General features: G+C 34.0%; 1 protein-coding gene across 1 annotated transcript; it reads left to right on the top strand.

Annotated features, from left to right (window-relative positions):
* Positions 1–816: 816 nt before the first annotated feature.
* Positions 817–80,243, top strand: LOC118193908 (neprilysin-2-like). Its single transcript, XM_035365072.2, has 12 exons — positions 817–973; positions 11,211–11,309; positions 14,271–14,348; positions 14,439–14,557; positions 17,231–17,298; positions 19,881–19,932; positions 28,624–28,691; positions 47,911–48,047; positions 50,921–50,989; positions 71,270–71,362; positions 75,954–76,030; positions 79,994–80,243. The coding sequence occupies exons 1-12, from the start codon at positions 902–904 to the stop codon at positions 80,091–80,093; spliced, it is 1,032 nt and encodes a 343-aa protein (XP_035220963.1). The 5' UTR covers positions 817–901; the 3' UTR covers positions 80,094–80,243.
* Positions 80,244–121,896: the final 41,653 nt, after the last annotated feature.

The raw sequence follows: 121,896 nt of genomic DNA, 5'->3' as shown, positions 1-121,896 counted from the left end.
CTATTTGAAACGATAATTGGGGAAGAAATCGGGAAAAGAGGGAGAAAATACTCTAAAAAATCCCAATTTCTAAAGGGCGACTGTGGATGTGGGGACTCAGTCGCCAAATCCTGGTGGTGGCAGATTATCGTTCACCACACATTTTAGTTTGGATTATTAGACTTATAGAGTAATTAGATTACATCAATGCATGAACCGGGGCGATGAAATAAGAAATACTTTCACCGGTATTCGAACACCCGAACTCTAGCTTGCCAATCGGACATGTTATCTAGTTACACCTCGAAGGCACGCGGTTAGGAGGGAGAAAATACTTTATAATCTGAATATTTTTATCATTTAAAACAGTTTTGCATTTGTAAATGTATATCTACAACCAATGATCGCAAAAAAAAAAAAAAAATTAAATTAGATCTTTTAAGGGCACGGTGCATATATATTTGTTCCTAATAGAATATTCATGTAATAGCCCTGAATAGTTAGCAGTGAGCCCTAGAATGTCTTCAGTCTGCATATGTTCTTCGCTAATATTTCCCCCCACATTCTTCTTTTTTCACGTGAACTCTTTTTCCTTGAAATATTTAAATTAATTGCTCTTCGTAAACACATACATTTTATTTTTAATATCCCTCAAAATATCATTCAGAAAAATTTCCAATTAAATGCATAGAAAATATGTAAGAAAGTAAAATTCTAATACAATATCAACAATCTGATAGTTTTCTGTTCCCTTTTATTTCAGGGATGTGGCCAATTATATGCTTTGGAGAGTCGCTCACGAATCATTGCCCCTATTGTCGAAGGAGTGGAAAACTTTTAATGACAAACTACCAAAACCTGAAGAGCACCAACCAGAAGTCCACGAAGAACAGCCTCACTGGAAACAGTGCCTTGAGTTCTTATGGATAACTTTGATATGGCTGTTAATACTTATTATCAGCGACGGTACTTTAAGAGTCACACCATTCATGCCGTAAGTGTGAAACTTATTTATTCTCAAAACAAATGTTGTAAAGGTTATAGTAAAATGGTTCCTAATTCCATACTTTCGAAATCCTCCGGAAATTCGGATATTTTGCTGTTCTTTCTAGAACATTAACAATAAATAAAATTTTAAAATGTGAAACAAAACAGATGAATCTTTTGAACAATTTTGCATTAAAATCATAAATTTATTACAATCTAAAATGACAGAAATTGGATATGTATAATATACGAGGGCAATCCCCCAAAAAAAGGTCTCCTATACTTTTAGATATACAAAGAACCGTTTATTTTCTATAACTGCTACATCAAGATTGAAGAATGCTTTATTTTTCAACATAATCGCCATTTCGGTCGATGCATTTTTGTAGACGCTGTGGCAATTTTACAATGCCCATGTCATACCAGCTTCCCGCCATGCCCTTCAGGAAGCGTTGAATCAACAGTTCAATCTTCAGAAGAATCAACCCGTTGCCGTTTGTGGTCTTCTGTCAGCATACGTGGCACCCATCTTGCACACACCTTCCGATATTGCAACTTTTCCGTTAAAATCCTGTGGATGGTGCTTCTGGAAACCTGAGGAACCAAAATGCAGAGAGCATCCAGAGTGATCCTCCGATCTTTACGCATGAGTTCCTCAACTTTCGCGATTGTCTCGTCGGCAATTGATGGCCTCCCGCTCCTTTCTTCGTCATCAATTTCAGTACGACCGGCTGTAAACTCTCTACACCACTTGCGAACGTTTTTGACATCCATGCACGACTGTCCATACACTTCCGTCAATAAGCGGTGAATTTCAACCGGTTTAACGCCTGTTGCGTTCAAAAATCGAATAATTCGCACTTGGCGGTAACGTTTATCGGGAGCTCCATTTCGAATGGCTGCCATGCCAAGACTGAGCATCCGAACGAAGCGCCTGCGTGCTTATGTGATAGCGAAGAAGGCACTACTCACAACAGTGTTGCCAACAACCGTATTAAAACTTTCTCTACGTCCCCAAAAAATTGGAGACCTTTTTTTTGGGATTGCCCTCGTACAACAGGTCCCTAAAAGTCACTAAACGGCCTTTAATTTCAAAACCGTTGATCATAGATATTTGATTCCAGTTACAACAAGCCTCCATGTGATGGCAAATATGTTTTGCACTTTTAAGGTAAAAAAAACACAGTTTTGTAAAAAATACAAAATGTTAGTTTTAATATGATCCCCATTTCCTATTCATTAAGAAAGAGTATTTTAAGAGACAGTAGGTATTTTTTGGAAGCAGGCAAGACGAAAAATTAGCAATCGCCTTCACCGGGAATCGAACCACGGACCTCTGGAATACCGGCCCATCGTGCAGAACCACTACACCATGAAGGCACGCTAGGAAGGCGGAAGAAATACATTATATACTTCCCCTTTTAAAGGCCGACTGGGGTTTTTATGGGACTCAAAGGCCAAATCCTGGGTGAGGAGAATCATCATCCACTACCCTTTTAGTTCGCAAGCCCCTGTAGAGACCTGTAGGGCCTGACTTATGATGCAACCGTAAAGAACATTCTCCAAAAGAGATAAATACCTGACAGGGAGAGAACACATTGAAGCGCTTTGTTTCTAAAATTGAAAACCAGGTAGGTCTGGAGACTGTCGATGTTGGTAGTCTCTCAGAATTCACGCATTTGCAATGATATAATATCAAACCGAATAGTAAAAGCACTAGAGAATTCTGTTCTCTCATTGGTCATCCTCACTGTTTAGTGTAGTACGCTGAAAATGAGCAGCGTAGGGCCTAAGAAATCTATCTTTCTCGAGAATGTCGTACTCCAGGATTTCTGCGAAATTTTCTGGGTTATTTCTTAAAGTTCGCTCATAAAATCATCCATTAATTCGTGTGTTGAAATCTTAGATTGATTCTGTTTTTAGATCCCAGTGCAGGCTTCTGTTCTTTATAAAATACGGTGCACCTGTGATAATTCTAAGAGCTTTATTTTGTAACACCTGAAGTTTTTTGTAGTGTTTCTAGCTGGCAGTAGTCCAGGCGCGACACGAATAGACCTAATATATGTGATATAGTAGATTCTTCTCTTCAAACTGATAGAAAGCTTATCAATTTTAAGCAGTGGGAAAAGTTTGATCATTATTCCGTATGCTTTTCCACATACTTTGGACATGAACCAGCCTTTTATTTTCCTGTTAAGGATTTAGTTTAAGTTTATGAATATAAAAAGCTACATTTATTCAAATTTTGGTACTTATCAACAGTTTCTATGCTTTTTCTTGTTTAATTTATAAAATACATTAAAGTAATTGAAATGTATATATATATTTGAGTCGAGGAAAGGAAGGGGGTGATCATTTAGCAATGGTTAAAGGGATGCATGAAGCAAAATGATGAAAACCGCTGTTCTAGAAAATTATGGGAAAACACATTGATTCAATGCTAAAAGTATAGGGAGTATTTTTTTTACATCAACCAGATATCGAAGTTCACCGATATTTTCCGTGTGAAATACATCAATCATGCGTAGTGATATAGTATTACTGGCTTTGGTGCAAGAAATAATGCGACTTTTTTAAAAATTCTTCCCTATTCTTAAGTTCCTACTATTAGCTCACAGTTTCCTTACATCTTGTTAAAATTTTCAATAGTTAATAAAACACTTTTTATTCATCCACTCAAGCTCAAATACATTTTTTTAAACTTGTAGTGGATGACTCTTGATATTAATACAGTTTATTCACACATTCAAGTCAATTCCTACTTATTTATTTCTGTTTATCGGAACTAAAGATATGCTCTTTTTATTAAATATATTATAAAACTTACAAATAATGACCCTTTATTAGGAATTCTCACGTGCTGTAAAAATTAATTTTATAACAACTATCAGGTTCTGTGTTCCTCCTTACTTGCTTTGGGAACATTAAATGTCCTGACTCGGAACAGGGAGCTTACTAAAGCTATGTTCAATAAATTTGGGAAGTAGACAATACACACAGGAAGGGTATACGAAACCCTTTATTTTTCTCTCTTTACAATGATTTCCGGACTTCGGAATACAGAGACCAACCACTTGTGGTCTGAACGTAAGAATATAAAAATATTAACTAAACTCTAACTAAACTTGATTAATCCAAAGTTAAGTGCCTACTCCAAGATTGGCCGTATATTAGCAAAAAGCCGTATGTAGTACAGAGAACTGCTAACACTACGATACGTTAAAAATTATCAAGAGGATTAAACCTCTGGCCTTGAAGGCAACCAGCAACCGAGTAACACTACTATGGCAAGCGGCCTGCTTCTAATAGCTCCTTCCTCTCTCTTGCTTGGCAAAAAGCCACAACTTAAGTACTTGGCGTTCGCAAGACAAATTTGCATAAATAAGTTAAAGCTTTTAATTCTGGCCGGAAGTAGAAAATAAGAAGTGATAGTAAAAATTTAAAATAAAATAAACGTTAGTAAAACTTAAGATCCTTACATACTTCCCGCCAGAGTTAATTAGTTTGAAACTGAGGTCTAAAACGACCTTGTTGAAAACTTTTAGCTCTAGAATCTAACGCGAGGCCGACCTTTTACAAACATTTCTCACTAGAAACTAGAAATTTAAAAAAAAAAAAGTCGTTTTTACATTATCAACTCCATGGACAATTACTTTTCATCTGTACTGCATCTAAACAGGAGTTCTTAGTTGAAATCTGGTAAGGAAAACTACTTTAATGAAATGTTACACAATTAAATGGCAAGTAACATGAATACTTATATTTCTCTTAACATTCTTATTTCATTTATGACGTTATTTAATTATCTCCCAGTGCTCTCTGACATGTGTTGTAAAGGAAAACACCAAACACGAACGTGTTTATGTACAAGTGTTCAACACTACCGCCTGCAATCAAAACACTAACGTGTTAAAATTCAACATAACAAGACCTCATAACACACCTTATATTCATCTCTAAACCCTGAGGTACTATTCTGAAAGTGGCTAACTCTGAAGTGTGGCGTCAGAGAGCCTAACTACATTCATTCAACCTTTAACACATATTCACAATAATTTGCTCTTTTTACAGTCACACGAATAAATTAAAATTTTTGGCATTACTTTCACTTTTAACATATCACAGTATTTCTTAACGTTTAAAATAACAGTTCACATTGTATATAAGGACATATTAACATGCCGTTAATTTTACGCATTTTAAAACATACATTAGTAGTACATTGTTAACTTATATTCTTTTCCAAGCAAGTGTCAATTCTTCTACATTGAAATACTACATTTCAAAAGTCTTTCAGACTAAAACTTCTTTCTTGCCAGAATCTTTTAAATAAAATTTTATACAATAACTTTTACAATATTCAAATATTTACACATTCCTATTATACATTAATTTTAGTTTTACTCGCGAGTAATTGAAAAACATAATACCAAAATAGGTAACAACTCATTTCTCGCCTTTTTGGCGATAAAGGTAGACCTCACATGAGGTAAAACGTCTTGAATTCTGCAACTTGCAGTAAGAATGAAAGATTAACTTAAGGTTTCAAAGTAACATAAAGTTTTACTTATCTTTGTGATATTCGGACATCCTTTTTTCTGCCCAGTCCTGGAAGGTAGCGAAGATTACGGTTTGGTTTATCTTCCTTCTTGTGCGGGTTCGCCATTCAGTGCCTTCCTCCATGAGCTTTCTTTTCCTTCCAGTTTGGTCACCCTTGAAGACCTTCTTTTTAGCCTCTGCCTGTAGTCTCGGCCATTTGATGGCAGCTGGTCTTGGCGGAACCGGGACAACTCTCTCTCGTTCCTGCTTGGATCTCGTTGCTGGCTGTTCCAATTTTCCTTGTTTCTTTGCCTCCGCAGCTGGTGTTCCTTCATCAATTCGTCGACATTTGCTGCGTAGACTCCTGTCCGATGGGTAGATCTTCCGTTTTGGAGCCGGGTTATAGTTGCCGTCATTTCTCCTGGATCTCTTTGCATTCGTCGTACTTCTCCCTTCTTCATTCTGGGGGTGGTCGTGCTCTCTCTTTTCTGGTCGGTGGAACGGCTTCTTTTTCTTGTTACCTTCAATTTTCCAACGGGGAAATTTTCTTTTCAATTGCTCCTGCCTCCTAATGGCTTGCCCTTGTGATTGTCGCTGTTCCACCTCTGGAGCTTGTGCCTGCAGTGCCTGCCGTGCCGGATCCTGCAAAAGATCTCTAAATATTTGCATTTTATTACGATTATAGAATGGTTTTATCTGGTCAATGTTTGCGGAGCATGTTTCACCATTCCCGGCTTTTAACACCACTACAGCCTGAATTATTTTTTCTATGACATATGGTCCTTCAAATCGTGGAAAAAATTTGGCAGTTTTATCTTCTGGTGCTGAAGAAAGTGAATGCTTAATTTTTAACACTTCATCTCCTATTTTATAAGTTACTCCCTGTCGTTTCATATCATAATAAAGTTTCTGTTTTCTCTGTGCTACTTCAGTGTTCTTTTTTGCTTCTTTAATTAATTTTTCTATATCGCCCATTTTAAATTCTGGGTCTCTTTGTTGAACATAAAATAATTTATCTAACGGCGTTATAATCTTTCTGACTAAAAATAACTCAGCAGGAGTTTTGCCCTTTGTATCATGTTTTGCAGTCCTAAGGGCGAAAGCTAATTCATTGACATAGTTATCCCAGCTTTTATGAAAATTTTTAACATAACTACGGATAATTTTCACTATATTTCTATTGACCCGTTCCGCTATATTTGATTGCGGCCGATACTGGACCATTTTTAAATGACGTATGCCCAGTTTTTGGCACATGTCTTCAAATATATTACTTACAAATTGAAAACCATTATCCGATATAACTTTTAGGGGCGCCCCGTATTTTAAAATATATTTATTTAAAATAGAATCAGTAACTAATTTCGCGGAGGCTCGTTTTAAGGGAAAAATTTCGGTCCACTTACTAAAGTGATCAACCATAACAAGGAGATACCGACTTTTATTCATCTGACTTTTGGGGCCAATGAATCGATGCCAATTATTTCATTTGGAAATTCGGATTTAATGCTATTTAGAAACCCGGCCGGGCGGAAATTAATATAATTAACTGCTTGACATGTTGGGCAGGACTGGACATACGCCCTTGTTAACTTTTGCAGTTCAGGAAAATAAACTGCTTCGCGTACGCGTTGGATGGTTTTTCGAATACCAGCATGAGAAGCTAAAGGGCTGTCATGGAGCTCTTGCAGTATATTTAATCTAAGACTAGCTGGGATAACAGGTCGAAATTCGTTGTTGGAATTTGTAGATTTTGTATAAAATAATAGACCATCTATTAGTTCGTAATGGGCCGCCCTATTTCTTATCGCCACAATATCTTGGTGGCTAAAATTTTCAGGATCCTTTAAATACTCATAAATGTTTTTAAGTTCAGGATCCTTACCCAGTTCGGTTATTACAGTTTTTCGGGAATTTATCGTACATGCTATGAGCATTGCCACCTTTACGGTATTACCTTCTTCATCTATTTTTATTCTGGGTAGGGCATCTGCTATGATATTTTCCTTTCCGGGGGTGTGCTTGATTACCAGATTATACTCTTGTAACTTGAGTGCCCATGTTATTAACCTTGGGGATAAGTTTTTCCCTGAGTACAATCTAGTTACCGTTGCATGATCAGAATACACTGTTATTGGCGCCCTTCCAAAATAGACTCGGAACTTTTGCACTGCTAACAGAACTGCAAGTGCCTCTCTCTCAGTCGCGGAATAATTTCTTTGTGTTTGATTTAAAATTCGACTAAAAAATGCCACGGCCTGCTGATTTTGAGAAAGTACCGCTCCTACCGCATAATCCGAAGCATCCGCTGAAATTTCTAAATTCTCATCATTTTCAGGAAATTTCAAAACAGGGGCTTGCGTTAATGCTTGCTTTAATTTTTCGAAACCACTATTGGCTTCGGTCGTCCACGAGAATCTTTCCTTTTTCCTTTTTAATTTTAACAATGGTTCAGCAATAGCTGCAAAATCTTTTATAAAGGACCTATAATATGAAGAAAGTCCTAGAAAAGAAGAGAGCTTCTTCGCCGTATTTGTGGCGGATACTTTTGCACAGCGATTATTTTTGATTCGTCTGTCTCGATTCCTTTCTGAGATATTTTGTAACCTAAGTATTTTAATTCAGGGGCTGCAAATTTGCACTTTTCGACATTAACTTTTAGACCGGCCTCATTACACCTGTCTTAAATCCTGTACATGTTGGTCCAGATTATCACTAGTAATAATGATATCGTCTAAATAGATAAATGTGGACTTTCCAAGAACAGGCCTTAGCACAATGTCCATACATCGCTGAAATGTTGCCGGTGCCCCTGAAAGGCCAAACGGCAGACGCAGGAATGCATAAGTGCCAGACTTGTTTATAAAAGCAGTCTTAGGCACATCTTCCGGTCTAACTCCTATTTGAAAATAACCAGTCGTTAAGTCTAAAGTAGTCATGTATTTGGTAGAAGTTATGTTCCTTAGAATTTCTTCGATAATAGGTAACGGATATACCGGATATTTAGTCATGGAGTTTAATTTACGATAGTCAATTGCAAAACGCCACCTTTTTGGATGTGTTACCGGATAGTCATTATTTTTCTTACATAACACAACCGGGCTAGCATAACTACTTGAGATGGGCATTATGATCTTTTTAATTAACATATCTCTAATGTGACACTCTATAATTTTTTCTTTATTCTTATCATATCGGTATGGTTTGTGGCGAACTGGCAGTGAATCTCCGGTGTCGATACTATGGTTAGTAACTTGAGTAAATCCTGGAATATCATTAAATAACGAAGCAAATTCACTTACCACTTGTCGAATTTTTTGTTGCTCTTCCTTAGGCAAGTTGTCGAGGTTTAACGTTGGTGGTTCTGTTTTTTCTTCTCGAACTGGTTTCATCGTCAGCTTAAGGGACGCTTCGTTAAAATCCAGCGTTCCTTCTGCCTCTGAAAGAAAGTCTATCCCTAAGATGACATGTGCTTGCAAATTCTTTACGATAAAAAACATAATCTTAAGTATCTCTTCCTTGATACGAACGTATAACGGTAATTTGCATCTTTCTCGCTGCGCAGCTAACACTGTCGTATTATCCGAATTATATATGCGGTATTTACGGAAATACTTCCTAAAAAATCTTCTGCCCACACGAACACTGCGCGCCTGTATCCAGGAGTGCAGTGGCTGGGATGTTATTCACCAACACTTCAATCTTTGGAAGAGTCAAATTTTTCACCATCACTGTATTTAACTTGAAGGAAGAGGGGTTTTCTTGGCCTTCGGATTTCCGCACCCTCCCGTCAGCAGAAATCCGTTTTAGTTTAAATCTTGTTTCTTCCTTTTCATGCCTTCCTTCTTTTTCCACTGGCCTTCAGACTTTTTTTGTGGCTTACTATTGAACTGTCGACGTTCACCGGTTGGTTTTGGATACTCGGGTTTCCTTGCCCACTGATTCGCATTGCTTCCGTAGCCGTGTTCTTGACTTTGCTGTGGTCTTGGCGCACCAAATTGGCTTCGTTGCTCATACTGGCGTCTTCTTTCAATGTCCGCCGTTCTTCTACTTTCAAACTGGATTGCTAGCTCAAATAACTTTTCCAGTGTAGTCGGATTCCTTAATTCAATAAAGTCTTGTACTTTTGGAAGTAACCTCGGCAAAATCACTTGAATTATCTTAAGATCCGGACGGTTTCCATACAAGAGTTTGAAGACGTGACTTTTTCTTAAAATAAAGCTTGAGAGATTTTCAATTCGTTTCTGGTATATGCTGAAAAGTTCCGCTTCTAATCTTGCACGATCCCTTACTACAGGGAAGGCTTTTACTAGGGCAGTCTTGAAATTTTCGTAAGTATAAGTGGGACTTCCCGCTTGACCCAAGAGACTTCTGCCTATGCATTTGAACCAATTCAGCGCTTGCCCCTCAAAGCGCTGGTAGCTAAGGTGACTTTCTGGAACTCATGCACTGGATACAGCATGAAGTGGTCATCCAATTTTTCCAAAATACTGGTTACCGGTGAGTTTCCATTAAATGTTGCTTCTGGTTTCATCGATGCGCGCATGGTCTGGACGATGTAACCAACTCCTTCCAGGGCGGCAGCTGGCATTTCTGGATTCTGAGCCGCTTCTGCAGGCAGCACAGGTTCTTCTTGAAACTCGGCCATGGTTATTCTTCTTCGTCGGGCGCCACTATCAGGTTCTGTGTTCCTCCTTACTTGCTTTGGGAACATTAAATGTCCTGACTCGGAACAGGGAGCTTACTAAAGCTATGTTCAATAAATTTGGGAAGTAGACAATACACACAGGAAGGGTATACGAAACCCTTTATTTTTCTCTCTTTACAATGATTTCCGGACTTCGGAATACAGAGACCAACCACTTGTGGTCTGAACGTAAGAATATAAAAATATTAACTAAACTCTAACTAAACTTAACTTTGGATTAATCAAACAAGTGCCTACTCCAAGATTGGCCGTATATTAGCAAAAAGCCGTATGTAGTACAGAGAACTGCTAACACTACGATACGTTTAAAATTATCAAGAGGATTAAACCTCTGGCCTTGAAGGCAACCAGCAACCGAGTAACACTACTATGGCAAGCGGCCTGCTTCTAATAGCTCCTTCCTCTCTCTTGCTTGGCAAAAAGCCACAGCTTAAGTACTTGGCGTTCGCAAGACAAATTTGCATAAATAAGTTAAAGCTTTTAATTCTGGCCGGAAGTAGAAAATAAGAAGTGATAGTAAAGATTTAAAATAAAATAAACTTTAGTAAAACTTAAGATCCTTACACAAGTTATAAATAATAGTACATGACTGTGATAAATGAAATTGTAATATTTAACAAAAAATAAATGGCAACAGTAAGATAGAGTTCTAAAGAATTTTAAAGTGTAGATTATGCACATCATGCAGTAATATATCTAGGACGAAAATCCTTCGCAGCAGGTCAAGTATATGTCGCCTTGAGTCGTGTGAAATCATTAGGTGGAATATTAATTGAAGAACTGGACTGTTCGAAACACACTGGAACGGTTCCTTGCAAAAATGAAGTATTACAAGAGATGGATAGAATGAGAAATTATAGACCACTATCAGCTTCATAATTAGACACGAAAAAATTTTAATAATGTTAATAAAAAGTAGCTAAAATAAAAATTTTTCTTTGTTGACCTAACAATTGAGTTGACTTTCAATTTTTTTGTTTATATTACTTGCTTTCAGATAAAAGATATGTTTCATTATATACACAGCATTGTGAGAACAGTCCTAATGGATAACACGTGGAAAGACCATGCAAGTGAAAAAATAGCTAGAGAAAAGGTTTGGTATATTTCCTTTTTTTCTCCCTTACATTATTTGTAACTACAAATGCCATAAAATTCTTTAATATTATAGCAAAATAGACAGATTCCTTACATGATATTCTATTGATAACATGCAATGCAGTATATCTAGCTTAGTAGTATTTCAATGTAGTTCAGATTATAGCCAAATTACAACTCAATAAGCCCAAATATTTACATGGCTTTACAATATTATTAATTCGAAATCTGAAAACTGTTTTATAAAAACTCGTTTTATTAACATTTGAGTTTCATCATTCGATAAGTCTTTCGTCAGTGTCCTTCAAGGTCTGACGATGAGTTACGCTTAGAAGACACTTTTGGCTCAGTTCTCATATTCCCTTTTAATAAATTTAAATTCCATGGAGTAGACAGTTGTAACATTATCCCTACATTTTGAACGAAACAGAACTATACTGGTAAAAATTCAATCTAGAATGTTCTCTCTCCGTCTACGTCATGTCGCCAAATTTGTTGCAAAATCTCTCCAAACGGGCAATTTCGCGCCAGTTCTGGCAACCCGGCCTTTTTATGCACTTTTCTGGCAGCCCTGAACCCGCTTTGCAAGGAAGTTATCTTACCGAAGCTGGGCAATTCGTAACAATATTAAGAAACGTGTTTTCTTTCCGGCTACTTGCTTGCTGTCTTTGTTTATGCGCAAACACACTTTCTATTTTATACATCCCCAAAGCGCGAATTATAAACAAAAGCTTAGAGCCGTGTTTAATCTGTTGATAATCTGTCACGATATTCGAGTGCGGTTCATTATGAGGGATCAAGTTTCTTATATGGGAAACCTTTTGGTTACTGCACACATTTGTTATTGTAGATGTTCGCCGCGAAAGGTGTTCATTATGGAAGCATTCTTCAATGAGTATTTCCGACTTGTATGAGTAAAAAAATGCAATTGCTTTATAAATAATATTAAAAACTATTTGTCTGACGCTTAAAATAATTCTAATCGGCAAAGTACCTTGAAATCGGTTATTTCTAAAGCAGTATTTAAATAAAGGTTGAAAGCAGGAGTACTTAATAATAAGTGTTCGAAAACAGATTTCCAACATAAAAATTACATATTTGCCTGAATTTCCAGTTTGAGAATCTATAAAACAGGATTACTCCGAATTAAATATTGAATTTTAGATTAAAACAGCATTTATTTCCACTTACGTATTTCTTTTATGGGTACATCTTTATTATAGCAGCTCCCAAACATGTTTGGCGATTTTAGATTTGCGCTAAGATCTCAGCTGTGTTCTCGCCAAGCTTGTGAATCTCGAATCTTTAAATAAATAGCACAATATATAATAATAACAGTAATGCTCCCATGTCGTTTCTTAAGAATATTTTTAAGAATCTTTATCCTTATCATTATTATTATTTTACTGCATGTAATTGTTCCAGCCAACTGCAGCACTTTCATGCATATTAAGCTGTTTGTTACGCCATTAAATGGATGTCAGCATCTCTGTCCAAAAATAAATTAATCTAATAGGTGACGAATGATATTCTGAAACAGCTCATCCAAATTCAAATACAGAAGCAATTTTTCTTTTTGCAATGTTTAGCATTGCACCTTCAAATGGTTTCGTTGTCAACATAGAGCTTCCTGCCGTGGCCATTTTCGCGTACTCGTTTGTCAGGAAAAAGACCTCTTTCTTGAAACAATAATACCGCATCCTCCTCATTACTTAGTAAATTAAAGCTTGTTGACGTCATATTCCCCCCAAAAAAGGATAATGAGTATATTTTTAAATGAACAGTGCGAATTCGAAAACCACATCAAAAATGAATAACATAAGAACATGCATGCAACGACAGCAAAAGTACAGCATGGTGCTAATATACCATTACGTGGCGAGGCATAAGAACAAGCAACCAGATTTTACCGAAATATCTAGGACATAAAAGGATACTTCTTCGTTACAACGTTTCCCGAGTCTGAAGGTTGATTAGCGATTCAATCTCGGGAACCGCTATAACGAAAAAGTATCCTTTTATGTCTTGTAAATAAAAACGTTGCCAATTTAAAATGTTCATTCTATTAATCGGTTTCATTTTGTTTGATATTTTACAAATTTAGCTTAAATGTTTCGGGCAGTTTTCACATAAGAAAATACAATTTGTTTCAAAATAAGATAACTATTATCAAATTTGCAAAAACGTTTGGAGTATGAGTATTCTAACCTTTTTACCCCAAAGAGGCCTAGGAGGACTATAAATTTCGTTTTGGCATTTTGCGTCGTCCACTACAAAACGGCGTTTCACGTTTCAAATTGCTGCCACCAAATACTAGATCCCTACGTTATATTTAAACAAATTAAATAATGAAGAATCTGCATGAATATGTGAATGTTTCTTGAATTGTGAAAAAAACAACGGTACCTAGAGACATCAAAGTTTGAATAACATAGTCCTCCACGCGAATATGGCATCTGGAAGCGCTAATTTGGAATTTGTTTTATTATCTATTTCTTACTTTGTAAAATTTTAACGAATTTTTGATTAACAAATCAACGATTTCAAAGCAAACAATAGCAACACTGTACGAAAAAAAAAAGAAGAATTTTATATCCAGTGCGCGAGACTGTGTATCGGAAATTCTAAAGATGTGCTCTTTTTAACTATTTTGTGATATTGCTTTTAAAATGAATTTTATGGTTTAAGTGTGAACATGATACTTAATAAATAAAGCTAACACACAAAACGTTAAAAAAACGCCTCTTTGGACGTAATTTAAAATCTAAAACCTTTCAGATTTTATAAATTTTTATTATTTATTAAATAAAGGTAACACACCAAATGTTAAGAAAGAGCCCCTTTGGGCGTAATATAAAATCCGAAAGCCTTCAGACTTTTTTGTTTTGTTTTGTTTATTTATTGCTAAGTTTATTTATTTATTTATTTATTTTGTGTATGTGTGTTTTGTATTTTGTAGGCTTCGTCTATGGAAATACGTGTTAGTTATCCAAAAAATCTTTTATTCGTTTCTAATTTCTCCAGTCTGTACTCAGATGTAAGTACCAGGACATTTTCATAAAATATCTTACCTATCAAATCTAAGCAGTTCTGTAAATTTATCCAGTAAAATTTATTGTTTTCTCAGCTGAAGCTTGGCAACGAAAATTACTTCGAAAAGGTGTTGAAAGTGCGCAGGTGGTCAACTGACAATTCCTTATCTTTGCGGTTAAATCCTTCTCAGAGATATGCGCTGGAGCTACGAAGGTAATCAATTAACAGTTCCTTCCTTCTTTTTCTTTAATAGAAACGTAGGTTGATTGGTAAGTGTGTTACACAGGGTAAATCTGAAGTAGTGGGAAAAAACTTTAGGGGGTGATAAAGGCAGCGATGCGAGCAATATTTGTCAAAGGATGCATGGTCGGAACGCAAGCGGTGAGAAGTTAAAGGGTAGTTTTCCACTGTCATAGTTAAAGAATTAGCACAAAAATGAGACGATATACATCAGAAAACATTTTATTAGCAGAAAATGCTCATAGATATATTTTAAAAGACCTTCCACCAGCTGTGATGCAAGCTTTACACCTGCGGAATATGGATTGACGCACATTTGCCAAGACACCATGCATTTCCTGAGTGTTGCCGCTAACAACGACGATTTTGGAGACTAAAATCCATATTGGTTTTACTGGAGCACTCCTAGAATAGGCTTTTCATATGGTCACACAGGAAAAGTCCAAAGACGAGAGATCCGGTGATCTTGGTGGCCAAGGTATGGGACCACCTCGACCTGAAGATTTCGTGATTCGTATAAACAGCAGTCCATGGTAGAAAATGCCGTTGGGTTCGAGAGCGGACCCTTTTTATACTATTTATTTAAAATGCCACATAACGGGTCGCTGTTTACGTTCCGACCACACATTCTATAACGAATACTGCTAATATAGCTGCTTTCTATCACCTGCTAAAGTTTGGCCTACTTGCTCAGATTTACCCTGTATTTTTACTATGAATGGTTATTTGTTTTTGTTCTTCACTTTCTCTGTTTCTTAAAAACCTCTCAATGTTAATGTGAGAATTCTTAAATGCCGGTAATTTCATGAATCATGTTTCCACAGTACATGTAATAGTATAGTGCATCGTGCAGTAGTATTAATAGTTCTACATATAATAATATATTTTCCGTTTGAAATACATGCAGTAATACATAGTAGTACACATAATTGTACATACAAATAAATACGCACTATACTACGTTCTAATATAACGTGTAATACAAAAACTTACTATTATAAACATAAGATAATATATTAAACACTTCCAAAACATCTTCGGAACATTTACTGAACTCTGTTTGCTAATATATCAACCAGGAAAAGCAGAAAGTTTTGTTTTGGGTATGAAGTTCTTGTTACAAATCTTATGCTCAAACAAAGCCCACCAGCGGCCGAGCGGTAAAGTCGCTGAACACTGGTAATTCGGTCCGAGGTTCGAATCCCGCAAACGGGCTGGCTGCATGGGTGTTTTCGTGGTTTTCCCCATGTGTAACGTGTATACAAGCCAGTTTCCCTTAGAAAGACCTCCACGAAGGCATCCCTCCCCTTAGGCAGATAGCCCTCGAGGCTTTGCCGTAATTAAATAACGTAACCTAACCTAACTTTATGCTCAAACAGCACAGTAGGCCTTTTAGCGGCCGGGCGGCAAACGCCATTAAATTCTAGTAGTTTGGTTCGGCATTCGAGTAAAGGCAAACTGGCTAGCAGCAGGGCATTTTCGTTTTTTTTTCCCCATATGTATAATTTATATACCAGCTAGTTTCCCTTAAAAAGTGCTCCACGAAATCTATTCCATGCGTTATTAACAAAACAAAAACAAAAAAAAAAAAAAAAAAAAAAAAAAAAAAAAAAGAACAGCGTGTTTTTATTTTCACGCGTTGTTTAAATTTTGACAACAGAATTTTTGAAAGTTTTTCTAATTTCTTTTATTTTTTCATTAGCACAAGAAAATTTAGCATTCATTTTCACTATAAATAGTTTAAAATGAATTTTATAAATTTTAATAATCTTCTACAATAAGGCTTTTTACATCATTATAATTCGCAGCATTATAACTGGCAAATTTATTACAGGTAAAATATTTCGCAAGTTTAAATTCTACTTTTAAACTGGCCACTGTAATGTAAACTGACAATGTAAAATTGACGTGTTTTTACTAGATTTTTCTTTTCAATTACGTTTTATATATTTATAGTAGTTTATTTTTAAAATTATGTACTAAAGATTTATTTGTGCGAGACATTATTACGTCGAGATAATCGCATGATTTTTTTTAATATGGGGCGCAAAGAATGTATATATATTTCATTTTTCTTTTTTTCTTTTTCAAGTTCCATTTCGTTATTTTATGCTTTTTTTTTTTTTTTTTTTTTTTTTTTTTTTTTTTTTTTTACGTGCTTCAGAGGTCATGCGGGACGAAAGTGATACAGCTCTATTGAATTTTTCAGGTTTTGATGTTTCATATTTTTAACCTTCCTTGAGAAGTCGGTCTGGAGCATAAAAATATGAATAATTTACAATATATTATAAATTTTAATATAATTGGTACATCCAACTTAATTAATGATGAGGGATCCTCTTGAATTTTGAAATGTAATAGGTTTCTTTATAAAAATTTTAGCGTCTTTCTGAGATGGTTTAATTTACTTTTATTAATTAATTAATTTAAGTGTTAATTAATGAATTATGTAAAAATATGTGCTACTGTATACAAATTGAGCTGTAAAATTTAAATTAAAAGACCAGACTTTGAACTATTTTAATTGTATCTTTATATTTCATTGCAACCTAAAATATTTTATGATAAATATGTTTTGGTTCATCTTCATACTTACTGTTCATGCTTCATGCCTTGCTAGTATATAATTCATGCTTACTGTTCCAGATTGTTCGATGAATACGCAAACGGATCTTCTGCAAAGATTATTCACAACTATGGGAAAAACAGAATTGGTGAGATAATTTTTCCTTTTATTTTTGAGTTCCATTGTTTAATCTTTGTAGCCAAGTTTTTTTATAGTTATTTATATATGTAGCAGTACTTGCTTTGATGCCGAGGACATATATTTAAAAAAACTGTAAATTTCTCTCTCAAATCCCATGTTTGTATTATATTTAAAATACTCACATGCACTTAATATTTTGAGAATTTTTAAAAACCAAAAATAAAGATTAAAACACTCCTTAGACAAAGGGCCTTTCACCTCGAGGCGACTTCGCTCAGTCCTCAGCTGACCTGAATTATTATAAGAATATTATAATATTCTGGAATTCGCTAGTGCTACATCAAGCTGCAGATATGCAGGACCGTATGTGAAAATTACTCTATATATAAGTAATATTTTGGAATATCATGGAGTCTTGCAGATTCAATAAAGAGAAAAGGTATGTTGCAATAGTTTAGTTTAGTTTAGTGACGGAGGACGTGGGCACCATCCCTTTACCGTTATGGTTAATTGGTAATAGCACCACGTCCACCCTTATCTAGAGACTAGTGGGACTACAGGTCATACATTACAGTACTTACGATATCGTACAATATAAATAAACCATACAATTTCCTACATTATGCATGACACAGTATATAATCAAACAGGATTATTAAAGCATAATGCTGGTGCGTATACAGTTAAAATGCAAAAGGTTAAAATGCAAAAGTTAAGATGCAAAATACTAAGTATCGATTTAAGTTATATGACTAAATAATATTATATTATTAATGCATAAAAACCTTAAAAAAATAAAATAAAAAATAAATAAAGAAAATTAAAAAAAGAAAAAAGAATACAATATCCTACATATGCATGATACAGTATATAATCAAACAGGATTATTAAATCATAATGCTGGTGCTTATACAGCTAAAATGCAAAAGGTTAAAATGAAAAATACTAAGTATCAATTAATTATATGATTATACAGCGCATTATTTATTTACTTATTTTTATTAGTCCAAAGGGATTTGTCCCTGAAGGACTATTGTTTTCGTTTTGCGATTTTGCGTCGGACTCATAAACGTCGGTTCACTTTTCAAACTGTTGCCACAAAATGTTAGAGTCCTGCATTATATTTGAAGAAATTAAATAATGAAAAATCTGCATAAATGTATGTATATTTCTCGTATTGTGATAAAACAACGGTACATAGAGTCATCGAATTTTGAATAACGTAATCCTCCAACGAATATGAGCATGTGGAAGACCAAATTTGAAATTTGAAATTTGTTTTATGATCGATTTCCTATTTTTTAAAACTTTGACGAATTTTTGATTAACAAACTCAAGGATTTCAAAGCGAGCAATGACAACGTTGTGCAGAAAAAACATTTTTATCTCCAGCGCGTGAGTCTCTGTATCGGAAATTCTAAAGATATGCTCGTTTTAAAACTATTTTGCGATATTGCTGTTGCACTGGATCTTATGGTTTAAGTGCGAGGAACATGATATTTAATAAAGAAAGGTAACACACAAAATGTTAAAAAACGCCCCTTTGGACGTAATTTAAAATCTGAAACATTTCAGATTTTTTTTTTTTTTTTTTTTTGGCTTTGTTTTTTTATTTATTTTTTTGAAGGTTTTTATGTATGAATAATATAATAATATTTAATCATATAATTAATTGATACTTAGTATAAATGGTATGCCAAAAAGAGAGGCAGCAAGCAGCAGCATGGCCAGGCAGAAAAGCAAACAGGAAATGCAATACATTCAAAACGGAAAGCGTGGAACAGAAGGAAAACGTTATTATTGTCAATTAGTTTTGATTTATTAATTAGCTTCGCAGTTGCATTTTTATGCAATGCTGCTCTCTGGAAACTTCGAAAATAATTGCTCCTTCGAAAAAGCGTTTTTAAATAATTAAAAATATTTTTTTTTTTTTTTTTTTAAAGGAAACTTAAAAAAATTCTGCAGATTTGAGAAAATTTGCCAAGGGTTGTGAACTTGGTGATCAAAACTGTCGCTACGGCCCGACTAGAAAATTTCAGCTTGTAGCTCAGCTTCTAACTGAGCTATTGCCACAATTTAAAAGTTGAACAGTTATGAATAAGAGCTATAATTCTGTAGAAGTAATAAATTGGTGCAAATAAGTGCATGATCACAAATTCAATTATACAGAAACGCACCCTACGGATTCCTGTTTGTCTCATACTTAATGTTGACACAGTTGTGAAGAACCTTTAAGAGTGAGACACCTAGTGGTGATTCATTGGTCGATCTGGTAAGAGAAGGATAATTCCCTGCTATACCCCAGATTAATCGACAAAAGCATCATTAAGCCAATAAAAACAATACATAAAAATAACAGTACAATACATTGGACTAACGTATTTTCAATAATATTCAATTTTCTTCCACAAATGAAGAAAAAGGTTCATGTTTATGAGGGTGGAAGAAATTGACAGTACTGCTTTAACACATAATATCCAATATTTAACGCTTTTTTAGTATTTCAAAACACAAAAATGATTTGAATCTAAGAAATTTTGATGTTTATTATTTTGCTATATTTTCCATTAACAGAAATTTTTGTTACAGAAGTCCCAACAGGAATTTTACAAAAAGCCTTTTTCAAAGAAAATCGACCAGAGTAAGTTGTTACTCTATTTCAATGACGGTCAATTCGTAACACGTTTTAAAAATTTCTTGGCATTCTTAATTCTTTTGCAAAGAGGTTTATATTTTATAACCGTGTTGTAAAAGTGATTAGAAGAATATCATGGAAGCAGGCCCATTTCCATGAAATCATTGTGACTTATTTTAAAAACTTTACGGCACTTTTTAAATTTTGTTTTTACAATACGATTTATGTCTTATACTAACTTTTGTCACAAAAGTTCCATTTCTATGATATTCTTTCATTAATAAAAGAAGAATGACTTCTATCAAAAATTAAATGATTTCTTCCAAACTAAGAAATATTTCGATTTAATAATAATGGTTGCTGTGGGTTTTTTCTATCTTCGTATTTGCTGTTCTAGTTCTTACATGTAATGAGAATCTGATTTATCGGTAGACGAGAGACTTAAAAAGTTAAAATCTTTCAAGTGTAGAGCAAAATCAATGATAAATATTGAAGAGTAATTTAGAAATTTAGAAATGTTCTGTTTCAGTCAGATAAACCAGATGATATAATAGAATATTATTCGAAGTGTCAGAATCTGATATTGCAAATGGCAAGTTTTAGTACACCTGGGAAAATTTCTAAATGAAATTTCTAAATGATTTCTAAAGGAAATTTCTAAATGATTTCTAAAGGAAATTTCTAAATGATATTGCAAATGGCAAGTTTTAGTCCACCTGGGGAAATTTCTAAATGAGGAGGAAGAGAGTTTTAACTCTAATGAAACTAATAGTACTCTAAGTACATTATTGCATTATCCCAAATTAACCCTTAAATGCATGAATTTTTATTTTTATTTTATTTTTTAAATTTAAGTCAAAATACATTGGAATTGATATCAAATAAAATATAAAAATGCTAAAAAATATCTAAGCCAATTTTTTTAATATATTATTCCTAAATGGCTACATTATGCAAAAAAATATGATAGGCAAATGTGTGATAACAATTTTATGTAATAATACATACCTTATAAACTTGTTCAAACAATTTTGAAACTTTGAATAGTTCAAAAGAACAACAAACGCAAAATAAAAAATTCGTAAACACAAATGATGTCCACACCCTACTCATTAACTCACAATAATGACCACTACACCGTTACGCCACACTGAAACTTTCAAAACTATATACGTAAACATATGTACCCATTTGGTTATAATACTATATGCTGTCAGCTAAAATTTGTGCTTTGATTTTACTTACATGATTAAATATGAGTATGTTGCTAAATGGCAACTACATGCATTTAAGGGTTAAAATTTCCCACGTTCTATGGTAATGTTAAGAATTGATAAGCTTATGGGAACTGTGTAAGAAAACTAACACTGATCAAAATTTAGTTGATCATGATAAAAAAAATACCTATTTATTACAAACTATGATAAAAGGTCATCAGCCGAGGAATCACTACTCAGTTTTTCCCTTAAGAAAGGAAGTGATAAGAAAGCTTTTAAATAACTTCAAGTACGTTTCGGAATAAATGAATTACACTGGTGAAATAAATTAAGAGAATTCGCATATTTTATCAAATTGCATGAAAAGAACTGAACTGAAGGAAAACCCATTGCTTCTAGATAAAAATGCAAATCTTGCACGGCAAATACGTAAGCGTACACGTATGTGTAAGCGGAGCCAGCAGAGAAACAGGCCTTATAAGCGCGTGGAGGGTAAGACAAATTGCGTTCGCTAGCACACTTTCGCGAAGTTCTTGGTGTTATGTTGCAGAAATCGGTTAAATTCACATCAGAGCAGTTAAGATGAGTAACCACAAACGTTTAGGTTATGGAATGAGGGGGAATAGTGGGGAGTCTAGAGGCAGGCCAATCGCAAGTCCAGATATGCAGAGAGTTTAATTTAACGCCCTGCGTTGTGTGTAACCTATGGAAACAGTTCCCGGATACTGGATCCATCGAGAGAAAGCGATAAGGTCGTCCAAGAGCCACGACGGCCAGAGAAAATCGTTATTTATTCATTTTAGCGAGGCGTAACAGAGGGGCTACAGCTTCTCAGCTCTCTCGGGACCTGTATGCAGCCACAGGAACCCTTGTAACAAGGGTGACTGTTTCCAAAAGACTGAATGAGAGAGGGTTGTTTGCCAGAAGACCGTTGTTGGCCGGTTGTTTGCCAGTTTGCGCCCCGCTCAGTCTACGGACAGGAGAGTCGATTATCATGGTGCAGGGAGCATAGTGATTGGAGTACGGAGCAATGGGCGATCGTTCTGTTCACCGACGAGTCCCGTTTTAGCCTAAGCACCGATTCTCGCCGTACTTTCATATGGGGAGAGCCAGGGACCCGGTATCCACCCTCTAATATCCGCGAAATCAACAATTATGGCGGTGGCGGTTTAATGGTTTGGTCAGGCATCATGTTGGATGGCCGCACACCTCTCCACGTCTTTCACAGAGGCTCTGTGACTGATGTGAGGAATAGGGATGAGGTCTTGGAGCCCTATGTTCGTCTTTTCTGGGGTGCAGTGGCCCCCGAGTTAATCTTACAGGACGATAACGTGAGGCCACATAGAACTCTTCCGGTCGACGAATTTCTCGAGAGTAAGGATATTCGCCGGATGGATTGGCCAGCCAGGTTTCCAGACCTCAACCCTATAGAGCATGTCTGGGAAGCTCTGGGGAGGGCAATTGAAACTCGCAAATCCACTCCGAGAACCATTCAGGAACTGAAAACAGCGTTGCTGAATGAGTGGCACCAATTGCTACAGGCACTGATAAACTGCCTTATTTCCAGTATGACATAACGCTGCGAAGCCTGTATGGCTCTAAGAGGGGACCATACCCCCTATTAACCCATTTCTTTTGTGTCTTCTGCTACCGCTGTTTCGGGCCTTCAGACTCCCATGAGTGTTACATAAGAACGTGTGTGTCTATTATAACTGTTGAATGTTTGTCTTGTTTGTATTATATCATCAATATGTTCACACCAAATTTTATTAACATCTGTCCAATAGTTCTGGAGATCGTAGATCAAATATGAAAATTCTCTTAATTTCTTTCACCAGTGTACTTATTGAAGTCTACGTTAGAGACCTCCTCTCTTTAATATTCCAGAAACACAGTTCGGTAAATGTACTTTCTCTAAGGAAACTATATGAGCAGACTGAAGCAAAACTGCGTATTTGTGCCTTAGAGTCATTAGGAGTAGTGCGAGATAAGTATGCATTAATGCTCTATCTTTTAGTTGAATCTGCTCTACTAATAAAATACTTAGAACTTGGGGGAGGCTTTGGTCCGCTCGTCGTCATTCAGCTGAAGAACCACTAGAGGAAGAGAAGTCAGATCAACACACTGCGAATAAACATCTGTAAACAGGACAGAATTGAATAGATTACTTGTGTTTCTTCAAGATGAAATCCAGTCAGAAGACAGAATATAAACGGCCGTTAAATGTTCTAGTTTAAGTGCCTACTAAGAGTAGACAGGAAAGTAGACATAATAAAAATCTACGCATACCTAGCACGGCCGATTTATTTAAATCTGTGACGTTTCAAAAGAGGCGAAATATAACAGAAAAACTACATTTTTAACTTTAAAAACGAGTGATAGTGTTAAGAAATGCAAAAAGCGAAGAGTGTTGTCTTGTTTGCGGCAAACATCACAACACAGTTCTGTAGAGAAAATTTCCAGAAAGCGAAGTTCAGTCAGAGGAAAAAAAGAAAAAAAACAGATGAATCTGTGGTTCAGTTTAAGGCAGTGGCTACTACTCCACAAAGCCTAATATTTTGTTGCAAACGTGACTGTTACTGTTGAGAATGCTGGAGTAACGTAAAAACTGCGTACAATAATTGACTGGACTTCTCAGAGATCATACATAATAAAAAATAGAGCCGAAGAAATGGGATATAAATCGGTCAGAGAAAAAAAGCTGCGCTATTCACTGTTCGGAGGTGCTTATACGGATTCCTGTACGTTTGAACTATTTGACTAAATTATCCGAAATTTATTAGCTGTTCCTTAGAAGTTCTTAGTTAGCTGTTATAATTTAAACCATACTGCCTGTAAGTCAAGGACCTTGGTTGAAAGAATTTAAAGATTTCGACATATCGTTAACAGAACCACAAACTAGCCTAAATGAAATTCTATTAGGTGTTGATGCTGCTGGAAAACTTATGACCGGAGGGAATAAATTACTTTCATCTGTCATCGGAGCTATTGAAAAGAAGCTTAGTTGGACGATTATGTGGTGCAAAACTTAGTTTAGCGATAAATGTGCACATTTACTGGTAATTGTGACTTCAATGTTAACAAAAAATATATGCATCACAGACCTACAGAATTTTGATTCTTTGGGTATTACAATCCAGTACAAATCCAGCATGAATTGCATAAAGTTGGAAACCAACAATTTTTGGATATTTTCCAAGTTAATAATGGTCGTTTCGAGGTACATTTGCCTTGGATTGAAAATTATCCGCCACTGCCTGATCTTTACAATATGGCTATGAAAAGGCTAAGACAGTAAGCAAACTAAAAGGAGAAAGTCTTTATAAGGCGTATGAAGAACTATTTTCTAAATGATTCAGAAAAGCCATAATCAGAGAAGTTCTAGAAAATGAAACTGATGCAACATGCTACTATTTATCCCATTAACAGGTCATCAAAGAACACAGAAGCACCAGAATTAGACTGGTCTTTGATGCCTATTCAAAGCCAAAGTGATTCACTAGCCTGAACGAATGCCTTCAAAAGGGAATAAATTTAATCGAGTTAATCCCATCAATTATTGGTAGATTCCGTGTGTACGAAATATAAGTTGTAGAAGACATCATAAATATAAAGAAATATAAGAATAAATTATAATAAAATTAGACAAATTAGACTAAAATAAAATTAGAAATATAAGTTGTAGAAGACTAAATCATTCTCCCAAATCAGCCTGCGTGCAAGTGATAGAAATTTACTGAGATTTCTACCGCATTTGCATGGAGGGATACTAAAATTGCGTAGAACACAGTCATAAAGTGTTCGGAATGACTTCTACGCCATTCCTACTTTGTGTTACTATCCAACATCATTTGGAAATTCTTATAAAAAAGACTAAGTGATGGTAAGAAAATATTTGATACAGTAACTTCTCAAGATTTTTATGTTAAAAATAACGTGACCAGCGTCCAGAACAAAAATGATACAATTAGCGTCCATGTAACTAATTTTATGAAATGTGATTCGAGAAAATTACTAAAGGAGTAATGTTAGCTACCACTCATGGTATCTTTGATCCTCTAGGAGTTATATGCCCTGGCGTTCTGGTTCCTAAACTACTCTTCCAATGAACGTAGAAGATAAAACTCAGCTGGGGCCAAGAAGTTGATAAAGAAACAAAATCCAGTTTTTTTTTTTTTTTTTTTTTTTTTTTTTTTTTTTTTTAATTGTTAAAGGAGATTTCTTACTTAGAAAATTAAATATTCCTAGTTGGTTGAATTGGGAGAATGGATATAAAAGCTTTTCCTTGCATTTTTTCCGAGATTCAAGCAAATTAGCTTAACTTGTAGTAGTAATAATGTGAATCGAAATCCAAATTGATGTAAATGTACGATTATTGTACGGTAGGAGTAGGGTTTCATTATGCAAAAAGAAAGAACCACCATCTCGTGCTTAGAGTTACTGGTACTTACAATTGCCTCACTTCTTGCCTTTAACAACAATTTCAGGGTGAAAATACATATTTCTGGACAGACTCTACAACCGTACGTGCTTGGATAAAAAGGGAAGAGCTCTGAGATGTATTTGTCTACAAGCGGGTACAGGATACAAGAGAGTTAACGCCAAAGGAATCTTGTAGACATATCTCTGGCGCATTCAGCCCGCTGACTTGCATAGCAATTCTCAGCTCGCTATTTGGCAAACTCTTAATAGTAGGAGGGACTCAGTTTTCTTTACGTATCGCTGAAAGGACGGTGGGAATTTGAATTGATTGTTAGTGAAGAATAAATCGTTAGAGAAAAAGGGAAGTAAGTTGTTTAATCTGTCATGACTCTTGTTACTGAAAAGCAATCTTTTCTCAACTTACCGGAGAACAGTGAGACTGACGTCTCGTATTAAACAATTTCTCTACAATGTAGCCATGGGGTAAAACGGAGAGGATAGCTCACTGTACAAGAGCTTAATGAAGACGAAAGAGTGCTATCCGTTTAATAAAGTTGGAAAATTTTAGTATTATTAACTGCTCTCCACACATTTCTCGATCACAGAATTCTGCGAAAAATAATTGTCGTTTTCCAAAGAAAAGATAGTAGGAAAGCATACTTTTGTCTCTTCTCACGTGTGCTGTGTACCGGTGCTCACCTCGAGCTAGTGACTTTCGCGTCAACAGAATCTTTTCTGTAAGCTTTTCATGGTTTTACCTCTAGGCATGGTAGACTATAGTTTTGCACTGATAATGATAATGATAATAATTTTGTGGGAGCAAGTAATGTATTTGAATGGATTAATTTTAAAGATGCCCTCCGAAGGGAAAGGGATGAACGTATTACTTAAAAATGTGTCCCTCTTGGCTCGCAGCGTAGAGGTTAACTGGTAGGAAAGTCTTATTGGAATGATGAAAAGAATTCTGAAGAAAGTCTTTGGCTGCGCCAGCTTAAATTATAACTATATACGCGCCATTGTGTGCAACAGTAAGGCTATACTAAATGGTAGGCCTGTTACAGCTGGATCTACAGATTCAGATTTTTCCGTAAGAATTTCTGGAGTTTTTTGAAAGAAATTCGAAAATATTTAATATCAAATATAATACAGGAGGTAAATTCTGTTATTTCAAGACGTAGATTGTGCTATCCTCAAGATGTTCGAGATGCTTTAGGGGAAGATTTCCTCAGGAATATTAAGGAGTTCCACCAATTTCGAAGAAAATGTCAAGTTAGTCTTCTGACCTAAAAGGAGATATTGTTGTTCTTATTGGAAGCGACGACAAGAAAAGAATAATCTGGTCTCTTAGTTGAAGTTTGGATTTAATTTCTGGAGCAGACGGAATAAGTCGAAGAGCCACAGTTGGAACTCAAAAAGTGGAGTTAATTAAGGACTCTCTAAAATCTTTATCCTTTGGGAGGTTCTTCTGAAAGAGATCGCCGGACTTATCAATGTATTACTGAAGCTTCTAAGGAACATCTGAAGACCTCGCCTTGTCTGGCTGATGATAGTGTGTCTGAGAAGTTTCTGGTTACTCGATCAGGGAGAATCATCACGTCCTATGAGGTTGTGATGGGTTGTGAGGTTGCGCACATGGGTAATTTCCTATTTAGTTAGTTTTGTGATTTTCTTATGTTGTAAGGTAACATAATATTTAATTAACTTAGGTGGAGGTTGTTCACCAGTTCGCTTAACCACGGTTGCTGTAGGTTTCTTCTTTCTTCGTATTGGCATCAACTTTGTTGTTCTAGTCATTTATTTTTTTAATACGTATGTGAAAAAGTTGTTGTGAGACGGCTATCTGTAAAATAAGCAGTAATTAAGAGGAAATAAATAGGTGGCTACTTGATGTTTTTCTTGATAGTGTTTTGTGAATGGAGAATTGAGTACTACAATAATTATATTGGGAACAGTAAAGATCTAGCCTGAGCAAATAAAAACGCCATTTAGCTCCACAAACTTCTTTTCAATAAAATTACGGACAAACAGCACAGAATAAGTGTTTCGAATAAGTTATGAATAATACATGTAATTACTAGATTATGATACTAAAGTATTGAAAACATCATGAGAATATTAATAACATATATTTAACTAGCATTTAGAACTTATAAATTAATGGTGTGAAAACTCTTTCAGTTACTATATGTAACAAAGTTATAAATTAAAGGTTAGTACTCATTATTAAATCCAAAGGAATATCACTAAATGATATCAAATGAAAAGAAAAATCAGCCTGGATTTAATCTGCTTTAATATTTTAGCCGATCTCTGAAGCTAAGCCAAAGATGATGCCGAAAACCCTAAATTTTAAATTTTTATATCCCGGTCAATATTTGTTATATTAAAATCAAACATTTTACATTTTACTTTTTAGAATAAATATAAACACTTATTAAATGTAATTCTAGAAACCGTGGAACGTAAAATTGATTTCCTAATAAGATTTCGTAATCTTTAAGAAATTGATTTTTAAATCATTGTAAGCCTATTTTCTTAACTACAATAATGCTGAAAATGTTCATAAAATGTATCAATCGAAGTATAAATTATATGCGTTTCAAATTATATTAATTACACGTATTATTAAAAAATAATTGTTTAAATAAATAGAAAGCACTTTTGTTGCTTTTGTTTACTTCTCAGTTTTTCGTGAACTTGTAATTAACTAAACATAAAATCTAAAAAAATTATCTTTTCTTTTGATAAAGCAAAAGTCTCTGACAATAAGCTGTGTGCGAAGGTTCGTATAGGATATATTTAAGTCTTGTCATGCAATAAGAACGATTGCCAGGACGAATAGATCGTTTATGTGTGGCAATGTATAAAACAACCGTTCAAAATTTTGAAGAAGACATTTAGTATTTTTGCATTGTTAATCTTTCTCATATACATCTTTAAACTTAAATTTATCTGAAATGCAATGACTTACACACATTGCTTAACATAATTTAAGTTATTTAAAGTATAACTAAAACTGTTCGAATCCTGCACATTCATTCGTACATTCCCCCTCTAGATCTTTGAATTGGGGAGCAATAGGTTTCCTTATTGCCCAAGAAGCTACAAATGCATTCTTCTTTGAAGGTAAAGTAATTATTCATATTAAAATATTGTTGCAATTTTTTTTGAAGTCATGTTTAAAGCTGTAGCATATTTTGTATAATGTAATATGAAAATGTGAAGCGTCGACGCTCTTCGGAGGAATAAAATCCAGGGGCTAGTCTATTTGACATTGAGGTAAATGTCTGTCTCTTTAAATTGGCGAGATATTCTCAAGCTAGCGAGGCTTTTGACGATTTTCTTTAGCCAAATTTGGGAAGAAAGGAACATGAATTTTATTGTCAACATTCTTAACTATTTTAGTAAATCGCACACAGTTTACGCATATCTGAATATCCTGATTACATTCTGAACTTTTATTTTTTCCCATGCGCCTAAAGCAGGTTAGCGAATTTCTACATTCAGACGCTTTATGATTCTATGATAAACATTTGAAACAAGAGTTTAAGACAAGAAAGTCTTCTGTTTTGCAGATTACAGTTCATTTCTAATTACTTTACACTTACGAATCTCTTATGAAAAGCTGCGTTAGCTTCGCTTATCACAAGTCTTCCATCTGTAAATTTCATCAACATAAATCTTACTTTTGTTTGATTCCATACTTCTCCTAACTCAACTAATTCAGGATTCTGCTCATTCAGAACATTCATTAATTCGACCTAACTTACAATATTTGTTTATGCTATTTGTTAATTTGGTCTCACTCATATGCTTCGTTTCTGTCCGCCTCATGCTGTAGTACTGTAGTGTCGGAATGGACGGTTGATTCTATGTATAGAGTTGTCACTGCATTTGGCAATAATTGGGCACTTTTGAGAAGAAGCGTTATATTTCTACCTTTAGCAGAAGTAGAGGTGAAATTTGGTTCATTCATTAAAGTTACTTCAAATGGTTTCTTGTCTTCTTCCGAGGAGAACTTTGAGGAGGACTTCTGAGGAGGACTTACTTTACAAGCACCTTTTTTTTTTTTTTTTTTTTTTCCAACACATTTCATTCTTCTGACACCAACTTTAACCAGCCTTTTAAACTCTTCAGCTGAGATACTAGAGTCGGTTTATTCAACAACAACATTAAATTCAAAAGTGTTACTCTCAAAATATTCAACAGGAGGCGCTACACTTGCGGAGCAAAGTTTTCTACAATTAATGCGCGTTGGCAAGCTTGGCGTAAATTTTCAACCTTAGTTTTCAAATTTCTTCGCAATCAATAGTGTTAACTCACTAAGAGCATTCTTTATTTCCTTCCTCACCTGAGCATTTACATTGATATTCACATTTAATTTAACGTCCAGTGATCTCTAACATTTCTCAGATCCGCTGTAAAAAGCATCAACAGCAGCTGCCGTCATTCCAGGAGCATCACCGATTGCATAGCATAAAATGGTGCATGCACAGTGCGAAAAAAAAATGGGACAGTTCTATATCTCCCGTTCTACTGGGCAGATTGACAAAACTCAAATTGTGTTTTTCATATCTCGAAAGCGCGACTTAGGATATATATTCGATTTATATATAGCACTATTCTGACATAGGTATTGTGACACAAAATCGTACTTTTTCTGAAATAACATACCAATGGTTTTTACATATTTCGATTCTACGACTCAAGTTTTGTAAGACTGCCAAGTTTTGTAAAAATCGTACGAGTAGTTTTTAAAAAATTAGCTCTCAAAGTTTTAGCTTCTCAGTGTTAATTGAATTTGGCATATATTTATTAATATCTCTTTTTTTATTAAACTTTTTTTTTATTTTTCTTTTCACATTTTGAAATTTAGGTTCCTTCCGAATAAAATTCTGCCATTTTTTGTGTTTTACTTTTATAATTTCTATTTTTAAAGAATTTTATTAAGTTTTTGGAAAATGTTTTTGAATTATAACCTGTAACATTTTTACCATCGTCTTAAAGTTGACGCATTTCTAAGCATACCTGCAAAAAATTAAAGTTTTTTATTCAAAGTTTTCTAAGATATACACGAATTTACATATTTTAGGCGTTTTGAAATTTGGCTTTTTTTTTTTTTTTTTTTTTTTTTTGAACGATAATCGCCAAATGTGGTTTATGGATTTTGTTACAGTGAACTGCCACAGCTATTTTTAACCTTAGATTTCAAATAAATTTTTAGGGAGAATTAATTATATGAAGTTTGTTCCCTCAATGATGCGTAATAAATATTTATTTATACTAAAAAAATTTTTAAAAAGATTTTTAATTTTAGATGATATTATTCAAATTTTTAACTTTTTTTTTAATTTCTATCTTTCTTCCCTTTTTTAAAAAAAAATATTTGTAAGAATAAATTTTTATCTTCGCTGTGTTAACCTCTGCTACTTTACTTTAACTTCGTTTAAATTAAATTAATTGAATTGTGAAGGTGAAAGAATAAAATCAATTAGCTTTTACAATTAAAAGCACTTAGCTCATATAAAATTTCCACATGTTAAATGAAAGAACAAATATCATTATAATACTTCTGAATACTTCAAATAACATGCCAAAATACAGAAATGTTTAACAACTGAAAAATTTACTAGAATGTAAGGTTTTACTTAGCTTTCCTGTTTGTAGCGAATGCAGCAATTAAAAATTTATGTTTTGTATTCAGAAATATTTTGTGACATTAACTGCATAATCTATTTCTAAACAAGCTGTTGCTTATGTTGTTGAAAGAGCGGCTGATACTATCATCCATATTTTTAAAGCACAGTATATTTTTATAGAAACATAAGAATATATAATATAAACATAAGAATATATATAAACATAAGAATAATCATTTTTATAAAAATTATGATATAAACATACAACTTTCTAGAGACCGAATTAATGGAAGTTCAATGGTTATGTAGAAATGATCTGCAGCTACTTAATGGCTGGGTAGGTCAACAAGTTATGTGGACAAGTAAGAATAATTATATAAACGACACCCAACATTCTGGATTCAATTACCAAAGAGGGTACGATATTTATTAAATGAATTTAAGAACTTTTTAAACAAAATATCAACTAATTTTTTAACCTAAAATTTATTTTTCTGCGTAGCGTATTTTCATTATAGCCTTAAAATTCTAATTTAGAATGTAATTGTCAGGAACTGAATTCTAATCATCAGTACGATAATAAGTGATTATTACAGTTATTAATAAATCCTTCTTATAAAGTAATTGCAAATATTTCAAAAAATGTCCTTTTCTATGCAAATATTTCTAATTTTAAATTAATCAACATTGCACAAGATATTATTTATTTGTAGTTCAATTCTTACCGTCAGCTCTAGTAGAAGTTATAAATCAGTTATGTTTAATTAAGGAATGACCATCTAAGTTTAGAAACAGCGTATTGGTGCTGTAACAGCAATCCAATTATTGGCGCCGTATCTTTCATGTTTCTCCCGATTGGCAAGCTACATGATTTTTAATGAGTGTTTGGCTTTTTCTAGTAACTTCACATGAAAATCGCGCTTAAACTAGGTTAGTTGGTTATTTGAACATAGAAAGAACATGGGAGCTATTTGGTAAAGATGCTTTCATATAAAACTAAACAAACAATTAGTATTCAACAATCTTCAAATGCTAGGCCACTGGTGAGGCTTCAATTAAATATCCAATTTAATATTTTATTTGTAAACATTTATTTGTAAACACAAAAAGCAGAATTTAAGTTTTAACTCGTTAGTAAACTACCAAGCCGTAGTGCAAATGAATATTCAATTTCTTTTGCAGTAACTGTGTAATGTTGCGCGCTTCCAACCTGCACGCAACAATAGTGGTGACTGCTATGAACTGGAAAGTATACAAACTCTTGAGAAGGGTTTAGTTCCCGTTTTATTCAACTTTAGAAATTACAGATGCGTGCTCTTGACGCTCACAAACTACGCCGACCCGGCGGTAAAATAAATATAAGATACTAAAGAAAAGAATAACAACAAGTGACTAACTACGAGGCTCTCTAAACGTAACTAACCTAACCGCGTTCTAAGATACCGCTGATAATTCAGCAAACTTGTGAATATTACGTTGAAAGATTTAACAATCTGCCGAGGCAAGCACACAGGCCGAAACGCGTGGTTGTTCAATTTCTAACTAGCCACCTCCACGCTCGTGAAGCAAGAAAGCACACTTTCGAACTCGTTTCCCTTCTATTTAACTCAGATTACTTCCGCTGACGTTCTACTAAAATTTACATACTCTGGCATGCTTATTCACAAAGCCTACAGACCGTTTCTATTGCCGTTTGCTCCGATTGGTTAAAACAGGAAACGTAGGGTTTCCGAACCTAGTGCTTACCGACTTTTGGTTCATATCCTTTAGAATTTGTATTTAAGAGTGGTGTACCAAAAATTGTGCATAACTCACCGGAGAAACCGCAACTCGGAGGTAACGAGCGCAAAGAAAGGCGCAAATGCCTTTATTTTCTCTATTTTTGTTAATTTTTCTTATTTTTATTTACTGGTTTGTACTCTTTTAGTAGGTACCAGTAGCAAGATTACTATCCAAGATCCCGAAAAGTGTTTCAATAGAAATAGCGAATAATGGAATAAAATATAATTTTAGTTATACTTTTCATAATTTAGATAAAAAAAAGAATACGTATCCGACGCCCTTAAATGTTTACTGAATGTTTTCATTTGGTTTATTTTTTAATATTCCTTTATTTGTATAAATTAATGCGCTATGGAAATTTACACAACAGGCTCTTTCAAACAGAAATGACGAAAAAGTGCATATGCTATCTCCATGTAAACACCTTTTTCTTGTAAAACCATTACGTACTTTTAAAGTTTAATTAAAATACAAATAAACAATTAATAAGATCAGTAAGTTATATAAAATATATTCCACACAATTCCTCCAACCCTTCATTCATAAACTAAAAAAAATATCGAATAAAATAAACGCTGTTTCCGTTTGTTTGGCGTTAATTACCATGCCTACAGGGCGATAACTCGCCATTGCAAATATGACCGCCAAGCAGATGTTTCATCCAATGAAAGCAGACCTTAGAGAAATGGTCTGTAGGCTTTGTGAATATGCCTCTGGCACTGGCAATTCCAGGGGAAAGTAAGGCTTAACAGGAAAGCTAGTTTGAACTTAAAATAAATGTTAGTTAAAATAAATATAAACCCTACATTTGCCGCTGCCAGAATTTGGTAAACTTGGAAGCAGGTCCTAGAAACGACCTGTTGAAAAGTTTCCACAATTCTGAACTAAAATTTAAGAGCCTCGTTTACATAAAAAAACTGTTTCCTCACAAAAGGTAGAATAAATTTCTGTAGATACTTATTTAACTCTCTCTTCTTACAGCAACCTTTCCTGGACTTCAGCAATCAATCTGTTCTCTTCCTTAGGAAGGAATAAGTATCAGTATCTTTCTAAATACATCATAATTTACACTTTCTTGACACTGAATAAGTTTTTGTTTTTGAACGATTTATTTTTCTTAGTTACTGCTTAATTCACATTCATTCAAGTATTCAAACATGAATTTAACTTTACCCTGGCTCTCCACCATGTGTGGTGTCAAACGGGAACATTCGTGTTTTAGTATTGCAACACTTTCCCTAACCACAATGATTTGTTAGAATTCAACGACCGAATAGACACACCTTACTCGACATTCTACAACTCGATGGGCTATTTTAACATTCTTAAAATTCAAGTGTAGGTGGAGAAACCTAAAAAACACATTCATTCTAACTTCCCCCTCATTCATCTTTAGACATGCAGGCTTTCGCTCTGAAACATGATTTTATCTACAGTTTAATACTTAAATTTGAATTCATTTCTTTTGAGCATTTACTTTTAGCATCTAAAATTTTATGGTTCTAGACTAAATTCTACTTTTACATAACTTTCAAGTATTTACGTATATTTACAAAATTCTAATCCATATGATTTTTACAATTTACCATAAAATGGATAAGAGAAAAATAAATTTTTACTTTACGCATTCTTCGCCAAGCTGGCGGCATTGAAACTAAAGTTCTTATTAATACAAGAATACGAAGTTATTTTTATCTTCGGCCAAATTTTGGCTTTAACATAACAGAATTAGTCTTTCGACCAACAGAAACTGCTTGTTCTTAGATTTTATACTTAAAGAAAATAATACTTTTGCCTTAGCTAAATAAAGTAAAACAAAACTAAGTCTCAACCGAGACAAATTGACTTCCGTCAAAACATAGAACTTCGTATTTACGCATAACATTTTGGAACAAAAGAAAAAAATTTTATAGAAGATTTAACTTATCTTTGAGTTTTCGATGATTGGAACTCCGACATCCTCTTCTGGCAGAACTGCTCCCACTTTATAGATTTCATCGACGTCAGTCGTCTTCTTAGTGTCCTTCGAGTGTCGTCCACGTTGCTTTTTCTTTTTCGCCCTCTGCATGCTGGCCTCTTGGAGTGGTAGTCGTCGGGTTGCTGCCTTTTCCGTTTTGCCCCTGGACGGCTGGTCTCGGAGTCTTCCGGTCTGGAATCATGCTTGAATTTCTTCTGTTGGTGGTGGTCTTTTCGTTCCTCCTGCTGTCTTTTCGTTCTCGGGAACGGCGGCTTTGTTTGCACCTGACACTCTGTCCCTGGAAGCGTTCTCCTCGATGCAGAATTTCTACTGCGATACGTTGTAACTGGTCTTTTCCTCTTTACCAAAGCTTCTTTACGCGGCGGCGTTGCTTTCTTGTATCTCTTAAATGCTGGAGTCTGAACGTTTTCATTTCTTCTTTTCGGTACCGTCGCATGACTTGTAGCAGGGCTAGGTTTCTCTTCAGTTCTCTGCTTCTTGGGTGGTGGAGCGGGTGACGTTACTTTTGGACCTTCTACTCCTTTTACGCTTGAGTCCTGCAAGAAACTTTTAAGGATTTCAAAATCATTTTGATTATAATATTTTTTCACTTGGTCGGGACTTGCTTTACAAATTTACCCTCTCTCGTTCTTAAGGTACAATACGACTCCCTTGATTTCCTGAATTACATAGGGGCCTTCAAATTTTGGAGCTAACTTTGCAGTAAAATTGTCTGGGGCACTTGATAAAGAAAATTTCCGCTTCAATACTTTATCCCCAACTTTAAAATCTGCTTCACGGCGTTTTCTATCATAGTATAATTTTTGTCTATTTCTTGCCGTATCCGAGCTTTTAACCGCCTGGTCAATGAGTGTTTGCACATCTTTTTGTTTAAATTCTTCCTCTCTTTGTTGCACAAAGAATAATTTATCTAATGGCGTAATTAACTTCCGTCCTAAAAATAATTCTGCTGGGGTTTTTCCCGTAGTATCGTGATTTGCCGTTCTTAAAGCATACGCTAACTCATTTATGTAGCCATCCCAGCGCTTGTGATGTGTGCTAACATAACTTCGAATTATTTTTACAATATTTTTATTAACTCTTTCTGCTATGTTTGCCTGTGGTCTATACGGAACCATTTTGATATGGCGTATGCCAAGTCCAGTGCAAATATTTTCAAATATTTGGCTAACGAATTGTTTACCGTTATCGCTAATGATTTTATCGGTGCACTGTATTTTAGAATGTATCTGTGTAAGAATGCATCTGCGACTGTTTTGGCTGACGCGCGTTTAAGTGGAACAATTTCTGTCCATTTTGAAAAATGATCTACAATTACTAAAAGAAAACGATTTTTATTTAACTCACTCTGGGGGAAAGGACCAAGAAGATCTATGCCTAAAATTTCATTCGGAAATGTAGCGCGAATGCTATTTAAGTACCCGGCCGGGCTGTAATTAATATCATTTATTAACTGACATTGATTGCAGGACCTGACATACGCAGTTACTATTTACTATTTACGCAGTTACTATATTGCGGGAAATATACCGCCTCGCGTACCCTTTTTAAAGTCTTTCAGACCCCTAAATAACCCGCTATTTTCGCGTCGTGTAATTCCTTCAAAATGCTTAATCGAAGCGAGGATGGGATGACTGGTTTGTACTCGAGATTTTCGTTTGTTGTTTTCGGATAAAATAATAAATTATCTATTATTTCATAGTTTTCTGCTCTATTTCTTATCGCATCGATATCTGTGTGCTCAAAGCTTTCGAGGTCTTTCAAATATGCATAGATACTTCCAAATTCAGGATCAGCTTTCAATTCAGCAATAATTGTTTCTCTAGAATATAAAATTTTTGAAGTCAACACAGCGCATTTAAGTTCATTTCCTTCATCGTCTAGTTTTATACGAGAAAGTGCGTCAGCTACATTGTTTTCCTTACCCAGTTTATATTTAATTATGAGATTATATTCTTGGAGTTTTAAAGCCCATCTTATTAACCTGGGCGTTAGGTTTTTCCCCGAGTAAAGTCTACCAACAGCCACATGATCCGAAAAGACTGTTACTGGCGCTTTGCCGAAATAAACTCGAAATTTGTGTACAGCCATTAATACGGCTAATGTTTCTCTCTTTGTAGCTGTATAATTCCTTCGTGTAGGGTTCAACGTTTTACTAAAAAATGCCAAAGGATGGCCATTTTGCATGAGAACTGCACCCACAGCATAGTCCGACGCATCTGCTGCAATTTCCAGGTTTTCGTCCCCTTCCGGGAATTTCAAAACAGGGGCATTGATGAGCGCTTCTTTTAACCTTTCAAATGCGGTATTTGCTTCTGCTGCCCACGTGAATTTACTTTTCTTTCTTTTAATTACTAACAAGGGTTCAACAATATTAGCAAAATCTTTTAGGAATGACCGATAATAAGAACATAGCCCAAGGAAAGAAGAAAGTTTCTTGGCGGTGTTGCGAGGTGGGAAATTCTTGATTGCTTATATTTTTGAATCTCGAGTTTCTATACCCTTTTGCGAAATTTTATAACCCAGATATTTAAGTTCTTTAGTTGTGAACTTGCATTTTGAGGCGCTAATTGGAAGACCGGCCTCTTTTAATAATTTAAAAACTTCTTTGAGATCTTTAATATGTTGTTCCAACGTACTGCTCGTTATAATTATATCATCTAGATAGATTAAAGTCGATTTTCCTAGGACAGGCTTTAGAACAATGTCCATAGCTCTCTGGAATGTTGATGGGGCCCCACACAACCCAAAGGGCATGCGTAAAAATGCATAAGTGCCCGATTTTGTTATAAACGCGGTTTTATGTATATCTTCGGGTCTCATAGCTATTTGATAGTAGCCAGACGTTAAGTCCAACGTAGTGATGTATCTTGTAGATTTAATCTTTCTAATAATTTCCTCTATAACCGGCAAAGGATAAACTGGGAATTTAGTAACACTATTAAGTTTCCTGTAATCGATAGCAAACCTCCAAGCCCTTTTATCCGAAGTAGGAAACTCGTTCTTTTTCCTACATAGTACAACTGGACTCGCGTACTCATAATTTATGGGCGTTATTATTTGGTTCTTTAACATTTCCGGCCCACCAGCGGCCGAGCGGTAAAGTCGCTGAACACTGGTAGTTCGGTCCGAGGTTCGAATCCCGCGAACGGGATGGCTGCATGGGTGTTTTCGTGGTTTTCCCCATGTGTAACGTGTATACGAGCCGGTTTCCTTTAGAAAGTCCTCCACGAAGGCATCCCTCCCCTTAGGCAGATAGCCCTAGTGTGATTTGCCATAATTAAATACACACACACTTTAACATTTCCTGAATATGTTCTTCTATGATTTGCTATTTCTGTTTATCATAGCGATAAGGTTTAGTCCTACAGGGTTTGTCGGCAGTTAACTGTATTTCATGCGTAACTATTTGACAACTACCAGGCTGTTCTGAAAACAAGTTTGAAAAAGTACTCACCACTTGATGGCTTGGCTTTCATGGTCATTCAAATGGCTAAGGTCGACTTGCGGTTGTTCCACTGGTTCCACCACCCTCCGATCCATCTCCAGCACAATAGAACTTTCCTGAAAATTGAGTTTGGCCTTCGCGGCTTTTAAAAACTCCATACCTAAAATAAGTGGACTTTGCAAGTTTTTTACTACAAAAATTAATACTTTAAGGCTTTCGTTTTGAACCTGTATCTTTAAAGATAGTTTTCCGATACATTGACAAGTTTGTCCTTTCGCTGCTATGATTTTTGTGTTTTTATTTTTAAATAATCGTAACCTATTAAAATTCTTCTCAAAAAAAATAGCACTCATAAAGTTACCTTCTGCTCCTGTATCGATGAGGTCTTCTACTGGTACATCGCCAACCAGGACTTGTATAATTGGTAAATGTGAGTTTTTTACGATGACCGTATTTAAGCATCTTTTTGAGGGTTTTCCAAAACTTCCGGGGTCTGGACCCTCGCTTTCACAGGCCCCTCTACTCGTATAAAGCTTTCCTTTCAACTTCTGCCTTCTGGGTACGGTTGTTTTCAAATTTCCTTTTTGGGCCTTGACCTTCGAGCTTCGATGAGTTAGCTTGATAGCTCTTTCCCCCATTAGAGCGGTTTGCATTTCTGGTCTGCTCATTTGAAGATTGCCTTCGGATACTTTGAGAATACGATGCCCCTCTAGCTTTTTCCACTATTCTGCGATTTTGGAACTTGACCGCCAATTCGAAGAGCTCCTGCAATGTGCTTGGGTTTCTAATTTCAAAGTAATCTTGAACCGCAGGTTGCAATCTTGGTAAGATTATTTCAATAATCTCCGCGTCGGGTTTCTTCCCATACAGCATATACGTCAGCATAATTTTTCGCAGAATAAAGTCCGTCAACTCTTCTATATTCCGTTGATAAAAACTATATAGTTCGGTTTCTAGCCTTGCTCGGTCTTTCAGTATGGGGAAGGCCTTTAATAACGATTTTTTGAAATTTTCAAATGTATATGTCTGGCCTCCGAATTCCCCTAATAAAAATTTGCCTATATTCTTCCACCATAGCGAGACCTGTCCTCTTAGTGCAATGTGGCGATGGCAACTTTTTGTCTTTCAGGGACAGGGTAGAGCTGGAAGTGATTTTCAAGGCCTTCTAGAAATATCGCCACCGAATTTTTTCCGTCGAAATTGACGTTTGGCTTGATTGACGCTCTCATCGCCTGGACCAGGTATCCAAATCCTTCCAATTGGCCAATTCATTTCTTGTTGTTGTCCAGCAGCTTCCATCCAATTTTCGGCCATTTCGGTTCGACAAGTGTTCGGGCGCCAATGTAATGTTGCGCGCTTCCAACCTGCACGCAACAATAGTGGTGACTGCTATGAACTGGAAAGTATACAAAGTCTTGAGAAGGGTTTAAATCCCTTTTTATTCAACTTTAGAAATTACAGATGCGTGCTCTTGACGCTCACAAACTACGCCGACCCGGCGGTAAAATAAATATAAGAAACTAAAAAAAGAATAACAAGTGACTAACTACGAGGCTCTCTAAACGTAACTAACCTAACCGCGTTCTAAGATACCGCTGACAATTCAGCAAACTTGTGAATATTACGTTGAAAGATTTAACAATCTGCCGAGGCAAGCACACAGGCCGAAACGCGTGGTTCCTCAATTTCTAACTAGCCACCTCCACGCTCGTGAAGCAAGAAAGCACACTTTCGAACTCGTTTCCCTTCTATTTAACTCAGATTACTTCCGCTGACAATTTGAATCCTTGCACATTCTACTAAAATTTACATACTCTGGCATTGGCAATTCCAGGGGAAAGTAAGGCTTGACAGGAAAGATAGTTTAAACTTAAAATAAATGTTAGTTAAAATAAATATAAACCCTACAACTGTATTCACTTAATATTTTTGGAATGCATGCTAAAGAAGGAATGTTCTCGGAAGATTAAAGAAGTGTTTAAATCCAGTGATATTAGGTTTGTCTTACAAGCATAGATATCAAAACGATTCTGCAATTAGCCGAGTAGTTGACTTATAAATGGCTGAGAATCAAGGAGATGACTTTAAATCTTATGTTATTCAGTCAGAAAACGTATTCCAAATGTTTTGTATTGCATGACAATGCATCTTTTCATTATTCAATAACCAATCTCTAATTTTCGGAACAAGTATTTGTACTCAATCGTCCTGCATGTACTTCAAATTTGTCTTCTTGTGATTTTTTTTTCTTTCCCAAAAACTTAAGTTCCCTCTTGAAGGAAAATGTTTTGACATGGAGGAGACAAAAGGAGTATGACATCTACTTTTGGAGGCATGTCAAAAACAGATCTCTACAAGCCTTCTCTTCCATTACATGTTGTGCATTCAGACGGAAAGTTGCATCAGCGTAAATTCTATAATCTATTTTTATTACACTCTGATTACTTTATTAACATTCAGTGAATATATACTAAACCTTTTACTTAAGCTTCAGTAATTCGGAATTTTTGACGGAATTGTTGTCGGAATTAGGATTTAGAAAATAAGTCAAATTGAATATTTCGATAATCCAATAAATATCAAGGTCGAATTTTCAATATTTTATTTTCGGAGGGAGGGGAAATTTTTTCAGTTTTGGTCCATTATCCAAAGTATATTTGCATCGATTCTTTATTTTTTCCATAAAAGGGAAAATCTTACGCATGGTATACATATAACGCATAACTTCAAATTAAAATTTAATAATATACAAGATGGTTAAAGTTCCACTTTGAAATGGTCATAAAAAGAAAACTACTGGATCAAATGCTATCAAACTTGGTAATCGATTAAATGAGATCATGGGAATTTATTTTCCGCGAAAAAAAGAAAGTTCGAAACCTCACCACCAGAGGGTAAATGGCGCTGTATGCAATATTGTTAAACGAAATAAGGGTAGAAATCTAACTTAACCTTTTGTTACACGGATTTAATATGTTGTCTACCCTTAAGAAACTTTGAAGTAAGCAAATTATCATTTAAAGGCGTTAAATTCGATAAAAATCGAAAGCGTCATCCGTGTAAGGGAGAAATTTGTCCGTGAAAACCACGAATTAGCGATTAAAAAATGTGAGACCGCAAATCACTCGCACAAGTGCGTACAATCCGGAAATCGTTTTCTTACAGATCGCTAATTTGTAATTTTTGAAGTCTAAATTCGGCCCTAAAACATGAAGATACTGATTCAAAACGCTTTTAATCGATTTGGGCCAAAGAATCCCTCATATTATCTACCTAGTTCCATTGCATTCTCCTATTGCATCCCATTGCATAGCTGTCATTCCACACCAAATGGTTTCATAACTGAACTGTTTTTCTCTGAAGAGAAGTCGACAGCTGGACCACTGTGACTGCAGCTCGCTTAGAGTCAATGTGAAAATGTTTCGTGATACATGAACTGCAGCAACGTGGTTTTATATAGGGCTGGACCCCACCTCACATGTGTCGCGCACTTACTTAGGCAACATTTCACGAATGAACGTCTTATAGGCCGACACTTCCCCACTTCTTAGCCACCTCGGTAACCAGATCTCAACCCCTGTGACTTTTGGCTACGGGGTTATCCCAAAAGCACTGTTTATGGTGATAATCTAAAAAATTTCGTAGAAATGAAAAATGGGATACACCGACATGTCCGTAACATTCCTCCTGATATTCTAAGAGCTGCTGTTGAGAATGCAGTAACAGGATTTAACTTTCTTTCGGAAAATAATGGACGCTACATTGAACATGCTTTGTAACACGTTTCAAAAACGATTAAACACATTTTACACCAATGTCTTTATGTCTTCTTTCATTTAACAATATTGCATACAGCGCCATTTGCCCCCTGGTGGTGAGTTTTTGAACTCTTTTTTTCCCCCCTTGAACAATAAATTCTCATTACCTCCTTTACACGATTACAAAGTTTGACAACATTTGGTCCGGTAGTTTTCCTTTTATGACCAGTAGTTTATTATTTTCAAAGTGGAACTTTAATTATAACCACCATGTAAATTAAACTTTAAAAGTTTGGTTCAAGTCTCAGCTTTAAAAATATATATATAAATATAAATTTTTATATTAATCCTGTTAGAAAGAATATTTTAAGAAGCTAATTTTTCTCTCGCGTTATCGATTGTATAAAAAAATTATCTTTAATATGATTTAGTTTGTTTCAGCCGATATAAGAATCGAGTCACTCGGTGGTACAGAATAAACACTGCTGGGCTGTTTTATTTCTTTGTCATTTAGCAAAAAATATTTTAATTCAAATATTTATCCTTGGGACTTTTCTTTAAAACTTTATTTATAGTTTAAATGTCTAGAAAATGAAAAGCTATCTTCAACTGAAACGCAGTTGATGCAATTGATAGTTTTAAAAAATTGACAAAAATGCAAAATTTATGGAAGTGTAACAATCGAAAAATCTGAATTTTCTTGTGATGAGCACTGATAATAAATGTAGAAGGAAGAAAAGGAATTAAAAATTTGAAGGGGATTTTGGCTGTCAGAAATACCAAGGTGTTTCGAAAAGTTGGATACTTTTGAATCTACTTTCAGAATACTTCAAGGAATTTGGGTGTTCAAAGTGAAAACACTTGGACGTGTACACCAGCAAATACCATGAATTGAGCTTGTGCTAACGGAAAAGACAAAAGCAATATCATTGCAGATTAAAGTGAAGAGCGACTGGTTTTCGACTATATGTTTGTATAAATTTAAATTACGTTATAAATTACGTTTATTAACATCATATCATGATAAACGGAGAATCCTATGATTTCTTAGTCGAATTATTTGAATATTCATTAATTTATCCAGTGATGTATGTGGATGTCACCTAAAGACGTTTTCCCTCTTGATGAAACCAGTCTTCCTTTCATCTCATGCCTTAAAATGCTTAGCCTCTAAAGACTGATAATGGCTCAGACCAAGTACTGATGAAATGGATTGAATTGAATTATTATATTAAGTTATGGCAAAGCAGGGCTATCTGCCCTAAAAGGCCTTCGTGAAAAACTTTCTAAGGAAAACCAGCTGGCATAGACGTTACAATGAGAAAAACCACAACCAGCCCATGCAACCAGCCCGTTTTCGAACTCCGGAGCGAACTACCAGTGTTCAGCGACTTTACCGCTCGGTCGTTCCTGGCTTTCTGGAATGGAAGGATGGTTTTCCCCATGTGTAACGTGTATACGAGCCAGTTTCCTATAGAAAGTCCTCCACGAAAGGCATCCCTCCCTTTAGGCAGATAGCCCTCGAGGCTTTGCCATAATCACACACACACACACACACACACTGGAATGAAAGGAGATAAATTTATTTAAAATGAATGTCAGAAATACCAAGATGTTTCGAAAACTTTTTAATATACTTGTAGAATGCCTGAAGTAAAAGAGCAAGTCATTAAGAAGAAGAAAATAAATTTTTGCATAAAATTTAGTATTTTTTTTTTTAACTTAAAACTTTTTAATTTTATGATATTTGATTCTTGCGATTTCAAAAATAAAATATTTCACTAAAATATAAATAACATTTTAAGAAACTAAATGTAGGATGATAAAATTGTGTAAAGCAATGAGCACAATGTTAAAGCTATTTAAAGCAATATATGCAAGTCATTCTAACTCATTATACATCTTTCTCATTTATATATCTTTTCTGAACGAAACATTGAAAGGAGTGTTAACTGTGCTTCACTGTATTTTCTCTTTTAATATATTCAGTTTTCAGATTCATCGTAGTCTGGACACAAAGTAGTCTTCCGAAAGAAACGCAATTCAAAGAAATAAAATAAAATCCTGGAAAATTTATATTAATAAATATATTTAAAATGCTCAGTTCGAATGAAAAAATAGTAAAATAATTAAATTAAATAAAAACAATTAAAATAAAAGTCTAAACATTTAAAAATTACCTAAAATAATAGCTGTGACAAAAATATATATATAAAAAACTATTTGAAAAAAAATAAGTGATGCTCCTTATATTTAAACTACGCAGTTCGAATGGGTAAGTAGAAATTTTTGAAACAGTTATTCGAAAGAAACCATACAACTTCAACAATTACAATGAAATTCGAAAAAGAAAAAATATTTAAAATAATAACATAAAAATATAATATAAAGAACATTATTTGAAAGAAAGAACGTTGTGATTTTCTTTCCCCTCACGGAAAAGGAAAATAGGTTGCCATGTTTTAAAAAGTTCGCCAAGTGAACTATTTCTGGAGCAAACTGCAAAAAAAAGCGCCAACATAAATTTGTGAATTTCTCTGTAAATTTCGCACCAAATTTTACAAAATCTCATATTTAGGCATACTTTGAGTCGTAGAATCGAAATATGGAAAAAAAATTGATATTTTATTTCAGAAATGTCCGATTTTGTGTCAAAATAACTATCTTAGAATAGATCTATATATAAATCTAATATATATCCTAAGTCGCGCTTTCGAGACATGAAGAACGCAATTTGAATTTCATCAATCGGCCCAGTTGAACGGGAGATATAGAACTGTCCCTCTTTTTTTTTTTTTTTTTTTTTTTTTTTTTTTTTTTTTTTGTCCCCGTGCTGTACATTGAAAAAACTCAGTCCAATAAAGGCAATGATCCTAATTCCACTTGAAAAACCATAAATCATGATAATTACTTGAATTTATAAATGCAAATAAATTATTAAAATTATTATAGTAAGAGCCGAAAGAGCAGTGTATTTACGACGTCGTAGGCTTTATCTCTCCACTCTTTGCAATTATGGAAGTAATTCGTAAAATCATCAAACTCCGCACCACCACCATCAGACGTACCTGAACAAGGGAAACGGGTGTGAGTTTTGCTTTAAAACTCAGAGGCGTGTCTTGGGGAAGGAAGTGGAGCAATCGAATAAATTTGAAAACCTAGAAAAAGATGATAATATATATGGAAGGTGAAGAAGTGGAAATTGTTCCAGACAAACGCAAAACTATAACGAACGTCCCACCCATTGTGTTACACGATTTCACTGGCGACTGGGAAGCCATGAAACTTGAATTAGAAAATAATAACATCTCTAACTATCGAGGAGAGATTAAAGGCGGTTCTCTCACCATAAGAGCATATGATAGCGATCATCATCACTAGTTACTTAGCGAAATGTGAAATTCAATTTCATACTTTCAAATTAAACTCTGTAAAGCCAATGAAGGCTGTTATTAAAAAACTGCCTAATAATACCAATCCTGACCTCATTCTAAAAGAACTTCAGAAAAGAATAAAAAATAAAATATAAGCAATAAAAGTTAGACAACTTCAATCCTTCACGGACGGAAAAATTGCTAATATTCCTATTTTCGTAGTTGATCTCAAACGATACCCAGAAAGAAAAGAAATATATAATATTGAGACACTCCGAGGTCTTCACGTCTTAATTGCTACTTACAGAGCGAAAAAAGAACCAATGCAATGTCATAAATATCAAAGGTATGAACGCTCTAGGGAAGTGTGCCATTACAAACCCAGATGTCTTAAATGCGGTCAATTTCACGAAACATACACTTGCAAACAGAAAAAAGAACATGGTAAAGCAGCAATTTGTGACCTTTGCAGCAAATTTCATGTATCTTCTTACAAAGGTTATAAGAAACATCCAAACAATATCAAAAAGGCCATTGAAGCTGCCAAAGAAAAAATGTGAAGAAAATAATCCGAAGAATACTCGTCGTAACTTCAATCTCAATCAAGAACATTTTCCTGCTCTTAATAACGACCATCCGGAAACCCAAGAAACTCCTACATGGAAGAAAAAGACTACAAATCTCTCATTTTTTGAATGGATGAAAAACCATGCGAAAAAAGCTAAAGAACTCCTCACCAAATTTAAGCAAGCGAAAACGATGCTAGAGAAGTTAGAAGTAGGCATAGCTGCTTTAATTACATTTCCAGTATTTATTTGGAATTTTAAATCGTGCGAACTGCATAACTAGGGAAACTAAATAAGTTACTATTGTATTTAATGTAAATTGCTTGTATATAGATTATTTAAGTGACTTCAAGCTCATTCTCCACGTCTTATCCAGGAAAAATTTTCTTCTTCAATGATAATTATTTATCAACTTTGGAATGAAATTTCATTTATTGGTTTTCTCGCCGCGTGCACGACGCATGTTATCATGTGTCTTTGATTTTCAAAAACCAAGCAAGAGTTCGAACCTTAACAAACTGTGTAAAAACTCTCGTAGTTAAGACCGGCAAGTAACGTAAAGATCCAGATCCACATCCTTGGGGAAGGAAAAGGCACATCATCACCTCGCAGCTCCTGCCGAATAGTATTGCTGTATGTTTCTTTAATTCTTCCTACTGAGGCCAGATAATTATACAAGGTGAATCTGAATAAGAGGGGGAAAATTTAGACGATGATAGAAAACTGCTCTACGAACAATATCCGTCATAGAATATATGATCGCAACGCAGGCGGTGAGAAGTGAAAGGGTAGTTTTCCACCGCCACATTTAAAGAACTAACACAAGAATGAAAGGAGATACTGCAGGAAACATTTTATTATCAGAATATGCCCATAAAAATTGCTTAAATGACCTTCCGACAGCTGTAATGCAGGCTTTACACCTGCGGGATAGGGATTGACGCACATTTACGAAGACATCAAGCATTTAGCAAATATCGCTGGCAACAACGGCGATCCTGGCAACTAGATTCATACTGGTTTAACGGGGACTCGTAGATTAGGCTTTTCATATGGCTCTACTGAAAGAAGTCCACACACGAGAGATCCTGTGATCTTGGTGGCCAAGCTATGGGACCACCTCGACCAATTCATTACCCTGGAAATTTCGTGGTTCGTATAACCAACATTCCTCTCGGCAATCCACGGTAGAAAATGCCGTTATTTGTGAGGGCCGACCCTTTCCATACCATTTACTTACAATGCCAACTAGAGGTTCGCCGTTTGCATTCGGACCATACATTCCATGACGAATAGTGTTCGTATATCTGCCTTCTATCACACCGTAAAGTTTTGCCCTCTTGTTCAAATACACCTGGTATTTATCACGCATTTAGAATGAATTATCACACGTCATTAGGTATGTCACTTTAAATTATCAATGCTTCCGACATTCGAACTGTACACCTCCTCCCAAGTTCGTTTCCTTGCTTTTTTTTTAAATTAATTTAATAAAAGCCACTTGCTCTGCAATAACATGAGAAAGGAAATTGAAACCGTCATAAAATTATAACTATCATTTAGAAAATGAATACCATTGTAGGTTCACAAGGACGTGCAGTGCATTCGCCGAGACTCGAACCCTGGACGTCTCGAACACGCTAAATACGAATCTAGTGTGCTTCCAGTTACACCAGAAATGCATGCCGAAAGGAGGGAGAAAATACCTTATATCATAATGATGATTTTTATTAAGCAAAATGTAAAAGATACTTTTTGCCTTTCTCACGTCATTTGTTAATTTTAATCTCAACATCACAGGTCAGCATTATGATAGCCGAGGTAACGGCGTCCAATGGTGGAGGCCCGGTGTTAGAGACGATTTTGCAAAAAAAGAAAATTGTTTCGATGAGCAGTATCGTGAATACCTTCAAAATGGCTATGGAACAAATGTAGTGGTAAGATCTCATTTAAAGTGTTGTTCCTCGCCTTAAAATGATTTTTTAAAATGATTTAATTAAAGTAGCAATTTAATCGGTATATCTTGTAAACGAACTATATTCTTGTAAACGAACTGTTTTCAAAATATATTTTGATATATCTTGTAAGCGAACTGTTTTCAAAATATATCTTGATATATCTTGTAAACGAACTGTTTTCAAAATATATCTTGATATATCTTGTAAACGAACTGTTTTCAAAAGAAATGCTGTACGTAAAATGTTATACGACTTTGGAAAATTGTACGGCATTACGCATGCTTTATTTGGAGAAATTTCCGCGGATAACCTAATTGCTTAAATGAAATTCGCATTCTTTAATTGCTGTTCTTGTCCCTCACAAAAAAAGAGCTAAATAAAATGTTTTTGTATTCACCACTCTTTAAATAGCACTTACTTGACAAATGCTTCAAAAGCAAATGAAACTGCAGATGCAGTAGACCCCCCCCCCTGTATAAATACTTCTGTGTCAAAGTATCAAAGTAAACTTTTTCTAATTTTAATTCAAGTTTTTTATGTTACTATTTCATTTTTTAAGTATTTTGTATGAATTTTTACTTTATCGTATGATTCTACGAACTTTTGACCCTTTTACGGCGTATCTAGCTATTGCATACTTCTGAAGGACTTTGAACTCTTATGCCATTCACAGCTTCAAACTGTTTTCGCGCCATTCTCATGATGTCTCACTACTGCTTATCCTGCATTCTTTACTAGCTACATTGCCTCACCATCTGCATTTGCCATATACGAGTAACTCACTGCACCTGCCTGCATGCTTCAATTTAATGCCGTTGCTTATCACTGCATATTTTTTATGATGAACGCCTACTTTCGTAAGTATTAAGATATGCCTGGTCACGCAGCAGAATTTTCTTCCCCCTCAGGTGTTGGTACTTCCCTAGTACCATTTATTTGGAAATATCTTTGCCTAGTGCACTTTAATGCGATCTACTGGCGAAAACTCTTTAGTAGTCAGTCAAGTCTGTAAAGAAAAAGTCAGTCAAAGTAGTAAAAAGTAAGTCAATCAAGTCTTTCCTGACCTATTCTATCTCCTAGGTTCTTTTAAATCTACACTTAAATATTTTCAGTACGTTTTCGAGTTCAGACGTGTCTTAGATATAGATATATAATAAACTTATATAGATATAATAAACTTATATAAGATATAACTCTTAGATATAGATATAATAAATATAGATATATAATAAACATGTATAGATAATAATTAATATATAGTATGTATATAGATTAATTTTGTAAATAGCTTGTCAAGTATTATACTTATCGGAAGTTTCTAAATTTTGTCTTGTGCTTGCACTTCAACTTTCGCGTTACTCCCTTTTAGCTTATAGCCCACCAGCGGCCGAGCGGTAAAGACGCTGAACACTGGTAGTTCGGTCTGAAGTTCGAATCCCGCGAACGGGCTGGCTGCATGGGCGTTTTCGTGGTTTTCCCCATGTGTAACGTGTATACGAGCCAGTTTCCCTTAGAAAGTCCTCCACGAAGGCATCCCTCCCTTTAGGCAGATAGCCCTCGTGTGCTTTGCCATAATTAAATAATCCAATCCAATCCAATCCCTTTTAGCTTACAGAAATTGTCAGACTCGCCGCGGCACTCCTCTCCATTGTTCGCCCTCACTTGTTGTAGTTCGGCTCCAGAAGCCATGATGATGCACGGTCACCCCCTTCTCTTTACCTTAGACCTTTCAACCATCCGTCTTATGTCATCGGCTTATAATGGCAACTTCTCACCGAGCCGGATACATCGCGCTTTGCGCAATATCCCGGCGATATTGGTACCGACTAGAATAGACGGTGCTCTGTTTATTGCACTGTGATTTAGAGCCATTGGCCAAGAAGCCTCAATCGCTTTGCTATCCGCTTTTTGCTTTAGTGTTGAACTATCTATAATAAATTTTCAAAAATACCAAAAAATACAAAAAATCCCCTTCTCTTTACCTTAGACCTTTCAACCATCCGTCTTATGTCATCGGCTTATAATGGCAACTTCTCACCGAGCCGGATACATCGCGCTTTGCGCAATATCCCGGCGATATTGGTACCGACTAGAATAGACGGTGCTCTGTTTATTGCACTGTGATTTAGAGCCATTGGCCAAGAAGCCTCAATCGCTTTGCTATCCGCTTTTTGCTTTAGTGTTGAACTATCTATAATAAATTTTCAAAAATACCAAAAAATACAAAAAATCCCCTTCTCTTTACCTTAGACCTTTCAACCATCCGTCTTATGTCATCGGCTTATAATGGCAACTTCTCACCGAGCCGGATACATCGCGCTTTGCGCAATATCCCGGCGATATTGGTACCGACTAGAATAGACGGTGCTCTGTTTATTGCACTGTGATTTAGAGCCATTGGCCAAGAAGCCTCAATCGCTTTGCTATCCGCTTTTTGCTTTAGTGTTGAACTATCTATAATAAATTTTCAAAAATACCAAAAAATACAAAAAAAAATTTTAAAAAATATTAAGACCTAAAAAGTCAAAACTTCTGATTTTAATGATTTTTCCTATACCTAATCTTTCTGGAGCCACGTGGCTCCTTCTAGCTTTTTCCTTTTAAAATATTTTTACGTAATTTTTCGATTTCTGCCATCTAGTACATTCTGATGTGAAGGTAAATGGTTTTGAACCAGGTACTCCGTAAAGCATAATCCTTGGTCATTAGTAAGTACTCCGTAATACATAATCATTGGATCTTGGTCGGCCGCGATTGACTTTTGTGCACTTAATAGCTATTTTGTATGTGCCGCTGCTTAAAGTTGAAATTATCTATTGTTATTTTGAATTTATCTGTTGTATCTTTCGCAGCCACATTCAACTTTTGTACCACCACCACAATATATAACTGCAACTGCTGGTCTCAAAGCGGCTTATCTGGTAAGAAAATTATTTGAGTTTTTTGAGATTGTAAATTTGCTATTTAACTTTCAATTACAATACAGAAGGAAACAAAATTGAATGCATGGTAAAAAGATGAGATTTATAAGATTTGCATATTTTACCAGTAAAAGCCCGGTGCTACTTTAGTAGACGGTTGCACGGATTTTGGCGATTTTTTGGCGATATTTCTTTTGGTGATATTTCTTTTGGCGAATAATACGACTTATGGTAAACCCACTGCTGGATAAGTTATTTATGACAACCGATACTTTGTTGCCATTTTATTTAAAAAATAATGCGTTTTATTATGCATAAATTCCGTATTTTAAATATTATTTATAGCTTCTAAATATTAAAAATCAATTTAATTTTGCCTTTTTATTTGAAATAAAAGTTTTATTGTTTATGATATTTTATGCAATTTTATGTCGTTGATGATGTAATCAATGAAGTCACCTAACTTTAAAAGTAATTAGTTTTAATATCTATAAATTTAATCTAATGTTTAAACATTATTTATGGCTGTTAAATATTAAAATACAATTTAATTTTGCATTTTTTTAAAATGATTTTATTATGTATGATTATTTAAATAATTTTAATTCTAGGCGTGATGTAATCAGCTCTCTGATTGGTTATAGAATATTTGTGCATTAACGAGCTGTAATCAGCTCCCTGATTGGTTACTGAAAATTTGTGCATTACCGCGCCATTTTAAAATTTAATTCATATCTTTGAATTCCTTCAAAGATGAATGTTGTTATTGGTGAGTACCAAGAATTATTGGTATCGGAATCAAAAAGTTGTCCTTTGTACTTCAGCGAGTTGCGGTTAAAGGATCTTTGAACTCTTAAAAACAATACTTATTATTGTAGGTTTTTTTTTTTTTTTTTTTTTTTTTTTCAAATTTTCTTGTTATTTTTAATTGTCATGATCCATTAATTTGGCTCTAAATTGCTTTATCTATTTATAAATTTTTTGCTTTTTTTAAATTTTTTTTATTCTTGCCCTTGATATTACATTTTTCAAATTTTTTCATTGCTATCTAAATTATGATTCCAATTTTTTTGTGGTACTTATCAATAAACGACAGGTTAAATGACTCAAAAAAATGCAAGTACATATTTTTCTGTTATTTTATAATTGTAATACTTCAGTTTTTGTTAAAAAAATTAATGCACTATTTTCGAAAATTGCTGAGATAATTATTGTCACATATGTTTTAATGTTAATTATATTCCATATAGCGCATTTTAAAGTATTTGAATTTAATAATATTCTAGTTCTTTTAAATGTTGGTATGATGGTTTTTAATTCGATATTCAATTTCAGTAATATTTTAATCTAATTAAACGTTGGCCCAATGTTTTAAAGCGGTGTTTTTATTCTCTTCTTTGCTATATAAAAGTAATAATAACCTTACTTTATTATTTTATACTCATAGTAAATGTATGTATTAACACTTGCCTGCCATCTTAAAAAACGACATTATCAACAAAAAATTAATCCATTACTTTTAACGATATTTTTTTTTTTTTTTTAAAGTTTCGAATACTTTATTATGCGTAAAAACAGCGTTTTTCAAGATGGCTGACGATTGTAAAAATCGCGCCAACATAAATCGCCAAAAATCCGTTCAACCGTCTACCAAAGTAGTACCAAAAACCCAAAATTAGTGTCTTAGATATAACCACTAAATGATAGCATTTATGGCTAAAATTCCATAAGCGGGGTAAGTTGGCGCCACACTCTTATTTTGGCCTTCAAAATTTGGCGAATTTTTTAGGCGGCAATGAAAGCACCAAAATGGGATTTTTAAACGTAAACAGAATAGTAACTTTTAAGTTTTGCAGTAGTGAAACGCCGTTATTTTATATAAACAGAATAGTAAAATGAGATGATAAATTACTAGATGAGTAAAACAAAGTCCAACAGTTTTGCAAGTAAAAACATAGTCCTATATACAGTGTCTCAAAAAAGTGATGGGACACTTGTGCTTTACAAAAGGAAACTGCAATAAAATAAATTTTAAAAACATGTAAAATTTTTTGTGGGTGTGTTTCATACTTAAATTTAGTAACAATTATCACATAACATACATTTTCTCAAAATATTAAAATATTAATTTAATAAAAATACAATTGTTTAGAACGGAGCAGAAAATGGCTCACTTAAGTGATGGGACACTACGTACTAGGCAACAAAAATCATCTGAAGTAAGCAATAAAAATATCTTTTGGGGTATTTATTTTTACTCAAAAGCAATTGCCAATAATTTATAAAATCGTCTGCAGTATTTCTCTCCAGTTTGATTTGGAATTTTTGTGTTTTTTAGCTCTGTGCAGTCATGAATGCTAAACGAAAAGAATGCCTGGAATTCGAAAATTAGTTATTAATTTGCATATTGAACGTGGAAAATCTACTAGAGAAACTACTGAAACAGTTAACTTCAGTCATTCAACAGTTTTCAATATCATTAAACGATATAAAAAGAATCATATGATTCAGGATAAAAGAAGACCTGGCCGACCATCAAAGCTATCCAATGGAATAAAGCGAATTATCGTTCGAAATATTTAAAAAAAATCCAAGAATGGGTGCTCCTAAAGTTGCTGCTGATTTACAAGCATTATATGGAGTAATTGTTAATTCTGAGACTACTAGAAGAGTAATTCGATCTACTGGATATCACGGTAGAGCAGCCAGGAAAAAATTCATCGTAAGTGAAAAGAATAGAAAACGCAGACTGGCTTTCGCAAAATCCAACATAAATAAGAATTCTGATTACTGGAATGAAGTTACTATATTTGCTGATGAGAGTAAATTTAATATATTTGGTTCTGACGGTAGAATCTTAGTGTGGAGAAAACCCAGGGAAGAATTTCGCAAACAGAACTTGGTGCCAACATGATGGAGGAGGAGTTATGGTATGGGGGTGTATGTCGTCCGCTGGAGTTGGTAATCTTGTTTTTATTGACAGTATAATGGATCAGTACAAGTATATTGACATTTTAAATCAAAATTTGAAATCTTCAGCACGAAAATTGAACTTTCATAACAATTTTAAATTCTACTAGGACAATGACTCTAAGCACAGTGCTTTGAACGTTAGACTCTGGCTGCTGTATAACTGTCCTGAAATAATAAAAACACCCCCACAATCTCCACAATTAAATCCCATAGAGAATATTTGGCAAGAATTGAAATCAAGAATTCGCAAACACACCATTTCTTCAAAACAATTAAAATCGGTGTTTCAAGAAAAATGGGGTAAAATCACTCCAGAAATCACAAAAAAATTAGTCGAATCCATCCCAAGAAGATTAAATCATGTTTTAAAAGTAAAAGGAAATCCAACAAAATATTAAATCTTTTAAAAAGTAAAATTTTTGGATAAATATTTGATGGAAAAGTAAGTGTCCTATCACTTAAGTGAGCCATTTTCTGCTCCGTTCTAAACAATTGTATTTTTATTAAATTAATATTTTAATATTTTGAGAAAATGTATGTTATGTAATAATTGTTACTAAATTTAAGTATGAAACACACCCACAAAAAATTTTACATGTTTTTTAAATTTATTTTATTGCAGTTTCCTTTTGTAAAGCACAAGTGTCCCATCACTTTTTTGAGACACTGTATGTAATTCATCATAAAATAGTAGAATGAACAGTTCTTGTAAATAATTATTGAGTAAATAAATATATACACTTATCAGATCAGAAGTGAGTTTTAAACGTAAACAGAATAGCAAATTATTCGTATTCAGCGTCATAAACTAACAAAAATATTCAAGTTACTATCGTCGTGGAATTCAACATACTAAACAACTTTCGTTCAAAGCTTTAAATATTCCACATCTTTCGATTGCCACATGCAAGAAACAAAACTAAAAAAAAATAACTAAATAAAATTAAATGAAAACATTCATAAATTATAAACTTCACGTTATAAAAAATCCAACATTCTCTCACCAACAACAGCTTAACCTTCTGCAAATATTTATATAAATAATATATTAAACATATATGTAACAATAATATTAAACAGTAAAACTTTTAAAAAGAAACACAGTATTTCAAAATTAAATTTTTAAAAAAATCTTTTGGCTACAAAATTTGCGCTTTTACGAAATAAAACTCTAGGTTTGCCATAAGTAAACATACAGACGGAAACCACAACCAAATCAAAATCGCGCCAAATAAAAACACTCTCGCCAAGCTTGGCGCTCACCCCGATTATCGAATTTTAACCAAAGAATCTCTAAGATATTCTTTGTTTTAACCGCATTTATAATAGTGGGATGACAAAAATTCAAACAATGCTTATAAACGCTTCCTTTCCGGCTCTTGCAAAAGTTTTCAGTAAAAGCCAGGAGGTAAATAACTATTACAATACCTTGAAGCTACAGGTTAAATGTCTGTAAGAATATTATTTAAATTCACATGTTCAGAAAACAATAAAAACTGGCGGGCAAGCCCGCCAGAGCAAAATTTATAAGTTCTATGTACACTGAAAAGAAAATGTATAAAAGACTACAATATAAATGAAATAATTTCATTCTTTCCAAGCAACAACCAGTTCGTAAATAATATTTTGTTGCCAAACCAGGAAACAAAAACTTTTGAAACTTAAGGTTAATACGTATACGTATGGCGTCATGATTTAAATTTAATTTAATATAACAACTTTTTCTCAATATCAATAAAAGAATAAACGTGGCAATAACATATCGTGTCAATTATCCTAACCTGAAACAAAAAAGTTGCCAATAGCAGAGCTATTTATTTAAAATGTTGATATTAAGGAGAAACTTTTGACTTACAATAGTGTCACATGCAATCGCGTGCTTTTTTCAGCATCAGAATATGACCTTATATAAGAATAATATGTTTAATGTTTGGTAAAACTGTATTTAGTCCAAATGGGAAATTTGTCCAGAAGGGCTATTAATTTCGTTTTGGCATTTTGCGTCGATTCACGATAAGCTTTGTTTCGCTTTTCAAATTGTTGCCACCAAATATTATCGCCCTGCATTATATTTAAAGAAATTAAGTAATGAAGAATCTGCAAAAACGAATGCATGTTTCTCGCATTCTGATAAAACAACATACCTAGAACCACAAAATTTTTATAACGTAATCTTCCACAGAATATGGGGATGTGAAAGCCCTAATTTAGATTTGAAATTTGTTTTATTACCGATTTCATATTTTATAACACTTCAACGAATTTTTGGTTAACAAACTAAACGATTTGAAACCGAGAAATGGCAACACTGTACGAAAAAAAAAAAAAAAACATTTTATCTCCAGCGAGCGAGACTCTATATTGAAAATTCTAAAGGTATGCTCATTTTAAAATTATTTTGCGATATTGCTGTTGAACTAAGTTTTTTGGCTTGAGTACTTAATATACGATATTAAATAAATAAAGGTAACACACAAAATGTTTAAAAAGAAAACCCTTTGGACATAATTTAAAATCTGAAAAATTTCAGATTTCTTTTACTTTTTATTTCATATTTTGTAAAACTTACAAATTTTTTATCAACAAACTCCACGATTTGAAAGCGAGTAGCCGCGATATTACTTTTCAACAAAAAAACAAAAAAAAAAAAAAAAAAAAAAAAAAAAAAACAGATTTTAATCTCCAGCGTGCGAGATTTTTGCCAATAGGAAAAATGAGCGCTAAAATTAGCAATTTCGGAATTTTTAATTAATATCTTATTTTTAAAGTCTCACGAAGGTATAAGATTGGTCGAAATGGCTTCTCACGAATTTTTGGAATCCGAGAGTACCTCTGTCGCAACTCAACGTCTGGCTGTTCCGGAGGAGATGATGGCAGAAACAAACAAATAGACAGACAGACGAGCAGAGATTTTTAATAGTATAGATTCCTGTACACATAGACTTCAAAAGTAGAATCACAGGAAAATTAGCAGCTGGGATTAATAAACCAAAAGTGAAAGCTTTTCAATGCATTTTCGGTCTTTCTCCACCTCAATACAGTAAATGCTTGGATTCACTGGTACAGCCCGGAATTTACCAAAATTTGATCTTTTATAGTGATAAGTATGAAAACGATAATCATTACAAGTATGCAAATGTTTTCCTCAAAATTCCTTAAACCAAAGCAAAATGAAAAATATATATCTGTTATTTAGTCATTAATGTATTAGTACCAAACATTAAATTTTAGAAAGTCTCTTATTAAAAAAAAAAAAAAAAAAAAAAAAAAATCTGAAATGTTTCAGATTTTAAATTACGTCCAAAGGGGCGTTTTTTTAACGTTTTAAGTGTTACCTTTATTTATTAAATATCATGTTCTTTGCACTTAAACCATAAAATTCAGTTCAAGAGCAATATCGCAAAATAATGTTAAATTAAGCATATCTTTAGAATTTCCGATATACACAGTCTCGCGAGCTGGAGATAAAAGTATTTTTTTTTTCCTATATAACGTTGCCATTTCTCGCTTTTAAAGCATTGAGTTTGTAAATCAAAAATTCGTTAAAGTTTTACAAAATATAAAATCTATAATAAAACAAATTCCAAATTTGGGATTTCAGATGCCCATATTCGCAGTAGGATTTCGTCATTCAAAATTCGATGGCTCTATGTACCATTGTTTTATCACAATGCGAGAAATAGACAATCATTTATGCAGATTTTTCATTATTTAATTTCTTCAAATATAATGCAGGACTCTAACATTTTGTGGCAACAGTTTGAAAAGTGAACCGACGTTTATGAGTCCGACGCAAAATCGCAAAACGAAAACAATAGTCCTTCAGGGACAAAGCCCCTTTGGACTAATAACTCTGAAAGTGTTAAGTTTCATCATTTTCCTGAAGCTTTTGCTAGATAATCGGAAACCTTTTAAGCTCCAGTGCAAGGTTCCAGTCCAGTGACAGTTCTTCAGAGATATTATTCCAGATAACGAATCTTACATGAATGATCGCATTTCTCTAATAGCGAAGAAATAAAAGAGCTTATATGCTTTCTAGCTTTAGTTTGTGAAAGAGTGGTACCTGGTAAACCTCCTTCGTATTCCTTTTACCAGCAGCTGCTGCAATCTCAATTGGTCCCAGAAATCTCTTGTAAAACTGGCCTATTTCTTATGCATTTTTTATGAGTTCATGAGGACGTACATCCCTTTGCTTAAAACTAAATCGTGTGGCGAAATATTACGTATACACTGCGGAAAAAAATAATATATGGGACAGTTCTATATCTCCCGTTCTAGTGGGCCGATAGGTGAAATTCAAATTGTGTTTTTCCTGTCTCGAAATCGCGCCTTAGGATATATATTAGATTTAGGTACTCTTCTCTTTTGAGGGCCGTAAAAAATTGCAGCGAAAATATATGCGCAAAAGCGCCAAATCTAGCAAACGCGCACATTTAACAGCACGCCAAATCTAGCGTAAGCGCTGATTTCAGATTGCGTAAGTTTATATAGTTCTATATTTCTTAAAACGCCATTGAAATACTAGCTTAATTTTTAAATCCTTTTTTGATATCCTATGGATTTAACAATTTGGGAACTGCCCTTGATGAAAAGTCGGCAAAAGAATTTTGGGTAAAGTGCAGAATCACTCACTGCTTGACGCGTTTTTAAGAATTGCACATACTCGGTATCCATGTGCACATCGACCTATTTTCACTTAAAAAAAATCCCAGAATTCCACAAAAATGGCACTGCGTACTCACTTTACTTTATCTATGTACACATCGACCTAATTTCATTTAAAAAGTAAAATAAAATTGACAAAAATCCAATTGTTTTTACCCTTGTAAAAAGCGGCAAACAAATGAGGGAGCGATTCTGCACTTCTGAATTCCGATTCTGAATATTTTCAGAGAAAAGGCATCATTCATTATAAAAATTTACGTTTGAACAACCAACGAGATGAAATTATGCTTTAACGATAAGTCGGTAGCGAAATAGCGATGCAGGCATCCATTCAGTTATGTTTAGCAATTTTTATATAAATTATAATAATGATCTGAAATAGTTATTTACTCTTATGCTTCCATTCAGTCATGTTTAGCCTTTTTCATATAAATTATAATAATAAAGTATTATATGAAATTAATCTTTCATCTAAATTAAAACATCAATCTTAGATAGTTATTTACTATTATACTTCCTTTCTTGCCGCAATTATTAGGGTTGCCGCAATTATTTTTGGCAGCATTGGCATTAACAATAGTTTGGCGATATTTTACGGCCCTGGAAACCGAATAGTACCTAGATTTCTATATAGCATTAATCTAATATAGGTATTTTGACAAAATATCAGACATTTTCTGAAATAACATGCCAATGTTTTTTCCATATTTCGATTCTACGATTCAAACTACGTCTAGATATTAAATTTTGTAATTTTTGGTAAAAGATTTATGAAGAAATTAAACAAACTATCTAGGGGTATGTTTTTCAGTTTGCGCCAAGAATAATTCACTTGGCGAACTTCTTCTTAATTTATAGCAGCCTATTTTCTTTTCATTTTTTCATTGTACTCGAGCGGGGAAAAAGTCATCGTTTATATGTTCAAATAAATTTAACAAAGTGCAAAAACCATATTTGGCATTATTATCGCTTATATAACAAATACGCCAAATTTCAAAACGCGCCAATATGTAAATTCACCGTGTATCTTAGGAAATTTTGAACTCTAATTTTTTGCAGGTATGTTTAAAAATACATGTACTAAATAATGATGGTAAAACTTTTGTAGGTTATAATTCAAAACTGATTACGAAAAATTTATAAAAATTATTTTAAAATACAAATTTTCAAATTAAATCATAAAAATGGGCGAATTTTATTTAAAAAAATTAACATTGAGGAACTAAAATTTTGAGAGCTAATTTTTTAAAAACTACTCTTGCAATTTTTACAGAACTTGACAGTTTGGCATAATTTGAGTCGTAGAATCGAAATATGGAGAAACACTGTCATGTCATTTCAGAAAAAGTCCACTTTTGTGTCAAAATACCTGTTGTGGAACAATGCTTTATATAAATCTAATACATATCCTTAGTCGAACTTTCGAGACATGAAAAACGCAAATTGAATTTCGGCAATCGGCCCTGTTGAACGGGAGATATAGGAAATGTCCCCCCCTTTTTTTTTTCCTCAATGTACATAATACGTTTTTATTTAAAGAAATTAGCAAATTTCGTAAGTAAAAGTATACCTCCATACGCTTGTATTCGAACGGTTAGAATGCATAACTTTTATCTCTTCTCGAAAGGGGTATTTATTTTTAGAAGTTACAGTGTTACTGGCCTGAACAGTCTTCCCGTTTCTTCTTTGCAAACCATATTAAATTTCTTTTAAAAAATAATAAACTCTCTCGGATATTTCCTTGCAGTTTTCGTTTCAGATCTTAGATGGGTACTGTTTTAGGTTTATCGTCAGTTACTATATTGTTGTAAATTTCTGTTAATATTTTGCATTGCTAATTTTATGTATTGTTACAATATTGTGTAATATTTTATTTAGCTATTTATTTGTTGGGTACTCTTCTGCTATCGGAACTGGATTCTGAAATGTATCTATGTATGTACATATGCATGTATGGATGTGTTTATGTATATGGGTGATGTGTATATGTTACCATGAAAGACCGAAATTGGAGAATGTTGACTTTCACCGGAGAATATCAATATTCACCAAATACGCCGGTGAAAGATCGAATATTTCATTACATTCTTGTACATTCGCACCCTCACCGGTGCATGTCGACAATCACAGATATGCTCTGGTGTAGGTCGAAAAGAGAGGAGTGTGTCACACGCTGTCATTGCAAAAGGAAGTGTTCCACAAATAAATGCAGTGGTAAAAGCAAGGGCCTCTTGTGCAATTCAAAGTGCCATAATAGTTTAAGTTGTTGCAATAAATAAGATTTGAATCACATAATTTCGTAAGTTTTCAGCTTCTATTATTTTCCTTTCTCATTTTGAATGTACTGTGTGTTTTAAGTTCTTATATTCTTAAGTTCTTATTTTAAATTCCAAGTGCGTTTTTTCGCGACTGAATTACGGAGAAGAAAATATAATACTGTTATATGTTTAAAATTCACCATTAGTACATGGTGAATGTCGACATTTAATAATAGAATGTCGACATTTAAGTCAGAAATAAGAATATTTGGAAAATGTTTCGGATATACACCAAGCGACTAGGTGAATGTTGACATTCAAAGGTGAAAGTCAACATTCTCCAGATTTCGGTGTTTCACCGTAACATATACACAAACATACCTACGCACCTATATATATATATGCATACATAAACACATCCACTCATTCATTCATACATACATACATTTCTCAATATATTCGCGATAGCAAAAGAGCACCATTTGTTTATCTTAGAGGGATAATTTTGAGGTTTATTTTTATTGCAAGCGAATTGCCTCTTGGCTTCTATGTACGTATTTATTTTTATACAGAATTATAAATCTTTCAGTTCTGAGTTCAACAACACTTAACTTCTAAAAATGATTCCAATAGAACCCAAGATAATTTTCCAATTTTCCAAAGATGATCCTAACAGGCCTTGGTGACAGTTCGTAGCTTGGCGTTTTTTTTTTTTTTTTTTTCGGGGGGGGGGAAGAAAACACATCTTAGAAACCTGCAGCCAGGTTTTTTTTTTTTTTTTTTTTTTTTTTTTTTATACGAAGTTTTATACGACATGAATACAAGCCAACAGTGGCCGAGTAGTAAAGTCGCGGAAAACTGGTAGCTCATTCTTAAGTTCGAATCTCGCCAATTGGCTGGCTGCGTGGGGGTCTTTACGAAGGCCTCCTTCTTATTAGGCAGATAGCCCTCGAGTGCTTTGCTATAATCACATAAACCAAACCAAACTGTATAAATCAAATTGCAAAAGCTAGGACGAATCAGTTGGTAATTAGACCTGAGTTTTGTTGTTTAAAGGGAGTTAGCCGTCTCCTGTTGTTGAATTTACTCTGCTTTGTTTTTAATTTACAATATTTCTCTTACTAATGAGGAACTATTTGCTATCCGCGTTCTCCTTGAGCTGACTTCTTATCATCATTTGTAATTAATTGATAGTTTCTTCCGACATGATTATTCAAATACACAGCCCTTAACTCAAAGCAATATCTAAATCTAAAAAATAGCCTAAAATTTTAAAATAAAGTATAATAATATACGTTGTAGATTATACCGTGTGGTTGTTTCCCGTGGGCTCGAAAAATAGTTGTGTTCCTTCACAGGGGGCTCCTGGCTCAGCGGTTATGGAGAATGGGGCATAACCGCTGCGTTACGACGAGGTGATCGTTTATAGCAGGGGTGGGCAAATACTTTTAAGCGGGGGGTCAAAATGAAATTTTCAAAATGTCTCCCGGGTCGGAGGACTATACCGCGTACGCTGTGCACACGCGAATGTTTTGGGTGGAGTTTTTTCCCTGCTCAAGAAATTTTTTTGGCAAAAACACTATAAGTATCATTTTAAACTTTAAAATTTAAAACTTTAAAATTTTAAACTTTAAAATTTAAAGCATTTGGACAGAGAAATTTGACAGTTAATAAAAATAACAGTAATAATAAATTGTCTTACTTAGGTGTATAAATGCGAACAATTTGTGCCCAGTAAATACTTTTAAAGAAACATGATCCATTATATTAAATTAATGGTCATTAAATAAATCAGTTAATGAAAGATTTTATTTTGATGTTTATTTATTCATATCTTAACGATACAAATTATTTTATTTTGATCATAGTTATTACATTTTTATATTTATATTACATTTTGTAGATATAATAGTAAATAGAATTATAAAAAGAAAAGACAAACATCAAACGTTAAAATAGAACAGTTTTAGTTAATGCGAAACGTGAAATCTGGAATGTTCATTTGATATTATTTCTTCAAAATTTGGATTCAAATCACTTGTAGCAATCCTTAATACCGAGTGTAGATTTTCGTCAGCAATTTGTGATCGATATTTATTTTTCGTGTAAAACATTAACGAAAAAGTTCTTTCACAAATATATGTTGAACCAAATAAAACTAGGTATTTTTGAACATAAATCAAAAATACCTAGTTTTATTTGGTGAACATAGTTCAAAAAATGTTTGAAATGTTCTGTATTCAAAGCACCGTAGAAAACACTCAACTCGTTTGAGTGAAAATTTTCTTTTAGTAAATTATTTGACTGTAAGTCAATTAGTTCTAGTTGAATTTCAACAGGAGCTTCTTGCACGTCAAAATTGAAAGGTTGACTAATTAATGATAAAGGTTTTTCAATAGCTTTGAAATCTTCTTCGGAATTCAGAATGTAGGTCTTGTGTTATTGCACTATACTTAAGAAAATCGGTATTTTCAATGATTCTCGTCGTGATTGTAATGAAGGGAAATGATTTAGTAATTTCTTATTAAAGTTTTTAGCAAATAAATTGAGTTTTATCATAAATACTTTGACGTTTGAGTGCATATTGAAAGCGAATTGGTTTTTCCCTTGTAGATTTATATTTAGTTCATTCAAATATTTTACAATATCTATTGCAAATGAGAAATCGTTTAGCCATGCCTCATTTTGCAATTCAGAAAAATCATTTTTTTTTTTTTTTTTTTTTTTTTTTTTTTTTTTTCCCGAAAAGAAGGATATTATTTCATCAAGTAAATATTGAAACCTGTTCAAAACTTTACCGATGCTAAGCCATCGCACTTCAGTGTAATAAGGAATTTCGTAAAAGTCACTTTCAATTTCTTTCAAAAATTCAGCAAACTGTCAATGATTTAAGGCACGTCCCAGGATAAAATTCACAACTTTTGTCACAATAACAACAGTAACGACGTGATTCATAACACTTCTACATAACACTTCTTCGTGAATAATGAAGTGTAAAAATAATATATCCTGTTCTGGCTACAACTCTTTTACTTTGTCGCTGATTCGTTTTAGTAAACCCACATTTGTTCCTGTTAAACTAGGGCAACCATCCGTAGTGACGCTTACTATTTTGTTCCAAGTTAAATTTTCTTTAACTAAATACTCTTCAACAGCGATAGAGAAGTCTTCACCGGTAGCTGCATCTTTCACTGGATGCACACTAAGAAGTTCCTCGCTAATTTCACATTTCTTGTTAATACCTCGGATAAATATTAATAATTGACTTGTGTCAGTAATATCCCAGGATTCATCTAAAGCCAGAGAACAATATGTAAAATCAGCAATTTTTGTTCTTAGCTGGTCAAGTAAATTTTCTGCAATATTTTCGATCCGTCGCACTATTGTTCTTCTCGAAAGGCTTACATTTTCAAAAATATGTTTCTTTTCAGGACAACATATCTCCGACACTTGTATCATGTATTGTTTAACAAATTCTGCTTCAGTAAAAGGTTTACAGAACTTAGCAATTTTGTGTGCAACAGCATAACTTGCTTTTGTGGTAGATTTCTCGATATTACTTTGGTTGGTACAAATATTTTGTTTCTTATTCAAGTTTTTTCGTCATGTTTTCTGCTGCACTTTGAAGTTCTTTTAAAGAAAATGATGCATATTTTGGATGTTTTGATTTAAAATGCCTGTTTAAATTGTATTCCTTGAAATTGTTTCCTGGCAAACTAAATAAATTGCTTTCTTATCAATGTTTGTAAAAAGGTATTTGGTTGATCTTTACATTATGGTAACTTGGCGTTTTTTTTTTTTGGCGAAAATTTGGCGACCAACTCTCCTACAGCAACCCTCTATTTTTTTTCCCGCCGCCATTTTGTCTTCACGAAGTAAAGACATGTTTCTTTTCTTTTTATCTACTGAACACTTCTTCCAACAATCAACTAGCCGAATTACACTTATGCTAGAAATTTTATCTAACAAAACTGTTTAATCATGACAAATATTCACTGCAAAATTGGGAAAAAGTGCACAATACCATACTCCTTACGCGTTTTTCAAAATAACACATACACATAAACCATGTACACGCCGACATATTTTTACTTAAAAAAACATCCCAGAATTGCACAAAAATGGCATTGCGCACACTCCTCACTATATCCATGTACACTGCTTTTTTCTCATAAATTAGAAAAATTTTACGAAAATACATGACAATTTTCTCAATCTTTAAACCCGGTAAAAAGAACATATATAAATTACCTGATCGCGAAAAAGTAATGAACATTTCCACATATAAAATAAATAAAATATCCAAAAACTTTTACCTCTAAATCATCTATTACATTGTACACGTCACTAACGAATTCATACCGCAACCATTACAAATACTTAGTGTCAGATATTTAAATTATTTCCATGCACGTTTACTTCAACTAAAACGTATACCAAATTCCTACAAACATAAAATTCACAAAATAACTATCATTTAATTAAAATATAATTAAATTCAAAAACACTACTTAAAATATAAATGAGCACATACATTAAATTAATACATACATAAATACCCATTTCGAATTCACTTTAGTTACGGCCATGGGATCCAAAAATTCACGAACACTGTTTCACACAACACAGAATAAAGCCAAATACAAAATTTCCAGATTTTTTCCCGATTTCCCCCCTTTTCCGATTAAAGAACCGTAATTCGTCCATTAATATCACATGACATATCCCATGATCTCTCATTTCCCTCACACAAAATAATGCGTAATCGGAACTGAGTACTGCTCACATTATTACCAAAGTGCCAGGTAGTAACCTTTATCGCCTCCAAAATATCGCCAAACTACCAGTTACAATATTGTAAAGATCAACCAGGTATTTTACCGTCCATGCTTCATTGAAATTTCTGCACTCCAAATCAACTTTTCTTTTTTTTAGATTGACTCATTTTACAAAGGCCTACAAATAAATAATTTAATTATTACAATAAAATAATATATCTATTATTAAGAAAAAAGAAAAATTGTAGAAAGCTCGCCTAATAGTTACCAAGAGCTGCTGCTCCAAAAGGTTTAAGACGTTTTCAAAAATTAATACACATGAAAAGCAAATCATTAGACATGTAAAACATAAATACAATAAAATTAAAAAACACAAAAAGTTAAAAAGTAAGCGGAAAATGGTAAATTAGCCCAATTCGACATCCAAACAGGCTTTTCAAGGGAAATTTCATTTATTTGAACGTCGAATCAAGCTAACCCCATTACGCGTTTCGCCGAAACAGACAATTGAAACTTTTTCGCTAAAAAATTTTTTGACAAAGTGTCTTGGAAATTTTAATAGTCTCAATTCTCTGTTCCAATTTCCCGACGCGTCCGCTCAGAATGACACATTAAGGTGTTAAAATATGTTAATCAAAATCAAACTTTCTAAATCTAGTCTAAAATTAAACCTTTTGGAGCAACCTAAAACCTTTTGGAGCAGCAGCTCTTGGTAACTTTTAGGCGAGCTTTCTACAATTTTTATTTTTTACTTATTTTGCAGCATATTGCGCAAGATGTTTTCTTGACCAAAATTGGTTTTTCAAAAATTGTTATTACTGCTTTGCTTGATAAATTAAGAAAAAAGACATATATATAAGAGATTAAATGAGATATATTTTAAGAGGATGTTACGGCATATAAGAGATTAAAAAATTGCATGCAGAATTTTTTAACGGGCCGAAAAAAGTAAGCAAAAGGGCCGGATCCGGTCCGGGGACCGGCTTTTGTCCACCTCTGATTTATAATCAAGTCGTTAATTATAAGGAAAAGCAAACACTGGTGGCTAGAAATAGAGGGGTCTGCGGCTTCGGAACTGTGCAAAAATGTGCTGGGCCGTTTAAATATCTAACTTCTGTGCCTCACAGATTTATAGACAGGAAAATATAGAAAAACTGAATTCTTTGAATGTAATTTTGTACTATAAAAATGAATTATTAAGTGATAACTATCCCTCAAATAAATTGTACCAGCCCTTCTACAGCCTAGCATTATGTGTAAGCATTTTCGTGGTTTTGCTTAAGTTTAATGTAAATATGAGCCTATTTTCCCTAGAAAATTCTCCACGAAAGCATACCTTTATCAGGCGCCCTTCATGTGCTTTTTGATGTTCAGTGAAACAACCACACAAAATCTCCTTTTGCGTAAGATGATTAAATATAAAATCTAGGATACTTTTGATAAACAATTAGGGCTGTTTAATTAATGATTTTTAACTGAAACTGGATCTGATTATTTGCTTATAACAATGTTTTCAGAGCTTTCCAACTTATAACTTACATGTATATATTTCTAAAGGGGGGAGAAATTTCTAGACGAAAATAATGTAATAATAAAATTTTAATAAACAGATAGATATATAATCAATAAAATCATCTGGGAACGATAATTTTATTCGCAGTTAATGAGTACATAATATGTTATTAATGATTCGAAAAGTGGATACTAATATTACTAAACTGTTTAGTAATACATAAAAGAAAAAGAGCACTTCAGAACTTTTCGCGTCCTATTAAATTTGTCTCCGTTCTGATACCATGTACATCCATATACGTATGTTTGTAACTACTGACTTACAGTAAAGAACAAATGAGAGTTCTCCCTGTAATTCCATTCAATTTTCCCCCTGATCTATTGATACTGAACGAGACCTTAAAACATCTTTGTTTTACAATATATCTCCCCTTACGACCTCTAACACAACCATTTACTTTACCCTTCGCATTCTCCTCTTCTTGACCGCATTTGGGACGACACGTTATGAAAAGGATTAAAATTTTATCAGATCAATTCTTAACGACGAGGTAATTAGTGTTCTTTTGTCGGCAGGCATGGAAACGGTCAGTATTTCCTTTCAGTCCAGTTTCAAATCTCCAGGCGTTAGAAAGCGGGAAGTATTCTAATCGCTTTCACACAGATGAATGCAGTTTTCCCACAAAAAGCAATTTATTATTTTATCTTCAGATGAAATGTATGCTACAACTAGAAAATATTGTTCCGCAAAAATGTTTCATTTTATGATTATAATATTTTTTAAATCTTGCACTTAGATTATGTACTGAAAAATAAGCGAAGCAATCAAAGTTAAATATATTCACTTGTTATATTATTCAGTGAATTAAAATATTCAAACAATATATACATTTTCGTTTTAAGTAGTATAATTATTCTGATATTGAAGAGCAAATTAGGGGGTGTCAGCCACTTCTATACCGACAATGTTAAATTGGCCATTTTCGATGCACATTTTCTCAAAATCTGCTGTAGATACACGCTTGAAATTTTTTGTGTAATTAAAGTATACCTATTTGATTATACTCAAATGAGCTTCTGAAGCATTTTGAATTTTAGAGTACTTTACAGAACATTTTGTTAGGCATAGTAAACTTTAGCACTTTTCTCACACACACAGAAAAAAAAAAAAAAAAAAAAAAAAAATAGTAGTTTTAGGTTATGTTATGTTATTTAATTACGGCAAAGCCTCGAGGGCTATCTGCCTAAGGGGAGGGATGCCTTCGTGAAGGACTTTCTAAGGGTGGTGTGGTGTGGTGTATTTAATTATGGCAAAGCACACTAGGGCTATCTGCCTAAGATGAGGAATGCCTTCGTGGAGGACTTTCTAAGGGAAACCGGCTCGTATACACGTTACACATGCGGTAAACCACGAAAACACCCATGCAGCCAGCCCGTTCGCGGGATTCGAACCTCGGACCGAACTACCAGTGTTCAGCGACTTTACCGCTCGGCCGCTGGTGGGCAAATAGTAGTTTTAAGTTTATCACAAAAAGCTCATTCCAATAAATATTAGGAAACTTAAGCCATAAAAATTTTAGATACCTGTGAGCAGTAGTTCCTGAAAAAAGGTACGTCGAGTATAAAGAGATCACGTTTGGAAAAAAACGCATTTTTATGTAAAAATCCTCATTTATCAAAGCATTCGGTGACAAATAAAAACTACTTTTTTTACAGTTCTAATTTTCATAGAGATTAAAGAATGGTATTTTTAGAAAGATAAAAGTGTTTTACAATAATTTTTGAAATTTGAAAATGCAAAAATCCGAAATCACCATTGTTTGAAGATTTTGGGATTCCAACACCCCTTAAATGGAGTTGATTTATTACAAGTATCACTGAAAAGCATTTTTGAATTTACAAATGAATGTTATTGCTTGTACACCTCTGGCAAAATTCATATCTGGAGAAATAGAAATTGGTCCCTGAGTTTGTGCTGCATTGAATCATTACTGAACAACACGTGCACTAACAAAAATTTACGAATGTACGAGGTAAGAATTTTTTTAAATTTATTTTTCTTCTACGTGACGTTCCAAATACCGGTCCCAGGTTTGATCTGCCTTTATATCAGGGATATAAGATCTTTGATCTTTTTAATCGCTTCATAGTTTTGGGTTCGGGAAAGAAATGCAGAAGCAACTCTGAATTTTAAAAACCTAGAACTTTAGAAAACGAAATTCTTGTTTAGTTGAGTTTTAATGTACTCAAAAACAAAAATTTAGTTTTATCACTTAGAGGTATTAGATATTACTTTTACCTTAGAATAGAAGGGGGATATTTGTTACTTTATTTATATTGCTGCTGCATTTTGTCTTAGAAGGCAAAATTGCATATTCAGGAACGCATTAAAATTTCAAAAACATAAAGGTCTTTGTCAAATGGCGAAATATTTCTTCAGTTTTTTATGAGCTATATTTTCAGAGAACTAAAATCGCCTTTGAGGTATCAGATTGTTATGCGAAATTTTCAGGTCTCAAATCTTTTTATTGGCGCTTTCTTTGGGAGTAATGAAGCTGGGAATGAAGATTTGTATTGAGTTGATGAGTATTAGTGAAGATTCGTACTGCGAATTTAATTCAGGGAAACTAAGAAATGGTGCACATCTGTATGCATGCTTAGTATCCTAACATATTGTTTGATTCCCTCCAAAATACAATTCTCACGCAAAAATTAATTACTTTCCTAACGCTACCTGCTACTCAATGTCAAGGCTGCTGAATACTGGTAGTTCGACTTGGGTTCGAGAGCAGGCAATCGGGATGGTTGCATAGTTGGTTTTCCTTGTTTTCTCCATGTGAAACGTGAATACGAGCCAGTTTCCCTAAAAATTCCCCACAAAGGCATCCTTTCCCTTAGGTAAGCAGCCTCGTGCACTTTCCCATGTTGAATTAACCTAAACTAACGTAGCTACTTTCTGAAGGAATTGATACAGATATCATAGTATAGACGCAAACATACAACAACGGATAAAGTAATAAGTTTGGAAACTTAAATTTTTGAATTATAAAATGTTCTACACTAATTGCTTTAATAAAATCTCGTTTTTCATTTGTCGCACAGTTGAAATTTATTTTGTCATCAAAATTATTCATAAAAGGAAGAAAGAAGGTTTTCTAAACATAGTTATTATACTGTCATAAGTTTAGCTTTCTTATTTCGAATATAATTTTACTTTTATTTGTCGGATTAAAGAAAAGGTTATCTGCCTAAACGAAGGGGGTTTTCGTGAAGGACGTTCGAAAAAATTTGGTCATATACCCTTTATATATATGGGAGATCGCGAAAAGTTCATGCAATCATTCCGTTCATCGGAGTTTGAATGCGGGTTGAATTATCGATGTTAAAGAAATTTATTCGCTCGGTCGCTAGTTATCGTTTAGAACAAACCAAAATTTCCCTCCAGGAAACAGTAGTCGTGGAATGCATACCATTTAGAAATAATATTAAAATTAATTTTCATCACCTGAAGCATTTATATTCATTACACTGCTTTTACATGCACATTAAAAACTGGAATAAATTGAAAAAACAATCATGAAACGAATGATGTAAAGAAAATTTCCTTTACATTTAGCCATTATTTGAAACCGAACTCGGAAAAAATGCTAAATGTCAAGTGAAAGACCTAATAACGGTATATTTGCAACAGTAAAAAAACTGAAAGATCTTTAAATGCAAACGCGCGAAAATCAGAGTAACAAATTATTCTTTTTATTTTCTCCTCTCAATAAAATATTTCTCGAAAGCTACCGAATTCACAAACAAGCCATGTGAGTTCAAAATACTGGCAATTTCGCCCTCCCCCCCTCTACCCAGTAGCGGAATCCCACAAGAGAACATACTTTCCGAGGTGTAAAATAATCTTCAAGCCTCAAGCACTAGAATTCCTACGCCTGCGACTAGCAAGAAACTGTCCCGAGCCGTGACCTTCTCCCTCTCGAAGGTCACGCCCGAGCCCCCAGTTGCTGTACACTTAGTTCGGGACGTATATGTTCCAGCTATTTAATCTATTTATAAACCAGTTTTAATTTTTCAAATGTAGTTTTTTACAGGCATATAATATTTCCACGATATCCGAAGAGAATGAATTCCTTCCGGGATTGGCCTATACGCCGAATCAGTTGTTCTGGATAAGTGCAGCACAAGTAAGTGTTAGTTTTTCATAGCTTCTTATGTCTCATTATAGTCATTTCATCAAAATATTGGCTACAAGTATTGCTGTGCGTACGTAGTATTTGGAATTCATGTTCACTCCTAACTGCCACGGAGATGAAAATTGATGCCGTGAACATTACTATTTAAGCTTGAGTATCAGATATTTCCAAACAAGAATGAAAAGTATTTCTTCAGTCATAAAAAGACGTGATAACAAAGAAAGCATTTTGCCCTACTCTAAGCTATGTTTCTGTTTCTGATTATCATCAGCACATGAACATCCTAGTTATCATCAGCACATGTTCCTGATTATCATAAGCAACAGGCCATTTTGTTGGCAAAGCCAAAGACTACAATTTAATGACCTGTCCATGATTCTCAAGTGTATTTCCTTCCTTGCAATTTATATCACTTTTCCTTCATTTGTTTCACTTCACTTTGTAACACACTGACTTTGTTGTTCTATGTTATAGAGAGCTATAAGTCTTGTATATAGCATTTATTTCCTTGATTTTTTCACTTTATGCGTTTAGTATTATTATGGTATTTTAATCTCAGTTTTTGTGTTGTATATTGCTTGCTGATTCTAGTGTATAGTATTTATTGTTTGATTTACATTTTATTTTTCATTCTGTCTTCCATTAACCATTTCACTACTCTACTCAAGTTCTGAACTCACATTACTGTTCTCACATTACTACTACTCTACTCAAGTTTTTGTGTTATTTAATCTTGACTGTACCATTTAGTGTTTTCATCTGCAAGTTCTATATGGATCGTGAGTACTTTGTTTTTATTGGCATTCATTTTGAGGTCACGGATCTCCGTATTTATGAGAACAATTGGTATACTCTCTTACCAGCCTTCTTCCACTGGTAGGATTGTCTTTGACCGATTTCATGCGCTGTACCGACATTGCATATAGATACTGATAAGTCCGGGATGTCTATATAAAAAAACATGAGCAGTTTTTCCATTTAAGCAGGGTTTCATAAGAAGCCATTGATTTTTATAAGGTGATGATCAACATTCTACGTAGAGTGTGCCCAAAGTTCTAGGAGCTCTATTCGAATCCTAGAATTTATAATCAACGCTATAGACCAGAGACTAATCTTGAAATGTTTATACAGTACCACAAGCAATATTATTTAGACAGAATCATGGTTTTAATTGATACAGGTGCGTTTTTATAGCACTGTTTTTGAAACTAATAAAAATGCGAAGTGCAAGCATTTTGTATTTGTTGAAAGAGGGTGTGAAAACTTCAGAACTTGTTCAACGCCTGCGAGGAGTATTCTGTTTTCCCATATGTTCTCACATTTCAAAAAAACCCTAACGGTGTATAAAATTCACGAATTTAACCATGCCTTAAATAGGAGGATTCGGGAGACACAAAAAACGTTCTTTGAGGGTGGTTAAAAATTATTTTTACCTTGGTATAAGTGTATTCAATTAAATGGGGATTACATTGAAAAACTGCATTGTAAATATTGGTGCAAATTGATGGCATAAAATAATTACACATAAACTCTTAGAAATCTAGAAATATATCTGGCATGTTTATGCATTCTGTGCAGTTATTTTGATGCTGGCTTCCAAGATTTACAGACGAATTATACAGGTAAGGTTTACAGAAGGAGCTCTACTCTGTGGGTTTCGGCTAGATTCGGAGTTAGTCTATTTGAATGTTTGAAATATTTACCACGTTTCTGCGTTAGTGGTGTGAAAATACTTTTCAAAAGAAGCATTTTTATTTCCAACTCGCGAGATTGTTGCGACTCGGAAAAATGAGGGCAAAAATTAACGTTTCAGAGGTTTTAATTACTATCTCTTCAGATAATAATGATATGAAGATGGGAATAGTCGAAATAACTTTCCACGAATTTTTGGAATCGGGAATAATATATTTAATGTTTGATAATGCTATTTTTATTTCATATTTTGTAAAACTTCGAAAATTTTTATTAAAAAAACTCTACGCTTTGAAAGCGATTAGTGGCAACACTTCTCGAAATAAAGTAGATTTTTATTTCCAATGTGCGAGTCTGTTGCCACTCGGAAAAATGAAATCCAAAATTAGCGTTTTCAGAACTTTTAACTAACATTTTCTCTAACTAAAATCGCACGAATGGACGACATGGCTTTCCACAAATTTTTGGAATCTCGGGGTACCTCTCTCGAAATTCAACTACCCGCCGTTCCGGAGGAGATAATACGACAAAGAAACCAATCAACAATCAAATAAAAAAAAGAGACAGACGCGAACAGGTTTAATAGTGTAGGCTTCTGCATGCCATAGTTTATTATATTACTGCTTCAAAGTTTACGCCCACCAGCGGCCGAGCGGTAAAGTCGCTGAACACTGGTAGTTCGGTCCGAGGTTCGAATCCCGCGAACGAGCTGGCTGCATGGGCGTTTTCGTGGTTTTCCCCATGTGTAACGTGTATACGAGCCAGTTTCCCTTAGAAAGTCCTCCATGAAAGGCATCCCTCCCCTTAGGCAGATAGCCCTCGTGTGCTTTGCCATAATTAAATACACATACACATACGCTTCAAAGTTTACGTATGTCACTTAATCTTAAAGCCATAAAAAAGTGAATATTAGGGGATAAGCAGCCAGGAACAAGTTGTTCCAAAAATCACAAAGCTCATATCCTGAGATTGTCATGTCTTAGAAAACAATCGGTGCCATTGTTTTCTTCAGTATGAGGACCTGAGGAAATAGTATTAAAGCATTCTCAATTTTATATTTTTGCTGTTACTTTTGCTATATAATGCAAGAACTAAAAAAAATGTATTCATCAGTAAGGAATCCTTGGACAAAACTTTAGTCATTGATAACACTGAAAAATGAATAATCGGAATAAAAACGTTTTATAATAAAGTACTGCTACGTGAACTACTTTTTTTTCCAAAACCATTTAAAAAATAGATAATTGATAAGTTGTGAAGCCAAAGGCTAGTAAAATTCCTCTAAAAATAGAGGAAAGCTTCACCTTTTTTGAACAGTAAAATGTGTAGAACATTTTTATCTGCGAATTTCTATTTCGCAGTATGATGTTCCAAATGCGATGGTGTGATCATTAGGTCTAACTCAGTCACTGATAAAACATTCATTTGTTTCTGTAGGTTTCCCTAAATTTCGGAAACGAAATTTATATTGAATATTATTATTTTAAAATCATTAAAAATATATTTATATTTTTTTGGAATACTCCTTACTTGTTCAAACTATTATAACAATCATCATATTGGAAATACACTGGAAGATGTTCTTCATTTCAGCCGAAAAAAAGATGGATACCACAGAATACTAGTATTGTAGTAGTGTAGCAGTATGAATACTAGAGAATACTAGTATAGTAGTATGAATAATAAAAAATGCTAAGTATATGAATACTAGGATGCTAGTAGTTTATTTGATGGAAACTAGAGAAACCTTCAAAGATGCTATCTTGGCATTCAACATTTATGACACACTATTAAATGTGAAAAATTATTACTTCTAAGTGTATTTGGAAAATACTATCCTGATCTGTTTTCTTACTGTTAGTTCTCTAATTTAACTTTTGAATGGAAATTTCCTTGACTTCTCAGACCTATGAGAAATCAAGATAAATCCCAGGGAATAAATTAATATCATTCCTCTTTGACTTTATCCTATGCAAAAATATTGCAAATTTTAGCTTATATTTGGTACTGCCCTTAATAAGCAACGTTACAGTGCACTCAAAAGTATCAGCAACGTCTTCAATTGAGTCAATAAAATGTTATGGAAATGTAACACTATCAAAATTTTAAGTTGAAGGTTAATAGGAACTTCCCGTTAGTGCACTACAAAATCGAAAACGAAAATGCTAAATTTTTTCTGATTAACGAATCGATATATTAGAATGAGGAGTATAAAAATGAATCAAAGATTACAAGAAATACACCGCACTGCTTTGCTTCAAATATTGCATCACTAAACAATTGTTTTATTGTTAATTTAATAAGTCAAATAATATACTATATTAATTTGTGGATTTAAGGAGATGGTTATATAAGACCTATTTTTAATTTTCAAGATGTATTCTATTTAAAATGTTCTCATACGATTATTCTTACTGTGATATCTTCAACATTTTTAGATTCCTTTTCAACTAAAATTAACAAAAGAATAGACAATACCTTTTCATTCTTAGCGTAACAGGCTAAAAGTAAAAACTTTGGGATACTATCAAGATTTAAATAACTGAAATTAAATTATTAATGAAACAGAATATTCTCAGAATAAAAGAATCAACAGCAACAATTAAAATGTTAATTTTAAACATTCGGTAATAAAATTCAGCAATACCTTAGGTTTCTGGAGTGGATGAAGCATTATTTTAATGAAAAAACGTTGTCATTTAAAATGAGTTCTACTTTCATTCTTACTTCATTCATGTAAATCTTTCACTTTTAGCGCCTTTGCAAATCACTAAATAGTGTTATCATTTTATTTATTGATTGATGTGGCTTCATTTAATATTTATTCAATGGTATATGTTAGTGCAAAAAGAAGCGTTTTTGTAAACATATAACATTAAATTTGTTACAGGTAATGTGCGAGAAACCATCAGAAGAAAAGATTGAGGAACGCCTTCTCAATGGATCATACGTGCCCGCGAAATTTAGGTAAGTGAAGCATAAGAAGGACTTCTAAAATGAAAAGTGTATGTTTTTACAAGATATAGTAAAATAAAAAAAGCAACAACAGCACTAAAACTTTCTCCAGCAAAGATAGAGAATATACGTTCCCTTCAGTTTTAAATGGAGGCTTAACATTATCGGATGCTACGAGACAGTTGATAGGTGACAGGTGACTGCAAGCCCTGGACACCCGCACGACTTTGCAAAAGACTACTCGGGTGTAGTTCAGGACCCGCAACTATCTAGAAAAACACCCCTTGGGGCCGCCCGAGCCTCCCGCGCCCGGCGCCAGTTGTTGATAGGTGACAGTAGGTTTGGACACCCGTGCGGGTTTCAAAGAGTATTATGGTATTGTCCGTAACCGGCATCTATCTAGAGCACTCCCCCCCCGGCGACCCAGAAGCGCCACATCGGGAGTTTATTGAAGTCTCACAACAATATTACAATTCATTAAATTGTTTACAATAGCTTTAAGTTTCACGTAAGCTACACAGATGCGTACCGTGGTACATTGAATTTAATATATTGTAGAGTCATTAGGTTATTTAAAGCAGGAGACGGAAAAAATGAGCAATATCCTCGCCGGCACTCGAACCTAGACCTCTCAAATACCCGCTAAGTGTGCTAACGTTACACCACAAATGCATGCTGAAAGGAGGGAGAAAATACCTTGCACATTCCCCCTTTTAAAGGGCCACAGGATATTAGGGGATACAGTCGCCAAATCCTGGTGGTGAAGAATCATCATCCACCACCTTTTAGGTCGGGCTCCACTGTAGAGACATTATGTTATTTGGAAGCAGGAACACACGAAAGATGAGCAATGTCCTTGCTGAGACTCAAATCTGGACCTCTCGAATACGCGCCGTGTGTGCTACTGTTACACCCCGAAGGCATGCTGAAAGGAGCGAGAAAATACCTTATAATATTACATAGATATTCGTGACAATTTAACATTGATACACTACATTAATACTGATTACACATAACCTAAACACACGGCATTGCACATGACATTAATATACTGCTTAGCACTTTATACTACGCTACATTACGTAGATGTTCATGGCACATTACATTGGCACACTATATTAATACTCATTACACATAACAACAAGACACTACATTACACGTGACATTAACGTACTGCTTAACACATTACACTACGCTAAATTAATATGGAACAGACAGATACAGTTCCAAGTTCCGCTGGATGCGCCGCTGATTAACTTGCAGGATTTGCAAGTTTTGTTCCGGCTGTCTGAGTTAGTTGCTATAGAGCGCTGAAAGTAGGAGAATGCATGAGTGAAACCTAAGTCAGGATTGCAGATGTTGAGAGGGCGTGACTACCTTGTCACGTGAGGTGTGAAGTAGTCGTTAATACGTTGAGAGATTTCAGGTTAGAAATGAAGAAAACATTAAAGGTACAAAATTGCAGAAATAATTACATAAAAGGGAAATTTTTCTAGTAATCATCAGAGTAACATCCTATGAAATAAACCAAATTTCATCACATAGTACAGTCTAGCAGTCCTGTAAGTTGAAGTTCTGAGTTCACGATAACGTGATGGGGGTGGTGTAAACAGAATCATGTTTTCATTATAACAGTCGAAGATGTTTCAGGAAAGCAAATATGCAATAATTTTAGTAAGAGTTACAAAATAACAGAAAAAAATGCAGAACAAATGTTAACACAAAATACATATATACAAATTCAAGATGTCTATCCCAGAGCATACTTAGACTTAATCTATTATACTTAGAATAAGTCACATATCAAGTGAGCGGAATCAGATCTTTCTGATTCGCTTAGCGTAAACTTGTCCAAAGCTGATGAAAAGAGTAAAATAATTAAATAATGGGTTGCAAGAGCGAAAAATCACTATTTTTCCCATGTTCTTCAATATGATAGATATAAGGAATACCAGAAATTTCAGTCTTAAAAATGCAGAAAGTCCTACAACAAGGCTGAACATAGAACTCAAGTTCTTAGGTCACGTGGGAGGTCACTCTCCCAGGCGCTGACTTTTAGCAGTGCTTCTTGAATATTGAACGCTAAATTAATATGAGACAGACAGATACAGACTCTTGCAACGATCATTTGCAAGAGCGCGATGTGTAATATTGGTTCGGCATACAATCGGATGGCACGTAGTTTTAATGGTGTATTACCTAAGAAATGCATTTTTACTGAAACATATTTCACCAAGTAAGCAATATGTGGTTGTACGTCATTTGTCAGCCAACGACAAAACGTTGATCAGTGTTTCTAAGTAGATTCCCGCCGAATGTCAATAAAACTGTGTCAGGAAAAGCTAATCATAAACAAAACACGTGTTCGCTTCAAACTGTAACGTTATACCTCAGTTCTTAGAATACCTGCGATGCACAAAAAATGCATATAATAAGGATTTCTCAGCGAAAATGCTGTTTTCACGTAGTACACTTAGCAAATTCACCTGAATCCGGCTGGAGACGAATCATTCGTATACACGGCACTCTTGCGCTTGTGTAATCTTCATTCTCTGACATCACCAACCTATTTCTCTCTCGTAACGTTTAGAACGATGAGGGCTATATTTGAAGATGCTCAGTATCCCCTTGGGGGTACAAATCGTTTATTGCCCTTGTCTGTTCTTCCACATCCTTTTGTAAGGCAACCAGTACAGATTCTGGATAGTATGGACACTAATGTAAATTCATTCTCACTTGTGTTGTATACGGATGGTAGTAGGATTGATGATAAAGTTGGTTTTGCTTATGTTATTTTTGAAGATGATATTGAAATTGAGTGCCACCAATTTCGCATTAGAATTGAATGTACTGTATATATTTCTGAGCTTCCGTGTATTAATTTTGAAATTAATAATTTGGGATTACAATTAATAATTTTTGGATAATTAGTCAGGATAGACGTGGTCCCAGCTACTTAATCTGTACGGATTCACTCTCTTCCCTGGAGTCTCTTAAAATTGCCTCTTTATGCAATGATATTAGCAGTCTCTCGGAGATCTGGAGAGGAAGGGTATTTTCAGTGTTTTTTACATTTGCCCGTGGTCATTCGGGTAATTACGGAAACGAGAGAGCTGGTTGGCTTGCTAAGAATGCAACTAAAAATGATATTAATGTTGATGCAAATATTCCAAAATCTTATTTCAAAAAAACATTCAAAGCTAAAATGATTGAGCAGTGGAACTGTTATTATATCTCTTCTGATAAGGGATCTGTTACAAAAACATTCTTCCCAACTATTTTTGAAAGACTGAAAAATAAGGACTTGTTGCTCAATTTTAAAGTTACGCAATTTTTGTCTGGACATGGTAAGCTTAATGTTTATCTTGAACGGTTTAAGCTGACGTCTTCCAATTTGTGTTATTGCAATCTTAGCGTTCAGCAAAGTGTTTTCCACCTGCTTTTTGACTGCCCATTGCTTGATAAAGCAATATATCTATTGAAATGTAGATTAAAATTAATTTGAATTCATTGGCCGCCGAAATGTTATGATTCTGTATCTTCAGCTTCAGCCTACCCAGCTTTACGCGATTTTGTTGATTTTTATTTTAAACATTGTAAATAATTTCTTTATACATTTTTATACTTTTATATTTACTTTTTTGTGTTTTTTTTTCCTTTGTATATGATTTCATTGTATTATTGAAAATTGATGTTATTACTTACAATTTTGCCATTTTTACTTACGATTTGTAAATCTCGTGTGATACTTTGTGGTGTACGAGGATTTCTTTTTCTTTAAATAAATAAAAAAATTCCCTTTGGGGGGGGGATATTTTTAGCGCTCCTATAAAATTTTTATTTGGTTAAATCAATATTTTGATCCTTCGAAACAAATTTAAGAAATATTATGTTAAACAATTGAAGTTAAAATTATATTAAACAATTGAAGTTATGTTCTGCTGTAAGGTTTTTAAAATATGTCTCCTGTTTCAGAGTCATGGGAGCAGTGTCAAATTTACCACAGTTTGCACAGGATTTTAATTGCCCATTAGGTGCACCAATGAATCCAGAACTCAAATGCCAAGTTTGGTAGGCAAGCTTCCTGAAAATACTACAGTTTTAAATTCTAAATTAATATATTACTAATCTGCAAACGCATTATTTGCACAAATGTACTGCATGTAAAATTTGTAAACAGTTTTACATTGTAAACAATTGCTTTCATTTAAATAAAATATTGATTTTCAAAAGTGCTCTACATTATTTTATGTATGTACACATAACCGCGGCCCTCGTTCTGACAAAATCTAAATATTATCTCTAATTTCATTTGTTTATCATTACGAATGATGTACAAAGAAAAAGAAATAAGAAATGAAGACCAGCTTCGATTTCAAGAACTCCTTCGGCACATACTCTCTAGCACCCGTCTCACCAATCTAACATATTTTTCGGTCAATTTCTTTGGCTTTCCTTCAATATATATAGGAACGAGTACAATGTCATAGGAAAAATGGCGTCATGAAAGGACATATCAATTATATTATAGAAAGCACTAAAAATTTTGCTTCCGTAGCTTGTGTAAAATCAGAAATTTTGAAGGTACATTATGTTATAGTTCCTTATACCATGCTACAGACCATACCATGTATACCATGTTACCTTATATCATGTTGCAAGAAAACAATCAACACTGTCAGAGAGTCAGACCTTCTGTCAGAGAGAAAGCGCCTGGCTTCATAAAAAAAGAAAAGCTATTTTTTAGGGACATTTCTTGAAAGTAAAACTCTCACTGCCGTAACACTTCAGCGGTTCTGCGAGATAATTCAAACATATAATAGTTCAATCATGGTAGTCAAAACAGAGTAAACATGCTGAGAGAACGGACATTGAGCCTAAAAGCGTGGGCAAGACCCTAGAAAACCGGAATCATGAAAAATACCAGACCAAAACCCAGAACAGCAGGAAAAATGCCAGGAAATGTGTAGAATCTCAGTTTTGCAGGCAATAATCCCTGTGAATATCTTTTATCAGATGACAAAGAAGTCGAAATGAGATTGAAAAAAGAGTAAAGGAATGAAGGTCAGCTCAAGCCCACGAAATTCCTCGTGGCTTGAGCAGCTTAGGTGACAGTGCAATTTAACTGAATTCAGCCTCCAGTTTTGATGGGGAGCATCCTGGGGGCGACGTGTTTGAGGGTCTTGGACCCCTCTTCCCCCCAACCTAAAGCTAGAACTTTCGGCTCGCCGCATATTTAGAGTGTCTCATGCCGCTCGGACACTATACATTTTCAAGCATCTATGCCTTCTCCTGGATTCGAAACCCAGGCCCTTTGACACGGTAGTCAGCGACGCTAGCCCCTATACCGGTTGGGCGGCTACCGATATGCATGTTCTTGTCAATGAAATGTTGTAATTCATTTGTGAAAAATTTCAGAAAAAGGAAAAACGTTTAATGCATTTGTGAAAAATGTGAAAGTTGAATAGAATATAACTATCGGTGAAATTTTTTCTCGGATGTTTTCATTAATTTCCTTTTTTTCAGTCGTTGAATATGGTTGAGTAAGGACTTCAAAAACGATTGCTCTGTGGAATTTCGGTGGGCGTAGAAGTCTGCGGTGGTTTGCATGTTTTTGAAGGGGAAATCCAGTGGTTCTTTGCAGTCATTTCTGTGGTAAGTTTTTTTTTTAGCCTGAGACGTCGTATTATTTTTAATTTCTGAAGGTCCTTCAGTAAGGTTGGGGAAAACATTTCTATATTTCTCGATAATTCTCTTCAGTTGTAGGAGGTTTATACACTTTAGGTTTAGGAAAGATCTTATGTTGTTCCGATCTGTTAAAATTCATGAGTGCTCGGAGTCTGTCCGCGGCTATGCCATAAATATAGTGATTAGATGTATTCGAAATAACAGATTCGTTGTCGCTATCATCAAATTCGCTGATTCCCCGCATGCCACGGTGTTTTGCTCCTAATCGGTGGTATGCAACTAGCCATTCGAGGGAGAAGAGCAAAAAATGATATTTACCCGAGAGGCAATATAAGCAGCCTGGAAATCATCCGTCGCGCAACAATGCTATACCTCGAGCAAGTTATTTCTGTAATCAATAAATGTTAAAAGATCTGGTGATCGAATGATAACTGCCGTCTTTATATAACGGAAGCGGCCATGACGCCTTTACGTGATCTGAACGCCGTTTAGTCTAGCTTTTCCTGTGCTTGCATATACTTGTGGAAACATGTATTTCAATTTACAGTAAAGGATAAAAACAATTATAGTAAAATAGTGTAGTAATGTTATAGTAAAAAATCTCAGGGATAAATAGAAGGGCTAGCTCATTTCTTTGTTCGACTCCTCGCCGACGCGAGCCTAATGGGGGGACGTAACATGCAATAATCTGACGTCACTGTGATGCCACCTGTCCTGATTTCCCGCGTTTAAAACAGTAATTTCATTGAGCTGCGAGACGATTTTCTAGAGGTTACATATCCCAAATTAATTTTAATAATATATATATCTGTTTTCTAATAATGTATATATTTAAAATAATTTATATATATGTAATTTTAGTCAGTTTTTATTTTAAATTCTATATTGTAAAGTATCGTTTGCGCTGCAGTAACGTGCCGTAACACTTACAGAAGTACGAAAGGATGAGATATTTTATTTCATGGGACCAAAGGATCCAAATGAGAGTTTGCTTTTGAAGAAAGTATGGATACACAAATGTCAAAGAGAAGATTCTATTAATGTGAAGAGCGGAAAAATTTGCAGCAAACATTTTCTATGCAGTGTTTATGAAGATGATATGAAAAATCGCTTGTTTGGATAGCCACAAAAAGAAACTGTTGGAATGGAATGCTGTGCCGAAAGTAAATTATGATGACAATAATAAATCGAAATTGATGATGACAATAATGAATCAAATTTTAATGATTTTGAAATAAAACTCACAAATGAAAATGTAGATCATCCTGAATGTTTAAGGATAAACAAGAATGCATTGATAATTTGAAGAACAAAATAATATCCTTAGAAAATTGTATTAAAGTATTGAAAAATAGAGAAAAGAACAATTTTAGAATGTTTGTTCAGCAACAAAGAAGGTGGACGACATCTAGACAGAAATTGGTATCAGAAATTAAAATCTCAAATAGCGAAATTTGGGGGGGAGCACAAATCAGAGAATTTTGAAAAATGTCTAAAGCTTATTTTTATAAAGACGCAGATTAATGCATTACTGAAAAAGAAGAAAAAAATCAGGTGGACTAGTGAAAATATTTCACGTAGCATCGTTATAAGAGCTCTGGCATCTTAAAGCTATGATTTTTGGAAAGAAAAAAAATTGGAATATAAATACCTAGTATTATCAAATTAAAGAAATGGGGTTTATTTTATTTTTTAGTGTTTTCTAAATTTTAGTGTAGTCCAAGAATTCAAAGTAATGTTCTTACTCTAAAGAAGGAAGGTGGCGAATATTTGTATTCTGTAGAAAAAATATGCGTTCTTAATTTCGACGAAATGCATATGGATTGAAAACTCTGCTATGACTCTAAACTGGACTAAGTTGGTTCTTTTCAAAATGTGCAGTTTGTTTTAATCAGAGGTCTCATTTCGCGCTCTGCCTCAAATTACTGAGAAACCGCGTTTTAGATAGAGGATTTGTTTTAGAAGATGGATCTGTTTTAAATTTTGATATTATTAAAGAGGTTTTAAATAGAGATTGAGAAGAAATCAAATTGTGTCAAAAACTCAAATTATTTAATGGTCAAGGGAAACGAGAGACAAAAAGTCTCTCCAGAGAAAACATTATTTTCAAAAAGTACAGCAAAAGGTATACTCTACCCCACAGGAAATCAGAAAGCACCTGACGTCTATGAGTTAATCGATAATATCTTCGGTATTATGTGTATGTGTATATTTAATTATGGCAAAGCACACTAGGGCTATCTGCCTAAGGGGAGGGATGCCTTTGTGGAGGACTTTCTAAGGGAAACTGGCTCGTATACACGTTACACATGGGGAAAACCACGAAAACACCCATGCAGCCAGCCCGTTTGCGGGATTCGAACCGCGGACCGAACTACCAGTGTTCAGCGACTTTACCGCTCGCCGCTGGTGGGCCTCTTTGGTATTATGAATAGTACCAAAATAGTACCAAGAAGAATAACAAGTATTTAACAAACTAATTTTGTAAAGTACTTGTTAAAGTTATTCTTATTGTATCCTTTGTAACTAATTATTGATTAGATTTTGTGCTAGATTAGCATTCTAGATAAAATATAATAGTATAAAACATCAAAGTAATTGACATAAAAAGACCTGCTTCCTTTACTCACACTTTTGAAAAATTAAATAACTATTTTAGGTACTCTGAATAAAGCTATTTTGTCAAAATTAAGGTAACAATCTTATATACATTTATTTAATTGTAATATAGATATAAGTATAAATTACACAATTATTTAAAAAATATCTATTATATTGAATCGGAAGAGAATTATAACAATGTAAAATTTACAATTAGGCAAAAAATCAAACGTAGGTTAGCAGAAATGTTGCCATATATGTCCTATATGTTTAAACCTATGTCAATGTAAAGTTGTTTTTTGAGTAAATTTAAATAGCTGCTATTATAGTTAGCTTAGAAGCAGCATAAAAATTCTCTCAGTTAGCATGCAAATAAAGAAATGATTAGAAATAAACGTGCATTAAATAAAAAAACCTGCAAATAAAAATTAAAAAAACCACGGAACTTTATGTTAAAAGAGTAGCACATTTTATCTATTATTTTAAAATTGAGTAAGCATTATTAAATTTTTTAATGGTTCAGTCTAAAACTCATAAAGCAGTAACATTGCCTCTTCCAAATTATAGCTATCTTTCACACACAGCTCATTTTAAACGCTGGTTCAGAAACGCTAATTTCCAAGCTGTGAATTATATTGGCGCGCTCAGCGTCATCATGGCTACGTCATCACTTCTCACTTTCTGCTTCAGGGGGAAAAGCTCTATGAGCTAGCCCTTCTCTTCTAAGTCCTGAAAAAATCTGATGTATACACCACATGACTTCCTTGTACGGAATATTAAATTATACGCATTTTTTCTTGCATTTTATTTAAACTTATTGGATTGAATTAAATCTACTTCGCCGATAGCGCATAAATCACAATAGAATAAAGGCATTCTTTAAATTCACTCTAATATTTATTTACCATAAGGACACTCTGGCGCTAGATTTACTTAACAATATTATATTTCGTTCATATTATAACTCATAATGCACAAAATTTATATCATTTAAAGAATAGAATTATCTAATCGTTATCACATGTTCTATTCAAATACTATAATAAAGCTAGAATGATGTATAAAAGAAATTAAGCGAACAAAACAAAAAAGGAACAGTTTTTCACAGACGATTGAGTATTTCTCATTCAATTAATTCAGTTCTCACTTCGCGAGAAGGCAAAAATACGTAGAAACTTAAAATATCTATATTAAAAATTACGAAGTAAATCTTAAACACTTATTTCCTCGAAAAAATTCCAGAAAGGATTAATCGTGATTTAATTGGCAATAATAAATGAAGGCATTATCTTTGTTGTTGCGAAGCTAAGTTCCTCTAGATTGGCAACAAATCCGCTATCCTGCTGTTCCAAATGTAAACAAGAGCAATGGCCGCCTTTAAAAACATTATTAGACTTAGCGTCACTTAAACAATTTTAAAATTGTTGATAATTCTAAACCTATTGCATACAGATCTACTAAAGGCATAAAAACCTTAACCGGAAGATAAAAACAACATAATTCAATCATTTTTAAAGCAAAAAATGTACAATTTACAAACATATAAGAGTAAAGAACCTGAGATAACTGAGCCGGGTAACAGAGTGGATATATATATAAATATATTTATATACGTTTGGCGAGGCAATCAAAATACGAGGTGCACATCTAACATGTTATAGCAGTCCTATATACAAAATTTCAACGTTCTGAGGCTACTCGTTTTTGAGTTATGCGAGATACGCACGTACGTACATACGTTCATACAGACGCCACGAAAAATTCTCTTCAGAATTAATTTTAAAGCAGTTTTATAATTTTTTTGGAGGAAACGAGTCTTTTATTCTGTCCTTACGTACAGATATCACGCAAAAACATCGTCAAATTGCATTCGATAGCGGTCAAAATGGATATTTTCGTTGAAATATGCTGCCTGAAACTTTTCGCAATTACAATACTTCCTTTTTACTTCGTACAAGGAAGTAAAAAGACTGAAAATTCCCATGTAGCATTTATTAAAATTTTGTCATAAATTATAGTGAGCTGTGTTAAGATACAGGCATCTTTTAAATGAGAGAGGGAAAAAGCGAGTTTTGTTAAAATATATCAGTTAATATTATTGATAGTATTCCGTTTCTATTAGGTTAAAAAGTGACAAAAATTACCTTTATTTCAAACTAAAGTATTTATGAAAGCATTATGATGCTTTAAGTATAAGAGCTGTAAATTGTATTTCATTCTTTAAATCGTAAAATATAATCGTTAGTGCTCATAATGGGAAGTGGAGTTAAATGAATAGTAACCACAAACATAAAAATTTTCATTAATAGTAATTTACAGTTATAATAAATTAATAATAAATTAAAATTTTAAATAAATAGTTTCACAAGTTTTTAATTATGTATTGATAATACATCACTCTCCCATACAACAAAAACATGTGAATATTACTGTGTCTCCTCTTCCATTGCAAAGCTCAGTTTCCACCTACCGTATATACACGCGTATAAGTCGAGATATTTTGGACAAAAAAAAAGACTTCAAAATGGGGGGTCGACTTATACGCGGGGCCATAAAAAATTTAAAGAATCGGAAGTTCAAAAATTTCTTTATATAATGCAGTTGTTTTCTTCCCGCACTCAAATTGGACGACTTATCAAATAAGTCACTTACTTGATAAATTTCATGACTTAAATTATGTGACGAACTAATCACAGAGTTTCATACGTTAACTAGAGTAAGTTTCGATTAAACCAAAGAATTTTCGGCACCCGAACAACCGATCGATATCGAGCAATAAAAAAGTTTCGCCAACACGCCAAGAAAAGAGAAATGCAGATAGTTTTTACGTACGTATAAGCCTTTATAATAGTTATTGTTCATTCATGAAATACTTTTGTTAACAGGCGTACACGTCAAAATTTAAAAAAATAGCCCACGCAATAATTGAACAGTTTTGAATATTTCTTGTAACTTTTAAAAAGGGAAAATGCAGATAGATTTTATGTACGCGAATCTTTTCCGGAACAAATTCTAGAAGGTTACTATATACAAAGGGAGGCAACATTAAAAAGCCCGATATTACATTAATTGTTTAGTGGGTTAAAGATGCTTGGAACGAAATACCCTCTGAAATGATTATAAAATCATTTTAAAAATGTTGTATTAGCAACGAACTAGACGGCACGGAAGATGATACTGTTTTTGAAAGTGAAAATGACGACGAAGGCTCTAGTAGTGATTCTAACAATACAGAGTTCGAGACTGAAAATATGCATGATGACGAGCCAATGACGACAGAAGAGTTCTATGAAATGTTTGGCGAATCTGACCATGATTCGGACATTGAAAGATTTTGATTTTGTTTATTTACCAAGGTATTTTTTATCGTATATTTACTTTTTTTTTCTCAGATAATTTTGAATAAATGTAGTACTTAAAAAAAAATTTTCGAAGTTTCTCGATCGATTTCGGAAGTGGGGGTCGACTTATACGCGGTATCGACTTATACGCGAGTATATACGGTAGTTCATAAATGTTTATATGCCGGATTAGCTACGCTGCATGACGGTGCGAAAATTTACTTAGTCTGTAATTTACTTACCAAAATGGCTATTTGACTTTTACATCTTCAGTACTTCCAGCAGGACAGTCAAGGACAGTAAAAGATATTCTTGACATGTTTGACGAACATTGTAAACTGTATCGTAATTTCGTTCTAGTGCCTTTAGTGTTTAATAGTATAATTCAAAAAGCTGAACAGTACTTTTAATTCATTTGTAAAGGAGATCAAACTACAAGTCAGTCGATTCGAATGTAAATGCACTTATGATTTCAACATAAACGATCATATCATGCAAGGCTTAAGAGAATATGCGCCTTGCCACATAAGGGAATCAGAACTCAAATTACAGACAACTACTGATATTTGTAAATAGCTGAACTTTTCAAATTGCACTTGCATTCAGACAGCACAGCCAGAGCCATACTTATAAGTTGCAAAATCAAAACAATTGTCAATCGCAACATACATAAAGACCTTGCTGGTGTTTTCCTGAAATATGTCCAGGGGGCACCTGACGTTGAAAAGGTCCAGACGTAGTAAGTTCCAGAAGGAAAATTCTTGAGGTGAAAGAAGAGAGTCGGGCAGCATATAAGCATTCTGTACCGAGCCACACGCATAGAGAAAACTTTGTACTTGTGATTGGACATACTTTCGAATGACATCCTTTGCTCTCGGCGTAATGAACTAGGGAGGATTCTTACGGTTTTGCTTTCGTTGGATGACACGGAAGCGTGAAAATTATCGTTTATTTTCTTTCAGACGAAAAACATTAGCTGCAGCGCTCTGCAGATGGCTTCCTGTTTCATTAATAAAATTATAAAATCTATCAAAGATGCTGTTAGTATTAGAAGCAATCTTAAGCACTTAGATTAGATAAATAGCTGAGTTTTCGCGAATTTAGTGTAAAACTCAAAACACGACGTTCTCAATTCAACTATAAAGGCATTGTGTGCTAGTAAGTATATTATAATTATTGCAATTTTGTTGCATTCTTTTCCTTTCGCATTGCAGAAAATATTTCCTTTGCGAATGTTATGTTATTTGCATGTTAATGTCCATGTCTTTACATTTCTAATATTCTGTTGCCTTAAATGAAAGAAAAATGTGCATTCGGTATTGTCGCTGAATTTAATACACGTGTATAAGAAAAGAAATTTCTCTGACAAACACTATCTTTATGCAAAAGATGTTACACATTAAAAATGAGCAATTTTCATAAAGTAATTCTATTCAATTTAAAATACCTATCTTTATTTCTCTGTTCTAAATCTTTATTAGTCTATTTTCAAAAAATAAATTAATAATCACAACAGCTTTAATATGAAGGGTTTTAAATTAAGAATGCATGTATTAAAAATCTCTGCACTTAACAAACATTTACGGAATTACCACAAGAAGAAATAATACTTTTTCTTTCTAGGAAAAACAAACAACTTTCCTCCTGTCAGGCCGTCAGAGGTCTATGACTACATTTCAAAGTTAAAAATAAAGAAAAGGTCAGGACTGGATCTCGTCAGCAACAAGATGTTGAACAACATGGGAATTCTTATGAGATTCAAGCTAACCAGAATCATCAACGACATGTTCTATCTTGGCTACTTCCCAAAGCACTGGAAGACAGCTGTCATATCGGCAATTTTAAAACTCAGTAAACCACCATCGGATCCAGTGTCGTATAGACCAATAAGTCTGTTATCTTCGACCAACAAGATAGCTGAATTTATAATGCAGCAACGATTAATCAGCCATGTCAATGCTGATAGCTGAACAACATGGGTTCAGAAAAAACACTCGACAGTCCATCAGTTGTATCGTGTGACAGAGCTCATTTCGCAAGGTCTGCAGTACAAATCAATTACTGGTGCCATCCTTCTGGATGTAGCCAAGGCCTTTGAGTCTGGTGTCAAGGTGTCTTGCTGGAGGGCCTCATGCACAAAATTATAAACCTGGGCTTCCCAGACTACATCTTATGGATCGACACTTTGTTGTTCGTGTCAACAACACAATCTCCTACCCCAAGTCCATTAGGGCTGGTGCCTCCCTTTAGGGCCCCTTTGCTTTAATCTTTACACGAACGACATATCATCCTAGCTATGTATGCTGATGACACAGAAATTCTATCACAAATTGCATCTCACGGTTTAGTCATCCAAACATTACAAAATCACATCCACACACTGGAGTCGTGGCTACTGGCTTGGAAAATCAAGATCAATGGGGAGAAGTCGAATGCGATTCTCTTCACTAGGAAAAAGAATAGTGACTACAGCATCTGTGCCAATATGTTCAATACCCCAATCTCATGGACCAAGCAGGCCCGATATCTTGGTATTACCTCTTGATCAATATCTCATATGGATCCCACATATCACACAGCTTATCGCAAATTTCCGAGTGCGTAAACATACACTCGCCCCCTTAATTGCTCGGAACAGCATTCTTTCTATTGACAACAAATTATTTGCAAAGCCCTGCTACGTTCTCTTCTTACTGCCCTGTCTGGGGATATTCATGTAAAACCTCAATCAATAAGCTGCAAATATTGCAAAATGTTGTATTAAGACAAGCAGTGGATTGTCCATGGTTCATCAGGAACTCCGCAATCCACAGAGAATTCAATATTCCTGATATTCAAAGCTATATTTCCACTCTAGCTGATAGATTTTTTCAATAAAATCCCACACGTTCAAAACCCCACAAGTCATGTGTTAAATTACCATTGCAATGTAAGGGCGTATCGAAAAAGACCACTTGCGGGGCTGAGACATCTTTTCTAATTAACTAGGTGTGTATTTGAACCTAATTAACTCAAAAACAAATATGATTATCTATATCTGCTTATTACTCATATATCATTATGCCTTTTCTCATGAATGTGCTATTTCGGACGTTTATTGTACTATGTTTATCCACTTATGTATGCATTTATGTCATCTCATTTGTCATTCAGTGTATTTTTCTCAATACTCTTTGCTGAGTAGGTTGGTGTGTCACTTAGGTGTTGTCACCTTATTTATATCACATATAAACTCTCTTGCAATTACTGGTATTTCTTTTTAAACTTTGACTCGTAGCTCCGTACTTGCATTTCCCCTCGCCTAATTGGTTGATCTGCTACAGCCGTAGCACACTGGTTATCTGTCGACTCATTACTCTATTTGTCGTGGCCTATATTGCTTCATTTTGCTCATTTTATACTCAGGCATACTACTTCTGCATCGTCAACTACCTTAGAAGCTTCATGAAATCGAAAATCGGCATTACCTCAGGGTAGCGCCAAAAGCGCGGGAACCTACGTGCGAACAAAGTTTGCCTGAGCCGACAGGCCCTGAGTAACTTAGCCTTGTCCTTGTATTTGAATGGCCATAAGTACAGCAGTGCCATCTAGTGGTGGCGAAATTTCAATGTCATTTTGTACCATTTTTTCAGACACCTTCTTTATATTTCATGAATGACCTTGAACAAGCAGCACCACGCTTCATAAATTAAGGCCAAAACAAACAATCACGCAAATCAACAAATGCAATGCTGGAGTACTCGCTGAAAAGTGCTAAGTATGCATTCTTAATCACCACTAACATTATAAGCAGCTTCATGATGGCTAAAGAATTGGTTTTTAAAGCGTTGAATCGGTCCAGGCACTGATGTCATGTGCCCTCGGGCATACTTGTCATGAGCCGGACACGTTGCATCTAATGCAATATTTCGGCATAATTAGTAATGAATGAATGAATGAAAAGCGTTGAATATGACTAGTGATAACATCTGAAGTCTGCCACTGCAATCCTGTGAGAGTTGCAGTGGCCTGTTAACGGAAGATGAAGATACCATCCGATAGCCCACGCTAGTTATCGCCGGTTAGAAAGCTTGGACTCCCACTTCAGCCTCAGCCAATGAGTCAGAACCTAACTACACCCAGCTTCGTTCCTGTCGGCTCAGGCAAACTCGAAAAATTTCGCAGTAGAGGGTGACCGCGTTTGATCGCTAACCCGGCATAGCGATTTTCGAGTCCATGAATGTTCGAATAAATTTTAAAAGCACGTAACAAGTTAAAACGTCCACTGAAGATTAGTTCACAGTATGGGTGGGCATGTAATGAGTGCAGACGAAAATACACCTGCGGTACAGGCTTGAGGCGAAAGTAAATGCTCTTAATAGACTGTGCAAGCAATTATTATGATATAATGTAAGCAGATATGACACAAAGATAGTGAGGTAAAAAGAAATGCCTTAGATTGCAGGAGAGCGTGGCACACTCAAGTAACATGATACCGTGAAATGGGAATGGATATAAAATTACAACGCAACAGTAATACAGGGAGTTGCATACAATATACACAGAAAAAAATATATACACGCACACACACACACATATATATATATATATATACAAGCAGCTAAGGGCGTACCTGAGAGGAGACAATTCATGAGAGATGATGTACGAGAGTTAAGGAAAGGAATTACGGGGCATAATTAGCATCAAACTGGCCTCAGAATATTTCTTTACCCCTTTCACCAGCTGTGAAAACCTATTTGTTCAAATCGGATTGAACCGCGTACCTGTCACACTGAAGGACGCTGAATAACGAGGACCATAACCCACAAAGACTCTTGTATCTCTTAGAGCAGATATTTGGCCCTTTAACCTCATTTCTTACACCCAACCCCAAATTTATTGCAATCTATTACAATGTAAATGTAATTTTTAATTGCCAAGTAAAGCTTTATTTAAAGTTAAAATAAGTGCATTAGCTAATATTGCCTATTTGAAATATCTTTGAATTTTGTTTTATTATTTTCTTGATCACTGTAACTAAAACAGTGATAGAATTATTTATTCCCTGTATTTTTATATATTTAATTAAAAAATTTATTTTCTTTATGTGAAAAAAATCTTTTTTTAGCTTAGATATTTAAGGTTCTTATTAAAAATTACAATTTTTTGATTTGGAGCGGTTTTTTTAGTTTATTGTAATTTTTCTACAGTAAAGAAAGTTTTAATTATGTGGAGTGCCTATTTCAAAGAGTAAGAAGGCAGTTTTAGCGGTTCTTGTTGAAAAGATTATTCGAGGAGTGACTATTTTTTCGAATAATGGACTGAAAATTCAACAATATTCATAATAAAATTAAGCAGCACACTTTTTATCATTTTTAATTTTTAAAATTATAATTGTTGCAGCTATCTTTATAATTCAATTAATATTCCCGTAAAATCTGAAAGGTTTCAGATTTCAACAGTCGCCTAAAAGGGTTTGTTAAGGTTTTGTGTGCTTCCTCTGAGCTCGCAGTCTACCTATCTGTTGCACTTACTCCTACTAATCCCCTCTTTTCCTTTTTTTTCCTTTTTTTTCCTTTTATTACGAGTATTAAGCAGCATTTTCTTCGCACGCACGCCATATACAATACAGCAAAAAAATTAGAAAAAATTGAAAAGCTGCATAGCAGCATATTTTTTGAATTCCCAATAATTCCCAATAACGTGTTCAGTGTTGGCATACATAGTACGGTCTATTAAACTATGCATATTTTTTGCTTCACTTCAATTAAATTTATTTGATGAAATTATTCTAAATTAATTAACTGTTCCCTCAAGGCTAGTTCGAAAATGAAACCAAAAGTAGCAGGTTTTCAAATTTAACATCCCGGTCAATTTTTGTCGTATGAGAGTCAAACTTGAAATTTTTTTCAATATAAAAAGTATAAAAATTTCCCAAATATAAGTATAGGAAGCCAGGCCTCACAATAAAATTTAGATTTCGTTATTTGTCGGGAAAAAACAAAATAATCCTTATAATTTCATCTTTTCATAATGAGCATAAATTTTCCCAAATGTAAGAATAGGAACCGGGAGATCACATTAAAATTAGATTTCGTTATTTGTAAAAAAATATTGTTTTTCTAAATTTCACAATGCCAAAACGTGAATATTTTTGTCATTTAAAGCACTTATGTAATTGGAACTATATGACTACGACCAACGGTTGCGAACATCAAGATAGCTTAAGGACCGGCCGAGCCCACCAACGGCCGAGCGGTAAAGTCACTGAACACTGGTAGTTCGCTCCGAGGTTCGAATCCCGCGAACGGGCTGGTTGCATGGGCGTTTTCGTGGTTTTCCCCATGTGTAACGTGTATACGAGTTAGTTTCCCTTAGAAAGTCCTCCACGAAGGCCTCCCTTCCCTTAGGCAGATAGCCCTAGTGTACTTTGCCATACTTAAATAAACCAAACCAAACTTGGACTTTTACGATGGGTAAGGCTACGGATATACGTTTGGCATAGCCGAATGCAGTACGAAAGGGAGGGGAACAAGTAGATGTTATAGCGGTTCGATACAAAATTTCAAAGTTCAGTGTCTACTCGTTTTTGAGTTATTTGAGATACATAAGTACGTACGTACAGATCTTACGAAAAAAAAACTCTTCTGAATCCATTTTATGATCCGTTTTGGAAAAAAAAAAAAAAATCTGAAATGTTTCAGATTTTAAATTACGTCCAAAGGGGCGTTTTTTAACATTTTGTGTGTTACCTTTCTTTATTAAATATCATGTTCCTCGCACTTAAACCATAAGATCCAGTGCAACAGCAATATCGCAAAATAGTTTTAAAACGAGCATATCTTTAGAATTTCCGATACAGAGACTCACGCGCTGGAGATAAAAATGTTTTTTCTGCACAACGTTGCCATTGCTCGCTTTCAAATCCTTGAGTTTGTTAATCAAAAATTCGTCAAAGTTTTAAAAAATAGGAAATCGATCATAAAACAAATTTCAAATTTCAAATTTGGTCTTCCACATGCTCATATTCGTTGGAGGATTACGTTATTCAAAATTAGATGACTCTATGTACCGTTGTTTTATCACAATACGAGAAATATACATACATTTATGCAGATTTTTCATTATTTAATTTCTTCAAATATAATGCAGGACTCTAACATTTTGTGGCAACAGTTGGAAAAGTGAACCGACATTTATGAGTCCGACGCAAAATGCCAAAACGAAACTAATAGTCCTTCGGGATTCAAATCCCTTCGGACTAAAAAAAAAAAAAAAAAAAAAAAAAAGAGTCCTTTCTTCTGTCCTTACATACAGATGTCACTCAAAACATTCGACCAAATGAATTCCGGTGTGGTCAAAATGGATGATTTCTTTGAAATATTGTACCCGAAAATCTTCGCGATTACAATACTTCCTTTGCTTCGTACAAGTTAATAGAAGTAATAAAATAACGTGTAGAAGTACTGAAAAGTACTTTTTGAGTCACTTTGAAACTAGTACTCAAAGCGAAATTGAAACTCTTCATTCAAACAGTAAAACTGAGAAATTCCAGAAGAAATCAATACTTAATATAGAAAATTATTTATTTATATTACATTTATCATTAGGGTGTAGGTTAGGCTACTGACTATAACAGGGTATACGAGAGTTTGCCTCATAGGAGAGGCGATTTCGTATTTTCTAACGGAAGCTGGCTCGTATTTTTGATATACAAGGCAATAATAATACATATATTTCGTTTAGTGGGATGCATTGTTTGTATACTTTATTGAAAATCACGAATATTTCGGTCTTTCGCAGAATTTATGCAAAATATTTCCTGGGTACTTTAGTATTATCACAACCACCTTGGCGCAATTGGACAATTTTTTTAAGAATAAAAAGAATGATAATTTCCAATTGGAGAAATTTATTTATTTCATATCATGCTTGTTAGTAGGTATATATTTTAATTTTAGTTCGGTACTTATCCAGGAAAACGGTTTATAAAACTATTTCCAAATTTTTTATTTTTTTTTTTTTTTTTTTTTTTGTTTCATAGTTGCATTTACTCCGCATATCTCCCGCATGTAATTATTCCAGTCTACAACAATCTTACGGGCTATTTCTAATTGTTCCAAGCAAACTTTCACACTCCTTAATTCTTTACTGCAGTAGTGCGTAGCGTATTCGGAAACTAAGTACCGTTTCATTCTAGCGCCGTCGCAGTGCTGTGGTAGGCGTCCCGCGCATGCGCACTAGTCTTTCTTGTTCACTGACTTTCAATTGTCGCCATTTTGGTTGCTCTATGTTGTGTTGTCAGTTTGCTGTGCACATTCAAAATGTTTAAGACAATTAGTTCTTCCGCTGACTGTGAGATTCGTGCCGTGATTAAATATTTGAACGCGAGGAATGTTAAACCGGTCAAAATTTATCGTCAAGTGACAGAAGTTTACGGTGAATACGCGATAAGTGATGGAATGGTGAGAAAGTGGGTAAGAATGTTTAATGCAGGTCGAACAAATGTCCACGCCGAGGCTCGGAGTGGTCGGCCTTCTGCTGTCACCGATGATTTGGTAAGGAAAGTTGATGAAGCAATTCATGAGAACAAACGCTTCACAATGACAATTCTTTCAGAGGCATTTGCACAAATTTCACGTACTGTTTTGTTCGAAATTGTGTCTGACCGCTTGAATTATCGCAAACTGTGTTCCCGATGGGTTCCAAAAATGCTCACTGATGTTCACAAAACAAAGCGACTTGGTAGTGCCCTGACATTTCTCACGCGGTACAGTGATGAGGGAGAAAACTTTTTAAACCAAATTGTGACAGGTGATGAAACTTGGGTGTGTCATTTCACACCAGAATCGAAACAACAATCGATGGAGTGGAGACACTCATTCTCCGAAAAAACAAAAGTTCAAAGTGACAATGTCATCACAAAAAATCATGTACATTGTCTTCTGGGATAGGAAAGAATTTACTTACTGAATTTCTTCCCAGAGGTGAAACCATTAATGCGGCACGATATTGTGAAACTTTAACAAAACTAAGGCGTGCCATTCAAAACAAACGAAGAGGAATGCTCAGTAAAGGAATTGTGTTGCTCCATGACAATGCTCTGCCCCATACTGCTGGTGTCACTCAATCGTTAATTCGACAGTTTTATTGGGAGCAGTTCGATCACCCGCCGTACAGCCCGGAATTGGCGCCGTCCGACTATCACTTGTTCCTGCACATGAAGCGCGAGCTTGGTGGCAGGCGCTTTGGATCTGAGGATGACACGAAAAATGCTGTGGAATCGTGGTTATCGAAACTGGCGAGAAGTTTCTTTGACGATGGTATACAAAAACTGGTCACCCGCTATGACAAGTGTTTGATCATTGGCAGAAACTATGTTGAAAAATAGTTTAAGACATGTATTTTCATGTAAAAATAAAATTTGATTCAAAAAAATTGTTTTACTTTTTTTTTTTTTTTTTTTTTTCCAAAACGGTACTTAGTTTCCTAATACGCCTCGTATATAAATCTGTCTCCTGTAGGAAATGGCAGATGGCTATTCTCGAAACGAAACAGTACATATTGTCGAAAATGTTTCGCGCAAAATATAATTATACATTTGGGAAGGAACTAAAAGAGGCAATACAGCAATCCAAATTTCCTATATTACTGTTGTTTCTTTTAAAATTCCCGAATTTTTAATGCTGTAGCTTTCTCAATGAGATTTTATAAAAGAGAAAGGTATCGTTTAAGAAGTAAAATAAACTTTAATAGTTCAAGTTTTGAAAAATGAAATGTAACTTCGAAAATTTCAGTTCAACAACGTCATGCATAATTGGCGCAACATACTCCTAATGAAATTTAAAGCGAGTAATATTTCCATCTGCGGTGATAAAGGGATAAAACAAAATGCATATATTAGGTATAACATTTCAATGCAATTCATAGTTCACAAAATAATATACAGATCATATGCTCATGTAATCATTAGGAAGTGAAAAGATAGCATTTAACACCTTCAAATCTCTTTGTTCATTAACAGAAGGGAGAAAGCTATTGTGGATCTCACAAGTGTTGAGGGTTATCCAGTCGACGAAAGTAATCCCCCATCCGTTGCTTTCCTGAAAAGCCCCGCTGTGATCTTTATGCGATACCGCTGAAAAGAAAAGTGTGACTTTTTAACCTATCAATAACCCTTTTCATTTTTAACTCATTCTGGGGGGGGTGGAAAAATACGCTGCGACGAACGTCTCTCGAGGGTTACGGTCTAGCCCAAATTTCTCCCCGACGAAAACCCGCCGTAACTAACGGATGGCGATGCATTTTGTGTGAACGTACTTCTCTCGGGGCAAACGGTGACTAGTTGATAAGCATGAAATTCATAAGTCATTATAATGACGTAGAATGTATTAACAACCACTAGAAATGATAATGAAATTATTCTAATATTCGAGAACATGGGAAGAGTGGTAAAACCACTGTGCTGTTGCTTCATCAAGTGTTCTATTATTGCTGTTTCATTGTGTATACATTTAATTTATTATGCCTTACAAGCATTGTGTGAATTCTTCATTTTCACTTTATCATTTGACTGTGCTTACCTGCAATTACTGTTTCTTTTTCCACCGGTGTGTGAACTTTCAAGATGCCAGCTCTAACAGCTTTCCCAGATGCACTCATTTTTCCAAGCCTTAGGGCAATACCATGACAGGCAGAAAGCAGTGGGCTGCTAAATGCTGTCTAAATCAGATAACTTAACAGAATGTACTCTGTCATCAATAAGCTCATTAAATTCGCTGAAGACAATAATATTAAGGAACATGAATTTGGATTTAGGCATGGATTTAACACCACCCAACAAGTTACAAGAATTACTGAAATCATCGGTGAAGCCTTTAATAAAAAAGAAACGGTTGCTGGCATCTTCATTGATATTGAAAAAGCGTTTGATAAGGTTTGACACACAAGCCTCCTTATCAAACTTATCGGAAACAAATTTCCACCTGGGATAATCCTACTAATTTCAAGTTTTTGGAAAACAGAACTTTTCAAGTTCGTATTAAGAACGAGCTTTCTAATATCAGTGTAATGAAAGCGGGTGTCCCTCAGGACTCGAATTTTTCACCTTTTCTTTTTAACATCTACATAAATGATGTTCCCAACCACAAAGATGCCGTTTCAAAACCTCCAAAATACAAGAGACTATATCTTCCCATGGTTTAACATTTGAAAAATTAAAATCAATGAAAGCAAATCCACTACAATATATTTCCAAAAGAACCCTTCCAGAAGACATCTCAACAATATCACAATTAATAATATCTCCATCCCAAATAAAAAATGTGTTAAATATTTAGGTGTTTATCTCGATCAAAAACTAGCCTTCAAAAACCATATCGAAAATATCTGTAAAAAAGCCAACCAAGCAATAAGCAGTATCTATGCACTCATAGGGAGAAATTCTGAACTTAGTCTCGCTACAAAAAGAGTTATTTATCTACAAGCTATCCGCCCGATTTTACAGTATGCTTCCTCAGCGTGGGCTGCAAATGCAAGAATTCATCGCGAAAAAATACGAAGAATTCAGAACAAGGCCATCCGAATAATTACAAATGCGCCTTGTTTCGTACGAAACAGCACTCTTCACAATGACTTAAAAATTAAACCCACGGATTCTGAAATTCTAAAAGCTTCTCTCAACTTTTTTATGAAATGTGACAGTCATCCTAAGAATATCATCAAAAAACTAGGAAATTATGATTTCACAATTGAACAACGCCACAAGAGGCCTCGCACTATTCACCATAATAGTCGGTGGTAATGTACATATTTTCGTTTTCTTCTTATTTAGCCAAGATTTTACTTCATTTTCTTTACATATAGATTTACTTAAATTACAATGTGCTATGGACTTTGCTCCTGCCAAAGCAGGTAGACTTTGTATGTAAATAGTTTTTACGCTTGTGAAACGTTTCAATGTACTGCAAATTGTGTTTTTCATCATTTTACTTTCCAATTATTGCTTATCAGAAGAATAATTTTTATGAAATTTTAAAAATGCCTTACAATACATCCTGCAAGAGATGGCGCAACCAGAGCTCCAGTCAACTAAAATGCTTTTCATCCCTACTAATAGATGGCGCCTCAGTTGTTCAACTTTACTTATTCTACGGACGGCGGCACAGGAGCCTCCGTCGCTAGTAATCTCTGAGTTCCAGCACAGCATGTGCACAAGTACTTCCATATTATTGAATACAACTTACTCGATTCCTCAAGCATTTAAAAGTCAAGTATAATATATTGGTAAAGGCCGTTAATGGTCGATTGCCTCTTGCTAAGTGATAAGACATAGACATAGAATGTACTCTCATCACACTCTTACAACCAGCGAGTCTACAGAGACAACGTGTCTCATTTTATTAATCTCAAGGCTGCCTCTCGACCGTTTAATCGGAAGAGAGGTCAATACCAATTTGTTTCACTACCTGAAAGAAACAGGTTTCTATTATTTAATTTGATTTTTGTCTTGAGATTTTATGTTAGAATTTTAATGAATCAGATGTTTTAGGATTTTATATCTATATCTCATTATCTGAAATATAATCAGCATTTTCATCCCACCATTTCATTATCTTTTTACTAGCCTCTATTTTAAAAGTGTGCTGTTGTTTTTAGACCTTTTTCTTTATTAAAATCTATACTTTAGTTTATATGTTTAAAAACGAATCCTGTGTTTGGCGCATATGGCCTGTAGAGCTTTGCGCCATAAATCTACTACCAACACCACTAGCGCGAATAAATAATGATTGTATTGATAAGAATAAAATGATTATACTGTTCAGTTTCTGCTCGGTATGCTTGATTAGTATGTTATATTTTGTTCTGACGGCGATTTTGGTAACCGCAATATTCCTCGCCAATTTAACGAAATTCCGCCTTATAGCTACTTTTTCTGTTTAAGATATTTGTAGCTTATTATCTTGTTATATAAGTTTTGATATATCTGGATAAATATTCAGGTCTTTCTATTCATCTGCTCTTGCGATTAAAGGATATCTATAACAGCATTTAACACGCAAAAATATTTTACTCACATATCAAATACATCTATCTTCTCTTAACTGAAACAAACTATCATTTATATCGTAATTCTTTTAAGAAATTCTAAAGTATCTAAACTTGGATAATGAATAAATCAGAATAAATTGATAGTATAACGAAGTTCATTATGCTAAGATCAGCAACAGACCCTTTCTTTCATTTCTGCCTTTCTTTTTTTTAACAGCATTAGAAATACTTTTTCAGACGAAAATGTAAGTAATTTCGAATAAGGTGCAATAAAGTCTGTTACGACAAAGTCTGTTAAATAACTGATGCAGAATATTCTTCTCAGCAATAATACTCAGTTGTTTATTACATATTTCCACAAGTAGCCAATTCGATGTAAATATATTTTCACTGTTATACTCTGTAATGTATTTTGCAGTAATTGACAAACAGGCAATCTTCTTATTAGAACATAAATTTTATTTCTAGTTCACGGTGAGAGACAAATTTTATACAATTCTTAAGTGGCAAATTTTCATACTACTCCTAGCTGGTAAAATCTTCAGAATACAAAATCTTTTTAAAACAATATGTCTCGTTGCTGAGTAACGGTTTGATACAAATATGGCTTTGCCACTTCAACAATAATTATATTTATTTATTAAATAACAAGATATTACAACCTCTCTCCCCTCCAGATAAACTTTAATTTATAAACTTTAATTTATATTTTTATAAATTAAAGTTTACAGTTTTTAAAACAATAATATCAGCACAACACAGAATTAAAATACAAGCATTTAAAGGAGAATTAAACAAGAAATAACATAATAACATACACTGAAGAAGAGAGGAAGGAAAAAAACATTTTTTTTTTATCTATATAGAGAAACAAATTATTTAATCACGCCAGGGAGAACGACTTAGTGCGTCTACATTTTTATGGTTTTTACCACTTCGATGAACGATCGTGTAATTGTAGGATTGTAGTACCAGTGCCCATCTCATAAGTCGTGGATTTAGACTCACATTATTTTTGAGCCAAACTAAGGGATTATGATCGGTCATGATGAGGAATTTAGTATGCCCGTCTAAATAACATTGAAGTTTCTTTGCAGCAAATATTATGGCGGCGCATTCCTTTTCTGTGGTAGAGTACTTTTTTCAGTTTCTGTAAACTTCTTACTGAGGTATAATATTGGATGTTCATTGTCTCGTTCACCTTTTTGAGCTACAATGACACCCATACCAGAGTCTGAAACATCAGTTTGCAAAATAAACTCCTTATTGAAATCAGGTGAGTGTGACAGAGACTTTTGTGGCAGTTTTTCTTCGGTGCTACTTTGGTAGACGGTTGCACGGATTTCGGCGATTTTTGGCGATATTTTTTTGGCGAGCGATACGACTTATGGTAAACCCATTGCTGGACAAGTTATTTATGGTAACCGATACTTTGTTGTCATTTTATTTAAAAAATAATGCGTTTTATTATGCATAAATTCCGTGTTTTAAATATTATTTATGACTTCAAAATTCAAGGTTCAGAAGAAATTTATTAAAATTTTTTGAGGAAACCTCGTTAATTGTTTCTTTAATGAAGTGCGAGAGATGGGGATAACAGATGAAAATCGTTTTTTTTTTTTTTTTTTTTTTTTTTTTTTTTTTTTTCTGGTATTTATCAATATACTTAAGGTAAAATACTTAAAAAAATGTAAGTACATATTTTTCTTTTACTTTATTATTGTATGCTTAAATTTTTATTAAAAAATTAATACACTTTTTTCAAAAATTCCTGAGATATTTATTGCCACATATGTTTTAATGTTAAATAATTATATCCTATAAAACTTATTTTAAAGGATTTGAATTTAAGTAATTGAAAAATTTAATTCTTTTAAACGTTGGTTAATGTTTTTAATTCAATATTCAATTAAAGTAATATTTTACTCCAATTAAATGTTGGCGCAATGTTTTTATAGCGGTGTTTTTATTCTATTATATGAAAGTAATAATTTAACCTTACTTTAGCATTTTATACACTTAGTAAATCTCTTTATTTACATTTGCCAGCCATCTTAAAAAAACAACGTTTTCAACAAAAAATTAATCCATAATTTTTAACGATATTTATTTTTTTAAAGTTTCGAATGCTTTACTATTCGTGAAATACGTAAAAACAGCATTTTTCAAGATGGCTGACGACTGTAAAAACCGCGCCAATAATTGCGCCAATGTAAATCGCCAAAAATCCGTGCAACCGTCTACCAAAGTAGTACCTTTTCTTCTTCAACAACCTGCTCTTGTCTGTTTAGTTTCTTTAAAAACTTCTCCTTGACTTGCATCTCAACTCCAGAACTTGGCAATTCATCTAGAGCTTTTAACTGAGAATCGTTTAATTTTGTCAGTTCTTTTCAGATAGTCTTTGCTTGTTGCGAGATGAACCTTTATTCTTATCTGTTACTTGCATTCTCATTGAATGTGCAACTTTGAGTATATTTTATCATGTTTATGCCTCTAAGTTTTCTGACGCGAGCTTATATTATGAATGTATTTTTAATTTCTCAGCTTTAGAAGCACCTTCATGAGTTCTTTTATAAGAATTTCTTTGATCTGCTGCTAACGAACTGTCAAACACATCTTTACTTTTTGGGGAAGAAGGAACTGATGAACTTGTAGAGGAATAATCATACACACTATCCATAAAAGGTGAATCACCAGGTGAACAAGGTGAGTCAGCTTTCATATTAATAACTTCAGTTTTCTCATCAGAAGATAAACGTTTAGATTGTTTATCAGACTTTTGTGAATCATTGATAGAAGCTTGACGTTTGGAAGGGTGAGTATTGACCAAATTACCCTGAGTTTTGGCAATATTATTTGTTTGGTTCTGCATCAAAGTTATGTAGTTCTGCATTTGATCCCTATATTTTTCAGGAATAACAATTACTTCTCTTTCATTTCTATTTTTATCTAATTTCTTTTTTATCAACAGCCCGCTCTCCTTTACTTTGAAATCATTTCCGAAATTTTCACTTTTAGCTTCGTTAAACAATGAGGCTAGATCTCTGCTTTGATGCTGAGATTCAATTAATTCCTTTGAATTAGCATTAATTATTTTCTTAATTTCCTTGTCTTTCTCATCAGCTTGCGGTAAAATATCTTTGTCAGATTCAATAACAAACAGTTCTTTTTTCCCCATTTCGGTGTCTCTACTTCGATCTCCTTCTCGAGATCGTTTTACTTGAGATCGTGTCGAAACCGCATTTATCCTTTCTAAATTTAAGAATTGTTTCTTTTGGAACAACTGAGCAGTTTTGTAACCCAATACATATCTGCCAGGATCATTTGTAACAACAGCTGCCTTTGTCTTTATATGACCAAGTTCGCAATTAATTTCAACTTCCGCTAACGGTAGACACACTAAATGGTCATTTAACAGATATTGTACCCAGACATGTTCTCCAGTCATTTTTGCGTTATCTATGTATTTCCGAGAAATAACATCAAAAGTGGCTCCTGTGTCTCGAAGAATAGGCATTTCATGCCCATTAACTAAACCGTTAATTGTATATGTCTCTAACAAATCATCATTCGAAGATACGCAATTTACCTTTTCATTTGGTTTTAAGCGAGGACACTGAGGCTTAAAATGTTCGTATGATCCACACTCGAAACAACGTGGTCGATACCTTTTGTCATATAAATTTTCTTGGTTCTTGTTTTGAAATTGACTTCTTTGTCGGTGATCTTTCTGGTATTTTGAGTCGTCCCATTTATCAGAATGCTTAAAATGAGGCGGATGCTCTATTTTTTTCACAAAATTATCATAACGCGGTTTAAATGATCCTTTGTTGATTTTCTCAGTCTGATTGACAGAAAATTTCGGTTTTATTGTTTTCCTCACATCTTCAAAATCTTCAATTTTCTTAACTATTTCAGTAGGTGAAATGATGGTTGTCCATTGATCCATAAAATGTTCTTTGAAATCAGGAGAGGTACGCTTTTTTATTTGATTAACCAGCATGAGATCTTTTAGCTGTTCAAAAGTTTTAATGTTTAATCCGTTAAGCCATCCTTCTAAATAATTCTTTAATTCATAGTAGAAATCATACCAAGTACTTTCAGTAGATTTTTGGTGTTTATTAAATAGTTGTCGAAATTTTTCCGCACTTAATTTAAATCGTTGTAACAGTAACGTTTTTATATATTCATACTTTTTCGCGTCCTCTTCTAGTTCTCTCTAAGCTGAACAATGTCGGGAGGCAGCAATGAAATAAGTTGAGTCACTTGATTTTCAGCAGGTATATTCATTATTTTAGCTTGACGCTCAAATAACACCAGAAATAAACTTATTTCATCTTCTTTAGGGTTGAAACGTGGCATGACATAGTGAATTCTGATTTTTAAAGGCTGCTCAGGTAACTGTGTAGTTTCTACCGGCTGTACTGTTGCAGCCATTGCTTCCAACTGAAGTTTCTGTAGCTCAAAGGCTCTAATTCGCTCTTCTCTTTCGCGTTCATCTCTTTTTTCTCTTTCTTCTCTTTCGCGTTCTTTTTCTCTTTCCCTTTCTTCTCTTTCGCGTTCCTCCTTTCTTTCCCTTTCTTCTCTAATTGCAGCCAGTAGTTCTCGAGTAAACTCCTCATCATAACCGGGACTTTCAGTAATCAGTTTATGCAACTGAGCAATCTTAAATTCAGGTTTCAGGGTTAAACCTAACTCTTCTGCTAATACTTTTAAATCCTGTTTTTTACTCCTAGCTAAGAATGACATGTTGACACAAGTTACCTTTAATAGGCTTCCTTTTGAAATACAATCTAAAAGCTCGTACTTGTATTAAAAATATATAATTTTTGGAGAGACTTAATTTCTCAAATACGAAATTCACACCAACCAATTGGAGAGATTTATTTAAACAACTTTGCCAGGTTGGCACAAAATACTATAATTCTACGTCGGGTTGACTTTTTAACTCAATATTCACAAGCCTCGTGAGCTATAACTATATAAACACCTTTGCCAGTTAAGCAATTACCCACGTCAATTTGACGATTTTACTATCTATCTCCACGCCTCGTTGGCGATAACAAAACAATTTTTGCCACTTTGGCAATTCAGCTTTTAGAATATACAATCTGTAATACGTCGGGATGACGTTACTATCTATCACACGCCTGGATGGCGAGAACTAAGAAAAAACCTTTTTCCAAATCTGCAGTATAATCAAATCACACTACGTCAGTTTGACGTTGCTACTTATCTTTCACGCGCCTGCTTGGCAACAAATTCAAAATTCAGCTAGCAGTTCTTTTTTTTTTTTTTTTTTTTTTTTTTTTTTTTTTTTTTTTATATATATATATATACATATAAACGCCGGGATGGCTTACACATATCAATTACCAACATAAAAATTCAATACATAAAAATTACAACATAAAAATTCAATAATACAAACAAAAGTAAAGCATAAATAATAATTTTAAAATACTTTTTTACCACAAATATCAATTATAAATGTAAGCTGAATATTTTTAGTGTCAGTTATTTTAAACAAAATCTTAAACTATAAACTATAATTTTGAAACAATCTATTAAAATTCAATAAAAGCTTTTTTAAGAAAACCAAAAGTTATTCTTATCTTCAGAGATCAGCAGTATCCTGTTTTGACAGATTTTTTGCTCGGACGCAAGTTACAGAAGCACAGAAGATAACCTTTGAATGATCTGCTTCAAATCTGGCTTTAAAACGGCAGACTTCTTACATCCATTTCTCCTTGAAATAAACAAACTCGGCAATTGGTATTAGCAAACTTGTTTTAAAAAATTCAGCAAATTTCTGGGATTAGGAGACCAGCATCATCGAAATTGATAATTGCACTCCTAATTTCCAGGATCTCGGTGGAACCTCCAATTAATTAAAGACTGTAATGTATTTTGCAGTAATTGACAAACAGGAAATCTTATTAGAACATAAATTTTATTTCTAGTTCACGGTGATAGACAAATTTTATACAATTCTTAAGTGGCAAATTTTCATACTACTCCTAGCTGGTAAAATCTTCAGAATACAAAATATTTTTAAAACAATATCTCTCGTTGCTGAGTAACGGTTTGATACAAATATGGCGTTGCCACTTCAACAATAATTATATTTATTTATTAAATAACAAGATATTACAACCCATATAGAGGAATGTTATGTCGTTATAACCCCGTATGAACGATTTCAGACATAATTCTTTAAATAAATTGATATAAATTGCTCACATCGCGAATGTTGTCTGCACATATTCAAGTAATATATCTGTCACGCTCTTCGAGTGTGACAACATACTGTAAGTCATCCTATAATATCATTTTTCTTCAGCAATGATATATATTAAAGCAATCATTCACATACATCAGAATGTTAGTCCTCAGCTTCTAGGATATTTTACTTTAAATTTGTAGAGTCATTATGTTATTTTGAAGCAGGAGATGTGGAAAACGTGCACTGCCTTCGCCGGGACTCGAAACTGGACTTTCTCGAATACGCACCACGTATGCTACCGGTGACACCACGAAGGCATGCTCAGAGGAAGAAGAAAATATCTTATATACTTCCTCTTTTTAAAGAGCGACTGGGTATCAGGAGACCCACTTGCCAAATCCAGGACGGTTATTCTACGCTACGAGAGTCGACAGCAAGTTGTGGGCCGCCAGATGTCACTACTAGTGAAAAACAGGTCTGCCCGACATCATATATTCTCTGAGTACGGAAGTTGTTGAAAGCGCGCGAAAACGTGTTGCCGTGTCGTCAATCAGGGTTGTGCAGTTGACGTACTAAGTAGACAATGGCTTTGTATGTGTTTTCGCCGCTGTTTTTTTTTTTTTTTTTTTTTTTTTTTTTCATATTTAAACGAAGAATACGGTCGTAGATCTCTGAATCGGTGGCGAATTTATAGAAGATATGTTGATGCTTTTGCTCTGCCAGAAGATGTTTTCATTGCGAATTTCAGATTGCCAAAATTTATAGTTATTTTAATTTGCGATGAACTGAGAGAGTATTTGGAGCCACATTCAGAAAACAAGAAAATTTTTACTGAAAGAAAGATTATTTATACTATTCCTGAAATTATAGATATAAATTGCAATTATATGCTTTAAAAATGTAGAAGATAATAAGTTTATCAAGCACATAAACCTTCTTCATTTAATACAAATATAGACATCCCATAAGCTTCTACTCGATTTGTGTGCAGCAAAAATTACCTTTTATTTTAAAATCTAACAGTTGAATACCTTACGAACAATACTGTGAACACAAAAAGGAATGTCGTTCACTATTACTCGAAATTCACACTATTGTGAAATAAATTTTTAAAAATAATTATAAAACTATAAAATAGCTTCATAATATTTTTTCAGTAGCAATACTACTACTAGTGTGATACTTTTAAAAATAAGTTTTAGCCCTGAAAGGCTTTTAATTTCGTTTAGCCATTTTGTGGCGTTTCACGATAAATGTTTCAAATCGTTACCATCAAATATTATCGCACTGTATTATATTTAAAGAAATTAAATAATGAGGAATCTACATAAATGTATGACTGCTTCTCGCACTGTGATAAAACAACGGTACCTAGAGCCATGAAATTTTGAATAACGTAATCCTCCATCCTAACATTGGCATCTGGAGACCAAAATTTGGAACTGGGAATTTGTTTTATTATCTATTTCATATTTTGTAGAGCATTTATGAGTGTTTGATTAAGAAATTCAACGATTTCAAAGCAAGCAATGGCAACATTGTACGGAAAAAAAAAAGAGGAAAAAAACATTTTCATCTCTAGCGCGCGAGACTATGTATCGGAAATTCTAAAGATATGCTCTTTTTAAATTATATGATAATGCTGTTGAATTGAATTTTATGGTTTAAGTGCGAAGAACATGATATTTATTAAATAAAGGTAGCACGCAAAACGTTAAAAAAAAGGCTCTTTGGGAGTAATATAAAATCTGAAAGCATTCAGATTTTTATTGTTGTTGTTGTGTATGTGTGTTTGTGAGCGCGCGTAATTTTATTACGATTTAAAACTGGTTTCTAAGGGAGGACTTTCTGAGGGAAACTGGCTCGTATACACGCTAGTAGAGAAAAAAGGAGAGTTCTGGATCGGGAGCTTTAGGAAGCAGGAGTTGAGGGAGCTCCCGAGAAGGAATGCTCAGCCGTAAAAGGGACGAATGAATTGAAAATGGGAGTAGAGTAGCTGCTACGTCACAGAAAAACGTGTGCTTAGGTTTTATTAATTAGGTGATTAAGGCATTTGCGGTTTTGCAGCTGAAGATGATGGTTCGGTAAAACCATCGAAACTAGTCCTGTGAAAATTTTGTGAATATAACGCTGATTTTTGTTGTTTGACTTCTGAATTAGAAAGGCATTTAGTAGTTATATGATAATGTGTGAACTTGCTTATTTATATTGAATTCTTGAAAACATATATCAAGTAGGTTTATTAAGTGATTGATACAATTATTTTCTTGAAACAGATATTAGTATATAATAAAATAAAACAGTTTAACCTCTTCGGAAGATAATTATTTTCTTATACTTATCCTATGACTGAATATCTACAAAACTGCTACATGTCATCACAATTTAATGAGAGATTAACCTTTACTGGTTTACTGGAGATGATTTCCTTCGTTAATAAATTTTTACCTTATTTCTTCAATCTTCTGTTCATAATATCAGATATACTTTCCGTAATCTTAATTATATTACTCATTTTTATTATTAAATTCATTTTACCCAGAGATTTTTCATACTTGTTAGCCATTCTTTTGACTTGTTTGTTATATTTTAGGAGTGTAATTACTAAAGGACGCGTTTTTGCGTATTATGTTATTCAATGTTAGATGCAATTTTTAACTTTTTCGTTCTTTTTAACGTAAGTGATTTTCAGCATATTCTGCATTTTATCTTATTTCATATATTTTCTCTTCATATAGATGACCTGTATTTAATTTTAAATGTAACATTTCTACCTTGTTTTGTACATTTTAACCTTCACTATATTTAATATACTCTAATTTTTAACCAATTTATATTTTCACACTATATACGTGACTTTTACTTGATTTCCCTCATACATCTTCATAATTTCCAATATAGTCCTAATTTTAACATAATTCCTATATTTTTCCACTATATACGTGACTTTTACTTGATGTCTTTCATACATTTTAACCTTCAAAATTTCCAGTATAGTCCTAATTTTAACATAATTCCTATATTTTCACATCATATACTTACTTTTATTTAATTTTAGGTGTAAATTTTTACTTTTTTTTCTATATTTTAACGTTTTTAGTTTCCAACATACTCTGAATTTTTAACTAATTTGCTATATTTTCACACTATGTACATGACTTTCATTTAATTTCTCTCATACATTTTAACCTTCATGATTTCAAATATACTTTTAATTTTAGTTTAATTCCGATATTTTCTGACCATATATATGAATTTTATTTAATTTTAGATGTAATTTTTAACTTGTTTCGTACATTTTAAACCTTCGTACTTTTTAAAGTACTCTAGTTTTGAACTTGCTTATTACATTTTCCTACCATATACCTGACGTATTTAATTCTAGATGTAAATTTTAACTCCTTTTCTATTTTTTATCGCTTTTAGTTTTCAACATACTAAGAATTTTAACTAATTTGTTATATTTTCACATGACTTTCCCTTAATTTGTAATGACATTCATACGTTTTAACCTTCCTAATTTCAAACAGGCTCTTAATTTTAGCTTAATTCCTCTATTTTCTTACCATGTATATGAGCTTTATTTAATTTTAGATGTTATTTTTAACTTGTTTACATTTTATACCTTCGTAATTTTTGAAGTACTCTAATTTTGAACTTGTTTATTACATTTTCTTACCTTACGCGTGAACTTTAGTTAATTTTATACTTTTCTGACACTGGTTTTCTTTTTAGTTTCCAACATGCTCTAAAGTTTAACTCTGTTTTATAATTTTTGATTGTAATTGCGCTTTTGATTTTACTATTTCAGCTAAATTAACATACTTAAATTTCTTAAACATAGAGATAGATTTCAATTAAACATTTTACAACCTTTACCTGTTATTCATATCCCATTCGTTGAATAGCGCCTACTTAGTCCATATTTTATAGTACTATTTTAATTTACCAATTATAAAATTTATCATTCTGTAGTACATTTACCATGACTTATCCTACTATTTTATTTCATTATTAACCTCCTTCGCATTTTCAAACTTTAACATTTTCTGCATATTCTGGTATTTCCTTTTAATTCTTAATACCCTTTTGAACTCTTCAGTATTACCAATGTTCAGTTTTGAATCTTGATTCTCATCAAGCTAGTTTGATAGATTCCGAATTTTTATAATGAAATCTCAACTTTCATCCATAATTATAGAACCAGATTCATTCTTTCATGTACTCATACAAAATTCTTATTATTTTGAACATTGAGTACCTTTTAATTCAGTAATTTGTACTAATTTAATGAATTCTACATCACTTTAAACGTCTCAACTATGTAAAATCTGACGTTACATGTACAAAAGAAATTTCTAAGATTAACATTTCCAGTATTGATTAAGAGATTAATGACCATCGATTTTACCCATTGGTTAAAATTTCATCTCTTGAAAGTTTGTTTTATTGATATGCATTTATTTCTAACGCATTATGTTAACACATTTTTTTAACTTAGTTCAGTTTCAACTTAATTCACTAGACAATTTCATACATAGACTATTTTTCAATTTCTTAAACTAAAATGTTCTTTTCGCAAATGTCAGTTTGCATTAATTTATTTACCAATTTATTTTCTTATGAACGAAATCTTGTGAAGTATTTACACAACATATATCATTACCAGTATACCTATATTTATAGAAGGAACCAAAGAGAGGAAGAGTAAGAGACATTTTACCCAAATCTCCACTATAATTTCGAATATTTGAACTCTCGTCATCACAAATAGAGAAATATCTTTGTACAATACTTATCATAGCAGTTAAATATTCCTTACTAGAACACATTTAATAAGGAATAACACGTTTTCAATAAAAAATTACACCCAAATAAGAATTACGTTTTCTTATAACTGTACACATATGTTTGCATTACAGGAACTTTCTATGCATTTTCGAGAACTGTAATTTGCTAAATATTACCTTTTTCTGAGCGAAAAAATCTAAACACCATCTAAATCATTCATCTTTTCCTGCAGTATTTCCACAGTACAGAATAACTGTCTTAGAACTATTTTCTTAGTATTAAGAACTAAATATGAAATAAACATTTTTCACTGTAGAATATTTAAGATTTTATCCAAATCAGGATATAATCTTTACTGAATTTAAGTTATTTACCCAGAATTCTCAACAAATGTTTAGGAAATGTGCGACAGAAAGCAATATATTTACCTAAAAATGAGTCTTAATACATTTTTATTGGTTCCAGATTTACTATCAGTGGGAAAAACCTGAAGTTCACTTTATCTACCCTTGTCAGTATACACAGAAAAGTCATGAATCTTTCTGTAGTATAATTAGCACTTTACATACATTTAATATTAATATGAATAATTTTAATTAACTTTCAATTAGGATTTTTAAAAGAAAATAATATTTATGCGATACATTATTAAATTACTCCCAAGCGTTGTTAAGGAAAATGCGATTAAATATTTGCGTACACACTAAGAAAATTCCACTCGTTAGGAACAGTAAAACTTTGTCAATACTTAAATGAAATATAAAATATTGTAATGCATTAATATAAAACCTGAATAACAAATCATTTCCTATAAGCAGTAAACGGTAAAAAAGTGTATTCTTATAACTTATCAAGACTTAAGAGATAAGATTAAGGTAAAGAAATATTCATTTAAAACATAATAAGAAACAGTTGACAGCTAAATAAAGATATGTATTTCGAATCTTATATCGAAATGTATTTCGATATAAATAAAACATTTTTTATTAAAATACGTACTTACTAAAATATTTTTTCTTACAAATTTGCTATTCGATCGCGTCAAGGTGACAATGAAATATTCTTTAAAAAGTCTTCATTATCATAAATACAACAGCAAGTGTCCTTATAAAGTTTTTGAGCAAGTCTTTTAAAGTTCATTGACAATATAGCTTTGTCAGTATTATTCATAGCTTTTTCCTGAGTCGTCTCCATTATACAGTTGTGGCGACGTTGACTTGGATGATCGACCGCACATCCCTCTCACAGATAAACACCCCGTTGAGACTGGTTAAGTACTCCTCGTAAATAACATCCTTAACTTTCTGCATGCATTGCTCGCTAGTTAAATGTTCCAACTGCTGGCATTTTGATTGCCGTTTTCTTATCTCATACGGTAACACATTTTGAAATAGGGTAGTCCGTGTTATTTCACTGTATAAATCGAAAAGTTTATCGGTTTGATATGACATTAATTCAAAACAATCTGCTACGAGGCGGAAACCACCGCAGGGGCTTTTAAAAATTTCTTGAAGAACACATTGCGCGTTTGCAGAAAATACCGCCAACTGATTATTGGCTATGAAGGCTGCTTCCGAATACTTAAAATTAAAGTTTGGTAATTTGTTCATGAAATCATACCACGTCTCAGGAGTCACACCCTCAAGAGAAGATCCACAGTTGAAATTATTCGTTTCTGCAAAGTCTTGTATAAGTGTGTGTGATTAAGGCAAAGCCTCGAGGGCTATCTGCCTAAGGTGGAGGGATACCTTCGTGGAGGACTTTCTAAGGGAAACTGGCTCGTATACACGTTACACATAGGGAAAACAACGAAACCGCCCATGCAGCCAGCCCGTTCGCGGGATTCGAACCTCGGACCGAACTACCAGCGTTCAGCGACTTTGCCGCTCGGCTGCTGGTGGGCTCTTGTATAAGAATTCGAACATTATTATTTCTACTTACAACGATGGAAAGACGACGCATCCGTTCTAATGACCAATAATTGATCATTTCATCATGATTTCATAATGACTGGTAATGACGACTCAGCCAGTCGTCCTGGGGTATCTCGAGCACCTCATCTTCTAAACATGGTTTCTTAAGCGAAAAAGTTCTTTTATTCATACCCGGTATAGGGATTATGTCCTCATAATAACTAAAGTCCATTTCATCAAAAGAACGCTTCACTTGCGGAGATATAATTTTTCTAAACGTCAAACTTATTCGAATAGTCCTCACTTCGGGCTGGGATAGGATACCGTGTTTCCAGACTACATTAGTGGGGGGTTTCATCACTAGAAGCGATCCATGTTCCAGACTCAGAATGTGAGTCATATAATTTCCTCTTTATTCTTTTTATTATTTCATATAATTTCCTCTTTATTCTTTTAATCGGTATTCGCCTTATTTATTCCGATAACATCATGTTTTCCAGAACGATGTCAATATATCGAACCTTGTCATGATGAATCATCCAAATTAAATGATATTTCAACCTATCATGTATATATGTTTATATATATTAGCATTTCTTATAAAATATATACGTGCATGCATTCTTAAAGTTTAATTGCATTAAATTCATACATATTGTTGCCTGCGTACGGGTTCGTTATGAAATGAATGCACAAGTCCGATGAAAAAAATTAACAAAAATTTATTATTATCACAACAAAAATGCTTAAATTTTCTCAAATTATCATGCAGTATTACAATATCTCACAGTAGTTTTCTTTTAACTACTCAAATGTCCAATAGAACGTAATTCAAAACAGCTAAAGAACGCTAATCCGCGAATTCGCTACAATCAACAACAGTAGTTTTCTAAACAACAACAAACTAAACTACTACTACAAACTGAGATGTTTTCCTCCTTTTATAAGATTTTAAAATCACGCGCTAGAATTTTCCAGTACTTTCTCGAAATCAAAAAGAGATATTTATTTATTTAATGCACACGCTCTTGTATTTTCAATTTTCCGGCTTAGCTTTAATATTCGTCACGCGCTGCACTGCGCGAGAAATAAAACCATTTAATGTATAATTGAACTAACATTAGCTTTTTAAATACCAAATTCGTAACACTATATATGTATGATAGGTTGAAATATCATTTATTCAGAAAACAGATTATCTCCAGTATGATAAAAAAATTATGATATTTTTATTTCAGAAAGACGAAAAAATGACATGAAGCTGAACAGACATACACACACATATTAAGAATCTTGTTTATATACATAGGCTGAGGGAACAAAACATATCAAAAGAATATTAAAGATTTAAAATTTTACGTGATGATGGCTTTTGTTTAAGAAATTTTGTATTATGTATTTGTATTAAATCTGTATTACACGAAACTGATGGAAATGATAAAATTCCCGGCAACGAAGGTGAAGCAATTCCGGAAAAGTAGAAAAAATGATTTTGAGAGGTTGCCAATTTTCTACGTTGAGTTGGCGAAAACAGCGGAAGGTTATTCAATCCACCAGCTGAATAACATGTTCGGACTTAACATTAAAGGGGAAAAAATTACGCCGAAAAAACGACCCTTGTAATGTTATCGGTGCCAGGAGTATGGCCACTCCCAGAATCTGTGCAATAATGCTGAACGTTGTTGCAAGTGTGGGCAAGCGCATAGGAGCAAGCTTTGCCTGCTGAAGGAAGACGAGAAGGCGACATGCATTTTTTGCAAGCAATCACATGTAAATTCCTATAAGGGGTGTGAGGCGTACAAGAAACGCTTCGAGAGGAAGAAGTCCATACAAAAAGCGAAGGAACATGTACTCACAGCAGCGGAATTTTCCAAAGCTCATTCAAAATCAGGAAACTGCCGAAAAGAAAGCGCCGAGCTACAGATACAGTGACAAAGTAAAAGCCAGTCTAAAGCCTTCCCCGGATGAGATGACCGAAGCAGTGTCATGGCTGCAGGACAAGAAAATTAGAAATTTCCTAAGTACGATTGTAGGAAGCATTCAGAAAATTAAAGCAGGAAGAAATACTGCAGAGAAGTTTGCAGCAGGTTTTCAGGCAGCGCTCAAACTGATAAAATACGCGGAATCTGATGATTAGCCGCTAACTCGACCGAAATACTAGGTAATTCATCGCACTTGGTTTTTTCGTCATTCTCAACTCATAACTTCCTCGTACGTAACCTGCATTTGACTTTTGCCACCAACGGATACCCTGCAACAAATCGCACAGCTAAAGTCTTTTGCGCCTTCGGGCGAGGTGTTCTTACATCTTTAAAAATTTTTAACTACCACGAATGGCCTTACAAGGCATACTTCGATCGAACTGGTAAAAATTCTTAGAAATTGACACCAGCTGTGAAATATAGGTTTGGGTTTAGGAAACGCAGAAAGAACTCGCTCAGAATAACACTTCATCTCAGAAAAAGAGAAACATTTCAGCCTAATGCCCAGATGAAAGACTTAAACTGACCGGCGACATTACAAAATTGGAACCAAATCAACCAGGCTACGAAATTTATGCGAAATTCAGCTCTATGCTTCAAGAACAAAAATTAACCGAGACTAAAGAACAGCAGAAATGTCGTAGCAAAATAGAAGTACAAAAAAGTCAGAATAGCAACGATTGGATTTCACCTACAAAAACAGCGAAATATCCGAAGCCCTCCTCTTCACCTGAAATTCCCCAAAATAACCATTATGAATTACTAGTTAGAACCAAGGCCAACTTATACACAAGGCCTGCCAGACTGAACGAAATTCCGGTTTCGAGTTTTCAGTGGCTTTCGCGAAATTCATCACTAGGTGGCGCTCGCATTTTGCTACATTTTTGCTATACGTTCTCTATTTGTAATGTGGCTCGTTATTAACAAAAAGTGTATTTTGTTAAAACGTGCCGCTGTAACTAACAGTAACATAGGATGGTATATTGTTGCGTGCTATACTGCAAAGACGATTGTATTTAATTACGATTGTATTTAAATTATTATTCGCAACATATAACTGTTGGACGGATAGTACTGCCTCTTCATTGACGGTGCTTGAGAGGTTCTTAATTACTACCCTCACGGGCTTCTAGTTGAAATAAATGGAACGGAATTTTCTTCTGTTGTAAAATTTTTGTCATTCTTTTGTGGTCATCCACCGTTTTAACGTTCACATAGATGGATCTTACTTTCATCTGCGCCTCGAATTCGCATCTGCAATGTTCAACCAAAGCCAGCTTATACACAAGGCCTGCCAGACTGAACGAAATTCCGGTTTCGAGTTTTCAGTGGCTTTCGCGAAATTCATCACTAGGTGGCGCTTGCATTCTGCTACACATTTGCTATACGTGCTCTGTTTGAAATGTGGCTCGTTATTAATAAAAAGTGTATTTTATTAAAACGCGCCACTGTAACTAATAGTAACATATGACGGTACGTTGTTGCGTACTATACTGCAAAGTTTTCTTCCTTTAAAAAAATTTTACGATTGTATTTAAATTATTATTCACAACATATAACTGTTGGACGGATAGCACTTCCATCAGTTTCGTGTAATACAGATTTAATAGAAATACATAATACAAAATTTCTTAAACAAAAGCCATCATCAAGTAAAATTTTAAATCTGTAATGTTCTTTTGATATGTTTCGTTCCCTCAGCCTATGTATCTAAACAACATTTTTAATATGTGTGTGTACGTGTGTTCAACTTCATGTCATTTTTTCGTCTTCCTGAAATAAAAATATCATACATTTTTAATCATACTGGAGATAATCTGTTTTCTGCATAAATGATACTTAGATACTTATGTGTTTTATACATTCATTCTACTGCATTAGACAGTACTGTTCTCTTCTATCAATTTTGTCCACAATGGGCCTTGTGATAAAAATTCCTTAGTGAAGAACGTGTATGCGAGAAATTTGGGACACTTTGTCTCAATAAGAATTCAATGACCAGAGAAATCATGAAGTAAACCGCAGGTGTGGCATAAATGATATTTCAACCTGTCATATACATATACATGAATTTAATGCAATTAACCTTTAAGAATGCATCCACGTATATATTTTATAAGAAATGCTAATTGCGTTAACTTTTTTACGAAATTTATTACTTTTTACTTTTCGTATTTCTTATTTTGATCCAGAAACATTTGAATATCGTTTGCACTAGCTTCAAAATTTTAAAGCGCATATCTCATTTTAATTAGTGTGATGTATTAATATGCTGCGTATGAATTCTTGTCTAACTGGTTGAGTGTTTTGTGGCTGCACTTGAAGTAATAGAGATTCGTGTTCATACATATATATATGTGTGTGTGTGTGTGTGTGTGTAATTAATAGAGGTAATAATTTTTGTTTTACGGAATATGGCTTCATTTTTTTAAATATGCAGTAAATGATAATGAAATATTTGGTATTCAACACTAACAGTCTCAAAATTCTATATTCCATCCGTCCAAAACTAGTTGCTACACTTAGGTCGAAAGTTTTGTCCCAAATTAGTTGCTACATTTCAAGTAGGTGGAGTCATAAATAATTTTCGAAGCAGTTTAGTAGATAGACATCATTAAAATTATAGAATGTACTACAAGAAATGTAACGCTGTATACTAGGTTTTCATTCTTAGTTTTTACTTTCCACAAATGTAGCACTTATTTTAGGATAATCTTATCGGCGCAAAATTAGAGGGTTCGCACGCTCTTAAGCCACACCCCATTTTGTAAGGACTCTACCGCTCGTATTTCAGAAAGGTTGTGTTTATGTGATTAAGGTAAGGCCTCGAAAGCTGTTTGCCTAAGCTGAGCCTTCGTGGAAAATTTTCTAAGGTAAACTGGCTCGTATAGCCGAGACAGATAATTGAATTTATATTTAATTAGCCTGAAGATTTTAAACGATTATTGATGGAAGAGTCCTTACAAAATAGGGCGTGGCTTAAGGGTGTGCGAAAGCTCCATTTTTGAACCTAATTTGGTACTGATATTAGAGGGAATGCTTGGTAAGTAATGCTGTTGATTGATAACGTAGCACCCTGAAATCTCTGGAAAATGCGCAAACATAATCATAAAGTCTTCCGTATTAATAATCAGTACTCAAATGAAGCAACTAATTTGAGACAGAGGAAGTATATGATTCATTGTGATTAATAACATACATGTTATTATTATATGCTGTAGGTGATATTCAAATACTTGGTTTTCATCACTAACAGGCTAGATTCATTGAGATTAATATTATATATCTCATTATTATATGCTGCCGGTGATATTCAAATACTTGGTATTGTTTTGAATATCTGTAGTGTTGCGTTTACTCTTCAGAGCTCTAAATCTGCATTATTTAAAATTTTATTTTTTGATATTTCCTTAAACAGTATTTTATATTAATTAAAAAATAGAAAAAATCTTCAGTACCTAAAACCAAATACTTTTTCTCTCATGTTTTAGCAAATTTTAGATCATCATTTATTAATTTCTTAATTACATATTTAATAGTGGCTCCAAATTATTTTTTGCAGAGGACAAGTAATATTAATACAATGAAAATTTTGCGCTGAAATGGTTTATGTTTTAAAACTATCTGCTAACTTTGTACTGTATAAAAAATTTAAAGGTAAAACATGTGTGCTCTAAATTACCCTTAAATTAGAATAGGTAACTTTTCATCGTATTAATATCAGTTGTCCTGCGAAACAAAATTATTTAAAGCCATTATTAAATATGTAATTAAGAAATTAATAAATGATCATCTAAAATTTATTAATACATAAGAGGAAAAGTATTTCTAAAAGAGATTTGGTTTTAGGTATTGAAGATTTTTTTTCCCTTTCTTAATTAATATAAAATACTTTTTTTATGAAATATTAAAAAAGTAAAATTTTAAATAATGCAGATTTAGAGCTCTGAAGAGTAAACACAGCACTATAGATATTCAAAATAATGTCAAGTATTTCAATATCACCTACATGATAGTAATTACGATGAATCTTATATAAAGTTTTAAGCCTCTTAGTCATGAATACCAAGTACACTGGTGTGCAAAACTTAAGCAACAAAGCAAATTTTAATCAGATGTTGTTGCAGAAAAGGGGTTCTTGCTATCAGTACAACGAACACGCAAATCAGTAGAAAGGTCATACATATGCAAATGTCAGGAAAAATGCGTCACAGGCTACGTGATCGTACGCAAAACGCGTGCAGTCGGCGCGCTCCACTCGAGACTACCATAAAAGGAAGGACGGAGACGCAATTAAAGACATTCGCTGCAAGTACAATCTTTCTTGAACTATGGCTAGAAAAAATCATCTGGGTGACTTCACGAGTGGAAGAATGATCGGAAAGCTGGAGGAGGGGCGTAGTGTGACTGAAGATTTCGAAGTCAACAAAAGTGTCGTTCCGCGGGTTTGGAAAGCCTTCGAAATTTCAGCTATTAGAAAGGTTGGTGATGGCCGCTCCAGGACAACTGCAGCAGATGACCGATATATCGTCCTACAGGCGAAAAGAGCCCAAAATCCAGTCAGCAAGTTCCACAGCTCAGCAACTGTGTATAGCAACCGGCGACAATTGTCGTGGTTTACTGTGTCCAGACACCTTCACAAAGATGGCCTATTCGCCCGCCGTCCTGAACGCTTCATCCTTTTGAAAGTTGGCCATCGGCGCTACCGTTTAGAATGGTGCAAAGAGCGCAAAAACTAGGCATCTCATGAATGGAGTCGTGTCCTCCTTACGGATGAGAGTCGTTTTAGTGCCCCAAGCGATTCTCAACGCCAACTTATTTCGAGAGAGGTAACGGTTTAATCTCAGTAACATCACGGAAAGAGACCATTACGGTGTCCTGGAGATCTCGTCTGGGGAGGCATTATGCTGAACGGGCTGACAGAGCTCCACCTTTTTGATAGAAGTTCTGTAATCGCTATTGTGCGTCTGTTCCGAGGTGCAATTGGACCAGACTTCGTTTTTATGGATGACAATGCACGGCCACACCGGACTCCTGCTGTTCAGAAGCAACTGAAAAGTGAAGATATCACTGATGTGTTTTTAAATTTTAATTGCATTAAATTCCTATATATCTATATACACATGAATTTAAATGCCTTAAATATATATATTAAATGCATTAAATATATACATATGTATGAATATATATATATATTGTTACTTTTTAGCTCTCATATTTGCTATCTTCCTTTTAGAAACATTTGAATGCTGTCTGTACTAGCTTCAAAATTTTAAAGCTCATATCTCATTTTAATTAGTGTGATGTATCAATATGCTGTGCATGAATTTGTGCCTGCCTGGTTGAGTGTTTTGTGGTTGCACTTGAAGTAATAGAGATTCATGTCAAATCCGTACATATCTATATATTATATATATATATATATATATATATATATATATATATAATTAATAGAGGTAATACTTTTTGTTTTAGTTAATATGGCTTTATTTTTTAAAATATGTGGTCAATGATATTTAGATACTTGGTATTCAACACTAGCAGTCTCAAAATATTATATTTCCTCCTTCCCAAACTAGTTGCTACATTTGGTCGAAAGTTTTGTACCAAATTATTTGCTACATTTCAAGTATATGGAGTCAAAATAACCTTCGATGCAGTTTAGTAGTTCAATATCAGTAAAATTACACAATCTGCTACAAGGAATATAACGCTGCATACTAGATTTTCATTCTCAATTTTTACTTTTCACAAATGTAGCACTTATTTTGGGACAATTTTATAGACGCAAATGTAGAGGATTCGCATGTTGTTAAGCCACGCACAATTTTGTAAGGACTATACCGCCTGTATTTCAGAAAGATCGTGTTTATGTGGTTAAGGCAAAGCATCGATGGCTGTCTGCCTAAGGTGCAGGATGCCTTCGTGGAAAAATTTCTGACGCAAACTGGCTCGTATAAGAGGAAGGAGATCATTGAATTTACATTTAATTAGCCTGAAGATTTTAAGCGATTACTGATGGATGAATCCTTACAAAATGGCTTAAGAGTGTGCGAAAGCTGGATTTTTGAAACTAATTTGGTACTGATTTAAGGAAAGAATGCTTGGTAAGTAAAGTTGTTGTTGATTGATAACGTAGCACCCTGGCTCAAGAGCGATGCGTAGTGCAGGGAGAAAATTATGCCACATACGCATGACGTCATGTGGGAGACAGCAAGGTCCATGGGAGACAGCGTTAGTTCTTAGCGTTTGTTTACTTTCGTTGCATCAACAGTTTGATTTGTGTTGTTAATTTGCTATTATACCT

This window comes from Stegodyphus dumicola, chromosome 11, assembly GCF_044657685.1.
Source record: "Stegodyphus dumicola isolate Sdum_Otavi_A_Nest chromosome 11, ASM4465768v1".
Lineage (NCBI taxonomy): Eukaryota > Metazoa > Arthropoda > Arachnida > Araneae > Eresidae > Stegodyphus > Stegodyphus dumicola.
The sequence above is the reverse complement of the archived record's forward strand: the minus strand, read 5'-3'. Positions and strand labels throughout refer to the sequence as shown.

Excerpts from the sequence above, each read along its gene's own strand:
- LOC118193908 (XM_035365072.2), top strand. The coding sequence starts at position 902 with ATGGATAACTTTGATATGGCTGTTAATACTTATTATCAGCGACGGTAC. Across the intron at positions 11,310-14,270 it reads AAAAAATAGCTAGAGAAAAG|GCTTCGTCTATGGAAATACG; the intron begins GTTTGGTATATT and ends TGTATTTTGTAG. Across the intron at positions 17,299-19,880 it reads CTATGGGAAAAACAGAATTG|AAGTCCCAACAGGAATTTTA; the intron begins GTGAGATAATTT and ends TTTTTGTTACAG.